General features: G+C 40.6%; 1 protein-coding gene across 1 annotated transcript; it reads left to right on the plus strand.

Moving 5' to 3' along the window:
* Positions 1 to 64,707: 64,707 nt before the first annotated feature.
* LOC148020937 (uncharacterized) lies at positions 64,708 to 68,467 on the plus strand. Its single transcript, XM_087698761.1, has one exon. The coding sequence runs from the start codon at positions 64,782 to 64,784 to the stop codon at positions 67,989 to 67,991; it is 3,210 nt and encodes a 1,069-aa protein (XP_087554887.1). The 5' UTR covers positions 64,708 to 64,781; the 3' UTR covers positions 67,992 to 68,467.
* The last annotated feature ends 75,712 nt before the right edge of the window (positions 68,468 to 144,179 follow it).

Here is a 144,179-nt window from a genome sequence, read left to right on the forward strand (position 1 = left end):
GTGGAATTAGTGCAAATTTTTTTATTATTTTCCCCAGCCGATGTGTGGCTTGGGGAAAGGGGATGGGCTAGCATGTGAAGGGAGAGGGAGAGAGACATGCAATTGACCACGTGGGTAGTCCCCTCTCCCCTCCTTGGGCTATAAGAACCCCCTCTTGGGGGGGAAGGGAGGACATGGCTGTGAGAGGGAGGACAGACGACCGTGCTGTGTACGGGAGCTGGCCGTGCTGCAGGAAGGGGCAGAAGATCGTATGGAAGGGCCGTGGAGAGGAGGGTGCCGGACGTGTGAGGGAGATGGCCGTGAGGGAGGTGGCCGTATGGAGGAGAGAGGAGCTGTGAGAGAGGCTGGAGGAAGGGCCGTGCAGAGACGAGGCAACGTGGGAGGTGGAGATCGTCGCCATGTCGCCGTGCAGGAGGAACCGCTGCCGCCAGCCGCCGTCTACCATAACTGCCGCCCAGACCGCCTCGGCCGCCTTGCTGACGCTGTCCGCCGCCGCCTGGGTCACGACCATTTTCCCCCCCACGTGTTGAGAGAAGCTTCTTAGAAGCTTCTTTAGTTCTCTAAAGAAGCTTCTAAGGGGGCTTCTTAAGCCCCCCTTCCCACTACCTTTCCCCCACAAGTCTATCCACACCCCCCGGGGACTTTGAAGAGAAGGAGGCGACACGGGAAGCCTTCATAAGCCCATCTTATCCCGGAATGAAATTCCCCTTTTCTTTTTGATCTCACACAAGCCATGCTCTAGGCGGGTTTTAAAGGCCCTCCCACTACATTGCCCATCGGTCTATCCACACACACCCCCGGAACTTGAAGAAAAAAGAAAGAGGCGACGAACCTTCTTCACGATTTTCCATAAGCCTCTTGGCCAAGATCTTGTAGAGAAGAAGAGGGGTCCTTAAAAGCCTTTCCCCAATATCTTTAATCCTCGGGATTTTGAAGAATAAAGAGAGGAAGCCCATAAAGGCCTTCCCACTAATCACTTACAAGGCGGGTCCTTGGATTTTTGGAAGAAGAAGAAGAACTCTAAAGTCCTATTCTTGCAAGGCCCATTCGCAAGAGCCCTTTTCCGTGGACATCATCGTAAGGCCCACATAATCCTTCCTAAAACCGGATTTTCAAGGTGGATTACAGCTCTCAAATCTCCATTGTCAAGGGGATCTCATAAGAACCCTAAGGCCTTCCCAAGTCAAATTCCGCAAGTCGGAACTTCGGTCAAGGAAGCCATATCTCAAAGGAAATTGCGCATACAAGGGAGACGGACCAAGGTCATAAAAACTGCAAGCCAAGGCAAAAAGTTGAAATCCACGAAGGCTAACTGGAGATCGAATTCGCGATGGCCTCTAGAAAGATCACAAGGTGCGATGCGGGAGGTTCACCCCTAGCATACGTGGATATTTCCCGGAGTCCGCAAGTCCAGGTTTTATCTATTTGGATTCCACACAAAAGTATTGAATTATTCACGATAACTTCACGGATTAGAGGCACTCATGCATGTCAAATGCAACTAGTCAAGTTAAATGCAATTAGGACATGAATTGGCTATTTGAACATTATTAGAAATAGCTTAAGATATGGAAATTGATCATTGGTACGTTCAAAGGAATGAATGAAAAGAGCATAAGGTGTCTATGCATTTGTAGGACCTTATTAGCAAGTTTCCTTTTGTGCATTCTAAAGTGACGAGCCGAGGACAACTGTTGCCTCATTACAAGGTTGAAGTTATTGAGGTACACCTTTTTACTAGGTATGGAAAGATTAATGGCATGTCACCTTTTTAGATAAATCTTCCTTGTAATGATTCATAAGGAAAAGTTATCACCCATAAGATGTTATTCGAAAAGGAATAGAAGGGCACAAACATGAACTATGGACTTGCAAGTGGCATGTTTATTTGATGTAAGTCCTAGTAGGACCTAGGGAAGTTAGTGTCCGGATTATCAGGTATTTTTGCTTTGCCAAGGAAAGATGGGGTTATTGTGAACCATGTGATGCGTTGAAGCAGTGAATCGCATGTTTACATGTATTGGTGTAGTTGTAACTATTGTTCTCCATTAGATCTAGTTTATTACCTTTGGGAAAGGTTCATCCTTGTCGCAAGACAGGTATATTGTTGTCTAAATCACATAAACCACAAGGGATTCATTTGGGCATGGTTCAGTCGATATGATAAGTATCCCAAGTGCTAACTAGGGTTTGGTGCGGCAAGAATTCGACCTAGTTTTACATTTGTTGCCAAGTTAGAACCGCAAACCCTAAGATCTTACACACATTCGGAATATCGAGTCGATTGGGTGCTTATGCATGAAATGATCTAGGGTTTTATCCTAAGGATCATTCGTTCTAATGATGAAACTCCGACGGAGTTGCAAATTTCTAGGACCATGGGACAACATAATTAGGAATGGGTTGGAGGATACCCTAAACCCTGCTACTCGGCTAGAGGAATTTCCGTGGCCGGAGGACGCCCTTCAATGGGTGGAATGATCCCGTGGAATGATGCAACACATGTGTTGATAATTTTCCATTGCTTAGTCATATACACGCTAAATGTGCATTAAGAAAAGGTAGCAAATACTATTTAATATGGGTGAATGAAATTGAAGCTAAGGAAAATTAGATGCATCCTAGGCACGAACAATTTCTTTCACAATTTAAAGATTGTTTTGTTGCTGACCTACCACCTGGCTTACCACCTACACGTCCTAAAGATCATAAAATAGAATTAATTCCAAGTCCTCAACTACCATGCAAAGCACCTTATTAAAATAACCAAATTGAACAAAAAGGAATTCAAACCCAAGTTGAAGAATTGTTAACCCGAGGACTCATTAGGCCCAGTAGTTCTCTTTTTGGTGCACATGTCCTATTAGTTAAAAACAAGAATAACACCTATAAGATGTGCATTGATTATCGTACCCTAAATAAGATCACTGCCAAGAATAGATATTCGATCCCTAGGGTAGACGACCTCATGGATAAGCTACAAGGAGCTATAATATTTAGCAAGATAGATCTTACCATCAAGTATGACTAGATACATCTGATATTTTCAAAACTACATTTAGGACTCAATTTGGACATTATGAATTCCTTATTATGCCATTTGGCTTAACTAATGCACTAGTCACATTCAGTCGTATGATAAATCGTATATTTTTGAAGCATCAGCATTGTATCATTGTTTTCTTTGATGACATATTGGTTTTCAGTAAGAATGAGAACGAGCATTATGAACATTTATCCTTGGTTTTCAAATTGTTAAAAGAGAATCAATTATATGCTAATCCTGAAAAGAGTGGATTTTTGCAAACCCACATTGAATACATAGGACATATTGTTTCATGTGACGGTATTAAAGTTGATTCTAAAATGATAGAAGAAATTTTGAATTGGTCGATACCTAAAAATGTGCATGAATTACATTCTTTCTTACAAATCTTTGACCATCATATTAAATGGACTACTTTTATTCAAAGTTTTCATCCACTTATCCAATACCAACCTAGAAAAGAGAATGTTGTTTTGCTGATGCCTTGAGTAGAATTAGACCAACTATACATAATATCTCTGTGATATATTTTGAATCCCTCATCCCTATGAAAGATACCTATGATCAAGACCCCAATTTTCAAGTTGATTGGAAGAAAATAGTTGCAAATAACTGGATTCCAATTGATTCATTGTCTTATTATGATGAATTTATATTTTATGAGAAAAGGTTGTGTGTAACTTTTCAATTTCGATCATTTGTGTTGCATGAAATTCATTTTCCCCCATATCAAGGCCATAGAGGTATTATTTCTACTTTACATACATTGATTGAAGATTTTTATTGGCCACATATGGAATTTGATGTTTCTAACTTTGTATCTGAGTGTTTAGCTTGTCAAAGAGTTAAGCGACACCATGGTAAGCAATATGATTTGTTAATGCCTTTACGAATTCTAGAACGACCATGGGAACATATTTCAATGGATTCTATTACTGGTTTTCCTAACACCCAAGCAAATCATGATATGATTTGGAGTATTGTAGATTGATTTAGAAAAAAATCATATTTTATTCCATGCAAGAAAACATTAACTGCATTCAAGGTGCTCAATTGTTTTTGAAGGTTGTTTTCACTAACCATGGTTTTCCAAAAGTTATTATTTCTTATCATGATTCTAGATTCTGTAATAATTTTTGGACTACTTTGTTTGCTAATTTAGGTACAAAGATTGATTTTTCATCTACATTTCATCTTGAAACAAATGGGCAAACCTAAGCTACTAACAGTACAATTTTAGATATTTTGTGTGCATACACAATTTCAAAACCACAAACATGGGATACACACTTGCATTTACTTCAATTTGCATACAATAACACACCGCATACAGCTACATAGAAAGCACATTTTGAAATCATTTATGGATATAGATTGCCTACACCTGTTACCTCATTGTCAAACAAAGTTAAAGTCGTTGATGATATTGCCAATATACATGCTACTATTTTTACTAAAGTCAAAGACATGATTGCGAAAGCCCAGCAATCATACACAAAACAAGCTAACAAGAAAAGAACATGTATGAGCATCAAAGTTGATGATTTTGCACATTAAAAAGAGAAGATTACAAAGTGTTGAGAAACATCCTGTTATTAAGTTAACCCCTAGATTTTATGGACCTTTCAAGATCATTTACAGACAATGACAATGCATTTAAATTAGAACTATCCCAACACTGGAAAATCCACAATACTTTTCGTATCAGTTTGTTACGACCTTTTAGAGGCCAGTTACCTATTCATCCTGTCTATCAAAATCCTCCTTTGTTAGAAGAAGAAACTGAAATCCTTCAACCTGAAACTATTCTAGACACTGACTTTAAGACAACTCAAACTAGCCGTAGATACTCTAGATATTTGGTTAAGTTTAAAAATCATCTTATTGAAGAGACCCAATGGATGCACGCCTGTGACCTAAGTGCTTACCCCTCACTGCTCGCTCCACATTGAGCTAATAGCAATTGAGGAAAATTGCTATCCCACCCCGAGGGTATGATGCTAGGAGGCATATTGCACGGTGGATTCCGTGAGTTCTTATTCCATGGTGGATTCCATGAGGTTTTGCGGTGGATTCCATAAACTATATTTATTTATTGGGGCTCGTATACAAGGTGGAATCCTTGTGCGAGAAGTTGACGGGGATGCCTATCCTTTTCGGGCATGATGTCAATTTAATGTGCACGTGGGTGACTCCACAATGGGTAATTCTGCAAAATATATATTTAAATTAATGGAGGTTTATGAGTTTAGAGTGCACTCATATTAAATTAAGGCTAGGATGGAGTTCCAACCTATTTATTTATTTTGTAACTGAAGAGTACTAGGTATTCACTTTGTCGGTTTAATTTTATTATTTTTTAACAATTCAGAATGCTTCAGTTGATGTGTAGAGCAGGTGGCAGTGGCATTGGGAAGCACTGGGCAATAGCGTGTATTCAAATTACCTAGAAGAAATTATCATTTTTAATGGGCGTGCGTCTTATCATTAGAGGCGTGACACTAATATTTATTTAGGTGCGCTTATTTATTGAAGCGCTAGATAAATATTTATTATTTTGTATGTACATGGATGCATAGTTTAAATAATTCATTATTGACTTTGTATTTGGGCACAACTGGACTCTTGGGCCGCCCAACCGCTTTATTCTTTATTTGGGAAAAAGCAAACACAAAAGCCAAATCATGCTAATTGTAAAATTGGGCTATTTTTTAGCTTTGAGATGAATAAATTTATAAATACATGCCTTGTGAAACGCTCACACAAGGCATGGGGAGAGATTGTACCCAATTGGTATTTTTTGCCTCATGTCGTGTAAGTCTATTCTCTTGATTTTTGAGCTTAAAGTAGAGTGATTTGCTCTTGGGGAGCTTCCGGCGCTCGCTATGTACACATCCATCATCGGATTTGCACACCAAGGTGTGCGGCCGTAGGTTTGTGACTCATCCTTAGGAACCTACTAGGCCCTTGGTAAGGCAATGAACATCAGCTCTTCAAAATTTCTTTCTTTTGATTTTCTTAATTCAAGGGTTAGAAACCTTTTTTAAACACCAATATATTCTATATATTTTATACATATTTATTATTTTTCTCTTTTATTTATTAACCTTCCGTAATAACTACCTCATAACTAATAGGGATTCCTACAACCAATTTCCTATAGTAGTCTAAAAGGACAAGGCCACTAGGACTACCCCTGCAACAACTCTTTACATTCTTGACAATGTCTTCACAGGAGATAGACAACTGCTCAAACCTCTCGATAACATACCTAACCTAATTTTGGGTCTCCATGTGCCTTCATTATTTCGGTTCTTGAGAAAAGAAAGAAAAATCTCCAAAATACACATAACACACTCTGCTTTAAGGAAAAAAACTTGGAAAGGAAAGTTATTACCTAGATTGTGGTTGCAAAAAGGTTACCATGCAGCAATCTGACTCCCTTCGAATGCTCCTTCAAACCTATCTTGTGTAGCACTAAAGCAAATAACCATTCAATGCACCCGCACCAAATAAACACATGGCCATCTTTGCCTAATGAGAATAAATTATTTTCCTATAGCAAAGAAGTGGCCCTGTAGCCTAATGGAATATAAAATTTCTATCCAAAACAATAGACTCTCTTTGCCTAAAGAGAATAGGTCAATTTGCTATCAAATACACAATCTTATTGGCATGTACATTGCATCTTATCAAACTAACCAAGATAAACCAAAAATGACATAAGATGAGAGGGCTAGCCTCATGCTACATATGCAAGTTAGCTTACTATAATCTAATCATCGAAGTTTAATCTTGAGCTTTTGTATATCCACAATTCTAAGCCTTCCCACTGATAAAACATTGATATGGGCTATCTCTTCTTGGTTGCTATTAGCTAAATGAATGACCTCATTGGGCTCATGTGTCCCATCTTGATTGTAATTCAATTGTCTAAGCTTCCCAGAGATCCATCTCCTATAGAGAGAATCAAAGGTTTATGATCATTTAAACCTTCCATGTTTGGATTATTGCATATGTCAGTGTTACAATTCAAACTAGGTAGAGTTTCAATCTTAGGCCCATCATATAGATGCATCCTAGAGTGATAAATATTGTTAGAAGTATCATTATGGACTTTGGTCTCATCCACTTTGTAATTTACCATGGTATTCTTATCCAACACACCATCCATACTTTTAGAGTTTTTGGGCCTCCAAATCCATTTTACATTCCTCTTTATATTCTTGCACTATGTCAAATTGCAACATGGACTCAATGCAGACTTATTGCTATGATCAAATTGCCTTACATAGTTATGACTTCCATCTAGTACAAGTGGACCTTTTTGTTGAGAAATATGCAATCACACTCCTATGATAGCCTCTTTGTATGGAGCAATAAGGCTAGGAACATGCAACAATCTACAAGAGATGCCTTGCATTTGAATGCAATGATGCTATTGTACTTTGTACTTTCAATCTATGTCTTTGTCTACTCAAGATTGTGTTTATGAACCCAAGTTAATTCATCTTGGAACCTAATTCACTTGAGTAGGATTCATGTCTAGTCTTACTTATCATTCTTCTTGTCTATAATTTCCAACCTCCATAGCTAACCTTGCTCAAGTTCTATGTATCTTAACATGGTATTAGAGCCATGTTGATCTTGGTTTAGCTCTCCATATTTCTCCTCTAGCTCTCCTCAACCTTCACTCATCTCAGCTCCAAAAAAAGTCTTCATCTCTTCACTATCCTTCTTGACCTCCATCACTAGTAGCACCGAGCTCACTTGGAGCAACTAGATCTCTTCATACAAAGCATATCACCATTTCTAATGGGGAGTTTTTTCCTACATTAGGGTGCCTTAGACTAGAACAACAACCATCAACATTATTGCTCCACAAGCCCAACATTATAGAAATCGATGCTTGTTGTCTAGACCTATGCCTTTTTTATTTGCACATCTCCAACTCCTAACACATAGTGTGATGTAGCCCAAGAGCTTAAGGATTTTTAAGCTTATGCCCTAGGCTATCTTTTGATAATATCTTAGCTCAAATGGTCACTTATTCAAGCTCCAATTAGAGAAAAACAAGTCGTCTATCTGCTAAATCCTAAATCCACCATAGCCATTTTCACCTAAACCTCATATATCTCTTATTTCTCTCACTTTACTTTTCTCAACCTTACTACTGCCCCTTTGATCTAGTGCTACAATAAGGTTCTAGCAAGATTTCCACATTAAATTAGCAAGGGGAGGATTCAATATCAATCATCAAAGCATAGTGTCTTTTGACACTACTTCCACTTGTGTCTCTTGACACAGTTGATTTCAACTCTTGTGCTAATTTTTTTTTAAGAGATTTACTGTTGCTCAAACCTCTAGAATGGACAAGGATTCACCCTCTTGTTGCTTCAAAGGCACAAGCTTCCACATGTGGCAACTAAGGATCAAATTGATCTTTATGAACAAAGGTATGTGGTCAATAATGTTGGCATGGAGAAGAAGCCCAAAGATGTTGCTCTTGCAATAGTATGAAAAAAGAGTGATGACAAAGCCTAAGCAATCATCAATCTTGAGCTTGATGATAGTTATGTCCACATGTAGATGTGTGTGTTACATCTCATGCTACTTAGAAATGGTTGAACACACTAATTGGTTCCCAATCTAAATCTTCAAAATATGAATTGTTAATTGAGTTTTTCAAGTTGTATATAAAGGCTAATACATCCCTTGCAACTCACTTAATTATATGGAAAATCTCCTAGCTCAACTTGTAGAGATTAACTTAAAATTTGACGAACACGTATGCATTGGAGTCTTGCTCAAGAGTCTTTCTCTAGACTTTGGTAGTAATGCCTCCACCACACTAATTAATATGCCAAACCCAAAGCTAGTAGACACCAAAGCATCACTCCTTGAACAAGAGAAGAACGTAAAAGGTAAAGAGGAAGCAAGCACTTCAAAAGAAGAACATGTGCTCTATATTAACAACAAGTACAAAGGGAAGAAAGAAATTGTTTGTGACCTTTGTAAAAAACTGGGCACATTGAAAAAAAAAATCATTTAAGAAAGAGATCGTGGAAGGACTACCTTGCAACTGTCAAAGGAGAAGGAGACCATGAAGAAGAAGAAAAAGAAGACAATCAAGAGTAAACTACAAGCCTCATCAGTCCTTCCTTTCCCACTATTCAGACTAGCTTTTTTTAGCCTTCTATGTACTTTCATTAATGCTGGAATCATAAGCCTTATGCTCCTCATGTAACCTTTTACACTATAGTCTCAACACACTTAGTGAGGCCTTGTGACAACCTCTAGATTTTTATAGTTGGTTTTCCGTGTCTACACTTAGCAAGGTTCTACTCATGACAACCTTTGTATACTCATTGCTTTCATAGTTGTGATTGAGGAGGGGTGTTGAGAAATATGCCATCATACTCCTATGATAGTCTCTTTTATGGAGCACAAAGGCATGAAACATGCAATAGTCTAGAAGAGCTACCTTGTATCCCATAAGCATAGTGGGAAAAAAGTGGTGCCATCCTGCAACTATAAAAGAGTGTACTTGATAGTCATTTGAATACAATTCTATTGTACTTTGTACTTTCAGTTTATGTCTTTGTCAGGACCTAAAACAAGCTCGACACTAGCTCTATGCACTAGCCACGTCTCTACTACACACCTCAAACGACCCCTCTCTCACGGCCTCACAACGATGAGCATCTAAGAACTTTATGTTTGTATGGTTTGTAGTCCAACGAATAATTCTCTCCCCACACTCCTCAGAGGGAGTCCCTACACATATTGGTAGCACACACAAAGGGAGCACCCCTTGGGTTGATTATTACTGCAGCTCTAGTATGGCTCTCCTACACCTTGGGGATTGACTCCAATATGTGCTTTTAACATACACATTTGAAACAAGCTCTACTCTTCTAATTGATCAATCCAGGACATAATAGATAATCCTTACTTAATATCCCCCAAGTAAACGAATATCTAGCCCTATAGCTTGGGGTACCTCACACTCTCCACGTAGGTCATCGCTTATGAAAAACAATTGCTATGCATCCACGATGATACCATATGGTGCATACAATGAAATTTTGTATGACCATAGTGCTCAAACAAGTTTATTCATTAACAACCAGCATTGTGAAAGTCCAAAGGTAGTTCTTTTTGTGTGTTTCTTCTAAACCAAGAGTGTTGCATTGTTGAGGGCTAGTACCAAGCATTCTTGTGCTACTAAACCCTTTTAATTTTAGACCACACATATCCTATATGATATGCATCATAACAACATCAAAATTCAGTGTGCTTTAAATACTCAACAACACGCTTATCCCTACCACTTAAGATTGTGCATTCATTGGTAGGTTTAGGACATACTTTTTACATATTTTTCTTTCACGAAAGTAATAAAAATCCACTTTAACATAGAGATATGACTGCCCTGAGGCTAAATATCATGATTTAGCTCTTTCATATATTCACAAACATAAATCTTATTTTTCTTTATTTTTTATATCTAGATTTTATAGTCATGAAGGGAGTGGACTATGATATCCTTCTAGGCCGACCCCCTGGATGCGCAATGCAAGAGTCATAGAAGACTGGGGCAATACGTTAATCTTTCTAGGCAATTAAAAGAAGTCATAAGAGTAGAGATGATGGACACATGGAAGAACACAACACTTGACCTATACACCATTTGCTCTATGCTATAAAGGGTGACAGATGGGCTAGGATATCTTACGGGCCACTGACTAGGTATATCCCTTGCCTTGAGGAAGAGCAAGATTGGATGCATGTCCTTGCTATAATCAACCTATCAAATGATGAGGAATACGAGCAAGCCATTAAAGCACTTTGTGAGACCCAATAAGAGCCTAGAATGGCAATCTCCATGATGGCTAGGAGCATGCAAAGAGGAATCAACCCTATCTCATCCCAAGTACTGAACAACAGACGAGAGCTCCATGTGATCATAGAGCACCTGACCGTCATGTTAGCCTCGTAACTCATCAGAAAATCTTAAACCACTCACAAATCTCTTGAACAATCCTGAGTGGTGATGCACCAAAGTGCGTGACTTAAACTTGATGTACAATGGGCCTTAGTCATCACGGATGATAAGAAGCCTGAGTATCGAGACTTAGGAGATTATGGGTAGTTAGATGAGGGTGATTCTAACAACGAGTACGAGGACTGCTGCTCTTTTAGTGACAGAGTGAAGGGGAGATTGATACAATAGAATACGACATGGAGGGACTCATAATCAAGAAAATATGGACAAACTCCAAATTGCGCAAGCGAAATGCCTTTAGAGTCAAAAAAGGAGTTATGCGCATGGATTGTGATTGCACTTGGTTAGAGCATGTAGGCACAATGGACTATGAGCAAGCACGACTAGTCCAACCAAGTGTTGCACCCATATATAGAATGGATTTACCTTTGGAGCCATGACCACCAGGAGAGAGGGAGAGTTTGATTCCGAGCTGGAAGTGAGTTAAGACAGTGATCCCAAGATTCCTCAACCTGCTAAGACTAGATGTACCAAAGGGGACCTACTTGTTCACATGAGGTGCCTAGGGTTAAAGGAGGAAATAGCCTAGGGACATGCAAGTAGAAGAGCAAAGAAAACCGCAACATGGCTCGCCCATACAATGAGGAGTACAAAAGGGAAAAAGAGATGGTTTGTCAAAAATTTGGTGCCTTCAAAGTCTCCCATTTGAACTCAATCTCTATTGCCCATCTTTCTATTCTTCTTCTCCTCCTCCTTCATAGTCCAGGCCCTGACGATTCTAAGTGTGATTCTCTCTATCTCTCCTCCTCCGGCCTCACCTACATCCCTTCCCTCGCTCCCCCGCCCAAAACCCAAGGGCTTGTTTGCACATGAGAATCATACTAGCATTGGATTTGTTAGCATGCAAACATTCAAGAGTTGGAGGTTGAAGTTGAAGTTCTAGTATCACTAGGGTAAAGGGGTCAGTAGAGTCAAAATTTTCAGCAAATGCAAGATGCTTTCATCAACTGGTGCAAATTTTATTGACCTTTTTCTCTTGATTGGTTCAGCAAATCAAGGTAAAACATTAAAATAAATTGTTGTCTACATGATGGATATCCGCAATGTCTGTGAGATTGAAAACAAAATCACATTCCACATAACACAACAAGGATTTGAACCCAAAATCACACACAATGGATGTAGCCACATTCACAAATACTGTTTTTATTACTAGGCCTTGCTAGTGTCTAGAATGTGTTTCATGAATGGTGCTTGTTTTACAATTGGCCCCTTTACCCTACTGTCAACTTCAAATTCAACTTAGCTAGTATTGCTTTTTGGAGGACATCATGCACGTTTTTAGGTGTATGGCAAGTATTTTACTTTCACGATTCTAATACACTCATCACGTATGAAGTGCATATATTTCAAGAGAGCATAATTTTTAAGGGTGGAGTTAAAAACTATAAGTCAAAACTAATATAATATGGGTCAATTGGTAACTTTGTAGTATGGACCTACCAAGTGCCCACTCTCGAGTCCACAACTCCCAAGTCCCAAGTGCATGCAAGCTACCCACCTCTTTTCAAAATTTGTTTTGAGATTTCTTTTGGAACATATCGTTGCAAAAGGGTTCAATAGACAATATGGACTCAAAAGATTGAAGTCTGAGAGTGTCTCAACAATAATATTGCAAGTTTTCTCATGATTCATAACCATTTCTCTTGGACAACTTGTCATGTTTGTAAATTAGTAGATACATTAGCTTACATGTGTGGCCAATAGACTTATATGAGAACCTTAGAGAAAATAATATGTATGCTACTTTAATATGGTGGATTGTGGTCTCTACTTGATGTTAGCGTCTCTACCCTAAGGTGGCAGCTCACGGGGCTTGTGGCTAGCATTATCAATGGGCGTTGGGGCTACATAATGTCCACATGATCTCAAGTCTCACTGCACACCAAGGCTAGTTTCTACACAACATGCTATCTTAGCTTTACCATAGTCTCAATGGGCTATATTAGCTTCACGATAGTCTTAATGGGGCTGAGTATGTGAAATATCTTCATTTTTGCTTGATTGTTGGTCAATGATGATTGATCAATATAGTATGCATTAACCTAAAACCAAGGACTCCTTTTTGGAGGTGACTAAGTATTGTATTATTATTAATGGTGTCAAAAAAGAATCTTTGGGTTACAAAATTGGAAGTCATTTGGCTAGCTAACTTAGCTCATTATTGCTAAAGTGATTCTCTTTATAAAGTCCCCTAAGATACCACAAAACTTTTGGCCATATTGCAGCCTAGACAACTTTCCCATCTCCTTCTCCCGGGTTGTGAACAATTAATCCCCATTCACTCAATTTGGGAAGAACCTACCTCCAAATATGGGGGCATGGAAACCATCCCAAGACAAGTGTGACTCATGTTAAACTATTATGTGCCCAAGTGATGCTACTAAACATAAACAAGCACATCATCCATAACTTACTAGGAGCCAGGTCGAGAAACTCTCACAGAGAATCTCACAATACTACTCTCCAAAAATGATGATTAAAAGAACAAGTTACATGATTTTAAAGGTCTCTCACTACCTGTCCCTTAAGAAACTCTCACAGAGCATCTCACAGCATTACTCTCTATACATGATGATTGAAGAATAGGTGACATGATTTCAAAGGCCTCTTGTTACTTGTCCCAAGATCCACCCTTATAAGACAATTCCCTGAACATATTAACAACATTAGAAGTAAAGATTTTAAATATCTACCCTTGGGTGACCCTAAATACTTTGGAATAAGTATTCAAACACATGAGCCTGCTGAATTAGGATCAGTCCTTAGTTGTACTATTCTGCAAAAAGATTAGACCATACTATTTAACTTTGTGGAACCATAGCTTTGTCTAAGGAACACCTTAGCAACCTGAAAGCAAGAGATTACCATATTCACATGCTTGCTACGATGCTACTTCTTGGCAAACTTCTATGGCTCCACTTTTTGTTTCATCTTAACCACCCCAAAGTAGTTGCATCCCCCTCCCTCTATTCTATCCACTACATGATCCCTGAGATCCTGCACTTGCCAGGATCACAAAATCAGCACTCCAATAATAACATAAGCAACACAATTTATTGTTTCACCAATGTAAGAACCATGAAACACATCAATTCAACTTGTGATGATCCCATGAACACTTGAGACCTTTGATAAACCATGTGTAGGATATGCTGAGGACATCCAAATGTAGCAAATGGGAGCATATATCATCATTCCGACTTCCTTTTTTTCTTGATACTATGATTCATCATAATTTGCTAGACATGTATTGTCCTGTATTCGGCCCTCAATCCACTTCCATTTAGCCATTCGACCCTCTTCACTCGCACCCCCACTGGTCGAATCGTCCGAATTAGTCACTTGGACCAACTAGTACTCAGTCTGCCATCCAAATGAGTTATTTGGCCCTTTGCAATTCGAACCTATTGGGCCGAGTTTGATTTTCCAAAATTGTTTGAAAATTGGACCAGACCACCTAGACATCAGCTATCTGAACATTCAAAAATCAGACAGATGCTCAAGAAGCCTTTATAACACAAGGAACAAAGGGATCAACGAGACTCGGCCATGGAGGCGACACTAGTTGGCCATCTAGCAATTTCGCTCGATGGTAGCAGAGAGCCCTATAAACCAGCGTGGACACCAAAACCGATCATGCAAGCCTATCAGGCTAAACCCATGACGAGAGTGATAGAGTTGTCTAGGCACTTGTCTCCTTAGTCACTCTAAATTCTGGCCCCTAAAGCACAATTCAGAAAAGCTAAAATCTTGATTTTACACAGTGCACAGTAAAGAGCACACACACACACACACATAGTGGATGGATAAGTTGAGGAGTGATTGTAATTAACAAGGAACACAGCCAAGTTTAAGAACTTGGAGGAACCCACCAGTAAAAAGAGAAGACCCAAAGACATAGAAGGGAGATCAAATCCCCAAAATTAGGACCATGCAGAGAACATGGCCAAAAATCTAAATGCAGCAAGGACAGACAATACCGCGAAAGTGGATTTACCCAGCCTTATTGACTTGATCGACAACTTGGCAGAACAGGAAGTCCTAGACATGGAAGAGGGCAACTCAAGCCATAAAACCAACAAGGAGCTTAACCTGAGACTTTCCTAAGACTATCCACAAGTTAGTGAAAAAATATGATGCTCAAACCCAAATGGAGTATTGCGGTAGACTTGTAGAGAACATCATAGCAGATCTTGAGGAGGAGAGAAAGCTCACACGTAGGGCCCTGCAAGGCCTAGCCGCATACAACTAGGATCAGCAAATGAGGATCTTATGCCAAAGCTTAGAAATGCGAGAGATCTAGAGAGTGCTAGCCTTAATAGGAAAAAATCAGTCTCACAAAGAGTGAGAGAGTGCTAAAAGGAGATCTCACTTTGAGCGAGCTTCTAACAAAGCGACTGCTAGATAACACTACTGTAGAGAAAAGCGTTGCAGCATTAGCAACATCACTACTCACAGGGTTGGGAGTCAACCAAGGCTCTAAGAGCCAATCAAAAATCCCTATGGTAGTAAAGAAACTAGAAAAATACCAAGCAATTGATGACCCATACAACTTTGTGGAGCAATTTGAGCAGGTCTACGAGGCCGATGGCCTCATTGATCCTACTCAACGCTTCCAAGCCTTTGGACTATGCTTAGGCAAAAAGGATCGGACCTAGTATACAAGTCTAGATGTTATGGAGTGTGCCGACTTCAATGGCTTGAAAAATCTCTTCATTAAGAGATTTTCCAAACTTGGATACTCTGAAAACCTACTAGTGTGACTCATGAATGTCAAGCAGATAGAGAAGGATGAATGCGACCCATGTGAGGAGTCTCTTCAAAAGAATCCCAATGGGCAAGAGACCAACGGAAAGAGCAGTAACCACGATGTTCATTCGCAGAATACGAAGTGAAGATCTCTACATAGCATTGGATGGCAACTTGAGCCTAGAACGAGACGCAGTGGCAAGGATCTTTGAAGAAGCTATTAGAGTAGACGATGAGCTCAAGGAAAGAGGCTCCAGAGGCCCAGATCAAGAGGATTCTATCACCAAAAGTTCCAAAAGGGTCTCAATGCCAAGTGAGAGAGCCGACCCAAGCAGGTAGGACAAAGGGAAGGGCATTGATTTGGGACAAGAGCTACCGGAGATTAGGATAGACATAGCCAAACTACAGGAGATGATGAGATGGCCAATGTGCCCACAGGCCCAATGTTTGCATTGTGGTGAAAGTCACTTTCCATCCAAGTGTTAGAACCCTAGGTCAAAACTGTGTGCTAATTGTGGTAGGTTCAGCCATGACACCTTGCATTGTCGATTACCTCAGAGGCTTCCATACATGCAGCCTTATAGTCAACCCTACCTTGTGAACATGCCACCAAACTTCCTTAGAAGGGAAGCCCCATTGGTTCTCCCGGCACCTAACGATGCTAAACCGACCATCCCTAGGATGGAAATAAATCTTAGAGGTATCCCGAGACTGCTTAGACCCTATGTGACCCATCCACATTGTGAAACTCCAGTTCACTATGTGGACGCGAATCTTATGTAAACCCATACGTGTCATATGATGAGGAAGGCAACGCTATCCCCATGGACTATCAACCAATACTAGTGATGGTGTTAGATAGAGGGAGAGGCAGAGGCCTAGGAGGAAAAACCCAAGAACCTAGACTTGCAGACACACATGACATATTTCTTTGCATTGCCTCGAGAGGGAGCAAGGAAATAGAGATAAGGCAGACCTGAGATGCATTGAGTGTGGAATCACTCATCTCTTTGTCGATTTCTCTAGGTGGAGGCCATCCTCCAATTCAAAAACTGAGCCATGAGTTCCATTGGGGTTGTTTGATGTTGAGACACTCGATGGGGAGACCACACCTATCCCATTGCATATCATGACCTACGTGCAAATGAAGCAGAGGCTGGCATATCATTGCAAGGGCCTAGCAACCTTCATGCAGTATCAGTTTTGGGAAAGAAGAGTCAAAGATGAAGGATGAAGAGACCAAATGCTAAAATCACCCTCAAAACCAAAAGTGCTGCAACAGTGCCAATTGGAGGAAAAGCCATTAATGTAGAAGAAGAAACGTCGGCTCCTCGGATGGCTGAAAAGGGAAGTGCTAAGGTCGGGGAGTATCCCAACCTGAAATGCCAACTCAAAGCCATCAGGAAGGTGAAAGAATGGGTGAAGAGGCCCAGGAGCACCCGAAGGACGCTAAGCCCATATTGGAAGACGAGATTGATGATCTCTCAACCATAAGCATGCCAATCTCTCTCCCATGACCAAGATTAAGGGAGGCAATGGCACCACAAGCTAGGTCGCCTAGACAAAGCCTAGATGCTCCTAGCCCCAGCAAGATAATCAAGGCCATTGGCCAAGAACTGCAGACCTAGGAGAGAGGCAAGTGACTAGCAACCTTCTCAATACACTGGTGACCACCCTAGTAACTCTGAGCTTAGGCGACCTACTTAGGTAGCGCCCAACGTTATGGCTGGAGCAAAAGCTGTGGGTTGAAGAACCAAATAATCCAATTACCACACTCACCTAAGCACGATGCAAAAACCCAAATACCGAGTCTATGTGGTAATTACCAAATGAGCCAATTACCACAGACTCCATGCCTAAATCCATGCATGTCAATGCCTTTTGGAAAGGCATAAAAATGCATGCAGTTCTACCAGTCTTAGCACTGGGGGACGTCAACAGAAAGGGGATCATGGACACAGGGGCATGAGTGACTGTACTAAGCCATGCAATACTCCGAACTTGGGATAATCCACCGGTCGAGACTGCTATATTTAACATCACACTAGCAAAAGGAATGAAGGTGAAACTGTTCGAAGTGTTGAAAAATTGGTCAGTGAAGATTGTTGGAATCCAATTTTTGGTTGACTTCATAGTCATGAAGAGAGTGGACTATGACATCCTGCTAGGCTGACCCTCGATGCACAATGCGAGAGTCATTGAAGACTAGGGAAACGGTCTCATCTTCTTAGGCAATCAAATAGAGTCTATAAGAGTAGAGATGGATACTTGGAAGACTACGCCAGTCAACCTAGATGTTATCTCCACCATGCTAAAGGGCAACAGACAACAGACTAGGGAATCCTATGGGGCCCTTACTAAGTATATCCTATGCCTTGAGAATGAGTGAGACTAGATGCATGTTCTTGCTACCATCGATCTACTGTTCTTAGATACTAAGGAGTACAAACACGCCATCAAGGAAACTAGTAAGCTCAAGGACACACCTTTAGTGCCAATCTATAAAATGACTGGGAGCCTATGTGAGAGACCCAATCACATTGCATTACAAGTCCCAACCAATAGACGAGAGCTCCTGGATATTTTAGGGTACTTGACTGACAAGTTGGCTTGAAATCCAATAATGAATCTTAAGATGATCGAAGACCTCTTGGATGAGCCTCAATGACGATGGTCCAAGATACATGAGTTAAACTTGAGATACAATTGGGATGTAATCCTCAACCAAAAAGAGAATAATTGTTAGAGCCAAGAGAATGATGAGAAACTAGACAAGGAAGTATCTGACAACAAATATAAGGATTGATATTCCTTCATTGATGAGAGTGAAAGGGAAATAGATACCCTGAGTATGACACTAGGGGCATGTAATTGAACAAATATGAGTAGACCCTAGAACACACAGAAGAGTGCACTTAGAGTAGAGAAAGGATTCAGACACAAGGACTGAGATCGAACTTGGTTGGAACACAGGGGTGCAATCAATCACAAGCAAACGGGCTACGACCACCAGGAGAGAGCCCCTCTTCAAGAAAAGATGGAGAGTTCAATTCTGAATCAGAAGTCAGCTTAGATAGTGACCCAGAAATGCCTCAGCCTCCTAGGACTAGATGCACTAAGGGAGACCTACCCGTCCATCTACAACGCTGATGGTTAAAGGAGGAACGACAGGTGCGGAGCAAAGAAATATGGACAGACGAACAAAAAAAACTACAAGACCTGCCAAAATGATTCACAAAGTTTGAAAAGGGAGATAGGGTGGTGATTTTGTTGGGAGCCAAACAACAAGGGCAAGGAAGAGAACTAATCAAGGGACATGCCAAGGTCAAAGAGGTCAATTTAGCTAAGGAAGGGGAGATCCCACGACCTATCTTTATAGCGGATGACTTGGCTGAGCAAGATGAAGCAAGTCTCCTTACTCTCCCATAGGAGTATATAGAGGTTTTTGCTTGGTCCCTAGAGGAACTCAAAGGGGTAGACCCGAGTGGGTGACTCACAACATACACATGACACCTGGCACAACTCTTGCCTAAAGCAACGACCATATCCCATGAATCCAAAGCATGCTCATGCTATTAAGGAAGATATTGACGAACTGATGAGAGTAGGATTCATTTATGAAATTAAACACACAAACTAGGTATCACACATAGTCATCATCCTAAAGAAGAATGGGAAGATTAAAGTGTGTGTCAATTACAAGTAGGTAAACCCAGCTATGAAGAGAGATAACTACCACACTACTGTACACCAAGCACGCGCTTGAGAGAGTAGCTGGCAAAGAGGCCTATAGTTTTTTGGACAGTTTCTCTAGATAAAATCAGGTGCAAGTGCATCCTAATGATAGGCATAAGACTGCATTTGCCACTCAATAGAGAGTCTTTGTCTACATAATCATGCCTTTTGGATTGACTACCACGCCAACCACTTTCCAACATCAGTTGATGTGTAAAATATTCAAGGACATGCTGAGAAGGAGGTAGAGGTCTTCGTGGACAACTTGTGTGTTCACTCTACTTGGCAAGAACACTTGGACTGGGTCTTTGAACGATGTCAGCTATTCCGCCTCTCATTGAACCCCTTGAAATGCTAGTTATGGGTGAAGCATGGATGCATCCTTGGACACATGGTGTCAAAGAATGGTATTGCCAGAGATTCCTCGAAGATCAAGGTCATTGTGGATCTTCCCCCCCAACTAATTACAAGGGTATTCAATGATTTTTAGGACATACAGGGTATTATTGACGGTTTGTGTTAAACTATGCATTAATTGCTAGACCTCTATAGAAGTTGTTGATTATATTCAAATGGACTAAGGAATGCCAATGTGTGTATGAGGAACTAAAAAAGGCTCTAACCAGAGCACCAATACTACGAGCCCTAGATTGGACACTCACCTTTCACTACACATCGGCGCTTTGAAATTCGCTGTAGGAGCTGTGCTATTCCAACCTGGTGAATGCAAGCTACTCGATGAGCTTTGCTAGCAGACAACTCACTGAGATCAAAATGAATTAATCGACAACGGAGTGAGAGTTCTTGGTCATGGTGTTTGTCGTAAATAAATTTTGAAATTATCTTCTAGATATGCCTTTTACTTTCTTTGTTGACCATCAAGACTTGTTCTACCTAGTTAACAAACCATGCACTACAAGACGCATTTCTAGATGGCTTCTTCAGCTTTTGGAGTTTGTTTTCTCTGTGATGGTGCATAAGGGGACATAGCATTATATGGTTGACCATCTATCTCGCATCCCTACGGGACAAGTGACTAGATAATGCATTATGGAGAACTATTAGATACCCATGTATTCCACTTATCTAGCAAGAACGATTTGTTTAGAGCTGACATGATGCCATATTGGGTAGATGACATAGTTTAAGTGCTCGAACAAGAACTACCAGAACGACTGATAGAAAAGGCTTGACTTAGGTGTCTTATCTTGAAAATCCAACCCTATCAATGATAGTAGCTGGTCAACTTTACAGGAGGACGGGTTACTGTGTAGATGCATGTGTGAGCATGAGATGCATGACATACTGACAAAGGCACATGGCGAAATCGCATGAGGACATTTGAGTGGAGATGCGACAACTCGCAAAGTGCGGCAGTCCCAACTGTGGTGGCCTACCCTCTTCGGAGATGCGATACGCTTTGTGAAGCATTGTGATGAGTGCCAATGACATAAAGTCCCTATCCGTAATGATTGCATGGAGCTAACCCCAATTATCACATGACAACCTTTCGATAAATGGGGGATTGACTTCATTGGACCCATTAGTCCCACAACACAATATTTACAAGCTAAATATATCATTGTGGCCATCGACTATCTAACCAAATGGGCAAAAGCAGGAGCTATGAGAAAGAATGACGCTAGGACCACTACTAAGTTCCTATGGGAACAAGTGATCTCACAATTTGGTTGCCCCATCAAACTAGTCAGCGTCAAAGGCACACACTTCATCAATGAAGTAATAGCTCACCTCTTGTCCTCCTTCCTAATCATCCATAAGAAATTCTCAACTTATTACCCAAAAGCAAACGGTCAAGCTGAATCAACAAATAAAATCCTAGTAAATGTCCTAACCAAGGTCAACTCTACTTCACACAATGATTGGGATAACAAATTGATGGCAGCCTTGTGGGTCTACTGCGTGGCTTACAAAACGACCGTAGGACCCCCTTTAGATTGACATATGGCATAGAGGAAATTCTTCCCTTGGAATTTTTCATACCAAGCCTTAGGATCATCCTTCAAGAAAGATGAGATGGGAAGGGGGCATGGATGGAATGCTTGATTAAACTCAAGCATTTAATGGAAACCTGACTTCTAGTCACCCATGCGCTCATATGCGAGAAGGCAAGACGCAAAAACTAGTTTGACAAGCATGTCAAGCACTGCAACTTCAAACAGGGTGACTTAATACTGCTATACTTAGTCAAAGAACATAAACAAAAGCTGAAGTTCGAGGGCTAGGACCTTTTAAGGTTCAAATCAGCCCAAATTGGCAAATTCAAACTTGAAACCCTAAAGGGTGAGGGCATAGGCTTCCTTAATGCAATCGCATAAAGTATTTCCCTCCCATGCACCCATTGCATGAGCCCGCAATGCTAGCACCCCCGATCCAGGTACGAGTAGCCACTATCAATAAGGGAGAAGGTGAGCATGAGGAAGTAGTACCACCAGCTTACCTACTTATGATGGTCAGTACTAAACACACATGCACCATGAACGCATTGATCGATGAGGGAGCTGATTTTAATATCTTGACTCATGATCATTGGACCCAAATTGGCAAACCACAATTGTAGCCCACTGATGCTAATCTCACCCTTTATGGGGGCCAACCCTACACGCTGTTAGGAAAGTGCAAGGTTGCAATTTCTATCGAGTCTGAAAGTGTGCCATTAATCTTCTATGTGTTGCCCAATAATAAGAATGCATGCACAAAATCACTACTAGGATGAAATTTTAAGAAGCAAACTCGTTGCAATGTCGACTATCAATCACCGCATATCCACCTAGTCATGGGAAATGTTCTCATTATTACAGCTTTCAGCAATGGTGGCACGACTCTTTCCAAGACCGCAAAGCCATTGATAGAGGAACCCATTGTCAAGACTAAGGAAGGAGGTCGTGAGTTGTCACAACCTACCAAGCCTTGATGCGAGCAACCCACTGGAACCAACGTTGATACCCATGAATCCCAATTCAAATGGGTACCTAAAGAGAGAGAACAACCTAGGAATAGAAACCCATGGCCTCTCTAGGCTAATGATCCACACTCAAAACCTAGGAAGCCATGACAAAACTATAAACATCAACATATGGTCAAGCCATGATGGGTCCCCAAGGCCTTATTGCACGCGCAAGGCTACTATGTGAGTAACCCTTAGATTTGGCTACTTAAAGCCAAAACAACCAAAGGCCCTACTCAAATGCCACCCTCAAGCTTGACACATAAAACATCATGCCAGAGAAACTCACAACATAAGAGAATTAGGCTGCTAAGTCCATGGAACCTCCAAAGTCTAACTCAAGCAGACCCTGAACCAATCTATTGTCCAAAATTGTAGCTTGATACCAACTCTAGCACTGATGATACCCCTCAGATGTCAAATTCATCTACGAGCATGACAACTGCAACTACCACCAAACCCGTCAAATGTGAGGCCAAGTTCCAACCTAAAGAGCAACCCAAGCTGCGACTATTAGCTGCTGTTGAACTCTCTAGTCCTATTAAGTCTCAACCCCCCAATGGCCTTTGACCCTCTTATGAGCAACGATCAATTCTAACCCTAGTCGTGGACTCAACTAAAAATACAGGGGACGACTTGGTTTCTTGCCTCTGACACTTGGACGCTACTTTCATCAACTTGGCCAAAAGCTACTAACGACTAGACTTAGGCCTTTGGAATAACCTATAGCAATAGAAGTATGAATACTCCCTTGCTCTTGGGAGGAGTTGGAATTTGTATTCATTAAGGCTTTCAAATCAGCTCAAGAGTTAATTGCAGTTGAGATATCCTAGGAGCACTCAATCAAGCAGCGTCTCATTTCGTCATATAGCAAGAATACAATCATGGCCACAAACCAAGAAATCAAAAAGTTGAAACAGCTTACCAAACATGACTCCTCCTTCTTGTGGAAATGATATGCTTTACGCCTGCTATGGGAGCTAGAGGGATGCTAAATAATGACTAACGCTAAACATTGATGCGCAATCAAGGCATCTAAATATGACCCAACTTATGTCGCTCCAACTTCCTATAGGGTGTTGACTTCCATTCCTAATCGACCCTTGGAAGAACACATTGAGGGACATCCTTATTTAGATCACATCCTCACTAAGGAGGAGTTGCATGTCGCTAGTGGAGTGGAATCCGATGACTTCTTGCTAGACGTCCTCACTTACATTATACATGTAGACATCCACCCTTTTGGCATGGACAACTATGCTAATTTTGAGTATAATCCAAATTTCTATGCTTGGCTCATGCGAAGGTAAACCACTACGATTATCTAATGAATGCCCTTCATCCTCTAACCCTTTAATCCTAAGAAGGATTCTTCTCAATTCAAAGAAGGGGAGGTAAGGTGAAACAAACCAAACACATAAGAAAAACCATAAAAGAAAATCACACATGAGGGACCTCAATAGTAGGATGAAGCAACTTGTGACTGAGGATTTGAGAATAAAATTTGAAAGAAATAGGCTTAGACTACTTGGAGGAAAAAGTCTAGTTCTATACTAAAAATAAGTTTATTTGCCAAAGCATGAAGTCTTTTTCTTTCAATGAGTAACTATTTGGAAAAGTACTAATGGAAAACCATGGTTTATGACAGGAGCTAAAGATGTCGCAACAAGACCAAACCCATCACCTACCCTTCATGGAAGAGGAAAGAGCAAAGTACGGTCTATCCCTTGAAAATTGGGCATACAACCAACTTAGGTTTAGGAGCATCCACAACATTGAAGGCGTGGTGACAAGTGAGGAAGCTGTCACGAGGATCGTGGATCAGTGCAACCTCGCGAGTTATATCAAAAAGTCTGACTACACTATGTGTGTGGAATTCGTGAGGACATATGACTCTGATAAGGAGAGTGGGACAGTGTCCTTGACAAGCAAGTGCAACTCTCGATCAGCAAGGCCTTAGTGGAGAAGGTGTTGGGGTTGGAACTGAAGGTGGAGAATAGGCATAAAAGAGATGTATATGCCATGTTGGGGATGAAGAAGAAAAGTTTCCTAACAGATGATGGCATAAGTATCCAGGACATTCCCGACACAGAGGTCAAATTGCAAGCAAAGGTGATCCATGCCCTCTTCTCCAGCCTAAGATACAATTCACTTATGCATAGGATTAGCGTGTCCGTGCTGGAGAGCGTGGTGCCTCATTCCTTGCATGAAGTGGATTGGAATGAACCCAGGAATGAACCCAATATTAGTGAGTTTGGAAAACTCCCAATTTCCATTTTTTGAATACTAAAAAGGTGGCAACCAGATAACATATCCATAAGTTTCTCAAAACCATATGATGTGACCTATCATTAGAAAGAACTTGAAAAATGGAATCTATAGAGCTATAGAATGCTCGATTTGGAGTTATAGTGTTTAAGTTATGACAAATCCAAAGATTTGACCACGTGTCCCAAATTTATGGGAAATTCCCATATTCCCCATTATGGTGTTAATGGCTATGTTAGGAAAACCATAGACCAATTAGCCAAGAGAGTCAACCACCTTGGAAGTAGACCAAAGGGTGGAGAATCCCTAGCGTCAAGGAGAACTGACAAGAAGAAACCCTCAGCCAAGGCCTCATTCATAGGGTATAGAGGAGTCTTGATTGCCCTTATCTGAGAGGTGATAAAAGAGGCGCAAGACGAAGAAGAGGGACCAAATGAAACGCTTGAGAGGTCACCTCCTCGTCACGACAAAGACCCATCAAGTGAGATGATGGCTAGCAAAGAAGAGGGCAAGCAAGAAGCTCAATCCAACAAGAGAAAGGCGAAGACACCTAAAAAGAAGACCACAAAGAAGAAGCAAGAGGAAGAGAGGAAGAAAAAAGAGGAAGTGGACCTACTTAAAACCAAGGCTAAGTCAAAAAGAGTCGAGGAAGAGAGGAGGAGAAAAGTTGTTGGAAGAAGAGGCGAAGTTGAGAAGGAAAGAAGAGGAGGACTTGGCACAAGCTACGCACATGTCCATAGAACAACAATGTAGGTAGGAGGAACTAGCAGCAATGAGCCCACCTTAGTAAGACATGCAAGGAACTAGTGCTCAAGTGTGAGAAGACTTACCTCCACCCATCTCTAAAGGAAAGGGAAAAGCCACACTCAACCCGACCCCGTCTACCCTCTTGCCCAATATCCTGACCTCATCACAGCAATGCCAAGCACCCCAACCACAGTGGACGCCAACAACCTCATGGTATAGGTGTAGTTCTTGGTGGATAAGGCAATACCCCAATACCCACCTCCAATGGGGGAACCCCAATGACTGGAGTGAAAAGATCGGCTATTGTGCAGATGTCGAATCTCAATAGGGGCCCAAGCGACCAATAATAGATGCTACCACCACGGAGCCACAACCTACTCACCAGGACAAGCATGTCAGGGAGCTCTACACTCAGTTAGAAAGGGTGAACGAGGAGAAGAGAGTGGCTGTGGAAAAGCTCCAAACTGAAAAGGAAATGTCAAATTCCTTCCAGCTTGAGAAGACCTGCCAACTGGCCTTGCAAAAAAAAGAAATCCACTCACTAATAGTATAACTGAGGCGGCCAAGGAAAAGAACAAAGAAAGATGGCAAAAAAGACTCGAGAAAGAGAACCAAGAGCTGGTGTCCATGCAAAGGGAATACAAACTCCTGGTTCTACAACATGCAGAGCTTGCAACACAAATGAGAAAAATCCAGGAGAGCATGGAAGAGCTCACCACACTGGAAGTAGAGAGAGTATAAGCGCAAGAACAACGAAAAAAAGAGAAAGAAAAAGTAGAGTGTGGAATGCAAAGACAAAGGGAGGAACAAGCAACACTAGAAAAGGAGATTGAGCGCCTAACAGAACAAAAAGAAGAACTTGTACAAAAATGAAAAAGGCAGGAACCACTAATAGTGGCCCTGTCACAAAGGCAAGGTGAGGCCTTGGAAGAAATGAATAAGAGGGCAAAAGAATGGGCTAGCCAAAACAAGAAAAGAGTCAAACCCTTGGCACACCATCTCACTCAAGCTGGAAAAGAAAGGATATTTGCTGAAAGCAAAGCGACAGCCACCCAAGTGAGCTTCCAAACCTAGCAATGCACCTTCTTGGATACCTTACTAGACGTCACTAAAGTGGCAGAGGAAGGAGAGTCCATAGAAACAATTAAGAAAAAACTAGGATTGGCTTGTAGAGCAATGAAAGTAGGACTACAGATGCTTCCACAACCTAGTGGAGTTAGCCCAAGCTTGGAAGAGCAATTCCATTAGCTCCTATTGGCAGGCCTAACCTCAGAGGAAGTGGACGCGCTTAGGTTCATCGAAGAAGAACACCAGGGGCCAAGCTACCAACGAATAAAACAATCAAGATAGGAATAAATTGGGAAGGGAGAAGTGATGTTTTTTACTAGGGAAATATTTTTTCTGTTACTCATTTGTGGATTGTTGCCGCTTCTAGACTTACGAGGCATGGAGCAGGTTCCTTGTATTTCACATCATGTTCAAGATGGCTATGAACTCTTCAAGTTATCACCAATGATTCGACATGATGGGGATCTTGGATCGAATCTACAACCCCTCACCATTGTATGTGGAAAGGCGTTGGACTTGGAGTGTGGGATATTGCTATATAGATGCAAACCGACTCGCCTATCTTCAAAACAATCTAAAGAGGCAAAGTGAAAATTGGTGATGAGAGAGAAATATATGAGAACTTTGGAATGTGATCACATGAAGAGGAGCTAGTCCCACCGCCTCCTTCCCTGTGACTTGAAGAGTAGCAACATGCAGACACCTCCATAGAAAGAAAGAGGGCACTAAGGGAAAGAAGGAAACAAATGGTGGAGGAGACAAGGAGAAAATGGAATGCCAAGGGAGTGAGGGCACCCTGGGAATCTATACCACCATGTGCGGATGACACCCTAACAAGTTTCCACACCCACCTTGTAATTTGGGAGAGGCAAGAAATGGACAGGAGCCCCTTCGACCTTAACTTCCAATTTCCCAACGCTCTGTGCAGGGTTTTATCCATCAAAGTGGTGGAGGAGGTGATTAGCATCAGACGCAGGCTTGGGCAGAAGTGGCTGGAGGAGAGAGCACATAACCCCACATTATGGGCCAGTGAAGATGCCGAATTTTGGCAAAATGAAGATTTAAAAGTACCAAGGTCCGTGCTCGGCTACTACGAATGCGAACCTACCTGGAGAAGGAGGGTTTGTGACACCAACCTGGACACTTGGATGGCGTTTTGCAACACTCAACCCTTCGAGCGGAATGCCCCAACCTTCATGCCCTGCCCTTGAAGGGTTAGAGTGGATTTTAACTCCAATGTCCATGGCCGCTATAACTTCCCTATGATCGATAACCCTCCTTTTACTACATATGGAGATATCCTCATCGTCACACGAAAAAAATTGTATGATATCCTAATGACTTCTCTTCATGCCCTGACCCCACCTTTATTACTACTTATAATTACCTTAGATTTCTTAGGATACTCCTTAAGCAGGATCCCTTCCCGTAGGAGCGTGGCCTCCCAGCAATCCATTTTGATCCTAACGCTATAGATAGTTGTGCAATGGCCCTACTAATAATGCGAGCTACTCTATTGCCTTCATTTTGTTTAGCTCTACTAGAGGACATGAATGATAGCTGCTTTACCTGCTACAATCAACCATTTCTCCCCACCACTACCATTCAAGTCCACCTAAACCTCAAGGGGTATCTCCAAAGCTGTTGATTCCTTAATAAATCTATTAAGCCCCCTTCTCCACCTCACTCCAATGACGAAGATTAAACTTCTGTCACACAAGTATGTAACTTTATTATTATTTATTTTAAAAAAATGAGAAGAGAAAGAAAAATGAAATGAAAAAGGAAAAGATATCACATGTTGCCACCGCAAGTTCCATATCAACCATAGTCACTGCACCTAGTAGGGGTCCTCAAGTTAGGAGTGTCTGGTGGCTTCCGTTAGCTAGCTTCGTTTCTAACCCCCTAGCCTCGTTTTGATCCCCCACTTCATGCTTTAGGGCACATCAAGGGCAGGACACACCTAGGGAGGTAACACTCGCCGATGGTTAGTAGACATCACCCTAAGCTACATGCACTGCACCTCCCTTATGCACAAACTAAGTCCTCACGTGAGTGGCAATGCCCAAGCTTGCTCCAGTCCCACTAGCATGCACACAATGCACCACAGGAAAATGGAACACACCCCTTGGTAGTGCACCTTCTTTTCTTTTCAGGTATAAACAAAGGACCTAACCACCAGCCCCGGAGACCCCATTATCCATGCAATGCACTCCCCATCTTATGCGACATTGTCACCATGCCGGCGAAACAAAGCAGGGGAACACTGAAGCCAACCCAATCAAAAAGTTAATGAAGAATCTCATTTGGAACATTGCAAGAGAAGGCCACTGCGGAGGGCTAGGAGACAGATCCATCTAACACCATATTCAATCTTAAAGATGGACCCGCCCATCCGCCTCTCTCCCCATCGGGATCCATCCAACACCATTTTCAATTTCAAAGGCATAAATCCCTCCAGCAGACCTTCCACCAGGGTTCGTACCATGGCTTTTCAAGTTTAGAAATCCCTCTAGCACCAGGGATCATATCCAACGCAAGGGCCTTCCAACTCTAGAAATCCCTCCAATAGGTCCATCAATCCCTCTAGCACTAGGGATCATATCCAATGCAAGGGCCTTCTAGTTCTAGAAACTCGTCTACATGTCCATAAATCCCTCTAGCACCAGGGATCATATCCAACGCAAGGGCCTTCAACCTCTAGAAATCCCTCTAATAGGTCCATAAATCCCTCCAGCACACCAGGGATCATATCCAACACAAGGGCCTTTAAGTTTCATAAATTCCTCCAACCCCAGGGTCCATTTTCAAATCAAGAAACTTTTAGTTCCATAAATCCCTCTAGCCCACCCCCCAACACAACTTATATACAACCTCAAAAAGCCACTTGGCTACCCGAGTACCACATTTCGACTCACCACCCAACAAGTGCCATGGGACTAGCACTCAACTAGGAGGGGGGTAATGCTAACCCTCATATGAACAAGAAAATATAAAATAGAAGGCATGGCCAAGGCAAAAGCAGAATGGAGAACGAAGGCATGCCAAGAAAAATTAGGAAACACAAGAAGTGTGAAAATTTTCTAAATCAAGGAGAGGCGCACAAGAAAAAGTGCAATTCAATACTTTTGTAAAAGAGCGCAAGGTGCACCATGATTTATTTTAAGAGCATCGGGCTCTGACCTGTGCAAATCGTAAATGTAGATGGGTGGTAGGAAGAAAGCTAGGAAGATAGGAGGACAATGGAAAAATGGGACTAGGCTATGGCCTAGGCTATGACCGGCCATGTAAAAAAGGGGATGACTATCCAAAGGGGATTTAGGGATTTGTATGTAAATTTCAAAAGATGAATGAGAGATTATTCTTTTGGTGTGTGGCAACAAGATACTCACCTTATTCTCTTCTTCTCTCCTCTTTGCTTGCTTATGTGTGCTTGAGGGAGGGAGTGTGAGAGTGTGAGGGAATAAGTGTGTGAGGGTGAGGGATCAAGGAGGTGAAGCTCTCCATCATCTCCTCTCTTCTGCTTCTCTCCTCTTCTTCTCTCTTCTCTTGTCTCGTATGCGTCTATGGAGGATGGAGCTTGGAGGTGGAGGCTTGAGCTTGCATCAAGAATCATGGAGCTATTGGAGTGCTTGAGAGAGGAAGCAACTCGATTGGGTGTCAAGGTAAGCTCACTACACTCGTAGAGAAGGATAGCATATCGGCTATGTGAGAGGTAGCCATTAATGCTCACTTGACACACTTGAACAATATTAAGCAATCCGTGGATCTTGGTGGTTGAGTCTCTACACACACTTCTAGAGATTTCGGGCGTCCAAGCCCATCTCCTTTTAATCTTTGCATGGCTAGATTGGCTGCCACCACTCCTATTTTTATATTCGTTCCTGATGACCAATCTATCTCAATTTACTTGTTGTCTATTACTTTCTCTACCTTGGATTATTTTACTAGATCCAACCCTAAATGGATCTTTACCATTATAAACCCTAGGTTCCTATCACCCTGGGTCTCAATAGTTGAGACAACTTCTATATATTAGCTATGTTTTGGGGTGTCATCTCATTATCATGATTTTGTTTCAAAATTAGACCTTTGAGGGGTTGCTTAACCACTTTTCTTTCCCCATTAGGTCTACACCGATTTCCATCTAGCTCATGGATTTGGAACATGAGACTGGTTGCACTAGGAGGCCAAGGTTCTCGGGCCTTAGAATCCTCATAACTAGTGCTAAGATTTTCCCTAGTATACCTTTCGTTTGCACCTCTAGTATGACTAACATTCGATAAATGTTGCCAATCCTTATGGATTTCAAGGATGCAAGGAAAACTCCAATAGCTCTCCCAACACCTCTGAATATAACTCTCATAGTCTTCTACTTGAACCTTTGCCTCCTACAGTGACTTAGGGTTTCTCATCCTAACTTGGAACTGCATTTTTTTTTCCAAGCCATTGACAAAGAGTTCACCAAGCACATCTTCCTATAATTGACTGAGTTTCCTTGGCCAAAGCTTTAGAATGTCATCAAAGGCTCTCATGTGCTCTTTAATAGAGGTATATAGCTCTTCCCGAATCTATATAGGCTCCCAAGGCCTGAGTCATGGGAATCTTCTCTTCATATTCATAAAAAAATCTATCACATAATTCCTCAAATGATTTCATTGACCCTTTTGGGAGGCTCCAATACCATTTCCTACCCTCTCCCTTTAAGGGTACTCAAGACAAAAGCATCTAATTTGATCATTGAACCCACTTGTAAGGCAAGTTAGGCCATACTCTTTCAAATGCAACATTGGATCCTCATACAACAGCCCACAAAAATTTAGGGGATCCCTATAAGAAGAAGGGCATTTAGTTCTCTTCTTTGGGATCAAGACTAGGTCCTCTAGATCTTCATATTGATATTGACCTAGCTCCAACGTTTGAGGGATCCTAATCTCTTCTGTTTCCACCTTTTTTGGTGTAGGAAGGTTACTTGCTCCATGGATTTCCTTGTCTCCCAACTCATAGAGTCGTCTAGGGAATCTTATGACTTTAGCATATCATTCCAATCCTTTCTCAAAGGATCTTCCATACCTTGCCCTTTCAAAGGCCATTTCATAATGGATTTATGTAGCAGCCTTTTCCCTTTATCTAAAGCATACATGTCAACATTATTTAGATCTTGAGGGTCAAGTCTTTTGAGCAATTGCTTTCCCTTAATAATTAAGGGTTCCAACATCCTTATGAGATCTAATATTTCTGCATGGTGACCTAACACATCGGATGTCCAGCCGAAAATAAATTCCATTGTATATTGGTACTTTTCCCTAGCGTTACCACTTTAGCATAATTATTGATCGATGCCATGATTTCGATGGGTTCCAAGATTAACCCCATTCCACCGATCCTAGTGACTACCACCCCAGTCTCTGCACCCACCCAAGGCACTTCTATGATAGTAGATGCGAGTAACCTTATGACTTGGGTTCAATTTTTGGTCAATAAAGAGATAACTCAAGGTGCAAGTGGAGGAACCCCAATGACAAGAACAAATAGACTGGTAGCTCTACAGATGCAGAATCACAACAAGATCATAAGAGATAGAGGGTAGAAGCATCCACAACAAATATCCTTATAGCACTGCCATCATCTGCAAACTATGATGATTATGTTAAGGAATTCCTTTCCCAACTGGAGAGCACATGAGCAAAAGAATATGGCTATGGTTGAGCTAGAAGTAGAGAAAGATGCATTAATGGATTTTTAGCTCGAGAAAACCCGCTAAGTAGACAGATATCAATGCGAAATAAGTGAGTTAAAGGCAGAGCTTAGGGCTAAGGAAGAGCAAGAGGACAACTAGAAAAGGTAACTTAAAGACAATAATCAAGAGCTAATGGGACTTCAAAGGGAGTAAAAACTCCTAATCTTACAACAAGAAGAGCTACAAGGACAGATGAAGAGGGTCTGGGACATCATGGAGGAGCTCACAACTGGAAAAGAAGAGAGGGCCCAAAGGTACCACGAAAACACGGACAAGTTAGAAGAGGGTATATCTAGAACTAGAAGAGTAGAAAAGACTAGAAGAGGGTAGATGTGGAACTAGAAGAGGGTAGATGTGGAACTAGAAGAGTAGAAAAGACTAGAAAGAGAAATTCAGAAAAAAGAGAGAGCAGAGAATAAGGACCTTAGCCCAAAGTCATAATGGAAGCTTGGAGAGATGAAAAGAAGAGCAGGTAGCAGTGAAGGAACAGTGAGAGACTTAACAAGCCGTCTAGCCCTTGTAGAAGGTGACAAGGTGTGTAGCAGAAAGCATGGGGTAGAGGCCACACAAATAAGTTTGGAAGCCCAACAATGCACCTTCCTTAACACTCTCTTAGATGCCACACAATTTGAAGAGGAGGAGGCCATTGAATCATTCACAAGAAAGTTGGAGATCGCTCCCAGGCTCTGAGATGTGGGTTGCACATCCAAGCACAAGTAATAGGGCCCAAGGAAGCAAAGCCATAAGAGCACAAGAGAGAGGAGACACAAAGACCAATTGAAGAAGTAGGACCAAGCCTTGAAATAGGGCAGCGTGATGAGGAACTAGTCCCAGAGCCTCCCTCTCCATGGCCTAAAGTATAACAAGGGGTAGATACTAGTGCTGAAAGAAAAGCACAAATCAAATGGAAGAGAAGGAACATGCTGGACTAGGCGATTGAGGAGGCTAAAGGCTGGAGTAGTAGTGGCCCAAAAAGCACCCATCCCTCCAAGAAAATACTATTTTCTAGTAGATTGGAATGTAGAACTCATAGTATAGGAATAGAAAGAGAATGGCATTGACCCCTTTGACTTTAATTTTTGATTCCGCACTACATTGAGTAGAGTGTTATCAACTAAGGTGGTGGAAGATGTGGTTAATGTAGAAAAACGGCTAGGAGATAGGTAGATGGCTGAAAGAGACAAGAATCCCACCTTATGGGGAATGAAGGCTCTTGAAAACTGGGAGAATAAGGTCATGGAAGTGGCTAGAGTGGTGAAGGGCTATGAGTACCAGCCAAGATGGAGAAGGCACATCTTGGATGGCAACATGGATGCCTGGATATTGTTCTACAACACCCTACCCTTCAAGAGGAATAACCCCACCTATATGCCATATACTAGAAAGGTAGGAGTGGACTATAATCCCGATGTCCATGGCCAATATGGCTTCCCAAAAATTTACAACGTCAATGCCACTAAGCCCAAGGAAGCACTCACCTTCTGTGAGTAGGACTTCTATGCCTCCATTGATCACTTCCTCTCAATGAGTATTCCACCTTCTTGACAACTTGTAATTACCTTGGGCTCCTTAGAATATTATGAAGGCAAGACCCTACTCCACAAGAATATTGCCTCCTGCCACTATTCTTTTATCTTAATGCCCACATAGATAGCTATGTAATGGCAAGGCTAATGATGTGTGTTGCCCTCTTGCCATCTTTTTGCGTAGCCCTCTTAGAGGACATGAGCATTAGTTGTTTGACTAGCTACAACCATCTCTTTTTGTTCACCACTCCTCTCAATGTTTGAATGAGCCTAAAATGATACATGTAGGGAAAAAGCTTTCTTAATAGATCCCTTAAACCCCCTACTTCTTCCTCTCATGGCCATGATGATAAAGACTAGCTTCTTGTCACAACTTGTTTCATAAAAAAAAAAGAGAAAAAGAAGAAGAAATATGGCAAAAGAAAGAGAAGAGAGAGGAGGAAAGGACAAGAACAAGACAACATAGAAGAAAAATCACAAGAAAAAACAAGAAACTCATGAGTATTATAGTCGCTGCACCTAGGGGTCCTCCTCAAGTTAGGTGCTTTGGTCAGCCAACTCTATCCCTAGCTTCCTAGCCAATTTTGATCTCCCACTTTACGCTTGGGTTACATCAAGGATAGGGCATACCTAGGGAGGTCAATCTCACCTATGGTTAGACCTCTCTCCCTAAGCTGCACCCACCTCACCTCCCTATTGCAGGAATTGGGTCCTCAAGTGTGGGACAACATCCAACTTCAGACCCAACTATGAGTTCAACGAGCATGAGCACAATGCACCGCATGGTAAGGTAGACTTGCCCCTTAGGCCATGTACTTTTCTTCTCCTTGTAACTCCATTCGAAATATCCTAACCAATGACATCAAAGGCCATGCCATCATACACTCGACATCCCCTCAACCTCCACCATCGCCATCAATTGACAGGCTTCTCTCCCATGACCAACCTCCACATGGCTCCATCATCAACTCACACGACCACCCTTCAAATTGTCAAGCCCCAACAACAAAGACATGTAATAAGTGCCATGGGACTAGCACTCCACTAGGAGGGGATAATGTTAACCCTAATATGAGACAGAAAAAAAAGAAAATACAAAATAAGGAATAATGCAAAAAAAGGTAGCTTGGAAAACGAATAAGAGAGGAAAGGCAAAAAACACAAAAGGTCAAGTCAAAGGTGAAGGCACATTTTAAAATGCAAAGGCATCACCAAAATTTTGTAAAAGAGCATCAGGCTCCCTCCTGTACAAATTGTAAAATCTAGATGAGAATAGGTGAAGGGATAAGGCAACTAGAAGGGAATAGGGAAAGAGGACCTTGGCAAGATGCCTAGTCATGTAAAAAACTCGATAGGTGCCCAAGGGATTTAGGGCTTGTATATAAACTCAAAAAGTGAATGAGAAGCTCACTCATTTTTGTATGGAAAAAGTAGCTTCTTGTTCCTCTCTTATTCTCTTCTTCTTTCTTGTGTGTGCTTGTGCTTGAGAGATAGAGTGTGAAAGTGTGAGGAAGTGAGTGTGTGAGGGTGAGGGATTGTGGTGGAGAAGCTCTCCATATTCTCCTCTCTTCTTCTCTTATCTTCTCTTTTGTTGAACCAGGCATGGCTATGGAGGATGGAGCTTGAAGGAGGAGGCATGAGGTTGCTTGAGCTTGTAACTAGGATCGTGGAACTACGAAGTGCTTGTGGGAGGAGGCCACTCACTCAGGCATCAAGGTAAGCTCACTACACTCATGGGATCAGAGGTGCATCGGCAAGGTGAGAAATAGCCATTAGAGCTCGTTTGAAATGCTTGAATAATAAGCGGTCCGTGGGTCTTGGCGGTTGAGTGTGTACTCCCACTACAACCATAATGCATAGTATCAGCTATTCTTTAGCTAAATTTGAAAAGAGAAATGGTATCATCCAATTGCCTATGGTAGCAAGAAGTTGGGGAAATCTGAAGTCAATTATACTTACATGCAAAAATTGTGCCTTGGAATGATTGTTGCGAATGAAGAAATTTAGGCATTATATTCTCTATGAGAAGGTAGTATTCTTTATTATGAAGGTGGAAGGCCTTAGATTATTGATGAATAAGTTGCAACCACCTACAAAGTGATTAATCACTCTTTTGCAAGATTTTGATTATGAGATTAGGAGAGCAAGCCACTAAAGTTGCAGGGTATTGTGGAATGTCTTGTGGATTTTGGGGAGCCAAAGGAAATTCTAGCTAAAAGAAGTGACATTGAAGGTCTATTTAAAATTGATATAGATTCCATCCCTTCCTGGTATGTAGCTATAAAGCATTATTTACCTACAGGAGGATTTGGGGTTGCTTTATAGAATTTTGAAAAGAGTAAGATTAAGCAACAAGCTTTATGCTTTTCGATTATAGCAGGTGTCTTGTATCAGAGAGGAGTAGATGATATTTATCAGCGTAGTATAGTACCTGATGAGGTACCATTCATTCTAGAGGAATGCCATGATTCAGCATGTGGGGGACATTTTATTGGCCTCCTTTTACTGCCCAAAAAGCTCCCCGTGCTGGCTATTGGTGGCCATTAATTTTCCAATATGCTTTTAGCTATGTTAAGCATTGTAATGTGTCTGTCAAAGACACAATGTGAGGAAAATTTGTAAGCGGCCTCTAAACCCTATTTGGGTTACGTTACCCTTTGAAAAATGGGGTATTGATTTTGTGGGACCAATATACCCTTCATCAACTATGCGTAAGCGGTATATTATTGTAGCGATAGACTACTTTACAAAGTGGTCTGAAGCTCAAGCAATGACGAAGGATAATGCTAAGAAAATGTCAAATTTCATCATGGAGCAAATTGTTTGCCATTTTGGTCCACCCAAGGAGATAGTGTCTGATCGAGGGACACATTTCTTGAAAAATTTTATAATTGCTTTGACTAAAGCTTTGAAGATTAAGCACAACAAGACTACCGCATATAATTCTCAAGCTAATGGTCTGGTTGAGAGTATAAATAAAAAGTTGGTGGGAATATTATCCAAGATAGTATCAGAAAGTAAGGGCAATTGGAATAAGAAATTGTATGTGGTAGTGTGGGCTTACAATATGACATTAAAGAGAGCCACATGCCACACCCCATTCAAGCTAGTGTATGGGGAAGAGTGCATTCTACCATTGGAAATAGAGCTACCCATTGAGCATTTCGCCCTCAATCATTCATTGGGATAGGCAGAATCATTAAAAGAAATATATACTTCTTTGGTACATCATGATGAGATTCGATTGTAATCTTTACTACAATAAAGCCTAGGTTTGGTCCTCCTAAACATGCAAGCATTGGTGTGGTCATTAAAGACCCCTAATATAGGGTTGTCTCATGAAGACATGAGTCTATTTAGGACCCTCTTTTACTAATAATATTGTAGAATACAAGGCCTTGATCATGAAGTTGAATGTAGCCCAATGTGGTGGTATCCTCCTATTATTAGTGAAAGGGGACTCGCAAGTTAGTGGATAAATCAACTAAATGGGACTTATAGTGTGTGGTACTTATACTATCATGCAACCTTGGATATGTTGCATATTTTTCAGATGGTGACTTGTTATTTAGTTCCTTGACATTGGAATCGCTTCACGGATTCCCTAGCTAACTATGCTTTTCTTGAAGATGTATGTTTCAATTGTGGTCCAGGGGAACTCTTATAACTACCTCCTAACATTAGCCCCCTAGACTATTTTAGGGTCTTCTTACTAACACATCATATTCGTCAATGGTTAGTTTGGATTATGAGTCAGGTAGCAAGTGAGAAACTTCCTACTTTGTCATGGATGCATAGGATTGTGTATTGTCATATTCGTTGCGACAAACGCTCCTTGCTATCTATGTAGGGGGGTTTTAGCTAATAACCCAATGCACTTAGTGTAGGGCTTGAGGAGCCCTCATCCTTGGTTGGTTTTGTGCCGTCATAGAGTTATGGTAGGACCAAGGATTGTTTCAGTAGTATGCTGTTGAATGGTAATGAAGTGTTTTATTTCATAAGGCCAAGAGGGCCACTTTGTTGGTTGTGCATTATTATATTTCTTTAGGCCAAGAGGGTCATGTGTCTATTTGGTGCGTGTATATTTAAATTTTTTTCTATTTCAATGATTGCATCAGACAGGTTTGATGAAGTTCTTGGAGGGAGCCTCACGAGAGTTTCTTGTGGCCATTCTAGGGTGGTGCCGTCACATTTCCAAGTTTTTCCTTAAGCTAATAGTATTCTATGTATATGTGGGGGTTTATTTTCTTTTCATTTGTGGGGATTGGCAATCAAGGCATGAAGTCCTAGGGTTAGATTAGGTATATATGGGGGAGATTTGATTAGTTCTCTACCTCCTATTAAGACATCGTTAATTATTGAAAGACCTATCATAGAAGGTAATCCTAGTGACCCTGTCCTTCCTAGCCTACTAAGCAGCTATTCTAGGAGTCCTTGCTAGTGTGAGACCATTACAAAAGCCTACCATAATAGATAAGAAGAGATAAGTTCTAAATATATCTAAATTTAAAATTACAGAGGTGTGTAAAAAGGGGTTCTAACCCCTTAACCTAGAGAAGAAAAGAAAAGGAAGAACAATCCTAACAACAGTTGCTTATCGCCTTGTGAAGGCCTAGTAGGTTCTTGGAGACAAGTCAAACCACCTGGGGCTGATACCTTGTCTTCCTAGGGGTAGCAAGTAGCTAGAATAAAGTATAAGATTGGAGAGAAAGTGAGTGTCCAAAAAGGATTAAGTGTCACCTGTTGAGCTTGGCAAGTTTATGGGTGCCGAGTCAGGACCCTAATGCTAATGCCCTATTCTCCTTGGGTTACTCTACACTCAGCTCCCTCCTTTTTACATGCTCGAGTATGAAAACTTTGCCCAAAGAAGCACAATAATAGTGCACAAAAATGTCCGTGCATATATCATAATTTCATCTTTTATAAAGGAAATAATATTCATTTTGTTGCAACAACGCTAAAATACACCTTACATGGGGGGCAACATCCACATCCATCATTAATAAATGTTATATACAAAAGTGTATGTGCATGCAATTGCAAAAGGTTTGAAAGAATTGAAATGTAAAGGCTAAAGTCTTACGAATGAAAATGTATTTAAAAAAATTCAAATAAATAATAAAAATATAAAGGGTTGTGTATCTTTAGGGGAAAAGGTGGGGTGGAGTGTATGGTTTGATTATGTGCCTCTGTCTTCCCTTTCTTCCAAGATTCCCACATTCTCCCTTTATGGTGCCAATCTTTCTCTCTCCTCTCTCCTCTGTCTTTTGTGCAGAAATTCCTCTTTTCCCTTTGCTACTTCTTTTGTGCATAATGGTTGAAGCTAGGGATGAAGATGATGAAGAAGACGAATAATTTGTTCATATTAAGAGAGAGATTTTTGGTTCCTTTTCAGTTTTGAGATCAATGGCAAAGCCATTAACATAGATTTTTTTTCTTTGTCCTCAGTTTTGTGGTTGTTTCTATTTGTGGGAGGGTTGCTTCCAGTGCCATACAAAATCTTGGAACCAGCTTGCAGCAAGAGAAATGACAATGTTTTCATCACCAAAGGACTTCAAGGTCTATCATCATCTCGACAATAGTCAATGGAGAGATCTTCATCATCATCTTGGGGAGGCACGAATGTCACACGAATCCACCAAAGGGGGGAGGGGGGAGGGGGAGAGGAGGTTGCTATTGTAGCGATCTTAAAAAAGGAGGAGGTCTTAGCCTATCAAAATGAGGTCAACTACACGAAGGAATCGAGGAAGGAGGGGGTCATTTCCTTTAGAGGGAATCTATGCAACAATGAACAAGCTAAATTTGGGGAGGCAAGAGATTTCAAGATGGCAACTCTTTTGTGGCCTCCTACTTTATTCTTGCCAACCGATATTCTAATAGCCATTGTCAATGACAATGTGGGCTCATATTTGTCCATAAAGAGAAAGTGTGAAGCTCATGAATCACACTGGCTACTAGCACATGAAATAGAAGTCTATCACTAGTTGAATAATGGTGTGTTATTTAGCAAGTAGAGAGTGCATAGATTTGTGGAGCTGAGTATATGAGTTCTTGGCTACAATTGTAGCATGATTGGGAGATGGACATGGCAATCAAGGAAAAGTGAGAGGACTATCATATGGGGATCTCATTGTAGAGTTTCTTATTCGATTTGAAGCTAGTCAAGAGAGAGATGAAAGCACGACATACATCATGGAGATTCTTCTTTCCTTGTTCTCTATGATATAGATTCAATGCAAGGCTCACGTGCCTTCACAAGATATTGGGTTAAGTGGATTTGAAGATAGCAAAGAGAGAGATGAAAGGAGGGCACTTCTATCTATGCAAATGATCAAGGTTTTTGAGCGCACACTTAATATATTAAGGGTTTTATCATCTTGGATACACCAAGGATTGGGTCCACAAATATAAGGGTTTAAATAGTGTTTCTATGAGAGCTGGATTTTAGAAGCGTATTTTGAGTCGTGCTTGAAGCATTTGAGGCCGTTTTTGGAGCAACAAGTACTCGGGAAGTGCCAAATACCAAATTTTTGCGAAAAATCAAATGGTGGCGGATGGCCAAGTTGGAGTTTTCCTAGACGCATTTTGACGTTAGGAATCCAATGCAAGTCTCAAGATTCATCAATCGGAGGTCGTCTGACCTTCCATTTAATCCTCGCAAAGTTTAGCATTATAAAGTAGCTACTAGATTGTGGAGTCACAATGTGCATGAAAAAGGCTAAATTGATAGATTTTGATGTTGCGGAGCCACATGTCCAAATGGATCTTGAATCCGAGTCTGTTTGCCCGCTCAAAACCAAAATATCCACTTAGGGATAGTGTAAACACAAAAAAACCAAATCGGTTATTTTGAAGCTAATAACCGTAGGCTTAGTAAAAGCCTTAAAAAACACTAAAAAACTTACAAAAGGGGGGGGGGCACAATTTTTTTTGCACCCCTTTCAAATCTCATTGATGACTCTTCAATATCGTGATCATTCTAGAGATATATATATATATATTCCTAATCAGAGCATGGAGAGGAAGAAGATGTGTGTAATTTTTGATTTCATGGACTATTAAGAATTGTAAAATTTTAGTCTTTCTCTCTCCTCTCTCCCCTCTCCTCTTTGCGGTTGTTCATATGCATCAATTCAAGAGAGAAGGGGAGGGTTGTGATGATGAATTTGGACAAAATGATGATGATGGAGAAATGGAGGACAGAGATCGAGCTGAGAGAGTGCATCAACATCAAAGAGGAAGTGTCAACCGCCTCACATCTATGAGATAGGAGCCTCAGAATCATGGTTTCTATGTGTAAGTGGGCGGTTATTTTGTTTTATGGAAAATGATTGAAGAAAATGTTTGAATCAGTTTATCCACAGGTAAAAAGAGAATAATGGGGAATTGTGATAGCCCTTAAATGTGATGAGTATTTTATGGGTGCTCATGTAGTCATTGAGACCAATTGTTTGCTGGTATTGGGTATGATTACTAGTTGTGCTACCCCATACATTGCTATGCTCCAATGGATTGCATACATCAAATCTTTGAACCGTGAATTTTAGCTTATTGCAGGAAGAGAAAACCCAATGGTAGACATGTTATCTTGGGCACGCTACGAGAATGAAGATGGGATGATGGATGAGGAGGAAGAAGATGACTTTCTTGGGGCTGAAAATGATGTTGCAAGAGTGAATTTAGCAATGCAAGGTGTTGCTACAACATGAATTGAAGCTTGGACAACAAAGAGAAGACACTTTAGATGTTTTGCATCTTGTGTAGAAATGTTTCTGGAAGACAAACATGCAGGAGAGTGGCTAAGAATTGGTCAATACCTCAGTACATTAACAAAGTGAGATGAATGGTCAGATAAGGAGTTTAAGAAAATCAAGAGGAAAGCATATGGGTTTTTCTTAAAAGATGGATACTTATGGAAACATGCTAAAAAGAAACAGGGTATGCCATTGCGAGTTTTGGATGACAGAGCTTCAGAAGTAAATGTTATGCAAGAATTTCATGAAAGCTTGTGGGCTGGTCATAGAGGTGTTTCGGCTACTTTTGCAAAGATCAAAGAAAGATATTGGTGGCAGGATATGTATAAGGATGTTGCTCACTTTGTGGAAACATGTACGACATGTCAAATATATTCACATGTGAGACATCGGGATGGATTGTAGCCCACATATATATTGTCTTTTCATTTTAAGTGGGTGGTGGATTTGGTTACAATGCCTACAGGTATTTGGTAAATGAGGTATCTTGTGCTTACCCGTGAATACTTGACTAATCAAGTGGAAGGGAAAGCTTTACGTACTAAGATAACAAATGATGTGTGTACTTTTCTCTTAGAAGATATCTTTTGTCGGTATGGCTGTGTGGGCAAAATTACAGCAGATAGGGGTGAGTTGGATGCAGATGAAGCTCATGAATTCTTTGCATGGTTGGGGCTAAATCTTGCTTTAACTTCAGCCTATAACCCTGAAGGAAATGGCAAAAGTGAAAGAGGTCATCCACCTTATGTGAAGGCATTGGAAAAAGCATGTGGAGAGAAGATAAAAGAGTGGCCACGATTGCTCTCTTACGCTTTGTGGGCTGATAGAACAACTCATAGTGCTATTACAAGATATATGCATGTAGAATGGATGTATGGTCGAAAAACTATCATGCCAATAGAAGAGATGATAGTCACATGGAGTGTGCTACCTTGGGAGGAGGAGTTGAATCAAGAGGAGTTGTTAGCCTTGCACATTAGAAAGTTGGAAAGGAAGTCAGAAGACATAAAGGCAGCAGTTGCAAAATTAAGGGTAGCAAGGATACAGAACTGAAAGGTGAGAAGGATCGAAGCTTGCACGCGAGCTATGGCGGGAGAGCAAGAGCAAGAAAGAGAGAGACAAGAAATGGGAACTCCAACAGTCACAATGTGTAACCGGGCCTTCCTTTATTCAAACTGTCACTAAAAGAATAAAGAATAAAGTGACGTGACGGGCGCCCACCACCTGCAGTGTGCAGTGGCGGGTACTGTCAGTATGGTAATACACGGGGCGGCACGGCGGAGGCGCCTTTACCCCCAACAACCTCCCACTTAAAGGCGAATCTGCCCTAGTGAGAGAGAAACGAAAAAAGAAAAGACAGTACAAATGTACATAGATACAAGGGATGAGGAAAGGGGACATCTCATCCAACACCCATCAACCTCCTGAGGAAGGCAAAGCGCTCAGTAGTGAGGCTCTTCGTGAGTAGATCTGCAAGATTCTCGTCAGTGGAGATCTTGACAAGGTCAACAGACTTGTCCTCCACGACACCACGTATGAAGTGATACCTCACCTCAATGTGTTTCGTCTTCGCATGGAAGACCGGATTCTTAGCCAACTGAATGGCACTCATAGAATCTGAATGCAGTGTAGGTGTAGCATCAATCCCAAGGTCAGCAACTAGACGGCCTAACCATATGGCCTCCTTGCAAGCCTCAGTGGCTGCAACATACTCGGCCTCAGTGGTAGACAAAGCCGTACACTTCTGAACCCTGGACATCCAAGAGACTGCCCCTCCAGCATAGGTGAATACATAGCCAGAAGTGGACTTCCTACTATCTGCATGTCCTGCATAATCGGAGTTAGTGTACCCCACGACCCCTGTATCCTGGCTGCCATAGCAAATACATATATCTGCTGTGCCCTTCAGGTACCTCATGATACCCTTCACGGCATCCCAATGTCTGCTGCCAGGTGTAGTCATATAGCGTGCCACAACACCAACTGCATGCGCAATATCTGGACGAGTGGCTATCATGGCATACATCAAACTGCCCACGACTAAAGCATAAGGGATCTTGGCCATCTCGGCCCTCTGCTCATCTGTCTGTGGACAATCGGCCTGTGATACCTTCACATAAGAAGGTAATGGACAGCCAATAGGCTTTACGTCCTGCATGCGGAAGCGCTCAAGGACTTTATGAATGTACTCCTGCTGTGAGAGATACAAAAGCCCCTGATGCCTATCGCGCTTAATGCGCATCCCAAGTATATGTGAGGCCTGTCCCAAATCCTTCATCTCAAAGCTCTTCTTCAGCTGAGATTTAAGAGCATCTAGCTCATCATGAGCTTTCCCTGCTATCAGCATATCATCAACATAGAGTACCAAGATAAGCAAACTGCCATCACGGGCTTTCTTCGTGTAAAGACACGGATCCATAGCACTCCTGCTGTAGCCCTGTGACTGCATAAAGGCATCAAACTTATGATACCATTCCCTAGGTGCCTGCTTCAAGCCATACAAGCTCTTCTTCAACTTGCATACTAGGTGCTCCCTGCCAGGTTCTGCAAAGCCCTTAGGCTGATCCATATAGATCTCATCATGCAAGTCCCCATGTAGAAAAGCCGTCTTGACATCCATCTGATATAGATCTAAGTCAAGCTGTGCAACCAAAGCCAAGACTAAGCGTAGGGTGGTCATCTTAACCACAGGAGAGAAGACCTCATCAAAGTCCACACCATGTTCCTGCTTAAAACCCTTTGCTACCAATCTAGCCTTGTATGCCAGCTTGGGGTGTCCAGGGGTACTTTTCAGCTTGTACACCCACTTGCATGGCAAAGCCTTCTTGCCCTTAGGCAAGGCAACCAAATCCCAAGTCTCATTCTTATGCAGGGAGTCTATCTCAGACTGCATAGCCCTCTCCCAGGAGTGACTATCACCCCTACGCATAGCCTCATCATAAGTGAAAGGCTCTCCTGCATCTATAACCAAAACATAATGCATAGAGGGCTGAAATCTATCAAGTGGACGTCTGTCTCTAGCAGACCGTCTCACCGCAGGCTCTGCTGCCTGTCTAACTGCCTGTCCAACACCCTCGCCCTGTGGAGAAACTGCTGCAGGCTGTACTACTGGCTGTGCTGGAGCTCTAGGCTCCTCCTGAAAGATCACTCTGCGGATCTCAACCACCTTCTCAGGCTGCCTGTGCATCTTGTCTTCATGGAAGACGACATCATGGCTGCGTACTATTTTCCGCGCCTGCGGATCCCATAGGCGATAGCCCATCTCTCCTGACTCACCATAGCCAAGGAATATGCATTTAATGCTCTTTGGATCCAATTTACTCCTCTTGTCCTTGGGCACATGGCAGAATGCCTCACATCCAAAGACACGGAGATGCGCATAAGAGGGTGGCTTACCAGCCCAAACTTCCTCTGCAATCTGGAAATCCAATCCATTGGAAGGCGATTGGTTTATGACATGCACTGCCGTACTAACTGCCTCAGTCCAAAAACTCTGGGATAGGCCTGTATGGCTAAGCATAGAGCACACACGCTCCTGAATAGTCCTATTCATGCGCTCAGCCAAACCATTCTGGGGTGGGGTGTAAGGGGCGGTCAACTGACGCTTAATACCCCTGTCATCACAAAACTGCTCAAAAGCATGCGAGACATATTCTCCCCCATTATCTGTCCTAAGGCATTTCAGCCTATACCCAGTCTGGTTCTCAACAAGAGCAAGCCATCTCTGAAAAATTGCCAAGACATCGGACTTCTGCTTTATGGGATAAGCCCACACTTTCCTAGAAAAATCATCAATGAAGGTAACGAAGTACTTCGCGCCACCCATAGACATGCAAGGCATAGGCCCACAAACATCGGAATGCACCAATGCCAAGGGCTCACTCATGCGTGGGCTACCCGATTTCTTATGCGTAGACCTATTCTGCTTACCATAAAGACAATGATCACACGAGTCAAAACATGCATAATCCAAAGGCGGAAGATACTGCAAACCAGATAACATTTTCATTCCCTTTAAAGACATATGCCCCAAACGGGCATGCCAAAGTGATACATGTGGGATAGAGCCCACTGCCAAAACATGGTCTACAGAAGACCCAGATACAACAAGAGGATAGAGGCTGCCAGCCTTGGCGCCTCTAGCAAGCACAAGTCTGCCTTTGGTGATCTTCCAGGCAGAATCCCCAAAACAGACATGAAACCCTGCATCATCCAACTGTCCTGTAGACATAAGACTGCGCGTAAGCGCAGGTACATGACCTACATCCCTGAGCAAAAAGGAACTGCCAGTGGAAAACTGCAACTGAATATCTCCACAGCCCACAATATCAAGAGACTTGTCATCTCCAAGTCTGACTGATCCAGATACAGTACGGTAAGAGTGAAACCACTCACGGTAAGGCGTCACATGGAACGACGCACCTGAATCCAATAACCAGCACTGTGCATACATACTAGGTGTCTCAGTCAAGTGTGAAGCATCAGAAGAACTAGCTGCAAGTATGAACTCATCACTACCATCGGAATCCTTGGTCTGCATGACGTTAATTTCTTCAATCTTGATGCTGGACTTCGCAGGTACTATGCTGCGATTAGAGGACTTCTCCTGCACTTTCTCTTTGCCCTTATCCTTGGGCTTCTCATTGCGCAACTCATGACACTGTGGTCTGATATGGCCCTTTTTCCTACAATGATGACAAGTGACATTTGCATTGCGCCCACGCGACTTATTATGCGACTTGCCACGAGATTTGATCGACCCTTCTGCGAGTCACGGTCTCGGCCATTACCACGGTCATACCTGTCATTCCTTCCTCTAACTGTCAAAGCATGACTACCACGAGAGGCATCCAAGTTTTTGCAATTCACCTCTTCCTGAAGAAGAGCATTCTCAACATCTGCCAATTTTAGAGTAGCATTAGAGGCACAAAGAGCAGTGCGGAATACATCCCATGACTCATTCAGAGTTCCAAGCAAGAAAAGAGGAGTTACTTCCTCTCCAAAGGTGATATCCTGCGAAGTCAGGTTCTTCAGTATAGCATGGAACTGGCTCAAGTGAGCAGACATAGTCGCATTATCCTTCATGCGCAGATCCATAAGCTGCTTCAACCAGTACATCTGACTCGCCGGACTTTTCTTATCATAAAGATTCTTGATCTTATTCCATAGATCCCATGCACTCTGTGCTTCCTCAAATACATTATAATGTACCTGTTCAGTGAGAGACAATACAATCGTGGACTTGCATAGCTCATCAAGTTCAAGCCAGTCATCATTGTCCATAGTTTCAGGCTGCTCCCCACTCAACCGAAGTGGCTTAATCTGAGATTTCTGCACCAAAACCTGCCATATTTGACTCTTCCAATAAGAGTAGTTGGTACCATCCAACTTTGTAATGTTAAAGATGGCACTATCATGCGAAGATGACGCCATTATGTAGGCTAGAAATGCCAAAACAGTCCAAAACTGCTTGCTGTTTTACTGCAGAAACTGTCCAAAAATGACCAAAACGGGGTCCAAAGGGCGAGCAGAGTGTGCCAAAAGTTGCTGCCCACTTAGTACTAGGTGCGGTACACCAAATCAGGATATTTCAGCATGAAAAGTACACCTCAATCCACCAATAACTGCTTGCTGTAATAAATTGCAGGTATGCAGTCTAGAGAGCAAACTGTTCCAAAATAGGATCCAATGTCAAGCAAACAATGCTAGGTCCAAAGCCGGCATGAAATGGACATAAGCAAGGCCAATGACAGTGAAAAGAACATGATCTCAACACCGAAGCATGTCAAAATAACATCTGCCAGTAAAAGGCACACCCCCAGACACTCTAGGCAAAGTGTTCCTGTAACTGCCAAAACCTGACACAAATAGGTGTCTGCTCAAAGAGAAAGATCCAAAATATGAGAGTCAGCTCATAAGCATCCTGTGAACCAAGAGTACATCAATGCATATCCATAAAGATCAGAGTATGATCCCAAAGTCTCAATGCGTATGTAGCTGCTCAAGACATAAACTGCTCCAAATACATGTAAGTGCTCCAATAGCATGCAACTGTCAAAGGTCAAGCAAGCATGTAAAATGCTCCCACTGGCACAAAAGGCGTACAAAGTGAGCTCAGAAGCTCAAACAACCCAAGAGAAAGCACCAGTGATAAGTGACCCTGCCAATGCATCAAGCGCATCCAAGAGAGCATGACATACATGAAGCACCGGTCATATTACCCATGAAGCAATACATAAGCCCAAATAAGCTCTCGGTCAACTCAATGACATCCAAATAGCAACCAAGATCAGTGATCAAGTAAGCCGGGAATGCTCAAATACATCCAAATCCAAGCTCCAAATGTCGGTATGGCATACACAAACCAAATAGCATATGTCACGAACCAAAGCATGTAATGCAAAAGCCTAACTGTCAAGCAGAGACATGAGGCATAGGCGGTCCACAAGCATGCCAAGTCGGTCCAAATGCCAGTGAAGACGGAGCTAATGCGAAGCTCAAAAGCATCCCATAATCTCATACATATGCTCCAAGCCGTCCCCAAATGTCAGAGACATCATGCCAAAGCTCAAAGCATACATCCGGTATCGGTAGGTAAGTGCCAAAGCCTGTAAAGTACCTTCAGCCCATTGTTATTCCAGCATGTATTTACTGTTCTAAACAATAGATTTCAGCCCCGAATTCAAGCCAAAATCATGGTCAAACCAAATGCATACATCCCCAATACATCCGGGTAGGAAGTAGACCGCATACGGGCATCAAATAAGGTAACCGGAGTAGAGTATAAGCATCAAATGCCAATGCCAAGTGTGGCTGCCCTGTTTCTAGCATTGTATAACAGTAAATAACAGTCCCAAATCAGCCAATATTTCAGGCCAAAATCATGGCATAATCATGTGCATACATTCCCAAGGCACTAGGCATCATGTAGACCGCATACGGGCATCAAATAGCACAACCGGAATGGAGTATAAGCAACAAATGCTAATGCCAATGGTGCTGCCCTGTTTTCAGCCTGTTATGACAGTTTATGACAGTCCCAAATCTGAAGAGATCAGCCCCGAATGATCAAGACCAATGCCCAAAGCTTGAATGACATCAAACATCAAGTCTATAGCCCTCTTGATCAAGGTAGAGAGCAAGAAGCAATGGCCAAGTGTGGAGCTGAAGTAGATGAGTGCTCACAGCTTGGAAAAAAATGATGCAATCTGCCCTGTTGGTGCTGAACTTGCTGCTGCTCCACATGGGCTGAAAAGGGGGTAATGGGGGGCTCAAGAAGGGCCTATCAAAGGCCTATGACAAGCCTCTTTGAGCCTTGATAGGTGTAAGGCACAATATGAGGGGAATAAGCTTCAAGGGTTTGAAGCCATGGCAGCCCTTGCTATTTGCAACCTGTAGACTGAAATAAAACCCTGAAAGAATGATCAAATACCTCAGTATCAATGCCTTGAAGGTGCCTCAATAGGCTAGGAAGGTGCTCGGGAAGTCGGGGAGTGACGGGAGCTCGGGGAGATCGGATATGGCTGCCGGGATGGAGACCCAATGCATAAAGTGAGTCGATGCGAAGGTCGGGAAGCACCGAGTCGAGCTCGAGCAAGAGAATGCCAAGCTCTGATACCAGTTGAAAGGTGAGAAGGATCAAAGCTTGCACGCGAGCTATGGCGGGAGAGCAAGAGCAAGAAAGAGAGAGACAAGAAATGGGAACTCCAACAGTCACAATGTGTGACCGGGCCTTCCTTTATTCAAACTGTCACTAAAAGAATAAAGAATAAAGTGACGTAACGGGCGCCCACCACCTACAGTGTGCAGTGGCGGGTACTGTCAGTATAGTAATACACGGGGCGGCACGGCGGAGGCGCCTTTACCCCCAACAAGAACAAGAAACAGTTTGACAAAAGACATAGAATGAGATCAAGAACCATACAAGATGGGGATTGGGTATTGGTTTATTATAGCGATTTAGACAACCAACATAGTGCCATACATAAAGTTTCCAAAAGATGGTTTGGACCCTATGTGCTAAGACATGTATTTGATAATGCTACTTATGCATTAAATGAACTGGATGGGACAACCATAAAACTTCTAGTAGAAAGGAAAATAATCAAATTATTCAAGAGGCGGGAAGCTACTACCTATGGGTTGCCAAAATTGGAAGAAAATGGTGGCCATGATACAGGGGATAGCCAGAAGATAAAGAAGCAAATGATATGGCTACAGAGGATGAGGAGGACTTAGAATCCGGTGACAACTAGGATCTTGGCAAATTAATATTGGAGGATGTGCAGGTTCAGAGGGGATGGATGTCGTGATGCTATGCAGACACAATGTGAAAAAACATGGAATGCATCATCATCTGACTTTCTTATTGATCAAGAGAGTCAATGTGATCTGAGTCATTAATACTAGTGTGAGTTACATGGATTATCTAAAAATACTAGATTTTTAGATAATTTTAGCCTACTTTTTATATTATTTATTGTAAAAAAATCAGAAAAAGTTAAAAAATCTTCTAGATTAAGATGATATGCAAAAAGCTAGTTGCATTTTCAGCCAATTATGGGTTTTTCATAAAAAAGACAGATTGACGAAATAGCGCACGTCGCGATTGTTGTTGACAAGCTGAAAACTACAATTTAAACTGGAAGAAGGAGAAGGAGTGATCTCGGAGATCTATGACCAAGTGTCTAGGTGTCCTTGAGTTTTACCCCCCTTTCGGAGCCAACGGAGCCATCAAATTTGGGTTCCAAGCAGCACAGAAGGAGATGTAATTTTGATGCACATTTTGTTCTACGAAGAAGCTCCAGGAGATCTAATGCCTGGAGATTTCTTTTGAGTAGTGCAAAGACTCCAGGTTCTTTTAATACATATTGATTCAGTTCATTGTACTTTGTCTTTGTCGTGTTCACCTCTTGTCTATTCTCTTTCTTCTCTTCCATCTCCTATCTCTACTTCCTTCTAGCTCTGATCCTCGGTGGATTTGACCTTTCAATATAAACCCCTCCGACAACGGCTCCTGTCCTATCATTTACAAGGTATCCATACCCCTATGGGGTATGTGTAAGATGTGTCATCTCCCACCTACGATCGCACTCGTGGGCATAACCAAGAGACCCGTGTACATCTGGCATACCCACGGGAGTGGTATCTCTCGAAGTACCACCCTACAACAGATGATTGAGCAAAAGATGGAGTCACTGGAGTAGACATCCCCACATGTGTGAAAAATCCTACAGATGATGCAACTCCACCAGAACGACAAGACGGAGACACTGCATTGATGCCTCCACAAAAACCACCTAAGCCACCCTCTCTCAAAACCTACATGAGAACGAGGAGTAGCACTTGTATCTCAAGTTGAATGCAAACTCACTGCATCCACATCTTTGTAGTATCCCTGGAACCACTCTGTCCATATAGGCCTAGTCTAGAGCGTTGATCTCATCTACTAGAAATTGAAGCATCAAAGCGTGCTGAAGTAAATCTAACAATGAAAAGGCGTGATGGTGTTTGAGGAGACAACTCTTGGTCCTCCATATCTCTGAATTGAGCCATCTGATCTAGAGGCATACGTGTGAATATCTCCTGCAACTCCTCGTTGCTCATCCCTCGACTCATCGTGCTCTCCAAATATCGTCTCAGGTCACCTACATAGATAGAAAGTGATGTTAGCATAATCAATATAAAGATTCAAGCAAAGCATGATAAAATAACCCTGAAAAAAATGATGTTACTTAAAATGGATATTCTAGAGTACCCTTATAAGTGATTCATCAAGGAATTGAGTAGGTGGATGTTGCAAGTATGATGTAGTCTATGGTCCTGTGTCAATATCTTGGCAGAACTCCGCATATGTTGGAAGGTTGATAGACATGTTACCACAAAAAGATGAGTCCACCTCGTTCTCAAAGAATTTCTGGCCTCTGGTTTTTTTTGTCATCATTACCCGATTTTACCTCCTCTACATGCTCCAAGCCATCTTTTACCTCCATCCCTTGTAATATCGACCCCTCCATCTACATACTATCCTCATCTACGCTAGGAACATTGCTTTTATCATACACTCTCACACTTCGGGGAGCAAAAGGCACAACATACCACCAACGAGGTTGTTGAGGGTTTGGAGAGAAAATTACATATTCAAAATCACATACAAGAGAGATTCAACATTTGTGACATATCTATGTCATAATAAAATTTAAAAAGCACTTCATGTACCTGTTCACAATGGGCCAGCAAGATAAACGTTCATCCATCTTTTTTCAGAATCTATTTCGAGAAATCCAAATGAATCTCATCGAACGGTTGCCCCGACTCCTTCCAGTACCACTTTAAACCATTGCACATCGAATATGATCATGGAGAAGCTATAATAATCCACTGAGATAACACTTTACAAGTTTCCAAAATACTCCATCTCATTTATAATGATGTTTGGATTTGTGGCTTGCCATTGACTCTCTTGCTCAAACTTTGCCATGACTCAATGCAGAAATGTCACCTATGCGACCATGCCAGAGTGTATATTTTGTATTGTATATTGAAATGGTTAGATTAGTTTTCATATATAAAATCTACATACGACAGCTTATAAAACATGTGGTCACCTTCCCACTCCTCAATAGAGACCTACATCCCTTCATGAGAGACTGCAATCAAAGCTCCATGTAACTATACCATAGAAATAAACCACGACATCTCCTCCATCCCTCAGGATATCGAATTGGTCAATGGTGCGTACTACATCAAAATTCTGATTGCGCTTCTTCCTAATCTTTCTTGGTTTGCTCATACCTAGCGAGCCACATCTCCATGGATGCATGGTGCAACATATAAAAACGATTTACTTTCTCTTCCATTGCAGCATCCATCCTTTTTTCTACCCCATTTCCAACCACCACACCTCCAGCCAGTCTATTATCATTATTCAGCGTGACCATAACATACTGTTGTCTGAATCCACCGTTGGTAAACACTGTGAAATATGCACTAATGCCTCCAACACCAACTAACCTTCAGCCATGCTACCTTCAGATTGAGCTCATTATCGCACAAAGCCTTTCACGGTTTTCATGAAGCACTCCAAGAAGAACATCAATTGCATATGGACATCACTCATTCTCCTCTCTCCCTCCCTCCCTCTCTCTATTTCTCTCTTTCTTTGTTATCTTTCATATTTATTCTCTCTCTCTCTCTCTCTCTCTCTCTCTCTCTCTCTCGTTCTCTCTTCCTTTTCATTTCTTCTTTTTCCTCTCTCATTTCCTCTCTTTCTCCCTCAATGCACCTCATTCTCAAGAAAAACAAACAAAAGAAAAGAAGAAAGAACAAGAACAAACCAAAAGGAGGCAATGTGCTCACTGCAAAGGCCTGAGGATGGATTGTTTGTCTCCTCTTCACGACGGTCCCTCTTCTTCCTTCATGCACTTCCTCCTTTTCTTCATGAATGGTGGTGGCAGTGAGAATCTCACCTTCTCTCTCTCTGTCTCTCTCTCTGTCTCTCTCTCTCTCTCTCTCTCTCTCTCTCTCTCTCTCTCTCTCTCTCTCTCTCTCTCTCTCTCTCTCCCAAAGCCACGATCTCTTTTGCTCTCTCTCAAAATCTTTGCGGCAAGATGCCATGCTCAGTTTTCGTTCACTTTTTTTCTCTCAGAGTACCGTCATTATTTGTGTAATAGCGACGCTGCTAATTTGCATCGCAAATGCCCATCACTATGCCCCTATATCCTTATAGTATTTAAGATAAAAGAAAATGCATCACACATTATCAATGTGTACATGATTTAAGAGATCAATAAAAAATGTATATGATGGATAATGTAGATAATTCTATAGCCCCTTACTTTGTAAGAATACATTCGTGCACTAAAATTTGATAAAAACCACACTGAAGTACAAAGAAAAGTAAAGCAAAGCATCTATATTATCATCCATGGATTAATTATTTCAATAAAAAATAATGGTAATTTAATACATGTTTGATGTAGATAGTTATATATCCCATTAGTATAGGAATACTTTTCTCCACTAATATATGATGCAAGCCACAGTTTCTTGATTCAATTGGTGCCTTTGTATCATGAGAATACTCTTCATAATGCTAGGATGTATTAGCTGAAAACATAACTAAAAAATTATATAGCCAATACTATTTTCAAAACCTATGGAGTTATTACAAGGAGTTTAACTTATTATGGACACATATACTTACATGGTTAGTTTGTAGATCCATATTGATATGATAGTCTTTTGAAAAATTTCTTTGGGACCTCCACATTCATCCCAATTTCTATTTTGCAATCCAAAATTTTTGCTAGCCCAACCAATTGTGCTAGTTTCATTCTATGAATTTTATGAACTCTTTTTTGAATAATCTATAGAATATGTTGATCAATTACTCCTAGACTTACAACTCTACTTTTTAGAATTTTTATGGAGACAACCACTTTTTGTGATAACTTTCTTGTATACCATCTATTTTTCACTCTCACAACTTCTCTACCTTAGTTGTACCATGTTTACTCTTGAGATAGAGGTATTTGCTCATATTGAGTGTTTTTCGTAGCACTTCACACATTAAAAATGTCATTCAGCAGATTCAACAAGTAAGGATACATTGTTTGAATAATAAACCATTCAAACCCAGTGCCACTACTAGCATCAATTTCTCTATTGTGCTTGGTGTCGTAGGAACATTAAGATTGCTACTAAATGATTCCTCTAGATCACAATGAATTGTACAGGTGAGGCTGATATCAAAACTTATATTATGCATAGAATCAAACTTTAATATTCCAAAAATTCTTTGATATCTCCCTATTTTAAAATAAAAATTTCATGTTTCAACATATAATCTTAGTCACATAAAGTATGGCACATATAAGTCTCAAGTCTTTCTTTGCGATTCCTTTGAGGTCAAGGATGGCCCTACGAGAGTAAGATACTTTCAACTCTCTCTTTAGCATCTCTTTTGAGGGCATAGCTTGGCCACCTTCTCAATCCTAGCCTTGAGGATATGATAATTTCAACTCTCTCTTTAAGATCCCGTTGAGGTTGAGCATGGCTTGAGGGTGAGGTAGTATGAACTCTCTCTCCAATATCTTTCACCATGCACTCAAGCCTGGACCTAGTGGTAAGATAGTTTCAACTATCTCTTTGAAATGCCCTTGAGGTTGAGCTTGACCTGATGGGCAACTTAGTTTCAACTCTATCTTAAATATATCTTAGGGGTTAGATCTTGGTCATGCATTCAAGCTTGGCTAGTTTAAACTCTCTATTGGAAATCTCATTGTCCTAGATATTTGGCCATGCACTTAAGCCTAGGCCTAGGGGCAATATAGTTTCAATTATCTCTTCAAGATCCCCTTGAGATAGAGCTTGGCCTAGCCATGAGCTGAAGACTAGGGTAAGGTAGTTTTAACTGTCTCTTTGAGGTCCCCTAAGGTAGACCTTGGTCATATGCTCAAGACTAGCCTTGAGTACAGGATAGTTGCAACTATTTTATAAATATATGTTGGAGGTGGAGTTTCACTCCATGAGCAAGGTAGTTCCACCTCTCTTTTGGAGATCTCCTTCAGGCAAAGCTTGGCCATGCGCTCAATTTGGCCCTAAGGATAAGATAGTTTCAACTCTCTTGTGGATATCTCTTGCATGTGTTCAAGTGTGGCCCTGAGGGCCATGTAGTATAACTCTCTCTTTGACATTCCCTTGTGGTAGAGCTTGGTCATGCGCTCAAGCCTAGCCCTAAGGGCAAGATGATTTAAACTCTCTTTTTGGAATCTTCTTGATCATCCTAGCCCTATGATCAAGATAGTTTATACTCCCTCTTCAATATCTCTTTAAGGGAAAAGCTAGAAAAAATACTAATAATTTAATAAATAATAATTTCTAATGTACAAGAATAATCTACATGGTTTTTAACAAGAAAAAAAGTTACTTTATTTGAGGTTGAAAATGGAAAACACGTCAAAAAGAAAAATAAAACCACTTTATTTAGTTTGGATAAATGAGCTCTACACAAAACTTTGCATTATCATAATAGAAATATAGATATACTCTTTGTCTATATCATCCTCAGCTATAAGTTCTACTTCACCTTCTGGATCTTTTGCAAGTTTTGATTCTTAAATCTATTTAACTCTCTTGCTTATATCTTCTTTACCACTTATAGTGTGTTCTCTCTTTGAACCTCCTTTGGTATGCTTGCCCAAGCTCTAATATTAGATTGAGATTTTTCCCACATCATTAAAGTTTCATCTAACTCTTGATGAAGTTTTGATGTTTCAACCAAACATATCACACATCTATGAGTTTCTCGAACTATTTTTATAATTTCTACATCAAAGAAAGCATCAACAATGTAGTCCCCAATCCTACAAATTTTTTAATATATGTATGAATTAATCATGTCTCCTTTTGTTGTAGACCACCATTCATAATATTATAAATGTTAAGATCTGGCTTGTCATCACTCGGAACACTCAATATACATCAAATCCCTCGTATTCATGTTCATTTCCAATAAAGACAAAAACTAACATAATCTTAGGAACATGCTTGAAGGGTGTATCATATCTTGTGCTTCGCTCATTGCATCACAATAAAGCTTTCCATTTTCAAACACCCAAAAATAAGGGCTAGCTTTGAAACATGCATAAGTGCTTGAAAGATCTTGAAATATGATTGGAAATCCCATGACATTCTTGATAAACACTCTCAACAATTATACACATGCCCAAGGTAGACTCTCTATTTTGAAACATCTATAAAAAAAGAAGTAACTCTCCATTTCAATGATTTCCATGCATATTGGCCTATTGAGATCTTGTTCTAGTTGCTTGATTGCCTCAACTTGATCTACCAAGCAATTTATTTATGCTTTCACATTGGAAGGAAACTTAATATTTGATCTTCCTTGATCCACTCAATGCACATTTGTTGCAATCAATTATATAGACTTAATTTCTACCATCATAAATTCTCTACATAACTCTTCCCAAGTATTGCATCTTTCATTGGCAAACATAATGAATATAGGAAAAAGTTCCACCTACACAACCTAATCTTGCTTAATACTTTTCACCATGTGAGCTATATCAATATTTTTTGTATCTTTGGCACCCTATGAGCTATATCAATCTTGTTTGTATCTTTGACACCCTTTGCTAGTAATATCTTCTTTTGTAAAATCTCTATCTATAGCATTCTTATGTCATTATCTACTAATCCAACTAGATAATGAAAAGCATTAGTAGTGGGTTTCTTCCCATCCAAATTCCTTCCATTGTAGTATCCAAAATGTTGATCCATGTATTATAAATGCCTTCTTCAAGCATGACCATGTGGGAAAGCTTCTATTGAAAGCTTGGGCCAATGTTAATTTCAATAATATTAACAATTTTCTTCATTACATAAGAAAGAATAATCAATTTATTTTCTTTAAAATTTTGCACAAATAGAAAATTGTAACTGTGATACAATAATTGAGAGAGTAATTGATTTGGAGTACCTACATCCCATTGTTGGAGACTTTTAATGGTCTTGGTCACACTAGGTGCATGTTTTGAAGGTCATCCATAGGTTATCCATTAGGATGTCAAGTGCTTCATGTTAGATATGATCAATGCCCCATCCTCATTAGGTGCTACCAATGATCCATGGTGCTCAAAGTTGTAAGGCCCCCATTATGAGGAGAAGCCAAATGTGAGCCCGGACATTGGTTGAGTCCTGACTTGTATATCAGATGAGGTCTATGTGACCGAATGGCAAAAAGGTGATTGTTGTGGGTCTAATCTTTGGGTTAGACGGAGTGGTTAAGCTGGTAGCAACTCGAGGCGCATTGCATCGAGTTGCGGTGTAAGGGAGTTAAAAGGGGCCCCTATTGTGGGGCTCGGGGGCTCAAATGGTAGGTCGGTCAGCAGGCCGACCTAACGACCTTCGCAGGCTATAAAAGCTAAACCCCTTCGTAGCCATCACACACTCATTTTTCACCTAGTTAGAGTTGTTGTTCCAGCTAGCCTTAAGCTCTTCACCTATCTTCTGTCTAGATTGCCATCTAAGCTTCACACAGTGGAAGCGCATGAGTGGACAGAGCCATCTTTGTATCAGTTGTTTGGAGTTAAAGAATTTACTGATTCTCCTCTTATCTGTTGTGTACTCTCTATCTCTTTCTCAGATTCTATTCGCTACGCCGTGTAATATTTTACATGGTATCAGAGCCCAAGGGGCTCTAGAGATCGGAGAGCGTGCAAGAGGCAAAGGCTTCAACAGCAAAGAGAAACTATGTCGACTTCCGGAAGCGGTGCAGGAGGTGGTGTTGCTTTACCGGCTATTCAAACACTGAGGATTCGTCCACCAACCTTCAGCGAAGGCAAGTTAGATGGTACAAACTACACCTTGTGGAAGTTCAAAATTACAACTATCCTTGATTTTTATGAGCTTCTCGAGACTGTGCTGGGGACTGACGCAGAACCACAGCCTACCCCCGACCCATCAAATCCTAATGTGATGATTTCTCCGAATGCAGATCTTCTACGAGCTTGGAAACAAAGGAATGCAGATGCATTGTGTGCCTTAGTTACAAGCTGTTCTGACAGTGTTTTGACTCTGATTCAGCATACAACCAAAGCGTCAGAGGCTTGGAATGTAGTAAGGAGTCAGTATGAAACATGAAACCAAACAAGGATTCAAAACTTGGAGAATCAACTAGCAGCGGAGAAGTTTGCTGAAGGAGAGACGGTTGAAGCATTCATCACTCGGATTAAGAATCTACGTGACCAGATGGCTGGCACTGGGATACAAAAGACTAGCGAAGAGCTAGCTCGGAGGTGTCTTCGGATTTGTCCACAAAAGTTTGATGGACTAGTAACTGCCCTTAATACTCAGGTGAGACCTCAAGCTTTGACTTTTGAGGAGTTTTGTGCATTATTAATGGAGGAGGATTTGAGGCTGAAAGCTCGAGAAGGAAGCAACAATGGAGATGCTGCATTCTCTGCCAATGCAAAAGGCAAAGGTGTCTCCTCCACCAAAAATGATGGTGACAAAAAGAAGAAGGGCGGCAAGAAGAAGTTTCAAGGAGAGTGCTTCTACTGCAAGAAGAAAGGACATGCAATTGTAGATTGTCGTGTGAAGAAGGCAGATGAAAAGAATAGTACCCTTAAAAGTAAAGGGAAAGAGACAGTCAATATGACTGAAGCAGAGTTGGAATTATTCATGGCAACCATTGAGGAAGTGTGCTCCTCGGCGCAAGAAGAATCTACCACTGACTCATGGGTGTTGGATAGTGGGGCCTCCCATCACATGACCAACAAGAAAGGTCTATACAGTTCTATGCAACCTCTACAAGAATCCATCACTGTGACGGTTGGAAATGATGCTAAATGCCCTGCTGCGGGCACAAGTACTATTTCTTTTGTTGCTGCAAATGGTGAAGTCAAAAAGCTTTCAAATGTGTTGTATGTTCCCGAAATCAGGAGAAATCTCTTATCAGTTGTTGCCATAACTGATCTTGGTCATGAAGTGAGGTTCAAGAAGACAGGTGCAGAAATTATTGATAGTGCTGGCACAATTATTGGCAAAGGAGAAAGAAGGAACAACCTGTATGAGCTAAGTGCTCTTACAGCCACCGCTGGAGTGGGCACAAGTAAGCTTTGGCATGAAAGGTTTGGACACATCGGATTTGCAGTATTGAAGGAGATGCAAAAGCAAGGTATGGTTGCTCATCTACCTACAATAACTGAATTGAAGGAACCATGTGAAGCTTGTATGATGGGCAAGCAACACAGAAAGGCATTTCCACAAGAAAGCAAGAATAGAGCACAAGCTCCTCTAAAGTTGGTGCATGCTGACTTGTGTGGTAAGATGCCTACATAGGCCTTGGGGGGATCTTCTTATTTTATGTTGATTGTCGACGACTACAGTAGGAAGATGTGGGTGTACTTCCTTCGTGATAAGGCTCAAGCTTTTGGTAAGTTTAAAGAATGGCTAATACTTGTTGAGAATGAAACAGGGAAAAGTGTGAAGAAATCTAGAACAGATGGTGGTGGTGAGTTCAAATCAAAGGAGTTTGAAGGCTTTTGCAAGAGCAAAGGGATCAAGCGTCAATTGACGACGCCTCACACACCTCAGCAGAACGGTGTTGTGGAACGCAGGAATGGCACCATAGTCAAGCTTCAGAATATCTTGGATCAAGCCACAATAACCTCCATCTCTCTCTCTCTCTCTCTCTCTCTCTCTCTCTCTCTCTCTCTGTCTCTCTCTCTGTGTTTCTCTCTTCCTCTCTCTGCTCTGTCTGTGTATTTAGGATTTGTGATTCCATTATGTATTGCATTTTGTAAATCATCAATGGCGTTCATCGGTCTAAAATTAGCCGACCGAGCGCGTCTGATAGCACGTCTACATTTCAGTATAGACGCAGATATAGACGTGAAAAATGTTTCCTTTCATAGCATCTGTGGGTGTGTCTTAGAGCGCGTGTGCTCTGCAATGTACATGCGAATATACACGCACTGGACAGAAGGTTGAACTGCAGTCTACACGCGATTATACACGCGCATTGACTTGAAATGTGCGTCTGACAGCGCGTCTGTGCTGCATCTTAGATGCGAAGATAGAGGCGCTGGACAGAAGGTTGACTTTGGAACGCGTCTGAGGGTGCGTCTAACCTGCAATTTAGACGCGAGGATACATGCAACAGGTCTCCCAGTTCTGATAGTAGACAATATATTTTTGCAATGATGAATGTGACCAATCCCATGTTTGTGTTTATCAGTTTTCTTGTTTATGAGAAGCATTAGCACTTAAGTTTTATGCTCAATGTATAAAGAAAGCTCTTTGAAAATGTAGGTAATATATGTTTTTTGTATGCAAATAAATTTGTCTTTTCTTTGTGTTTTTTTTGCAGATGTCATATCCTGGTTCATCTAGCAATGACCCGGATTTGGATCGCATGAATGATACATTGGCCTCCTTTGGCAGGGGGGTCAATGCATTTTTTGGAGGTTTTCCTAGTAGGGAAGACTTCATGGGAGAGATGACCAGACACCTTGGTCGCTCTCCCATAGCGAATGAGGTGTTCAGTGTCATGTCTGGGACGCCTCTAACGTCTTTGCCTGGTACTACTTCCCAAACTCCACATGCAGGTACTCCACGTGCTCCACGTGCATCAGCTGAAGCACAAGCATCTGCAGAAGCACGTGCATTTGGAGAAGCTTGTGCGTCCAGCGAGGCAGAGGGTAGTCGACAGAGAGGGAGGAGGGAGAGTCAAGGGGGAGGACAAGGCTTGTGTGGGGGTTGTCTAGGAGGTGGCGAGCGATCACCCTCACGAGTAGATCACGTAGAGGAGGTTGTACGCCAATACTATAGACTTACACATGCTGGTGGCATCTTTCATGATGATGAAGGAAGGGATGTAATGGCGTACATGAGGAACGTCGTTCATGCGACGTATAAAGATTGTTTCATTGCCTTCAAAAATCAGAAAAGCGGCTTGTGGCAGGAGGTGTTGAGGGCAGTCCATAGGAGGTACCCAAATCTTGAGGGTCAGCGATTCTCAGATGATTGGGAACGCACAAAAGTGAGGGATATGCTTCACAACAAAAGATCCCACCTCATGACACGGGCCAGGGACTCACTGCGGAGGCAGGAGGAGGGGCATGGAGCCTATAGCCAACCACCTATGTGCCACTGCATAGAGTGGAAGAAAGCCAAGAAGAAAGCAACAGAGAAAGTGAAGAGTCGCCAGCATGCAGAGGCGCAATGGATCCAAATGGAAACCATGGGATCGTCGCATTACGGATCGGGCGGCAGAGAGTCGTGGAAGGCAGAGTTTGTAAGTATATTTTGATTTCTAGTTTTTTAAAATTTATATTTCTTTCAATTCTTTATATATTTTATTCTAATATATTGTGACTCATAATTGTTTGTATATATCTAAATGTTTTGCAGACTACCATCGTTAGTAGGATACCTACTCCTAGAGAGGTAGGTTACCATCGAGGCCATAACCGCGCAGCTACATGGTTTCACTTCTATGAGGAGGGTCTCATCAATGAGGACCAAGACAACGGGGCCATGAGGATTCAACAGCCAGAGGAGGTATGTTTTTCTTACTTTCCTATTAAAAGTATAGCTAATTATAACTTTTTCTCCACCTTGTCTATGTAAGTAACCCTGATCTTTTGTGTGTGTAGGAGAACCCGGATGTGGAGCATAGCGAGGAGGGGGATAGCGATGCTAGTAGCCATGGTGGTACTAGCAAAGATGTTTCCTCTTCAGATTCGTAGAGAAGCACCATACCTCCTCATGAGGCCTTATTTTCTTGTATATGTATGATCCATCTTTGAGCCTACTGCTTGCGGCCACGCTTTAGGTCACAAGCACTTAAACTTCCAGCAACCACATGCTCTCTGGTTTTTTTTTTCCAGTTCTGTTTTGCACGTCTATCCGCGCGTCTAAATTGCAGATAATTCGCATTTATACGCGCGTCTATAGTGCAGACTACACGCGCTTATACACGCGCTCTATAATTCAAATTTAAAAAATAAATTAAATATTTTTTAAAAAAATGATATTTTTTGTTTTCCGTTCGCGTCTACCAGTGCTTGTAAAAACGCGACTATCAGCGTGTCTATATGCGCATGTATATGTGCATTTATTGCGCGTCTATTTTTGCGTGTAAATTCGTTGATACATGCGATTATAGACGCGAAATGGTAGATGCGCAAATAGACGGGCGGATAGACGCGCCCGTAAGATTTTCTTTGTATTCAAAAATCGTGTCTAAATGTGCATCTATGAAGCCTTTTTGTTGTAGTGTATGGCCCATGTTTTTAGTGTTCCCATGCATGTGCATGCCACCATACTCGTTTCCAATTTTGTGATGCTCTTGTCCTATTCCTCAATAGTCTGTTCAAACTGTGTATTCTTGCTTTCCAATGCTTGACACTTGAGAGCCAAGCGTGTGATTTCTTGATTTTTTGCATTGATTGATGCTTGAATTGTTGCCAAAAAATTCCATATCCCACCATGTGAGCTTTCTCCAACACATGGCTGCTCCAACATGCCAATAAAGAGAGGTGAACATGTGGTTGTCAAGTTTGCTTTGCTGCGTGTGACAAATCCTCCCCTCCGAGAAAGGTGCTCGTTAGTATATTCAACCGTAATCATGTTTCCTGGTTCTCAACTTCTACAACAATAAGCAGGGGACATGGGAATAAACAGAGAGAGAGAGAGAGAGAGAGAGAGAGAGCGAGAGAGAGAGAGAGAGAGGAGAGGAGAGGAGAGGAGAAGAGAAGAGATAAATGATAAAAAGTAAATATAACTTCCACTCATCCTTGAAGAGAAGGCCCTCTTTATTTCTTGAATACCAAGCTTCTTCTTATGCCATATAGGCTTGGAATCCTTTTAGCTGGTTAAGGATTCTGATGCCAGGAGGCATATCTCACGGTGGATTCCGTGCCACGGTGGATTCTGTACCATGGTGGATTTCATGAGGTTTTGCGATGGATTCCGTAAACTTTGTTGACCGGGGCTCATACACAAAGTGGATTCTTTGTGTGAGAAGTTGATGGGGACGCCTATCCTTTTCGGGCGTTTCATTAATTTAGTGTGTACATGGGTGATTTCGTAAAATACATATTAAATTAATAAACGTTTATGAGTTTAGAGTGTGCACTCGTAATAAATTAAGGTTAGGATTGACTTCTAACCAGTTGATTTATTTATGTAGCTGACGACTGCTAGGTATTCACTTTTGTCGGTTTAATTGTATTATTTTACTAACGATTGTGAATGCTTCAGTTGATGTGTAGAGATAGCAGCAGTGGTGGAGGAAAGCATTAGAGGATAGCGTGTATTCGAGTTATCATTTATATTTTGATGGGCGCATACCTTAGGTATGGCGCCTATATTTTGTTGCGCCTATTTATTGAGGTGCTGGAGATTTATTTATTATTTTGTATGCGCATGGGCGCACGATTATGATATTTGTATTTGGACATTGTATTGGGTACGCCTGACTCTTTGGGTGTCGCCCATTAGCTTTATTTCTATTTCGTCCTAAAGCAAACTCAAAAGCAAAAAACGTGCTATTTTGTAATTTGGGCTATTATTTGAGCTTGAAGATGATTAATACATAAAATATATGCTTTGTGGAGCGCTCACACGAGGCATGGGAGGAGATTGCACCCAATTGGTCTCTTGTTCATGTCGTGCATGCTTTTTACCTTGAGTTTTGTGCAAAAAGTAGAGTTCTTTTGTTCTTGGGGACCTTCCTGCATTCACTACGCGAGCATACGGCATCCGGTTTGTGCACCAGATTCCCAAAATAAAGCTCTAACTAATATATAGAATAGACAACCCACACTCACCCTTCGAGAAAAAGCTCTCTTTTTTTCTTGAATGACAAACATTTTCTCCTTGTGCCACATAAGCTTCCTAGCCTTCTAATTGGTTCAGGATTCCCAAGGGAAAGCTCTAAATCATATATATTTGAAGCAACAATTGACCTATGTGCCTATGTATCCCCAATGAGTTTATGTAGTCAAGTGTGAAGCAAGAGTTCATTTTTAATATAAAAGGGCAGTCGAGCATCCAAAGAAGTGTGCAATGAGCCTAAGATGTCATTATCTTGTTTCTTATCTTATCATAATACAATCTCCATACTTACATTACTTTAGAACTTCTATACATCCTCCTCTATGTGTTCCAAAATTTTGTTTGTTGCAAATAATGGCCACAAGGAAAACTCATTCTATCATTGTTTATATATGAAAAACTGTGTTTCTAGATGAAAAACATGCGAGTCTAGGAGATTGAGATGTAAGCTACACTTATAACTCTCCTAGACTTGGCAATATACGTTAGGGACCAAGAGACTAGCATAACATAAGTGCTAATTTAACTTGTTTTCATAAACATGATTATTTTCTACCATTTATAAGATCCTACTTGGCTTTGCGACAAACCTATATTACTAGTGACGACTTCGTATATATTTAACTAGTCAAATTAGAAGCCTAGTTTAGATCCGAATCTGCCTACAGGATAACTAGAATTGCGTGCGCAGGAGAGACTCTTCCTTATACGTCCGCGTCGAGCAGCACACACTGCACAGGCATGATTTGCGAGCATATAGGAGACGGGAATTGGGCCTATCCGATTATCATCATGTATCCCGACGTCCAGCACACAGACACGATTTGCGATCAGCCGAGGAATATCAGTGCTACTACGCGGCAGCTCTTGCTCGGTCTCTCTAATGTGTGCGAGCGGCTAAGAGCCACGACGTGCGACCCACTCCTCGACCAGATCGTCTTACACAGAAGCCAATGTCGCAAGCTGGCCTCTTCCTACCGTCTGGCGCTTCAACTCGTGGAAGCCCGCATCCTGCAGCGTAATCATGATCAGATCTATGGCCGCTTCCCGGATCAGAGCGTAGTACAGCTAGATGCCAAAGAAGTGCTCGATCTCTCTCTCAGAGCTATGCTGCAAGCTATGCAACGGGGTGAGCGGTTCATCCAAGACTGCAGCAGCGCGGGCGGCCACACATGGTTGCTGAAGGCGGTTGGTGGGCTTGCCCTAAGCACCGAGGCTGTCCACACTCACCTCCATGACTTGATGTGGTGCATCTATATTGTCACCATGGCAGTGGAGCACATCATGGCCGACCAGGCCAGCCTAGATGGCAGTATGTCTATGATTAGATCTCACGAGAGCTTGCAGGATCTGCCCGGTTGGCAGTGCGGCAGTACTATTGAGGAAGCCATAGTTGAGATATGGGAGAACAAGGACATTGATGATGATTTGAAATCTGTCCTGCAGGTCCTCAGCCAGCTGAGAGCTGATCGGAACATCGATGGAAACCATGCTCGCATTGCAAACTTCTTGTGGAAAAGACTCTCTGACCACAGGATGCATTACAACAATTTTTCTCATTTGGATCATAATGGATTGCCTCAATCCCTGTGGATTGATGTTGCAGCATCTGGACTGCGACAGCACATCCATGATGTAGTCGGGGAAGGTGCATTTGCCAAGGTGTCAAAGGTGGAATGGCTTGGAGGGGAGTTCGCAATGAAAGATTTCTTTTACGTGGATGAAGTGCAATTTGGCAAAGAGGCAGCAATTCAAGCACAGCTACAACACCCAAATGTGCTACACTTGATATGCTGCGCATCAGGCCCCAATAGGTGCAGCTTGCTGATGGAACTCATGCAGGAAGACCTCCTGTCTTTTCTGAACAAGAGGACAGCTGCTGGCAAGGATCCACCCTTCTCTTTGCTAGAGGCAGTGGACATCATGCTGCAGATATCCAAGGGAATGGAGTACCTACACAGCCTGAATGTGCTGCATCGCGACCTCAAGTCCAACAACATCTTAGTAGGTACTGGTCCTTCCTTAAACCTCGATGAGGACACACGCCATGTTCATGTGCAAGTGAAGGTAGCTGATTTTGGGATGGCCAAGAGCAAGCAAAGCAGCTCCATGACCAGCTCTAGTGTCCAACGAGGTGCCACTCGTTGGAGAGCGCCTGAAGTATTCTTGAATGAACCAGAAGATGACGACGATGACAATGATGGTGTAGTACCAAAGCTGCCCAAAAGAGGTAACTATACAAAGAAGGCAGATGTTTACAGCTTTGGTATGGTCTGTTCTGAAATCCTAACAGGGAAATTGCCCTTTGAGAAATCGAGATTGATGGGCCTTCACAGGAGACTCATGGCTGGTGAGAGGCCCACTCTCCCTGATACGTGCCCTTCAGCTCTGGCTTCTTTGATCAAGAGGTGTTGGCATGGGAATCCCCTGCAGCGGCCCTTGTTTCCAGAAATCTCCAGGATACTCTTGTATTTCAAGGCTAATCTCGTCCTCACAAATCAGAAGGATGTCACCATATCTCGTTCGCCGGCTTTCCTCCCTACAATTCAAGCTGTTGTTGATATGCCTAGCTTGGGTAAAACACGTGCTGCTGCAGCATATTATAAAAACAGTTCCCTGCACATAGTCAAGGAAATGTACCAATGCAGGCTGGAAGATCTTCTGCAGTTTCAACGCTCCTCCCAAACAGGAGTTGCTGCGCATGAAGAGGCCCAATCTCGTCCGATGGCGACTAATATGCAGACTGTCATGGAGGAGTCTAATGAAGATCTTCTGCAGTTTCAACGCTCCGCCCAAACAGAAGTTCCTGCGCATGAAGAGGCCCAATCTCGTCCGATGGCGACTAATATGCAGACTGTCATGGAGGAGTCTAATTTAACTGCACATGTTAATTACTCAGCGGATGAATCCTCAGAGTCGCCAGTGGCGCCATCCGTGCAAAAGAAATCAGCTTTTGGGTTTCTTGGAAGATTCTTCTGCTGGTCGTGTGGAGCTGCCCATAGGCCGGGAACTGACGTCGAATCATTTTTGCAGCAAGCAAGAGAATTCAGCTACACTGAGCTACAAAATGCTACCGACAGCTTTTCAAGACCTATTGGTGAAGGGGCATCTGCAAAAGTCTATTGGGGCAAGCTTCCCAATGGTCAAGAAGTTGCTGTAAAGAGATTAATTCAGGTTTCTCAAGGACAAAGTGGGTTCATGCGTGAGCTGAAGATCCTCGGTTCTTTGCGACATCGGAATCTTGTGCCTCTGCTGGGCTGGTGCACCGAGGAAGGATCGTTCCTTGTGTATGAGTTCATGCCTAATGGTGATCTCAGCACTCAATTGAGAGTAAAATACAGCTATAATGAACTTTCTGATGATCATGATCAGCCCATTATGGCATGGGAAAAACGGTACCAGATCGTCTGTCAATTGGCATCAGCCCTGCACTATTTGCACCACGACTCTGGATACAGCACTATTGTGCATCGGGACGTGAAACCCTCCAATGTGTTGCTGGATTCCAACTGGAATGCCCGCCTGGGCGATTGCGGCCTATCATTCATATTACCCCGTCTTGCAGTTAGCCGAGGAGGCAGTGTCGCAGGAACTCTCGGTTTCCTTGATCCATATGCCATTACAACAGGTAGATTCGGAGCCTGGTCAGACATTTATGCATTCGGAGTTACAGCACTAGTGGTTGCAAGTGGAGAACCGGTTTTCAAGAAGCTGGACCGCACAGAGGGCTGGTTAATTTTACGAGATTGGGTCTATGAGCTGTATCACAAGGGTGAGTTGCTAGCTGCTGGCGACACTCGGCTCCGCCACTGCTTTGACGAGGTGCAGATGAGGCGCTTGTTGGTAGTAGGGCTGGCCTGCACTGTATCTGACCCTGCTCAACGCCCCATCATGCAGCTGGTTCTCGATGTTCTCAAAGGGACATCTTCCTATGACCTCCTCAGGGTATGAATAACCGATGGCTCTTGTCGTATTGAAACATGTAACTTATCGAATAACTGAAACGAAACGACGTCAATCTAAATATATACATGTATGATGTACCTTCGGTTCCGCTGCTGCTGCAGCCTGCATCTCTCTCTCTGTCTCTCTCCATCACATCTGCTATCTTCTCTGTGTATTATAGCGGGGAAGAAAATTGAGATCGGGGTGCGTTCCGGATCGTATGCTCGCACAGACAAATTACAATGGAAGGGTTGCAGCACAGACCGATTTGATTGACTTGCCAATCAATCACATTAGAGGGTGGGGCCGATTGTGTGGCGGGTACCGAAAAGAAACAAGGGTGCATAAGCATGCACAATTGCATTGCCCTCTTGCTCTTTAATTTGACAGTCAAAATAAGAAATGCACACGGTTTTGCGTGATTGCTTGATTTTGCTTGTTTGCTAATTGCTACTATAGGTATTTGTCAGATAGTGTCCAATAAATATGGCATTGTGATGTGTCCAATGTAGTGAAGTATCATCATTATTGGTGTTTGTGCATTCGTTGGATTTATCTTCACATACATATGAACGAGCATTGACTTATGTTGTGTTGTGCAATGTGCATTTGTGTTTCTTTCGTATTGTATTCTGAAAGTCTAATTAATTTGTTAGATTCAGTGTTGTAATATTTTTGTCAATTCGCTATTTGGTTTTAGCACAAATCGATTTTTTATATGCAAGGCTGTAAATTATATTGTTGTAAATTATATTGCAACAATCGATTGTATTCATATATTCCATACACTCAAGCTTACCATCTTGCCTAAAGATCGATGAGAGGAAAATAAAAAATTGGAGAAAAATAGAGCACGGTAGCTTCGTCTTGGTGAGTTGCGGTGTTGTGTTAATCACAAGATTTGTGCTGAGTATATTGTCCCACATCACACTATGTCCAATGAAAGGATGGTGCATTGTTGCTTGTGGCTTTCAAGGTGCCTAACATGAACTATAGCCAGGCAAATTGACAATTAGAACCTATTGATTCCTTTTGCTTCTCTTCAAGAAATGTCTCCAAAAGTGTAAGTACCGCACTATCTCTGTGAGATTCGAGCATAAAAAACTAATAATACAAGAAAATATAATTTTAACAAAGGATTTTGAGTGAGAATAAGAGAACTTGCAATATATATTTGTTGCCATACAAATTATTGAAGTGAGGCATATGACTATCACATCATGGGTATTCCAATTTCTAAGGCATCATCTAACAACTTCTTTAAGGTTCGAAGAGACATACATTTTTCCTTTTACATATCAAAAGTTACATATATCTATATGGATGTCTCTTTTCTCCTTTCTAGTAGCATGTTCTTCAAGCACGTGGGTTTCATTTTCTCCAACACTACTCTAACCTTTCTAATTGGACTGCATAAGGAAAGGACAAGTCACTCTAGATGTCCATGGTGCCTTTTTTAAATACATGTAGTACCTTGATGGCGGTAAGGGTGCAAAAATCACCCTACTTGATCTTTTAGTGCCATTGTTTCATATTGCTTTTGGGGGAAAGAGCAAGATGCCCAATGAGACCCATTTCACATAGGGGTGGTAAAACTTAGAGAATAGGATATATGGGACACAGGTGGACAAGCCTGTAAGTGGTAGGCAAAGGAAGTTGATAAAATGTACACACCACCCTCTCTCCCATTGGTCCACCTCAACTCTCTTATAATTAGAAAAGTCATTAACTCCTAAGCTAAAGGGCCCTTTTTGAGTCCATATTTCCACTAATGGACATGAACTATATTAAAGTCATTGGTTGTTAACTTTACAACCTAACTTCCCATCCAATCAAACATACAAGACAATTAGCATATCAATGTTGAGATATCGAGCTCCACTCGTGATATGCCAGGGTGACCGTTGTGCATTTATGTCACCGACTTGTCAGTTACAGATGCGGTTGGTACACCGCCCATGAATAATAGCTAGATGACAGCTATCCTTATCTACTCTAGTTCGTGGCTCAGTTAGTATGCCACCTTAGTTAGTTGAGTTTGGTTTGAGACCCATATATAGGGTTCTTCTATTTCTATGTACGAGAGTTCTTTTTGGCTTACACAACTAAGAAGAGAAAAACTGTTTTCAGCCTCCACCTTTGTGTGTATTCCCCCATTGTGCAAGCAAGAAAGCTACAAGTGAGACTCCTTTCTTCTCTCCCACAATCTTGACATGGTATTAGAGCCTTGTTCGTGGTAAGGAGCTTAAGAAAGCAAGCCAAGCTCGCGGTGTTTTGGTAAGAGGAGCAGTGTTGCTTTCATTTTTTGTTTTGGGAGCAGATCTCTGCAGGTAGCACAGCTGGAAATTGCAAGAGTGCATTGTCTCAGGTTGAGACGCCCTTCGCGGTGAAGCAAGAGGATAATATATGCTGCGGGTGAGGGATTTAGCCCTTGGTGACCTTGTTTTTTTTATTTGATGCCATTTCGGGGCCTGTTTTGGAGGCGGAAGTTTTCTGCATGCACTCAGGAAAAGGCCCAGTTTTATGCTGTGCAGTCACTCTTCTACAGGTCGGTGAAAAGTTACTATAGAAATTGCCTCATATGCCTATGCGCAGAGACATTGGGAGTTATAGAATCATCCTTGTTGCCTGTTGATGCAAAATCGTCACTAGAAAGTGACTGTGTGGTCAAATACCACTTTCGTCAGTTTTGCAGATTTGCCCTTGTGAGGTTGAAGCTGTGTTCTTTGCAGTGACAGAATTTTTTGCAGTGTTCTGTAATGGCGTCTGATTCTCTTTCACAGATTGTCCCTGAAAAGCTTGATAATAACAACTTCCAAGCATGGAAGTTTAGAATGACGAATTTCCTTATGGGAAAAGGATATTGGGAATTTGTTGCAGGAAATGAAGAAGAACCAGTTCTCCCTGATGTTCCCAATCAACAGCAAATGCAGGCATTTAAAGCATGGCATGAGAGAGCCAAGAAAGTTATGTACTGGCTGTCTATCAGCATTTCAGACTCTATGATTGTGCATATTCAGGATGCAAGTACGCCAAATGAGGCATGGGATACTCTGTCAAAAATGTATAGCACAAATACACAAGCCAGGAAAATGCAGCTCAAGCAAGAGTTGCACAATGTGCAAAGAGAAAATATGAGCATCAATGAGTACCACATGAAGGTGAAGAAGATTGCAGATGCACTTGCTTCCATTGGGTCGCCAGTGGAAGATGATGATTTAGTTTCTGTGACCTTGAATGGTCTAGGAAAGGATTATGCACAGTTCCGAACATCCATTTCCGTCCGTGAAAGATTTCCTGATTTTGAGGAGTTGATTGCTCTTCTAATTTCTAAGGAGCAGAGAAATGGTGGTGCATCTTCTTCAGGAGGAACTTCAAAAGAAGCTGTCTTCTACTCAAATGCTGGAAGAGATAGAGACAGAGGTAGAGAAGGCCGATCTGGAGGCCATGGTAGAAATCAAAATATGCAGCAAACTCAAGAAAACCAGTTCTATGGAGGAGGACGTGGTAACTCTAGAGGCAGGGGGAGCCAAAGAGGTCGTGGTGGATGGCAAAGAGGCTAAAATGCAAACAGTAATGTTGAATGCTACTACTGTGGTAAAATGGGTCATATGGCTAAAGACTGCTATAAAAAGTAGAATGACATAATGAATGGAAAACTGCAACAAGGGAATTATGCATCTTCTAGTAGACAGGATGATGACAGAAATGAGCATTTGTTTATGGTGCAGCACATGAACAATTCTGTGACAAGTGCAGAAGAAAGCAACGATGTATGGTATGTTGACTCAGGTGCATCAAACCACATGACAGGTCATGCAGAATGGATGGAGGATGCAAGGAAAATGGAAAAACCAGGATTTGTGGAGACTGGTGATGATACTGCACATCCTATTGTGCATATTGGAAAAATTCCTTTGTCTATGCAGGATGGAAAAAAAAATACATGTCCGATGTATTTCATTTCCCGAATATCACCAAGAATCTGGTTTCTGTTGGTCAAATGGTTGAACAGGGCTTGCAGGTCAGATTTAATCCTCATGGATGCTTTGTTGAGGATATGAAAAATAAAGATCGCTTGATAGCAAAAGGAAAGAAGAAGGGCAGAATGTTTACGTTGGATGCAGACATGTCTGAATTGAGTGCAGCAATGTTTGCACATGGGACCGGTGTAGTTGCAGATATTGATATCTGGCATAAAGGCATTGGTCATGTTAATGTACAACGACTTAAATCAATGCAGGCCCAAAATATTGTTGCAGGATTTGCCTAAATTCAAGGTTGCAGAAATGCATAAGGTATGTGAAGCCTGCAAATTTGGAAAACAGGCAAGGAAACCATTTCCTAGACATGTTCAAGAGAGTGAGAAGCCATTGGAATTAATCCACTCTAATGTGTGGACTACTAAAGCTGCATCTCTTGGAGGCTGTTATTATTTTGTCACTTTTATTGATGACTATAGCAGAAAAGTTTGGGTGTATTTTATGAAAAAGAAAAGTGAAGTTTTTGGGCATTTCAAAACTCTTAAAGCTATGGTTGAAAAAGAAACAGGCCTGCAAATAAAATGCCTAAGGTCAGATGGAGGGGGAGAGTACCTCTCAAATGAGTTTGCAAGGTTCTTGTAGGAGCATGGCATAAAGCAGCAATATTCATGTAGTCATACCCCACAACAAAATGAAATTGCAGAAAGGAAAAACAAGCATATTGGAGAGGTATCTCGTGCCATGCTCAACGAAAAAGACTTGCCAGATTTTTATTGGGCTGAGGCAGTTGCTACAGCAGTCTACATAATGAACAGGACTCCCATTGCAGCAATACATGGGATGACTCCAGAGGAGAGGTATACTGGTAGGAAACCAGATATTTCTCATTTGAAAATTTTTGGTGTCATTGCCTACGTTCATGTGCCAGATGAGTTGAGATCCAAGTTGGATCCAAAAGCTAAGAAGTGCATCTTTATTGGTTACTCTCTACAGAGCAGAAAGGGTATAGATGCTATAATCCTTCTACTCGTAAGTTTACAGTGAGTAGAGATGTTGTTTTTGATGAGATGAGTAGCTGGTATAAACCAGTAAATGTGATTGATGATGTGGATGCACAAAATGGTAATGCTGCAGAGAATTCACAGTAGCAGTCACAAGATATTAGTGGACTTGAAGCGTCCTCTAGCAGTGGTTCACATTCTTCGCCATGGACAGGAAGATTGAGATCAGGAGAATCTTGTCAAAGCAATGCAGATAGTGGTATGCAGGTATCACGAAAAGGAAAAGAGAAGGTAGATCAGTCCATGTTTGATGTGAATGCAGGTCACTCTTATGTGGATGGTGAATCCAGTGGCTTAGAACAAAGCATTGATGATGAGTTGGGTATTCCTTCTATTGTTACACATGGAGTAAGGAAGACCAGAGATGTTTTGAGAGCACCTGGGAGTGAACCTACTTTGGGTAGGTCTACCAGAGCTAGGTATCCTGTGGATAGGCTGAAATATGATGGATTTACAGCCATTCACTATGCATATATAGTCAAAGTGATACAGGAACCAGAACCCACTTCTTTTGAGCAAGCCATGGGAAAAGAAAAATGGGAGAAAGCCATGGATGAAGAAATGGATGCCTTGGAAGCAAATGCTACATGCGAGTTGGTACCTTTGCCTAAAGGTAAGAATGCAATTGGCTGTAAGTGGGTTTATAAGGTGAAGCACAATGCAGATGGTTCTGTGAACAGATACAAGGCAAGATTAGTAGTCAAGGGGTATGCACAAACATATGGCATTAACTATGAAGAAACATTCAGTCCGGTTGCAAGGATGGCAACCGTAAGAGCAGTCATTGCTATGGCCGCATCAAAGGGATGGTCTTTACATCAGATGGATGTAAAGAATGCCTTCTTGCATGGTGATTTGCAAGAAGAGGTCTATATGGAGCAGCCACCAGGTTATGTGCATGATGTTCATCCTGAGTTTGTTTGCAGGTTGAAGAAAGCCTTGTATGGCTTGAAGCAAGCACCTAGAGCATGGTCTAATAAGATAGGACCGTATCTTGTCACTATTGGCTTTCAGATTTCCAAGGCAGATTTCTCACTTTATGTGAGAAAAACAGAGAAAGGTATTATGCTACTTGTCATTTATGTTGATGATTTGATTATGACAGGTGACAGTGATGAAGATATCCTTCATGTGAAAATGCTATTGAAGCAGAAGTTTGAGATGAAGGATTTGGGAGAGCTGCGTTATTTCTTGGGCATTGAGGTGATTAGATCACCAAGTGGGATACAGCTCTTGCAGAGGCAGTATGGATTGGACATGCTGTCCAAATATGGGATGACAGGCTGTAAGCCTATTTCAGTTCCTTTGGAGCAGAATGTGAAGCTGAGCGCAAATGCAGGTGAGCTTCTGGAAGACCCTACTATGTACAGACGCATAGTAGGAAGCTTGATTTATATGACTATTACCAGGCCAGATTTGAGCTATGCTGTTGGATTGGTAAGTCAGTTTATGCAGGCTCCAAGGAAATCGCATTTGGATGCGGCTAGACGCATACTCAGGTATGTGAAGTCCACATTGCAGTATGGACTATTTTATGAGACTGGGGTTTAGATACAGTTGCATGGATACACTGATGCTGATTGGGATGGTAGCATTTCTGATAGATGATCTACCAGTGGATATGTGTTCTCTTTTGGGAGTGTTGTAGTCACTTGGAGCAGCAAGAAACAACCTACAGTTGCCTTATCCAGCACAGAGGCTAAGTACAGGGGCGCAGCAATGGCTGCATGTGAGGTAGCTTGGTTGCATAAGCTACTTTATGATATGCATCAGCCTACAGATGGGCCAGTTGTCATTTATTGTGACACCATGAGTAGTATACACTTGGCAAATAACCCAGTCTATCATGCTAGAAAAAGCACATTGAGGTGCATTATCACTATGTGTGGGAGAGGGTTTTACTAGGTCTTATTGATCTAGTTTATGTCAGCACAGAGGATTAGGTAGCTGACATATTTACGAAGGCATTGGGCGCAGAGAAGCTGCGCAAGTTCAGAGACCTGCTTGGTGTGCAGGAATTGGGATTGAGCTCGAGGGGGAGTGTTGAGATATCGAGCTCCACTCGTGATATGCCAGGGTGACCGTTGTGCATTTATGTCACCGACTTGTCAATTGCAGATGCGGTTGGTACACCGCCCATGAATAATAGCTAGATGACAGGTATCCTTATCTACTCTAGTTTGTGGCTCAGTTAGTATGCCACCTTAGTTAGTTGAGTTTGGTTTGAGACCCTTATATAGGGTTCTTCTATTTCTATGTACGAGAGTCCTTTTTGGCTTACACAACTAAGAAGAGGAAAACTGTTTTCAACCTCCACCTTTGTGTGTATTCCCCCATTGTGCAAGCAAGAAAGCTACAAGTGAGACTCCTTCCTTCTCTCCCACAATCTTGACAATCAAGACATTGTTTGGATGAATATACAAGCAAATGTCCATCACTCAATTATTATAATGTAGCTTGTCACGACACTATCTAGGCTAAATTCATGAATAAGTGCTCATCCATACCTAGGGAGAAAGGGAGGATATCAAAATAAAAATCACACCTCTATGTTGAGTTCACGATAGAGTACCAAGTCAATTCTGGCATACTTACCAAAAGACACTCGTTGAATTTACAACTAAATATCTATTTGACAAGCACCTTATGGCCCAATGCACACACCCATCACAAGATAGAGGTATCCTGATATGTATATGTCGAATACACAATACATGATAATCCACATGTCCCACAATATAAACACGCACATAAAAGACTCCAACATAGCACATGCCAATTAGCAAGATCCCCTCTACCATGCACATTTGTATGGAGTGTCTATGCGTACACATAATAAGTGATAGGCCAAAGAGGATTTCTGCAAGAGTCCTCATGACATGCATATATTGAGTTCACAACGCATGCCAATAGGTTGGTCCCCCTATCACACATACATGTATACATACATAGACACATCCATATACACATGCATGCATAAAGTGTCAAGAGAGGATTGTCTCATGACATGCAATATATGTCGATTTCACGGTGCATGCCAATCAATAAGTCTCCCCTACCACACCTGCCACACAAGCACACAGGCATGAATGAGAGAGAGAGAGAGAGAGAGAGAACCTAGAGGACAAGTATGAGTGTCTCCCTTGTGTACTTTTTTATAGATTTGTAGTCCACCACAATTTTGATCAAGCTTGGCTAGTCCACCAAGCCTCTTTAATTTTCTTACTAGCCCACCAAGAAAACGAAAACACCTAATGGGCTTTTGGTCAGTTATTATGAGGTCACCTATGACCTACTCAATAGTAAGTATTAATCAATGTAAACATGTCAATAAGGTAATCATGCACCCTATGTAACACTATATTAGGGAATTTGTGAATTCCCAGTATAGTTAAATATTTGGCCACATGATCAAATCTCATACCCTTACTTGAAAGTGGAGTCTACCCTAATTGCTATATAGGTTGTCTTTCTAAGTTCCACTTTTGAAGCATAGGTTAAGATTTAGTCACATGGCCAAATATTTACCCCTTATTTGGAAGTGGGACTTGCGAGATTCCCAAATTCTTCAATATGATGTTATGTACAAGAAAATTTAACTAATTTAATAAATATCCAATCCATATTTCGTAGTCATACACGAGTGAAGTATACAATAAGGAAGGGATCTAGAACATCTTTCATTTTAATAAATGAGATTCAAGCTAAGGAATGATATAGCATATTGACTATTACCTAGTTTAAATGATGTAGATCTAAAGATTCCAAGATAGATTTAACTCCACAGAGTCTTCAACCTTATAAAACTTCTTTTCAGCATGATCTCTTGGAACAAAAAGAAATCCAAAATCATGTTGAAAAAATTATGAATCGATAACTCAATTGACTTAATATTGCACCATTAGGAGCTCTTGTCTTATTTTTTAAGAGAAAAATCAAACTTATACACAATGGGCTCGGTATGTGCCATACCCTCTAAATCTAAAAGCATTCTTAGAGGTCCTTGATATGGATTGACTATATGAGGGGATGGGGAGACTAGAAAGAGGAGGGGATGGGCATCACAATAAGCAAGTGGGAGGATGCTCGAGAATACTTCACAAAGGGAAGTACATGTAATGTCGTAGTTTTATATTAGCTATTAATCAAATAAATTTAGGATACTTCGCTAGTTCATAACTTTTTTCTTAATAAAGTGCACAATGTTCAATGCTATGTAGTGTGAGGACAAGCATTTTTTGTCGTAGAGGATTGATGAAAATAGAAACACCCAAGAGTGTGGAGTTATTGGTACCCTTGGTAGAGTTAATGGAAACATGAATGATTGGTGTGGCACATTCAAGGTATTTATAAGTCCATCTACTTAACCTTATATGTGTATATATTTTGGGTGTTAAGGGGTGTAAGGATGGGGTGGAAATAGGCACTAATGTAACAAACTGATGCCATACAAATGGCTTTATAACCATGGACTCTACAAATATGGGAAGGGAAGCACGGGACATTGCTACTGCCACATCAATGTGAGTGGGTAAATAAATATATATATATGGTATCCACATGAAATGCAATACTATTTTTGTCTGGGTTCACTTTCTAGAATGATGTTTCTATTTATGCTTTAATAGGTTATGTTTCAAGTAATGATGGAGACTAACAAATAGTACCCGCTAATCCATATCTCTCCATACTTTAGAGGGATATACTTATGGGGAAAGAGAGCTAAAGGATGAAGATGGTGGAGGAGACAAATCATGATAATGCTCTCACATATAAGGATTATCGTGCGACCAATGTTGATGATAATCATGATGAGAAGAGAGCAACAAAACTAGTAGTGGGATTAATTTATTTGCAAGCTTAAATATTGATATGGCATTGAAGTAGATAGTTTGTAGGCTAAGGTATTGATATAGACATTGAAGTGGATAGTTTGTAGGTTAAGATATTCATTTAAACATTACAATATATAGTTTGTGGCAAGGGTTGATCACATTGATGATTAGATTGAAGATCCAACTAAATAATCATGATGTTATTCTAATTCTTCTAGAATTCCATGACCCTTACATATATCGTGTCTTTTATATCAACATTTTTCGTGAGTATCTATATGCTTAAGTATAAACCTAATGATTATGATATCCATTTATAACTTTATGTATCAATCTACTTGCAAGTTATACACAAGGAGCAATGGAAGAGGATAATCAAGAGGATTAATATAAGGTTTAAAAGACATATCAAGAAAAAATCCTATGAATCCATTTATGTATAAAATCATTCCTATTAAGGTGTTTCTTCCATTCTATTGTACCGAAATGGGGAGGGGGGATTCTACTTGTTTTTTGATGAAACAACTTATCCAATATAACATCCCTTGCAAGTATTGAAAAGCATGGACATGTTTCCTATTTGTTGAAAATGAATAGATATTAAATGTATGTATCACTATTCTCAAGCATGGTTTTCATGTTCAATTCTTGTATACAACCATTGATTATAGTAGTTGAGACCTATTCTCATTAGGATCATGAAGAATGATCAAAGAGATAGTAAGTCAAGGGACAAATCCCCAATTTATGTGGAAAAACCCACAAATGTGAGATGGTGTTTGGAGTCAACTAAGAATTTTCCTATTTTAGATAAACTAGATTATAGAAGTTTAATGTTGCATTATTTGTTATCAGCTTCTAATTCATCATTATGACCTTTTGAAATCTTGAACCTAGTTAGGTTTCCAATTTTTCTTCAAAGAGATGGTCGGTCTCATGGAAAGCTTTGAAGTTGTTGACTCACTTTGAGAACATAGATTTCTTGTAAGGAAACTAAGACACCCTTTGCTCCAAGACACTTGATGAGACCAAGTCTACTTGACAAAGCATACAGAGAGAGAAATTAATGATATTGAAGAGGTAATCACAATTTTTATTTATGTTTCTTTATCTAATTCTTTGAATATTAAATAATATATATTTTCTTGATGCACAACATCTTAGAAAGTGAAAAGTTTGCTAGTTGGAAAGGGGATTGAGGGACTTCTTTCAAGGATGATATTTGGGCTTAGTACATTACAAGGATTTCTCATTGGAATCAATTCATACTGAGTTTACTTCCAATGATCGTGCATATTTGATTATATTGAAACCACTCTCTAAGGTGATTTGTGTCTCTACCATTACCTCAAATGCCAACCCACAAGGTCATCCTTATAAACTAAGAATTGTTGAGGCATGTATTTAGCACATGCTTGCATACTAGAATTATAAGCTTTTACCCTAGGCAAGTCCTTTGAAAAAAAAAGACAACGTAATGGATATTGTGATGGTAGGCCAATGGTTAACAACTAAGATGCATTGTCAAAAGCAAGCTACTACCTCAATCAAGAAGCTACAATCAATGATCTCATAAGCATTCGTTCGTTTTCTTTAATGACATATGGTATTTGTAAACCTATAATGGTGCCTAGCACCTATGTTAAAAACCTTGTAATCAACTTATGATCTTGGAATAGAAAGTATTGTTTTGTGCACATTGTCCTTGTAGTCACCACAATAGGACTTTTGGGTATTTAAGTTGAAGGTAGTGAGCATTGAAGTGGAAGCACAAGGCGGAAGCAAGAGCTATGGTGGAAGGGTAAGTACAATAGGATAAGGAAAGGCATCACCTCATCCAAATTATGCCCCCCATCATCTTCCTAACGAAGGCAAAATGCTCTGCTGAGAGATTTTAGTGAGCAGATTTGCAAGATTTTGGTGTGTTGAGATCTTGACAAGCTCAATGGACTTGTCCTCAACGACCTCTTGAACAAACTGGTAACTCATCTCAATGTGCTTCCTCTTGGTATGGAAGGCGAGATTCTTGGTCAAATGAATAGCACTCATAGAATCTAAATGCAGTCTAGGGACCACATTAGTAATGCTAAGGTCTATCATGAGATGGCTTAACCAAAGAGCCTCCTTGCAAATACTATATCGGGGTGAGTGGCTATCATAACATACATCAAACTGCCCATTGCATATGCATAAGGGATCTTGACCGTCTGCTCATCAAGATTGCAGACAATTGGCCTAACTAACCTTCACATGAGAAGGTAAAGGACAACTAATAGGATTAACATCTTGCAAATGAAACTGCTCAAGGACCTTTTGGATGCATGTGAGGAATATGTGAGGCACGTCCCATGTCCTTCATCTCAAAGCTCTTCTTGATCTGACCTTTTAAGAAATCCAGCTCAAGGACCTTTTGGATGCGCATTTGAAGAATATGTGAGGCACGTCCCATGTCCTTCATCTCAAAGCTCTTCTTGATCTGACCTTTTAAGAAATCCAGCTCATCACAAATACTCCCAGCAATGAGCATATCATCCACATAGAGGATCAAGATCATAAGTCTATCATCACGAGCCTTTTTCATGTATAAACACGGATCCATATCACTGCAGTGTCGTGCCACTACGCAAACACAGTGTGAAAAACTCTGGAGTACATCATCATTGGACTCTCTTATTGATCTAGAGAGTCAATGTCATCTCAGTCATTAGTGCTAGTGTTTGTGGTATGGATGGCTCAAAAATACTAGATTTTTGGACAATTTTAACCTGTTATTGATATTTTGGATATTATTTATTATAAATATGCTAAAAAGCTAGGTAAACTTCAAGAATAGGGTGGCATGCAAAAAGCAAGTGGTTTTTTCAGCCTGTTTTTGGAATTTTCATAAAAAAGAAAGATTAGCAAAATCGCGCGTGTTGCGATCGCAGTGGACAGATAGCAAACTACACTTTGAACTAGGAGAAGAAGAAGGAGTAATCTGGAAGATTTTTGACCAAGTGTCTTGGTCAGGTGTCATGTGTATTGGGTTTTTACCCCCCTTTCGGAGCCAACGGAACTATCAGATTTGGGTTCCGAGCAACAAAGAAGAAACTACTGCTTTGATGCACGTTTTTGTTCTATGAGGGAACTCCAAGAGATCTAATGCTTGGAGTGTGCTTCTGAGTAGTGCCGGTCAAGGGATTTCAGGTTCTATCAATACAAAGTGATTTGACTCATTTTGCTTTTTCTTTATCGTGTTTACCTCTTATCTATTCTTTTTCTTCTCTTCCATCTCCTATCCTTTACTTCCTTCTATCTTTGATTCCTAGTGGATATGACCTTTCAACAAAAACCCCTCCGACATTGGTGAACCCGATGTGAAAGGTTGTTAGAAGGAAATACAAGATGGGAGAACCTTCTAGCACAATTTCCAATGATGTTTTGTAGCAGTTAGTGCAGAATATAAATATGCTTGTGTAGGTACAACAACAATAACAGGTGATGCAAGCTTCTACTCAAATAGAAACTATTGTGATGAATGCTCTGCAAGCAATTAAGCGTGGGATAAAGTTATTCAATGGTAGGAATGTATTTGCATATGTACATACCTATGCTCAAAAGATGGAATTCTTTAGAGTGGCTCAACTTGCATGCATGGAGCCAGTATTTTGTTTGGATCATTGTACATGAAGTGAAAGCGTGAATTATTGAATTGTACATGCAGGACGCTGACTGGGTAGCTTTCAAAAAGACACTCAAGGAAGAATTTTACATTGAAGACACCACTTTAATTACACACAAGACTTTTCAAGAGTAGGTTTTACAACCCAATAAGGGTCTTGTGGCTATATAATTAATAAGATAATTTGAAAGTCGATTTGAGCAGTTAGATCTTGCAGAATAGCAAGCTCTTGCAAGTCAGAAAATTGAATTGTTTCTACAAGCAGCAGATCCTGAGCTTCAAGAGAAGCTTGATGATTTGCTAGAGGATCAAACTATAGAGACATGTCTTAAAACAGAGTGGAGGCATGTCAAGGAAGCTGTTACTGCACTTGTGAAAAAGCATAGAATAAGAGAGAGATTGCACGTCTCTTGCCCACTGTTATGGGCAAAATAGTTGATGTATCCAATAAGCCACTCACTTCTATGGCTAAACCAATGGATGTACCTACTATTCCCACTATTAGGGAAGATGTATAAGATGAATTGGTTAAAGGCATGTTGATCATCAATTGAAGTTCACAAAATTAGATGAAAAAGGACAAGAGAAAAGTGGACGCGGCAACAGTCCCTAAACTAGGAGAAAGATGTATGTGGTGTGATAGTTTGCAATATGAGAGAAAATATTGTGCTGCTCATCAGGAGGCCTTAGCACGCCAGCTCATCTTCTGCAAAGATGGCAATATCCATGCACAAGAAATGAGATTTCCTCTTGCTCTGAAATTTGGAAAGGGAGGTATGAAAAAGTTGTTGGAAGACTTGGCTATTCGAAATGCTTATGTGGCTGTACAAGCTTCTACTTTTGGTCTACAATTGGATAGAATGCATAGCCAAGTGATGGTTGGTCCAAAGGCTGCAATATAGACACATGCTTTTCATGCAACTGAAAAGACAAAAATTACTGATAGTGAAATGTCTCGTGTAGGGCAAGACATTCATGACATAACTGATTGGGAATCATAGGTAGATGCATATTCAGTGTATGCATATTTAGCAAAGATACAACATACGGATGTACTTGTGGAAGAGAAACGAAAGAGAGATGAAGATAATGCATAGACATCTAAAAGAGTAACAAGGAGAAGTTTGGATCAGCCTAAAGCTACAAATGAGCCACCTCTTGAGCATGTTATGGAAGAGGTGAGTCGGGAGCAAAAACAAGATAGCAAACAACAGGGCAAAAAGAAGGGCAAGCAACCAGCATATAAGTTGCAGGTTTGATATTGAGACAACCACAGATCTTAACAAGATTCTTGAAGAACGGATCTTAAACAGTTGGTGGGCGGAATTCACTTTGGGAGAGGTTCTTAGCATCACCAAGTGGGAATTTCATGATGAGATCATTGACATAATCAAGAGGAAAAGTCAGTTTCTTGGTGATACCACTAGTGCATTGCTGGAATTTGAAGAGGAAACTGGTTTGTTGGGTATTCACGCTGAATATGAGCATGAAATAAGTACTGGATTATCTATGTAGGATGCTACGAATCAGTTGGACAGCATGTAGAAAAGAGAAAAAAGCGGCTGAAAATGCATTGTCTTGTATCAATATGCATGGTAGAGTAAAGCAGATGCAATAATATGGGGAAGAAACTCTAGGATTTATTCCTCGAAGTCATTACACAAGAAATCACTAGGTCAAGGCTACCACTAAAATGGTAGTGAAAATAGGGGAGCGTGAAACTCCTTGTGTTGCTTTGCTTGACCATGGGTTTGAGATTAATGTCATTGAGTGTGGATTGTATCAAAATGGTGCATGGCCTGTGGACAGTGATCATGGTTGGCATATGAGGGATGCAAATAATTCTTCATGGGAACTCTATGCTACATGTCCTAATGCAAAAGTGACAATTGGCGATATATAAGAAGAGCAACACATCTTTGTGCAAGATAATTCCTCATATGCAATGATTTTGGACAACCCTATATTACAAGAGTGCATATGGAAACAAAGGTGCTTCATGATGGTTTTACTTATGCAAGAGTTAGAAGCAAGGATGGAAGGAAAGTAGTCCAATTTCTTACTGTTTGTGTTAATCATCCTAGGAATTGAGATACGCTTCGAGAGTCTCATTTGCCTCCAAATGCAAGGGAATTCAAAGACCTGGATTGTCATTAAGCATTGCTATAATGCAGGGCTACATAGTGTTGTTCAGAGAATGTGCTCGCCTCTTGATGGAATGAAGCATGTATTTACTATTGGTTATTCTCAGTTTACACCAAATGGTTCATGTTTTCTTAAGACTATGGAAGCTATGTGCAAGGCTAGACACATATATATGAAATGGACTACCAAGGAACTGAGAGCATTGGGACTCTTAGCTGAAAATGAAGGCAATTTAGGCATCTTTTGTGGGCTGAATATTAATGACACTATGGCTGAAAGTTCAGCAACTATACATGCAAAAAATGAGGCTAAAAATAGAGTGTTGTCAGTATGTTCTTTGGACATATATGATGTTATAGCATTGTTTGCTCAGTAGGAAGGATTACAATGGATTGAAGCACTTGTGGAGACAAAGTATAAGATATGTGACAAAAAGGTAAAACCAATTGCTTTGCCACTTCCACCAAAAAGTGAGGTCTATATGAAAAAGGGTCAAGGTAGCCAAGCTTACAGGATCCTAAAGATATAGGCCATTAGTCTACATCTGAAACATGTTATGAAGATGTTGGCTAGGCATGGAAATGAAATTTCATTTCAACCAACTGAAATAGGTTGTGTGGATCCAAATGTTGTCTCTCCTGTGATAATATTTATTGTGCCACATGTACCATGGAACTTGAGACCTATTCCAATGCCTAAAGCTTACTTGCCAAAGGTAATGGATTTGCTAAATGAAAAGATTCACATGAAGATCTTGGAGCGCTCTTCAGCCTCGTACTCAAATCATTAGTCTACTGTATCCAAAAAGAAGGGGGCTTTCAGATTTATTCAAGACATGAAACCGATCAATAAATTGACCATAAGAAATGTGGGTGTAGGTCCTGTGTGGTTGATTAATTTGCAGAGGATTTTGCAGGCAGAGCGATCTATTCTTTGGGTAATCTTTACTTAGCATATGATTAGTTTCAGTTTGCAATTGAGAGCAAGGATATCACAACCATGAAGGCCCCTTTGGGGTTAGTACGGATGTGTACTCTCCCGCAGGGTGCAACAAACTTAGTGGCACACATGACAAGTGCTATGAATAGATTACTCAGGGGTTTTATACCACAATTGACAATGCCCTTCTTGGATGATATTCCAATCAAAGTGTGTGTAATGGATGAGAAGAATGAAGAGATGGATGCTTATGGGTGGAGGCAGTTTGTTGCAGACCATATTGTGGATTGTGAAAGGATTTTGACGCGTCTAGAAAAGGTGCATTTAAGTCTTTCTGGACAATTGTCCTTGGAGTTGAAGAGGTTTTGATTGTTGGGCATATGTGTGGGCCCTATGGGCAAAGACCATCACGAACAAAAATAGATGGGATTGACAGAATGCAAGATGAATGCACAAATATATCAGAGATGCATAGATTTTTTGGTACATGTGTTTTTTATTTGATATGGATTCCTCACTTTGCACATGTAGCTGATGCTCTATATCAGCTTTTGAGGAAAGGTCAAAGATTTCATTCGGAAAGAAAGCATTAGAAAGTAATGAAGAAATTGAAGCATCTCTTAAAAACTTCTCCTACATTGAGAAAGGCTGATTATTCACATGGAAAGCCTATCATTATTACTATTGATACAAGCCCAATCGGGATTGGATGGGCAATTGGGCAAGATGATGAGAAAGAGCAAACATATGCAGTTCTCTTTGGTGCTAAGTATATACTAAAAGATAGAGAAGGTATCCACAAGTAAAAAGAGAATTATGGGAAATTGTGACAGCCCTTAAATGTGATAAAGAGTATTTTATGGGTGTTCATATAGTCATTGAGACCGATTACTTTTCGATATTGGGTATAATTACTAGTTGTGCTACCTCGGACATTGCTATGCTCCGGTGGATTGCATACATCAAATATTTGAACCCTGAATTTCAGCATTTTGCAAGAAGAGATAACCTAGTTTGGCAGACATGTTATCTTGAGCATGCTATGAGAATGAAGATGAGATGATGGATGAGGAGGAAGAAGATGAATTTCTTGCAACTAAAAATGATATTGTAAGAGTGAATTTAGCAATGCAAGGTGTTGCTACAACATTAATAGAAGCTTGGACAACAAAGACAAGATACTTTAAACACAATATTAGTGAGTTTGGGAATCTCTCAATTTCCATTTTTTGAATACTAAAAAGGTGGCACCGGATAACATGCCCATAAGTTTCTCAAAACCATATGATATGAGCTATCATTGAAAAGTGCTTGAAAAATGGAATCTATTGAGCTATGGAGCGCTCGATTTGGAGTTATAGTGTTCAAGCTATGACAAATCCAAAGATTTGACCACATGTCCCAAACTTAATGGGAAATTCCCATATTCCCCAATATGGTGTTTTTAGATATTATGTATCTTGTGTAGAAGTGTTTTTGGAAGACAAATATGCAGGAGAGTGGCTGAAAATTGGTCAATACCTCAGTACATTAATAAAGAGAGATGAATGGTTAGATGAGGAGTTTAAGAAGATCAAGACGAAAGTCTATGGGTTTTTCTTAAAAGATGGATACTTATGGGAACATGCTAAAAAAAAACAAGGTATGCCATCGCGATTTTTGGGTGACAAAGCTTCACAAGTAAATGTTATGCAATAATTTCATGAAAGCTTATGCTCTAGCCATAGAGGTGTTTGGGGTACTTTTGCAAATATCAAAGAAAGATATTGGTGGCATGGTATGTATAAGGATATTGCTCACTTTGTGGAAACATGTATGACATGTCAAATATATTCATCTGTGAGACATCAGGATGGATTACATCCCACATATCCCTTGTCTCCTCATTTTAAGTGGGTGGTGGATTTAGTCATGATGCCTACACGTCTTTGGTAAATGAGATATCTTGTACTTGTCCATGAAGACTTAACTAATCAACTGGAAGGGAGAGCTCTACGTACTAAGACAAAAAATGCACTGTGCACTTTTCTCTTAGAAGAGATCTTTTGTCTGTATGGCTGTGTGGGAAAAATTACAACAGATAGGGGTGAGCTGGCAAATGAAGAACATGATTTCTTTGCACGGTTGGGGATAAAGCTTACTTTAACTTCAGCTTATAACCCTAAAGGAAATGGAAAAAGTGAAAGAGGTCATCCACCTATTGTGAAGGCATTGGCAAAATCATGTGGAGAGAATATAAAAGAGTAGCCATGATTGCTCCCTTATGCCTTGTGGACTGACAGAATAACTCATAGTGATGTTATAGGATATATGCCTATTGAATTGATGTATGGTCAAAAACCTATCATGCTAATACAAGAGATGATAGTCACATGAAGTGTGCTACCTTGGGAAGAGGATTTGAATCGAGAGAAGTTATTGGCCTTACGTATTAGATAGTTGGAAAGAAAGTCAAAAGGCATAAAGGTAGCAGTTGCAAAGTTAAGGGCCGAAAGGATACAAAACAAGAAACGGTTTGACAAAAGACATAGATTGAGGCCAAGAACCATAAAAATGGATATTGGGTATTGGTTTATGATAGCAGTTTAGACAATCAGCATAGTGCCATGCGTAAAGTTTCCAAAAGATGGTTTGGATCCTATGTGGTAAGACGGGTGCTTGATAATGTGGTAAGACATGTCTTAGTAGCCCATCGGAAAGAGAGCCTAGAAAGCACTTCCTGGCACTCGCAACGAATTTCACAGGGTTTGTGATCCAGGTCTTCTTGAGTATGCCCTAAGAAGAAGTGTCCGGTCGTTCCCACTTAGGATCGGACTTGAAGTCAGGGTTCCTTTCCTATTAGCAAAGTCTCTAGGAAGAAGCTAGCGTCGAGCTCCAGATGAATCACTTTGCGTAGGAACAACAGAGTCGATTCGGATTCATGTTGCACTTGGTTCATGGAGAATGGGAAACGAGAGGGATGCGAAGCTCAACCTCTCTGCCATAAGGCATAGTCCCATTTCTTTCCCCTAAAACAACATAAATCGGGATTTTAACCCTACTGATGCTAAGTCTTTATAGTCTCGTTGTCTTGTCTTTTGAGAAAATTTCCCAGCTAACCGGGACCACCCTTCCATAGGATAGACCCAAGTCACGTCCACCGCAGTTTCCTCAATTTACTTTAGTTATCTAATTATCTACCACATTACGTTTGACATGCAAAAGTAGCTTCCTTAGTTAATCAATTTAATCACTGGTTTCTTCACGTAACTTAGGCACTGACACAAAAAAAATGTCAAGCAAATTCCTTTTTCTCCAATATCTATTCTTTATTTATCATAATCCTAGAGTACATCCAATATCATGCCTGAAGGCTATCCTAGCAATCTATAGGATTGCTGCTCCAAGTTCCGCCCGTAGACTAGTACACGGGCCTCAAGATCCCATCTCATCACATCAGCCTCTTGTGTGGGATTCGAAGGCAAGGAATTTATGGCCAGAGCCTCCTTGGCACCCAAGTGTCCTTCTACTCCAAGCAGCACCCACGGAGAGACCTCTCGTAGCGGGTTAGGTCCATATACCTGGCACAACTAACAACCCCCTTGGATAGGGCCAGGCAGGCAGTCAGAGGTAACTGTTCCTGCCTCTCCCTCCAGGCTTTGAACCTAAAGAATTAAGTTTTTTTTCCTTGAATTAGTTCCTTGAGAAAAGAGATCAAATAATGTACCTAAGTGTACAAGCACGAATATTTCGGAGGTCATTTGTACAACCAACTGCTAAGGTGTAATTCCTTTTTCCCGGATGCTCCCAGCATCCGATCATGGATCATTCGTGACTTGGCGAGATCCCGATAATATCAAACAAGATCATGCAAGAAAATGTTCTTGGTAAGTTAACCTAGTTTGACTTGCTCTTTCCCTTGGGTTTTACCTTATGGTATCTTAACCCTAACCCAAAGCATTAACTGGTCAACCAAGGCAATGGACATGCCTTATTCACAACCCAACCAAGGGTCTTTTGTTCTTCCAGTTCTAACCAAGTTCAGTTAACACACTTGGCAATGCAAGATTCATTATCTAGGCCTTTAGGATACAGTCTAGATGCATGCAATCCGTTCCATTTCTCTTAGTGTGGTTCTATGCAGAGTTTTCTAATCATCCTTACCCATCATGCTCATGGTGCATTTAGTATATTTGTACATCCTAAACAACCTTTAACTCTAGCAACAAATATTTATTCCTAATGCACCAGATCACATGTGACTTGCATATATGAAAGTCTAGGTTTTTACCCATCGGTGCAATCGCATCCTACAAATGGAAACTATCATTTCATGCGTTTCTTTTAATCATGATTGCAAAGCATGATTTCTAAATGACTATTCATGCACTGAACTGGTTTGAAGCTATTATTTTATGTAAAATAATGCAAAAACCTTATTATTCTATGTATGTAAAAGCTATCATTTAATGCATATAAAATTATGTGAACTCCATACTCTACCATTTCATGCATATAAGCTTATGCGAACTCCAGACCCTACCATTTCACGTATGCAACCTAGCACTTAGAGTAAACAAAAATCCTAAGACTCGTTCTTGTTTGTAATATCCCGAAGGCGGAGGCACGCATGAACTGCCTCAATAGAAGATAATGGAATTGGATAATTCTTTAGATAAAAGTAAACTTTTTGTCCCCCTTACCCCCCAGCCGACTGTCGAGCTGGAGGGGGAGGGGAATAGTAGGATTAAGTAAGCTCCTCATTGGAGCTTGCGTGAGTGAAGTGGCCATGCGCGCTGACATGCAAGGGAGGGAGGATCCCCCTCCCCTCCCCTATTTAAATCAAGGGTGGTGGTCGCTGCCAGGGGACGGCCGTCTAACTGTCATGAGAGAGGGACAGAGGCACTGCCGTGAGAGCTTGATGAGGACCCTATCCTGTTGCTGTGGTCAAGAGAAAAGGGGGGAGTGAAGGTCCTTCAGACTGCTGGCTACCGTTACAAGTGGACACATTACAGTTGGTATCAGAGCCAGTATTAGAGCCAACCAACAACAGATTTGTTTTTATAAAATCTTAATAAGATGAAGTAAAGAAAATGTTTCTATCCAAATATTTCCTTACTTCCAATGCTGTCTTGCAGAACTATGAAGCATGGAACAGGTTCTTGGTGTTCCACGTTATGTTTATGACCACAATGCATTCTCCGTATTATCGACAAAGGGTTGAGATGATGAACATTTTAGATCAAATCTATAATCCGTCGCCTTTGTACATGGAACGAAGGACGGGTGCCTCAAGAATCTACTATATAGCTGCCCACCGGTTCGCATACCTCCAGACCAACCTAAAAAGGATCAGGTGGTTGGAAGACCTAAAAGTCGTGAAGCTGTTCATTTTTGTGGAAGCTCACATAAACTCAACTTTACATATTTGAGGTCGAAGGGTTGAAATGAACTCATATGTATATGAGGAAGTAACCTGTGTAATCCCCACCGACAGGATTAAAGTGTTGGGGCACCATGAGAAGAATGGGTTCCAAAGGAAAGGATACCCTGAACTTCCAATGAATTACCAATTCCTGAAGATCCATGACCCGAAACCATACTATTATACAGTTCCTGTTGATAAATGTAATACAACATTATTCTCCCCAAACTAAATGTAACAGTTGGCTTATCATCGCAAGAAATGTTGTATTCGGAAAGGGCTATGCCCATATAAATACAAATAAAACTTCTTTTTATCAATGTCTGATTGTGCATTAGAATTGATAAAAAGTTAAGTGGTTAGATTGCTTGGTTGATAGCAGAATTGGAGATGTAATATAAATCAATAACGATTATCGTGTAATAACGTTAAGAAACCTTTATCCAGGCATAACCCCAGGTACAGGTTCCTAGCTCGCCTCCTACATCAAGTACTGCTGTAATCTAGCAGAAGAATTTTCTTCTCAAGCAGATTAAGCTACCCGAGTTTGATGGGAAAGGCAGGTCTGTCCAAGCAGATGCTGAAATTTGGATTGAATCCATGGAGGATTACTTCGAAGCAGCCGGTACTGCACCTGCCAATCAGGCTATGCTCGCCAAGTTGAAGCTCACTGACAAAGCCAAGCTTTGGTGGAAGCAATGATGCAGGGATCAAGGGATCACGGAAGGATCCGTTACCTGAGAGAAGCTGAAGAAAGCCGTGCAGGGAAAATATTTACCACCTGCATATCGCACGCAGAAAATGAATGAGTTCTACGAGCTAAAACAACTAGGGCTCACTCTTGATGCATACTACTCTAAATTCGTCTCACTTTTAAAGTATGCGCCGCAGATGGACATGGCATAGCAGGTGTCCAAATTTTGTGCTGGTTTAAACCTACCAGTAAATACCTGTCTTGAATCTATGTGTCCATCAGATCTTCAGGACTCTCTCATTCGAGCTGTACCTATAATTCAGGAGGTGCCAGCTAGACCAAGGGGTAACAAAGCTTGGTCGTATAATGACCCGAAAAGAGGAGCATTCAGGCCTCAGATTAAGAGAGTTCAAGGTCATAATCAGGGACAAAGAAAGAAAGCAAGGACTAATAATGTCAACAACTTTGTTCCTACTCAAAGCAATGGCCGAAACCTCCATTGTTTCCATTGCAACGAGCCCGGTCATTTCATATTTGGAGGAGGACATCGCCAAGCATCTTTCCAAGGAACAGGCCGTGGTCAAGGAGTCACTACCTGAGGCAGAGGAAGAACTGCCTGCGTTGCCAATAGGCAAATGTGCGAGGAAGAAGAAGATTCGACTATGGAAGCAGAGTTTGAAAGGGCGACAATCAATGCCGCTCTTCACAAGAAAGGCCCGAATCGCCAGTTCTCGGTGATTTAGACACTGTTGGATTATCAAGGTAAAAGTTTCAAGACCTTGATTGATTGTGGCAGTACACATTCCTTTATCTCACCAGCTTGTGCAAAAATATTAGGAATAGCCATAGTAGAAGCACCTATCTTGCTTGTGGAATTGGCAAATGGTCATGAGGTTACTTGTACCAGGCAAACAGCTAAGGTGAAATTCTTTCTGGGAGGAAAGACGACTTCGATTAAATTAAGAGTCATGAGCCTAGGTATCCATGAGTGTCTACTCGGAATGGATTGGCTTAAACCTAATGACGCCCACATTCATTGTGGGAAGGGCCAAGTTTCCTTTCAAAACTCCGAAAGGGAATTGGTTACAACTCAAGGTGAGGCTGGAGTGCCAAAAATTCAATTGGCCAAAGCATCTTGGATCATAAAAGGAGTCAGAAATGGATTACCTGTCTACTTGATTAAGCTTAACAAGTTAGATCATAAGCAAGAGTCTAGTGAAGGACCTTCATGGCTAAAGGAATACGCGGATGTATTTCTTGAAGAGTTGATAGAACTCCCGCCTCAAAGAGAAGTGGATCATGAGATTAATCTAGTACCAGGAGCTGCGCCAATTACAAAGAGACCTTATAGAATGTCTATACCGGAAGCAATTGAGCTGAAGGAATAACTCAAGCAACTGCTACAAGGGGGCTACATCTGTCCTAGCAGTTCACCATGGTGAGCTCCAGTACTATTCCAGAAAAAGAAAGATGGGACACCTCGACTATGTATTGATTACCGAGGATTGAATCAATCAACAGTCAAGAACAAGTACCCTATTCCTAGAATAGATGAGCTTCTTGATCGTCTTCAGGGTGCAAAGATCTTCTCCAAGATTCATCTCAGGTCGGGTTACTATCAGATAAGGATTAAGGAAGAAGATATCCCCAATACGGCCTTCAATACAAGATATGGGCACTTTGAGTTCCTAGTTATGTCATTCGGACTTACGAATGCACCGGCCACCTTCAACAAGTTAATGCAATATATTTTTAGGCCATATCTTGATGACTTCGTGCTCGTCTTTTTCGACGACACTTTAGTCTATTCCAAACAGGAAGAGGATCATGAACCCCAACTTCGGATTGTCCTTGAGACAATGAGGGCACATAAGCTCTATACTAAGATGAAGAAGTGAGCATTTTTCAAGCGTCAGATTGAATATTTGGGTTTCATCTTATCAGCAGAAGGAATCTCAGTAGACCCAGCCAAGGTCAGAGATGTGCTAGAATGGCCAATACCAACATCTATCAAAGAAATACGCAGATTTCTGGGATTGATAGGTTGGTATAGGATCTTCATCGAAAATTATGCTTTGATTGCAACACCTCTGATGGACTTACTAAACAAGCAAACAACCATTGCATGGTCAACTCCCGAACTAAATAGCTTCAACAGATTGAAGCAAAGTTTGGTATCAACACCTATCCTAAAACTTCCAGACCTCAATAAGGAGTTCGAGGTAGTAATTGATGCTAGCACACTTGCCTTGGGATGTATGCTCATGCAGGAAGGTCATCCTGCAGCATACTCTTCAAGGAAACTGAAGAGTCATGAGAAGAATTATGCTACGCATGATCTGGAATTGTTAGCTGTCATCCATGCTCTAAAGCTTTGGAGACACTACCTGTTGGGTAACAAGTTTACGCTAGTAACTGACCATAAGAGTCTCAAATGGATGTTTACCCAAAATGAGCTCAACATGAGGCAACGTCAATGGATTGAAGTGCTGGAGGAGTACGACTTTGAAATCAAGTATCGACCAGGAAAAGAAAATGTAGTTTCCGATGCACTTAGTCGCAAGGCATTCCTTAATTCCCTAATCTTGCAGAATCCATCAACACTTAGATCTCTAGCTACAAAAGTATCTATGCCAAACAATCCAATACTTGAGTTAGCTAGAGAGGATGCATGCCATGATCCGGCCTACCAAACAATGCTAAGGGAGATCTCTATCAAGGATCAAAACCAAAAGCTGCAAGCTAAGTATCATGAGTTCTCTATCAATAATGGACTTGTCTACTATAGAACAAGGCTGTATATACCGGCAAGCCAGTCACTTAAGCAGAAGATATTGTGGGAAGCTCATGATTCCCCTTTCTCAGGACATCTTGGCTATGCCAAGACTCTCAATGCAGTTAGGAAGAGCTACCATTGGGAGAGGCTTAAAGGTGACGTTCTCAAATATGTCACCGAGTGTTTTTCTTGTCAACATATCAAAGCCGAACATGTCAAGATGCCAGGGAAGCTGCAACCGCTTGACATTCCCCAAATGAAATTGGAATTCATCTGTATGGATTTTGTTGTTGGCCTACCCCAAGTCCAGGGAGGATACAAGTCCATCATGGTTGTGGTTGACATGCTGACTAAGGTTGCACACCTTATTCCAGTAAAGACAAACTATAAAGCCTCGCACATTATAAGATTATTTATCAAGGAGATATTCAAACTACATGGGCTACCAAGAAGAATCGTTTAGTGATCGTGATTCTCTCTTCACATCACACTTCTGGAGAGCCATCTTTGAAGCCATTGGAACTCAACTCTGTTTTAGCATAGCTTACCATCCCTAAACGGATGGCCAAACAGAGTGAGTCAATCAAGTCATCGAGGATATGCTTAGGGTATACTGTTGTCATGAGCCAAAAAGGTGGATTCAATACTTACTTTTGGTTGAATTTTCCTACAATGCTTCTTACCAACACAGCATTCAGATGACCCCTTTCCAAGCATTGTATGGTCATGATTGTCGAAGTCCCCTAAACTTCTCAGATCCAACCTTGAGGGTTGAAGCTTCAAGGCAGATGTTGGAAGAGATGGATGACCAAATAAAGTCAATAAGATAGGACATCCAAGCCGTCAAGGATAGACAAAAGGCCTACACGGATTTGAAGCATCAAGATAGAGTCTTCAAAGAAGGAGACATGGTCTTCATTCGCGTACACCCAAAGAAGAGTTCCCTATCCTTAGGAGATTGCAAGAAGCTAAGTCCAAGGAATTGTGGACCGTACAAGATCCTCAAGTGCCTAGGACCTAATGCTTATAAACTGCAACTCCATGAAAAACTAAAGGTTCATAATATATTCCATATCAGTCTATTCAAAAAGTATGTACCTAATCCTAACCATGTACTTGATGACCAACAAATTGTAATGCCTAGTCAAGGAGTCCTTGAACTAAGGCCTGACAGGCTCTTAGATGTTAGGGAGAGACAATTGAGATCCAGAACCTTGAGAGAATGCCTTGTCCAGTGGAAAGATTATCCCGAAGAGGATGCCACTTGAATAGATGAAGGCACTCTCAACCATCAATATCCCTAGGTTATCTCGAGATGAGGACATCTCGATTCCTCCAAGGGGGAGAGAATGTAATATCGCGAAGGTGCAGGCACGCATGAACTGCCTCAATAGAAGATAATGGAATTGGATAATTCTTTAGATAAAAGCAAATTATTTTTCCCCCTTACCCCCCAGCCGACTCTCGAGCTGGAGGGGGAGGGAAATAGTAGGAGTGAGTAAGCTCCTCGTTGGAGATTGCGTGAGTGAAGTGGCCATGCCCGCTGACACGCAGGGGAGGGAGGATCCCCCTCCCCTCCCCTATTTAAATCAAGGGTGGTGGTCCGCTGCTAGGGGACGGCTGTCTAACTGCGGTGAGAGAGGGATGGAGGTGCTGCCGTGAGAGCTTGATGAGGACCCTATCCTACCCGCTGTGGTCAAGAGAAAAGAGGGGAGTGAAGGTCCGTCAGACTGCTCGCTGCTGTGGGCCAGGAATTGCCGCCCTCAGTCATTGGATGCCGCCGCACCAGTCCTTTCGCCTCGTGCTCTGCCGTGATGCCACCTAGGACTTATTCCCCCCCCCCTTCCCCCCACACATGCAGAAGCTCTAGAGAGCTTCTAGAAGCTTCTAAAGGGGCTTGATAAGCTCCCCCTTCCCCCCCCAATAAAAGTTTGACCTTAAAAGGTCCTTTTTATCCCCCATATCTTAAATCCCACTAAGGGCTCCCTTAGCCCTTTTTCTCCCCCACTCAAATTTCCCCCTTGGACCCATTAGGCCCTTTCTCACCCCTTTAAAGCTCTTATCTTAGAAGCCCTTATTCTTCCCCCTGTATCTTAAATCCCCCTAAGGGCTCTTTAGCCCCTTTTTTTGTCTTCTCCATGCAAAAATACACCTTTTAGGCCCTTTCTATACCCTTTTGTTTACCCCCTTACAAAAATAATTTGGGGTGTTAAGGGTCTTTTGACACTTTTCCTTCCCCATACAAAAGGCCTCGTAAGGGTTTTTACACCTTTTATTTCCTATTCATGTGAGTCTTTATAAGGCCATTAAGCCTTTCCCATGGCTTTAATGGGCCTTTTTCGCGAAAGACTTTGAAACACCCCCTTCCCGGTTTGAACCCCTTTTCGTGGTCTCTTCCCTCCTCCACAAGTATCCCTTCGAAGAGTTGTTACGAAAGGAAAGAACAAAAGACTCATAAAGGACGACGGTATTTTAAAAAAAGGAAATTCGCAAAGTTGCATCCACGACAGAAAGGCTGTATTGCGATGCCTCCTAAGAAAGCCCAAGGCGCAACCGCAGGAGGATCATCTCCTAGCATCCACGTGGACATCTCGCCCCAAGTCCAGGTTTTCACTACTAATTTTTATTTGGTATTGTTATAATTGTGCGAGGATAATTCTTGGAAATAAGGATGCATTTTTTGTCTTAAATGCTATAGAAAATTGATATGCATTTAGTCCATATTTACAAAAACTGAATTAAATTAGTATACTTCGTTTAAACATGGAAGTATAAACTGCATATCACATTATTAAGGCATATCCTCTTTGCAATGAATCATCATGGGAAGTGCTAGGAATCCTTAGGAAAGTTTCAAAAACCCTTACGAGGCCTTTTGTATGGGGAAGGAAAATTGTCAAAAGACTCTTAACACCCTAACTTCTTTTTGTAAGGGGGTAAACAAAAGGGTATAAAAAGGGCCTAAAAGGGGTATTTTCACATGGAGAAGAAAAGAAAAGGGGCTAAGGAGCCCTTAGGGGGATTTAAGATACGGGGGGAAGAACAAGGGCTTCTAAGATAAGAGCTTTTAAAGGGGTGAGAAAGGGCCTAAGGGGTACAAGGGGGAAATTTGAGGGGGGAAGAAAAAGGGCTAAGGGGACCCTTAGGGGGATTTAAGATACGGGGGATAAAAAGGACCTTTTAAGGTCAAACTTTTAGTGGGGGAGGGGGGGGAAAGGGGGGGCTTATCAAGCCCCCTCAGAAGCTTCTAGAATCTCTCTAGAGAATTGACAAACCCTTGGGGATCTTGCCAAGTCGCAATTGATCTCGGATCAAATGCTGGATGCATTCGAAGAGAAGGATTCACTCCTTAGCAGTTGGCCAAATCACGACCATTGGAAATGATTGTGCTTGTAACAGTTTAGAGAGCATTGTTTGCTTTTCTTGCTCAAGGAAATAAAGGATGAAAAGATATTTAATGCTTCAGGTTGAAGGCCTGAAGGGAGAGGGAGCCTTAGTTACCCCCGACTGTCTGCCTGACCCTAACCAAGGGAGTTGTTAGCCACACCGGGAACCTGGACCGAATCAGCCGCGTGAGGCCTCTCCGTTGAGCGCTACTTGGAGCAGGAGGATGCTTGGGTGCCAGGGCGGGCTCTGGCCGTAAATCCCTTGCCTTCCGGACCCTGCATAAGAGGCCAATGTGACTCGGGATTGGATCTCAAGGCCCACATACTAGTCTATGGACGGAATCTTGGATAAGTAATCCCTGTGGATTACTAGATAGCCTTCGGGTAGATTATGAATAAGCATGCGGGCTGGATTTTATGAATGTATTCCAAAGATAAATATGATAACCTATTGAAAAGGAACTTGTTTGATACTGTTTTTCTATATCAAGTGCTAAGATTATGTGAAGGAACCGGTGTCTAACGGGCTAATTAAGGAAGTTGCTTGATGCATGTCCAACTAAATCTGGTAGGTAATTAGACAACTAAAGCAACCATGAGGAAAGTGCGATGGGTGTGGCCATGGGTCCATCCTATGGATGGGTGGTCCCGGGTGGTCGCGGGAACTTTTCTCAATCGTAATGGACAGCTAGGAGATCTTCACAAAGAAAATGAATAAGCAAGGGCGCTGACCTAGAGTCTAGGTTACAAAAATCCCGGTTTATGCTGTTTTAGGGGAACGGAAGGGGACTATGCCTTATGGCAGAGAGGTCGAGCCTTGCATCCCTCTCATTTCCCATTCTCCTTGAACCAAGTGCAGCGTGAATCCACTTTGGCCCTGGCGTTTCTGCGTAAAGTAGTTCACTTGGGGTTCAATGATAGTTGTCGTTTAGGAAATGACCATTAGGAGAAGCCCTGATTCAAGTTGGTCCTAAGTGGGAACGGCTAGAATACTTCCGCTACGTGGCACACACGGAAAGTCCTAGATCGCAAACCCCATAACATTCCATGGAGTGTCAGGAAGATCTTTCTAGACCTCCTTTCCGATGGATTGCTAAGATGTGTCCTGAAGGGAACGGGTGGATACGTTACAGTTGGTGTAACTAATTAATATAGGAGCGATTAGGCACAGGCACCTTTACCTCCAACATAAATTAAATGTGCCTCACAATTTAAGTATTAATGTGAGATTAAGGTACTTCATGTGCTTAGATGGACCTAGAGTCATGTTAATATGGATAAATTCTAGTTTCAATGAAGAATCAAAAGAATGCATAGCACAGTTGTATTTGAAGCAGCCCAGAACCCCAAATGGAGGCCAAGAAACATCTAAAATAGATGTTTGGAGCTCAAGCTCTGGCCCTAGAAGGATTTGTAAGTTTTTTTCTTGCCATGACACATGAGAGGGTACGACCACACTATTGTCCATTCCTCTCACATGTCATGGTGAGGCACAAATCTGCAAACCCCATTGGGGCCATAACTTAAGCTCTAGACCTCTGTTTTTTATGTTTCTCGACCTCTAGTGGGGGTTTGGGGGCTACTCCTGATACAACCATGCCATTCATTTTGCCTAGATATTCATTAAAACTATAGATTTAATTACTTCTTCAAATCAAATTATAAAACATACCTCTTAACTTTCTTAAATTGGTCATCAGTGTAATGCTATGATCAATGAAAGTGTAATGAAGGAAAATGGTCTAATAAAATGATTTTAAGGGTCCACTATTAAATGGGGTAGAAGATAACTGTTAGAGGAGAGAGCAGCAATTTCTTAGGGGGTGTCACCTCAAAAAATGTAACTATACTATGTGCGATCAATAGAAGGGTTATTTTATTTAGAAAAAATTTACAAAATTACATTTACATAAGGGGTTTTTTAATTACAATTGGAAGGAAATTTGTAAGTTTCTTAAAGGAAAGGGGGTCATTTTATTACCTTATCACATGTAAGGAAAGGGTATTTTCTAATACCCTTTGAACACACATGATATAGAGGATATACATATAGTGACCCTCCTGAGAGCAATTTAGTGTGTTCCAGGAGGACTATAAAAGGGCACTCATTCTAAAGTACTTTTGCTAATTTGATGAATTTCCAAGATCTCCTTAGTTTAGCATTAGTTGTTTCTTTCTTATGCCTTGCAGTAGCCATGGATTCATGGAGCTCTAGATTAATGGAAGATCATCGTTTCTTGTTCTATTTTTATATTTTCTAGAATTAGATGCTAGTTTAATTCAGTTAGAACAATGTTTCTTTATATTGGTATCAAAGTTGTAGGTTAGGTCATGTCTATTATCATTTTCAATCCATGGATTTAGTTGCAGAGAATAGGACATAGGATTAAAGTTAAATTCTTAGTCATAGGACTTGTTTGCACCTTGACCATGACTAAATAGGACCTCTGCAACAAAACACTACTATCCTAGAAGAAGAGGGACAAGATCTTGGAAAAAATGGTAATCTTTGTGCCATTTTAGTAGGTCATGAGATCAACTTTTCAAGTAAGTTTGGGACAAAATGGGGCTCTCAAACCTGACTCAAGTTCTCACTGCTTTTCATAAAAGAGGGTTTTCCCCTTCTTGTTGAAGCCTCATCTCAATTTCCATGGATATTTTTGTTCTTTGATCTCTCTCTCACTGCTATTTCCTTCTTCTAAACCCTTGGATCTTGATGCCTTGTATCATAAGGAGTCAAATGAGCTCCCAAAAAGCTATGATCGAAACCATGATTCATGCCAGACAAGAGAGTGCCTCAACATAGTTTTTGCAACAAATTTAGGGAGGAGAAGCTGTCCATTTTAGCGGGTTCAGCCATGTGTTGTGGCTCTTAAGGGAGCTTAAGCACTCTTTTAGAAGTCATACGGATCCTCTTCCATGCTCCATTACACAAACTTGAAGATTAATCTCCTTAAAAGGCATTAATAGTCCATGGATAACATCAAATATCTTCATCTCCTCCAAGTTTTGAAGCAATAGATGGCATCTATCCCTTACTCATGGCCTTTCTATCACATTGCAAAAAGCTATGGAAGCCATAGTTCATCTTGAAGGAATTATTATTCCTTTCTTGAAGCTAGGAAAATCCTAGGTATGGAATACTTTGGACAACATAGTTATTTGGCTCAAATGTCATTGATTCAAGGCTTCCCTTCATTCTAAATGTTACTAGAAATCATCTAGAACCTCCTTCTATCCATTCAAGGTAAGGATTGGCCAATTTCTCATCTTCTTGAGCTTCATCTCTCTATCATGGAGCATGGATAGTTGTGAATACTAAATTTTATTTAATAATGCTTTAACATTGAGGGTTTTTAGTTCTCTAAGGTGAGGAATCTCATCTACTACATGATTACTTGAGAATCTTATTAAGATTGGTCACATTGGGGGATTATTTGGTACAAAGAACCTCCTATGAGCTTAGATTTGGGGATTCTTTAACAACCATTCAAATCTCCACTCATTGAAGGTCAAAGAGACTTGTATACACTTCTAATTGAAGGTTTCATCTACCGTTGAGTCTAATATAGTGAATCAATTGTTTCTAAATCACCAAGGGACAAAGCATTGAAGCTATGGAGTATGCAAGAAAATGGGAGCTATTTAGGAGACATTATGAATGGAAATTGATTCATCAAGCTTCATCAAGTACAAAAATGTACTTAATTCTTGGTCTCTCTTTCTATCATCCTATTGTTGAGCTATCAACCACTTGTTGGAGAGACTTAAGAATTAATGGTGCATTTGATTGAGGCCTCATTGCTTGTATGAATCATACATCTCTTCTCATTTCAATAATCATTCGGTATACTATGGTATTGAATTAAACCCTTTTTCTCATGAGTCATTTGTTGATGGATTTCTTGACCTAATCCAATAACTTGTTGATGGTTGGTTGTGCATAGAAAAACTATATGAAAAATATATTGTAAAGGGTAATTCAAGTAGTGAGTTAGTGCATGGTAAATCCTTCTTCTGATCCATTTTATCGATTCATTATCCATTCTATTGCATTACATGGAATGAGTTAAAATTTTCCTGTAAGTCATTGCACATCATGTTGGTTTCTTACAAGAGCATTGAAATGCAATGTCCATGATTCCCATAAGAAAAAGAAAATGCTAGGTGAGATGTGAGACAAAAGAGAGGTGACACTCCCTCACATTGATGATGCCAAAGCGGTGCACAACCCAGCTTGAGGAGAAATTTTGCACACCCCTCAAGTCTTTGAGGCCATGTAGGGAGCCCATTAGAGACCCATGGACCCTTTCTCTCACATAGATAGAGAAATGTGGAAGCTCCTTGAATCTCAAACCAACCTTGGTAAGCTTCTTGAATCCCAATCCCAATTCCAATCCAGCACCATGGGCCTTAATTAATACCAAATTCAAAAATATTATGACCTTACTTAGTGAAAGACCGATTCCTACAGCAAATTACATTGACTGTGTTTCACCAAATGTGCTTAGTAAGAGAGCATTGTCCATTGTGCAGTTGGTGTTGTAAGAACTATGAATGTTCTAATGGTGCCAAAGGCTAACTAGAATACTTGCTAAACTAATCACTCCAAACAAATTTTATTTAAATTTTCCAATAGCAGACATGCCTTGGTAAGAGAACATTGTCCATCGTCCTTGTGCCTTTCTGAAGTTGCTGATCAAGACAATCTTCCTTGTGCCTTTCTCAAGTGCTGCAAATTAAGTAGGAAATAGATGGATTGGACGAGAGAAAAACTAATATGCCTTTTCCTCCTTGTGTTCTCCTTCTTCTTCTTTTGTTGATGATGATGATAATGAAGGATGATCCTTCTTGTTCTTCGTCTGATGGAGAATGTTAGTTCAGAAAAGTATGTTCTACCTCTAGTAGCCAAGAGTGTGGCTTTTTCCTTAACTGCAACAATAAGTGAAGGAGTAGACCTTTTGATCCTGAGAGCATATTTTCTTCAGTAGCAAAGCTTGGAGGGAATGGGCTTGTATTTGATGGAGTTGAACTTAGGAACCTATAATGAGGCTGTTAGAACAACATAGGAGGCTGCACCTCTTGCAAGCTGAAAATAGCTACCATCACTCCATGAATAATCATCAAGATGGTTGTTTATTAGAATCTTATGATGTCAAGAATTCATTTCTTGTAGTTATCTCCCAGAATGAGCAAGTGATCAATATAATAGAAGGGATTTCCTCCATGAAATCTTGGAAGAAAGCTCCAAGAAGAAGAAGAAAATGTATATTCTCAAAAGATAGAAGGGAAAATAGTCTCCTCTAAGTCTATATGGACCACCATTTTTGAACAATAGCAAGCCATCATTATTGACCACACTAGGGCCACCATTGTTGGACATGCTAGCACCACCATTATTAGCTACACTAGGCCCACCATTGTCCGCCACCAAGGGACCTTTGTCACTCACAGTACACTCACTAGATTTAGAAGAGTCACTACAAGATATAGGCCTTATACCGATGTTAAAAGCGACGAAAATGCAAATAAAAATAATTTCCCCCATCATCGCAAAAAGCGTCGTTATTGGCGACACCATAGAATAGTCGGTATCACCATCGCTATCAGCATCGGTATTGGCATCGGTATCAGCATCACAAATGCAATGTTAATAGCGATGCCAATACCGATGTTGATAGCGACGGCTTGCGATACAAATAACGATGCCAATAACGATGCGAGCAGTAAAATTTGCGATGCTAATAGCGACGGTAACAAGGGAAAAAAAATTTGTAGCACTGTGTGCTTTATTAGAGCCATACAAAATAGTTTTTGCACTGTGTACAATGCGCTTGCAAACAAAAACAATGTATATTGAAATCATAACACTAATACATGAAATAAATACATGATCGCATAATAAGAGATTGATACAATCATGACAAGATATCACTAATACATAGAAAATGTCTACATAGATCAGGCAACTCAAAAATCAAGGTGCGTGAGCTCCAGGGATCCCAGGGAAAGCTACATATCCTCGCCCTCCGAAAGCTTGTCCCGCCGCAAAGGAGCATTGAACGGACTCTACAAAAAAAGAAATAACACATCAGTTCACCATATAATAATGCATTCTAATTAAACATGGTAACTATGGACAAGAAAGATGAGTGACTTACAGGGCTGCCGCATCTATACAATTGGTTGATCAATGAAGTGAGACCGTGCCTCTCTGCATATCGAGTCTCAAGGCTAGTGGGATCACGATTTGTAATGGAGTGCTGCAAATAAAATAAAATGCTAACTGTTAGAAACATGATTGTCAGTACAAATGATATTGCAAAAAAATAAACAAGCAAAACAAATGAAAACCTTACAAAGTCCTCCAAATATGTCCTGTGGCCGCCACTCCCAGGATGATGGACCACTCCCCTCGAGTCGTGCCTTCGCCGCCTCGCGCTGCTGACTCAACGTCCTGGAGAATCTGTAGCCTCCTCCCTCAGTCGATGCCAGTCGTCTGCATCTAACTACTCGGGCTTTGCAGCCCCACTCTTGATTGCCTTGCGTGCGGATTGTCTGTGTGACATATATGCACGCATGCAATCCATCATCCAGCCCGTAGAGAATCTATCTACTGAGGCTGGAACCAGAAACTCCTCATGCAAGGATGCTACTATGTAGTCCTTGCTCCCCTCCCGTATGTTCTTCCAATGATCTAAGACGTTGTGCCGAAAAACTTGTTGGCACAACTCTCTCATGTGAGCCATCACCCTCCTCCCCTCATCTTTCATGATGATGGCTCCTAACCTACCATCGACTAGATATCCATATCCCCCTAGAGTTTTCCTAAGATGGGTCCTCTCCCATCTATATCCACGCTCCTGGGCATATCTAGGAGACCCCTGTGCATCCCGTGTACCGAGCAAGGTAATATCTCTCGGAGTGGCACCCATAGGGGTGCCACCCTCCAGCTGAACGATGAGACGGAGATACCGCGTCCATGCCTCCACAACATCCACCTGAGCCTGAGCCACACTCCCTGGAAGGGCTACGAGAGCAAGGAGTCGCACCTGTATCCCGTGTTGACCGTGGGCTCACTGCATCCGTATCTCTGCAGCATCCCCTTGACCTCGAAGCACTCCCTCCCTCTGGCCCAAGTCTGGAGCGTTGAGCTCGTCTGCTCGAAGCTGAAGTATCCAATCGCGCTGAAGCAGATCTAGCAGAGCGTCCTGACGAAGACCGAGACAGCTCCTGGTCTGACATATCTCTGAATCTCGTTATCTAGTCTGGAGACATGTGTGTGAAGATATCTTGTAACTCCTCATTGCTCATCCCTCGACTCATCCTGAAAATGTCACCTGCACAAACAAAAAATGATGTTAGAATAATCAATTTAAATCATACAAAGCACAGTAATATAAATCCTTTTAAAAAAAATCACACTTAAAATGCATATCTTATGTACCCTTATAAGCGATTGGTCAACAAATTGAGTAAGTGGATGCTCCAAGTATGAAGTATCCTATGGTCCCATGTCAATCTCTTGACACAACTCCGCATACACTGGAAGGTCGATAGACATGTCACCACAAAAGGTTGAGTCTACCTCGTTCTCAAAGAATTCTTGGACTCCTATATTTCCATCATTGTTAGCCGATGCTGGCTCCAAGCTTTTGACGGCTTCCACCCCTTGCAATATCGACCCCTCTATTTGCATATTCTCTTCATCTATACTCGGAACATTGCTTTGATCATATACTCTCGCACTTCGGGGAGTTGAAGGTATAACATACCACCATCAAGGTTGTTAGGGGTTTGGATAGAAGATTACATGTTCACAAACACATACAAGAGAGTTCAAACCATTGTGACATAAACCATGTCGTAATACAATTAGCAAACAAATGAGTCCATGCACCTGTTCATAATGGACCGAAAACACAAAGGTGTCGCGCAAATCCATCCATTTTTTTTGAGAATCTATTTCGAGAAATCCAGATGGACCTCGTCGAACTATTCCTCCACCTTCTCCAAGTACCACTTTGAACCACTACACATCGAATAGTATCATGGAGAAGCTACGGTAATCCACCGTAACAATACTTTGCAAGTTCCCAAAATACTCCATCTCATCCACAACCGTGTTTGGATCCACAATGGATTTTGTCAATACGCTCCACGCAAAAATGCCGTCCGCGTGACCAAGCTGCACTATATATTTTGTACTGTACATTGAAACACTCAAATTAGATGTCCCATATAAAATTTAGATACGAAAAATTCTAAACCCCTCATCACCTTTGGACTACATCCCCTCGAGAATTCCAACTCCTCCATTGAGACCTCTGTTATGTCACGAGGCACTGCAGTCAAAGCTCCATGCAACCATTGTATTGACATGAACCGTGGCATCTCCTCCATGCCTTCGAGATATCGAATCGGTTGATGATGCGTACTATGTCGAAATTCAGCTCGCGCTTCCTCTCTATCTTGCCTAGCGATCTAGTACTTGGCGAGCGACGTCTCCATAGAGGCATGGTGCAACATACAAAAGCGATTCACCTTCTCCTCCATTGAGGCATCCATTCTTTTTTCTACCCCATTTCCAACCACTACATCTCCAGTCGATCTATCATCATCCTTCAGCGACCATAGCATTTTGTTGTCTGGATCCACCATTGGTAGCCATTGTGAAATATGCACTAGTGCCTCAGACACCAACCAACCTTCAGCCATACTATCTTCTGGCCGAGCTCGTTGTCTCATAAAGCCTTTCAGGGTTTTCATGAAGTGCTCCAAGAAGAACATCCATCGCGTATGGACAGGTCCAGCAATCTCCACTTCATCTACAAGATGCACAAAAAGGTGGATTTGTATCGTGAGCATGCTGGTGGGCAGGTATTTCTCAAAGAGACAGAGCGTCTCCAGTACTCCCCGCATCACGGATTCAATAGAGAATGTCTTAATCTCCTTCTATGAGATCCATTGCACCAAAGTCGACAACCTGTAAATGGCCCTGCGTAAATCTGAAGTAAGACATCCTGCGATTGCGATCGGTAGTGCAAACTGCCACAAATGAGAAAGTATTATGAATAATGGCTACACTCCAAATAGCAAAATGCGCATGCCAATTACAATCCATTCATAGTACAAACCTAACATATCTTATGCCAGTCATGGGATTTTAGCCTTGATAATTGGTCGTCTTTAGAAAATGCAGACCTGAGAGAATGCATCATACTCGGAGTGCGGATATACTTGATTACTTGCTTCACAATGCGCTTTTCTTTAGTGGACAAAACCCAAGGAGCGCGAGGAAGCTGCATGCGACCATTAGCACTCGACTGCGGCCAAAGCGCCTCTATCTTACCTACCTCCTTCAAATCCATTCATGCCCCTATAGTGTCTCTCTTTCCTATGATGTGGTCCCATAGCAAGCTGCCCATATTCTTGAAAATATGCATGGGATTCAACAAGTGGTTGACTTGTAAGTGGGTCCAACATGGCAACTCGTAGAAAACTGAGAACCGTCGCATGGTTCGTGACCTTCGGGAGTCTAACTATGACCCAAACAATGGACATGCATGATAACCTGAGATAACCAGACCTATTCCAACACCACGACCTAGTGAATACTTGCTTGAATGAGATAAAATATAGATATTACCAACGAGAATGGAGGCCTGTTCACCTGAGCACTCTCCGAATCCTAGAAAGTCATGCATCGTCCACATGAGAATGGCTCGAATATTGGCTGACCCCGCCGAACATCGCGCCTGCTCATATCTTGCACGGTGACCCCCTCCTCCCACAAAATCTTAAGCTCATCGACTAATGGACGAAGATACACGTCCATATTTTTGACTTTGTAGTGGCCGGGGACAAGTAAGCTAAGGATGAGATGTCCTTTCTTCGTAGAAAGCCATGAAGGGATATTGTAGTTGACAATGACTATAGGCCACACACTATAAGAAGTTGAGCGCAGACTGAATGGGTTCACGCCATCCATTGCAAGACCGAGCCGAAGATTCCTTGGCTCTCAGGCAAAGCTTGGGAAGGTAGAGTCAATGTGGCTCCATGCGTGTGAATTCGCTAATATTCGTTCAACTCCATCCATGGACCTATTCTGCGCATGCCACATTGTGAAGCTCACCATGCCGGACGTACGAAACATGTCGTTTATGTGCGGGATAAGCGAAAAGTGTCTGAGAACTTTTTGAGGGATGGTTTGCCCTTGCAAGTCCTGTCGATACCTGTGAGCACCACACTTTGGATATGTCTCCATAGTCTCGTATTCTCCTCAAAACATTATGCAATCGTTGATACATTCATGGATGTTATTGTAGTCCATGCCAAGCTTTTGTAAAACATGTCGTGCATCATCACGAGACTCAGGCATGGTATTTGCAAGTGGTAATATATGATATTTCAATAACCTCAAAAAAATCATAAACACCTTGAAAAAGCACAAATGTTTGTAATAATAGTGCCAAAAAAAAAATCAACAAAGCGTATGTACAAGGTATCTGAATAACTGAGTCACACTCGTATCGCTCCACCCGTATTTTGCTTGCACACTTAAGAGTGCAAGTAGTGTCGTCAGGCGAGATACTCAGTACCCATCATATAATGGTACGGATGCTTCCTCTCTAAGCGGATCAGAAGTCTCAACATCCATGGGAATCAATGCATCGATCATTGCCTCCATCTCAAGCTCCAAGATTGTAGGTAGGTCTGGAAGGTTGCATGTCTTCTCAGGCATTGACGATATAGATTGGCCTTGCAAGTGGTGGATTGGCTCCTGCACTCCATCCATCACACGCCATATACTCTTCTAATTGGCCGCAAAGGGTGCACTCCTCCTTGGAATGAGACATCACCTCCCTGGATAGAAAATTTGCCAGCGAGACCCAATCATATTATATATGGTATTCAATTAGTTTGCGAGTACAATGCACGATTGATATTAACTTTCCTTACCGTTTGCTAAAAATATGCAATCGCCTGATCAATGATCTCAAATTAAAACTCGCCAAATCATCATACATGTTCTATAGACAATCGGCGTTTTTGTCTAATTGCCAGCTTGCATTAAGAGCAAGGACATGGGACACACTAATTAAGATACGCCTTGTGATCTTGAACAACAGGATCTTCTTCCTTTTCCATTTTGTCTACGTTACAATAAACAATTTGTTTTTGTTATCATTCTAGGGTAATAGGTACAAGGTAGTACATACTAGGGTACTATGATACTATCTATCTATCTATCTATCTATCTATCTACCTATCTATTTTTCTATCTATCTATCTACCTTCGTAATATGTATTTGTACCCTTTGTACCTAGATGGACTCATTCTTAGTGAGGTGAATCGCCAATCCTATTCTTAGTGAGGTGGACTCATTCTTATTACACGCTATCATAGTACCCTAAGCTTATTGTAAGGTCCTATTTACTTTTCTCTCTTTCTCTCCCTCTCTCATTTCCTCCCCCTCCCTCACCTTGACCCTCTGTTTCTCTCTTTCCCTATTAGGTTTAATGATTTTTATCTCTTTTTCTCTCTCCTCTCTCTCTCTCTCATATTTCTTTTTCTCTCTCCTCTCCATCTCTCATTTCCCTTTCTCTCTTTCTCCCTCTCTCATTTCCTCTCCCTCTCTCACCCTCACCCTCTCTTTCTCTCTTTCTCTATTAGGTTTAATGATTTTTTCTCTTTTTCTCTCTCCTCTCCCTATCTCATTTTTTTCTCTCTCCTCTCCCTCTCTCATTTCCCTTTCTCTCTTTCTCCCCCTCTCTCATTTCCTCTCTCTCCCTCTCTCTTCCTCCCTCTCCCTCTCCCTCTTCCTTTCTCTCTTTCTCTCTCCCTCCCTCCCTCTTCATCCCCTCTCTTTCTCCCCCTCTCTCATTTTCTATCTCTCCCTCCCTCTTCCTTTCCCATTTCCTCCCCCTCCCCCTCTCCCTCTCTTTCTCTCTCTCTTCCTCCCCCTCCCTCTCTCATTTCCTCCCCCTCCCTCTCCCATTTCCTCCCTCTCCCTCTCTTTAATTTCCCTCTCTTTCTATCTCTCCCTCTCCCTCATTTCTTCTCCCTCTCTCATTATAAATAAATTATACAAAAAATAAATAAAAAAGAGAGAGAATACACTCTTCCTCCCTCTCGTTCTCTCATTTCATCCCCCTCCCTCTTCCATTTCCTCCCTCTCCCTCTCCCTCTCTTTCTCTCTCATTTCCTCTTCCTCTCTCAATATATATACACAAATAATATAAGAAAAAGTAAAAGAGAGAGAGAATGCACTCTCCCTCCCTCTCCCTCTCTCATTTCCTCCCTCTTTCTCTTTCTCTCCCTCCCTCTCCCTCTGCCTCTCTTTCTCTCTCATTTCCTCTCGCTCTCTCAATATAAAATTAAACCCTAAACAAGTAAAAGAGAGAGAGAATGGACTCACCGTAATTTGGCGGCCCCTCTTCGTGACGGCGGCTCCTCCTCTCCTTCGCGAATGGCGGCGGCGGCGGCGACAAGCCTTCTTCCTCTCCCTCTCTCACCCTCTATGCAAAATGATCGCTCTCTCTCTTGCTCTCTCTCTCTCTCTCAATGTCTCACGAATGGGCGAAATGAAACGCGCTCGGGTTTCGGGCCTCTTTTTTTTCCCTGTGGGGCGTCGCTATTTGCGTCCCAAATGCGACGCAAATAGCAACACCGCTATTCCTGCGTCGCTACCCACCATCGCTATGCTTGTGTTTCCTTGTAGTGAGTATTGAGGTCTTGCTCTTCCAAGTGTTCTCTTGATAGAAAGCTTGGAATATGCCATGGTTGTGATTATGAAGGATAGAAAGGTGGAGGGTAGAGTGAATGGGGAAAAATGAAAGGAGAAACTTGACTTAAGTCAAGTATGAAACTTTTAAACTTACTGTGGTGTAAATGAACTTTAAAATTATCATTTCATTTCATTTCTCCACACCATCCCTTCCTCTCTCTCTCTCTCCAGCCACCCCCCTCATGTCCCTCTCTGTCTAGGATAGTGAATGTTCCAAGGTTTGAAATTTTCATATCTTTGTCTTGGGATTTTGAAATTGAATTTTCATAATTTAAAAAAAATAGTTCGAAATCGACTTTGAAAAATATAGTGAAAAACCTTCGAATTTTTAAACAAAATTTGCAAAACATGTCATGTTGAAGGTAGGAGTATTGATGTGTCATATCCTTAGAACCCATGCTCTCTCATGGACTCTAAATGCATCAAAAGTATTATCTTTATCTAGGTCTCCATTTCTTGCCATCTCTCTCTTGGGTTGCCAACCATTCTGTGTGGCATTGTCTAGCTATGATGTTTTCATAACTTGCTTTTCTCACTTTATATATTGCCCTACTTACAAATTCTGCTTGAGAGATTTTGGACTTCTTTTCTTTTTCCCTGTAACGTATCTCTAATCTCCTATACCACCATTGTAGTAATTGCCTCATAGAATTGGAATCATTGATGCCACATCCATGATTAGTTGTGTTTTGAAAAGCATAGCGAGCTTGCCAATGAGATCGTTCGATGCCTTGAGTTGATCAAACTGCCAAACTTCCTTGATCTACAAGGTATGGACCATGTGCTTCAAGTATATGTTGCACAAGAAGAGATATTAGAAACACAAACTAATTCAACATGATGATATTTTTTGTAATGGTGACAATATTGACCATGTAGTGTTTTATTCTCTTTGTAGTCCATGCATCCACCATGGACTTATGAATTTTAGCAATTGTCTCTTTAAATGTATTGGCATCACCATCCCTAAACCTCAACTTTTGTAAGAGAGCTCCTAGTCTATCTAGGTGTATCCACACTTCTACCTTTGCAATCCTCATTTGTCCCCCATTGCTCCAATCCAAAACAACAGTTCTCCTCTACATTAATAGTGACTTCTAGGATGTTTAAATAGCCTTTGGATGGCTAGGGTTAGGGTTTTTCTGTGCCCTCGATTTCATTCACACCCAGTTACCCTTATCCACCCTTGCATACCCAGGGTTCACATATCTATTTCTCAACACCCCCCTTCAATGCCAAAGTAACATTGGACTACAAGACATGTTAATTCCCCCCCACACAAAATGGGATGCCTTTATAAATTAGGCTACAAGAGTGCTTATAAATAGAGGATTTATAGATTTAGAAAAGTCAATCCTCAAGTGTTTTGGAGACCAAGTTGATCTCCAATTATTTTGGTACTTCAGGAATGGTAGGGCATTTACTAGTAATATGTCATGTCTTCTTACATTTGTTGCACTTCATTTTGTCAGGATGTTTTTTTCAAGAGTTCCTAATAAGATGTTCTTTTTTATTGCAAAAGGAGCATTTGGTGGAGACAGTATGAACCACGAGTTGCTCATGGGCTGTTGAAGTAGATGCTTGAATGCTAATGCCTTCTTTTTAATTTCTTTTCTCCTCATCTAAAAAAATTTGGATGGTGCTTTTCAAGGTCGGATTAGGGATATTATAAGAGTAGTCACAAGGGTTGGGAATACCTTCTTTATAGCTTTCATCAAGAGAGTTGCAAATTATGGCATCTTCATCATGAATTAGAGCTTGCATTGAGGATAGTTGTGCAATGAGACCCTTCATATGAGAGATAAACTTACCTAGGTATTCTCCTTGCTTATACTCTAGGCTAAAAACTTTGATCTTAAGGAAAATTTTAGAGTTCTTTGCTTTAGTGCCATAAAGCTTTTCAAGTTCATCCCATTTCTCCTTGGCTGTGGAGAGTTGGTGAATGTGATTAATCAAGGATTCATCTAGATGAAGCATGATTATGGCTTGGGATCTTTCATTATCTTCTACATCAAGTGGGTTTGATGGGTTAATAACCTTGGTCCCTTTGATGAAGGGCCAGTAGCCCTGTTTTATAATTTTACACTTCACTAATACTACCATGGATGAAATTATTTTCCATCAAACTTACGGATTTGAGGTCTAACATCGACATAGGCCATGGCCATGATAGGAAGGTCTTACCAATTGCTCTAGGCAATGGTATGTCTAGTTTCTTTACACAATGGCCAATAAGTGTGGAAGAAAAAGAGATTATTAATACATAGTAGGCTCTAATGTGATGTGTTATTAGATGAGATGAGGGAGGAGGATAATGGTCTATGTATTTATAACCTACACATAGCCTTATAGCGATAGTTAAGAACTTAATGAATATGCTTAAGATAGAGACTAATCTCCTCAAGATTGAGATCTAGGTTAAAACATCTTCCACATACTCATTGGAAATAGGATCATGACTATGAGATGTAGCATTAGTGCTTACAAGCACTCATCTTATAGTATATGTTTACAAGTTAGTTTTCTTATGAGCTTAATGATATTCACTAAGTGTCTTTGAACATGAAAAGAAGGTTCTAGATTTTCAAGAGACTCCACAGGACTTAAATTAGTGATTAAAATCACTATTAGTGTCAACTAGGGTGATTAATATTGAAAGACGAAAGCTTGAAGCTTTCATGCTATGGCTGCCAACAAGGTACATAATTAGGGTTTTGCTCTGTGTGAGTAGAAGAAAAGAAATTTCAACAAACCCTCTTAGGTAGAGATAGTCAACTTGGGGGGCTAACAAAGCCCTATGGTGGCTTGGATGATTGTGCCCTTAGTAGGTTGTGCCATCAAGCCAAATTGATTTGCGAAATTTGCGTTAGATTTACAAATTCTAACAATGTCATTGTCGTGCAGCTACATGAACACAGTGTGAAAAACCCTAGAGTGCATCAACATCCAAATGTCTTATTGATCTAGAGAGTCAATGCCACATTAGTCATGAGTGTTAGTGTCCATAGTATGGATAGTTCCAAAATATGGGATTTTTGGATAAGTTTAGCCTATTTTTTATCTTTTGGATATTATTTCTTGTAAATATCCTAAAAAGGCGTAGAAAAATTCTAGAATAGGGTGACATGCAAAAAGAAAGTGGCTTTTTAGCTAGTTTTGGGAGATCTCATGCAAGAAGGAGAGGCGTCCAAATTCGCGCAGCACACAATTGCAGTTTTCAGGTAGCAAACAACACTTTGAAGTGGGAGGAAGAACAAGGAGTGATGTTGGAAAATTCTAATCAGGCATCCTCTGGTTCTACCCCAACCTTACGACTAAAACCCCACTGACATTGGTGAACTCAAGATGAAAGTTCATCGAAAGAAAAGATAGGATGGGAGAATCTTCAAACACAATTTCTAGTGAGGTTTTGCAAGAATTAGTGCAGAATAATACGAACATGCTTATGCAAGAGTAAGAAGTAAGGATAGGAGGAAAGTAGTCCAATTTCTTACCATTTGTGTTAATCATCCTAGGAATCAGGATACAATTCGAGAGTCTCCTTTATGCAAGGGAATTCAATGACCTAGATTTTCATTGAGCACTATTGTAATGTGGAGCTACACTAGTACTATTTAGAGGATATACTCGCCTCTTGATGGAATGAAGTATACATTTATTGGTGGCTATTCGCACTTTATAGAAAATAGTTCATATTGGTTTAAGCCTATGGAAGCTATGTGCAAGGTTGAACACATGTCTATGAAATGGGCTATTAAGGAACTGAGAGCATTGGGACTAATAGCTGAAAAAGGAGCTTAAGGTCTCTTTTATGTGTTGAATATTACTGACACTATGGTTGAAATTTCAACAACTATACATACAGAAAATGAGGCTAAAAATAGAGTGTTGTCAATATGTTCTTTGGACATGTATGATGTTAAAGCATTGTTTGCTTAGTAGGAAGGATTACAATGGGCTAAAGTAGTTGTGGAGAAAAAGTATAAGATGGATGACAAAAAGGTGGAACTAGTTGCTTTGCTACTTCCACCTGATAGTGAGGGTTTATATGAGAAAGTGTCAAGGCAATCAAGTTTACGGGATCCTAAAGATATAGGCCATCATTTTATAGCTAAAACATTACAAGAATTGAAAGTTGGTGGAGAAGGGTTTCTTTTGCTTGCTGAAAGCAATTGTTTTATGCAAATGTTGGCTAGGCATGGGAAAGCATTTGCATTTTACCTAACTGAAATAGGTTTTGTAATGTTGTCTCTTCTATGGTAATATTTACTATGACACATGTACCATGTAACTTGAGGCCTATTCTAGTGCTTAAATCTTGCTTGCCAAAGCTAATGGATTTGCTAAATGAAAAGATTCACATGAAGATCTTGGAGCCCTCTTCAGCTTCATACTCAAATCATTGGTTTAATGTTCCCCCAAGGAATGGGACTTTGAGATTTATTCAAGACATGCAACCAGTTAATAAAGTGACCATAAGAAATATGGGTGTAGGTCCTATGATTGATGAATTTGTAGGCAGAGCGATCTATTCTTTTGGGTGATCTTTACTCAAGGTATAATCACTTCCAGCTTGCAATTGAGAGCATGGATATCACAACCATGAAGCCTCCCTTGGCATTAGTACGCATGTGTACTCTCCCACAGGGTGCAATGAACTCAGTGGCACACGACAAATGCTATGAATTGGGTACTCATGGATTTTATACCATAATTGACAATGCACTTCTTGGATGATATTCCAATCAAAGGGTGTGTAGTGGATGAAAAGAATGAAGAGATGGATGCTCATGGGTGCAAACAATTCGTTGTGCAGACCATATTGTTGATTTTGAAAGGATTTTGATGTATCTAGAAGAGGTGCATTTAACTCATTCTGGACAAATGTCAGTCTTTGGAGTTGAAGAGGTTTTGATTTTTGGGCATATGTGTAGGCCATATGGGTGAAGACCATCACCAGTGAAAATAGATGGGATTGATAGAATGCAAGATGTATATACAAATGTATTTGAGGCACGTAGATTATTGGGTGCATGTGTGTTCTATTTGATATGGATCCCTCACTTTGCACATGTAGCTGATGCGTTATATCAGCTCTTGAGGAAAGGCCAAAGATTTCACTAGGAAAGAAAGCATCAAAAAGTAATGAAGAAATTAAGTTAGCTCTTGAAATCTACTCCTACATTGAGAAAGGCTAATTATTCACATGTGAAGCCTATCATTGTTAATGTTGATACAAGCCTAGTCGAGATTGGATGGGCAATTAGGAAAGATGATGAGGAAGGGCATAGATATGCAATTTGGTTTGGTACTAAAGTATTGATCGAATGATAGAGAAGGTATCCATAGGTAAAAAGAGAACTATGGGGAATTGTGACAGCCCTTAAATGTGATAAGGAGCATGTTATGGGTGCTCGTGTAGTCATTAAGATTGATTGTTTGTAAGTATTGGGTATGATTACTAATTGTGCTACCCTGGACATTGCTATGCTCCGCTGGATTGCATACATCAAATATTTGAAACCTGAATTTTAGCATATTGCAGGAAGAGATAACCCAATGATAGACATGTTAAGTGTTTTTGGAATACAAATATGCAGGAGAGTGGTTGAGAATCGGTCAATACCTCAACACATTAACAAAGAGAGATAAGTGGTTGGATGAGGAATCTAAGAAGATCAAAAGGAAAGCCTATGGGTTTCTCTTAAAAGATGGGTACTTGTGAAAACATGCTAAGAAGAAACAGGGTATGCCATTGCGAGTTCTAGGTGATGGAGCTTCACAAGTAAACGTTATGCAAGAATTTCATGAAAGATTATGGGCTGGCCATAGAGGTGTTTGGGATACTTTTGCAAAGATCAAAGAAAGATATTGGTAGCAAGGCATGTATAAGGATGTTTCTCCCTTTGTGGAAACATGTACGACATGTCAAATGTATTCATCTGTGAGACATCAGGATGGATTGCATGCCCACACATCCCTTGTCTCTTCATTTTAAGTGGGTGGTGGATATAGTCACGAGGCCTATATGTCTTTGGCAAATGAGATATCTTGTACTTGCCTGTGAAGACTTAACTAATCAAGTGGAAAGGAGAGCTCTTCATACCAAGATAAAAAATGCATTGCGTACTTTTCTCTTAGAAGATATATTTTGTCAGTATGGCTATGAGAGAAAAATTACAGCTGATAGGGGTGAACTAGATGCAAATGAAGCCCATAATTTCTTTGCACAGTTGAGGATAAAGCTTGCTTTAACTTCAGCTTATAACCCTAAATGAATTGGCAAAAGTGAAAGAGGTCACCCACCTATTGTGATGAAGGCATTGGCAAAAGCATATGGAAAGAAGGTAAAAGAGTGGCCACAATTGCTCCCTTATGCTTTGTGGGTTGATAGAGCAACTCATAGTGCTGTTATAGGATATATGCCCTATTGAATTGATGTGAAAACCTAGTATGCCAATAGAAGAGATGACAATCACATGGAGTGTGCTACCTTGGGAAGAGGAGTTGAATCAAGAGGAGTTGTTGGCCTTACATATTAGACAGTTGGAAAGAAAGTTAGAAGACATAGAGGTAGCTGTTGCAAAGTTAAGGGCAACAAGGATAAAAAATAAGAAACGGTTTGACAAAAGACATAGATTGAGTGTTAGAACCATACAAGATGGGGATTGGGTGTTGGTTTATGATAGTAGTTTGGACAACCAATATAGTGCCATGCATGAAGTCTCTAAACAATGGTTCAAACCCTATGTGGTAAGATACATGTTTGATAGTGCTACATATGCATTAAATGAGTTGGATGGGACAATCATAAAACTTCCAGTAGTACGAAAAATAATCAAATTATTCAAGAGGTAGGAATTTATTACCTATGAGTTGCCAAAATTGGAAGAAAATAGTGGCCATGATATAAGGGCTAGCTAGGAAGATATGGAAGATGAAGAAGTAAATGATATGGTTGTAGAGGATAAGGAGGACTCAAAATCTGGTGACAACTAGGATTTTGGCACATACCAGAGGATGTGTAGACTAAAAGGTTGTGGATGTCGTGCCACTACACAGACAAAGTGTAAAAAACTCTGGAGTGCATCATCATCTAGCTTTCTTATTGATCTAGATAGTCAATGTCATCTGAGTCATTAATGCTAGTGTCTGTGGCATGGATGATTCAAAAATACTAGATTTTTGGACAATTTTAGTCTATTTTTTATATCTTGGATACTTTTTCTTGTAAATATCCTAAAAAAGTGTAGAAAACTTCCAGAATAGGGTGACAAGAAAAAACCAAGTGGCTTTTCATCCAGTTTTGGGAGATCTCATACAAAAAGGAGGGGCTTTCAAATTCGCGCCAGTGCGTGATCAGAATATTTAGGTAGCAAAACAACACTTCGGAATATTGGGAGAAAGAAGAAGTGATTTGGAATAATTTTGAGCAGCTATCCCCTGGAGTTTTACCTCTCTTTCGGAGCTAGTAGTGGTGCACAGATCGGATGATGTATGCATGTGTAGTGAGTGTCGAAAGGTCCCCAAGAACAAAAGAACTCTACTTTTGCACAAAAAAAAAAGAGAGAAGACTTGCACGACATGAAACAAAAGACCAGTTGGGTATAATCTCCCCCCATGCCTTGTGTCAGCGCTCCATAAAGCATGTATTTGATATATTATTCATCTTCAAGCTCAAAAAATAGCCCAATTTACAATTAGTACACTTTAGCTTTTGTGTTTTCTTTTGTCCCACTAAAGAATTAAAGCTATTGGGTGACCAAAGAGTCAAATTGTGCCCAAATACAATGTCCAATAACAAATATTTAAATCATGCATCCATGCACATACAAAATAATAAATAAATATCATGTGCTTCAATAAATAAGTGCATCAAACTAAATATTGGCACCAAGCCTAAGATGCGCGCCCATTAAAAATGATAATTTCTTCTAAATAATTTGAATACATGCTATCACCCATGCTTCCCAACGCCACTACTGCTTGCTCTACACATCAACTGAGGTATTCACAATTGTTAGAAAATAATAAAATTAAACAGACAAAAGTGAATACCTAGCAGTCTTCAACTACAAAATAAATAAATTGGTTAGAACTCAATCCTAACCTTAATTTATTACAAATGCACACTCTAAACTCATAAACATCTATTAATTTAAATATGTATTTTGTGGAATCACCCGCTATGGAATCACCCACTTGCACATTAAATTAACAAGACATCCAAAAAGGACAGGCATCCCCATCGACTTTTTGCACAAGGAATCCACCTTGTGTATGAGCCCCGGCAATAAATATAATTTTATGAATCCATTACAAAACCTCACGGAATCCACCGTGGAATATGCCTCCCGGTATCATACCCCCGGGGTGGGATAGTAATTGTCCTTAATTGCTATTAGCTCAATGTGGAGCCAGCAGTGAGGGGTAAGCACTTAGGTCTCGAGCGTGCATCCATTGAGCCTCTTCAACAAGATGATTTTTAAACTTAACCAAATATCTAGAATATCTATGGCCAGTTCTAAATGGTCATAAAGTCAGTATCTAGAATAGTTTCAGGTTCAAGGATTTTTGTTTCTTCTTCTAGCAAAGGAGGGTTTTCATAAACAAGATGTACAGGTAATTGGACTCTAAAAGGTCATAATAAACTGATATGAAAAGTGTTGTGGATTTTCCAATGTTGTGGTAATTCTAGTTTAAATGCATTGTCATTGATTTTGTGAATGATCTTGAAAGGTCCATAAAATCTAGGAGCTACCTTTATAATAGGGTGTTTGTCAACACTTTGTAATCTTCGCTTTTCAATGCGTAACCAAATATAATCATCAACTTTGAAACTCATAGCTTTTCTTTTCTTGTTGGATTTTTTTGTATATGATTGCTGGGCTTTCGCAAAAATAGTAGCATGCATATTAATAATATCATAAAAAATAGTAGCATGCATGTTAATAATATCATCAGCAGCTTGAACTTTGTTGGCAATGATGTAACAGGTGTAGGTAATCTATATCCATAAATAATTTCAAATGGTGCTTTCTATGTAGCTGTATGTGGTGTGTTATTGTATGCAAACTGAAGTAAATGTAAATGTGTATCCCATGTTTGTAGTTTTGAAATTTTGTATGCACGCAAAAGATCTAAAATGGTACTGTTAATAGCTTCTGTTTGCCCATTTGGATGAAATGCAGATGAAAAATCAATCTTTGTTCCTAAATTAGCAAACAAAGTAATCCAAAAATTATTGCAGAATCTAGAATCATGATCAGAAATAATAACTTTTGGCAAACCATGATTAGTAAAAACAATTTTCAAGAACAATTGAGCAGCTTGAGATGTAGTTAACGTTTTCTTGCATGGAATGAAATATGATTGTTTGCTAAACCTATCGACAATAGTCCAAATCATATCATGATTAGCTTTAGTACTAGGCAAACCAGTGATAAAATCCATTGATATCTACTTCCATGGTCGTTTTGGAATTGGTAAGGGCATTAATAAACCATATTGTTTACCATGGCATCTTTTAACTCTTTGGCAAATTAAGCATTCGATACAAAGTTAGATACATCAGATTCCATGTGTGGCCAATAAAAATCTTCAATCAGTGTACGCAAAGTAGAAATAATTCCTCTATGGCCTTGATATGGGAGACAATGAATTTCATGCAAAACAAATGATCGAAATGGAACAGTTACACATAATCTTTTTTCATAAAACATAAATCCATCAATGTAAGACAATGAGTCAATGGGAATCCAGTTATTTGCAACTAATTTATTCCAATCAGCTTGAAAACTAGGGTCTTGGTCATAAGTAAAAAGAAATCACAGAGATATTATGAATAGTCAGTCTTCTACTTTTAAAGCGTCGGCAACAACAATTTCTTTTTTGCGTTGATATTGTATGAGTGGATGAACACTTTGAATAAAAGCAGCCCATTTAATGTGTCGGTCAGATATTTGTGGTTGACTAAGGAGATGTTTAATGCTTTGTTGGTCAGTTTTGATAATGAATTTGGATCCCATTAAATAGTGTTTCCATTGACGTAAAGCTTGTACTACAGCTAGCAATTCCTTATCATAAGTAGAATACTTAAGTTCTGAGGGTTTAAGTTTGCAACTAGAGTAAGCTATGGATGAGAATCTTGCATAAGGACTACTTCTATTCCAGATCCACTAGCATCAATGATTGCTAGGAAAAATGGTCTATTGAAGTCAGGTAATTGCAATACACGAGCATGAGTTAAAGCATGTTTCAGTAAATCAAAGGACTTTTGTTGATTATCGGACCAATGATACACAATGCATTTCTTTAATAAATTTGTCAAAGGTAATAGAAGTAATGAAAAATTTCTCACAAATTTTTTGTAAAGGCTAGCAAGACCTAAGAAAGAACGTAATTCGTGCACATTTTTAGGTATCGGCAATTTCAAAATTGCTTCTATCTTTTTAGGGTCAACTCTAATACATTTAGATGAAGCAATATGTCCTACGTATTCAATTTGTGTTTGGAAAAATTCACTCTTTTTAGGATTAGCATATAATTGATTCTCTTTCAATAATTTGAAAACTAAGGATAAATGTTCATAATGCTCATTCTCATTCTTACTGAAAACCAATATGTCATCAAAGAAAACAATGACACAACGCTGATGCTTCAAAAATATGTGATTCATCATACGACTGAATGTGGCTGGTGCATTAGTTAAACCAAAAGGCATAACAAGGAATTCAAAGTGTCCAAATTGTGTTCTAAATGTAATTTTGAATATATCAGATGTATCCAATCTTACTTGATGGTATCCAAATTTAAGATCTATCTTGCTAACTATTGCAGATCCTTGTAGCTTGTCCATAAGATCATCTACCCTAAGAATCGGATATCTATTCTTAACAGTAATCTTATTTAGGGCACGATAATCAATGCACATCGTATAGGTATTGTTTTTCTTCTTCACTAATAGGACAGATGCACCAAATGGAGAACTACTAGGTCCAATGAGTCCTCGGATTAACAATTCTTCAACTTGGGCTTGAATCTCTTTGTGTTCAATTTGATTATGTCTATATGGTGCTTTACATGGTGGTTGTGATCCAGGAATTAGGTCTATTTTGTGATATCCGGGACATATAGGTGGTAAGTCAGAAGCAAAACAATCTTGAAATTGTGAGCGATGCATCTGATTTTCTTTAGCTTCGATTTCATTCATCCATATTAAATAATATTTTCTACCTTTTCTTAATGCACGTTTAGCTTGTGTATGACTAAGCAATGGAAAATTATCGAAAGTGTGCATACAATGCAATGTGATTTTTTTCCCGTTTGAATGAATCTTTATTGAATGTGTGGAATAATCTATATCGGGATTGTATTGATGACGCCAAGGCATTCCTAAGATAATGTCACTAGATTTCAAAGGCACAACTAAGAAATTTCTACATTCAACATAATCACCAATTTTAATTTCTAAGCTATGCACTTCTTGTGTTCCATTGTATCTAGTGCCTAAGAATGCTGCTTTGATGTGATAATGTGTAGAAATAGTATGTAAATTCAATTCTTTGACCAATTTTAAAGAAATAAAATCGTGTGTGCTCCCATCATAATGTAAAACGGTCTTTTCTTTACCATGCACAAGACATTTCATCGTTAATAAAGAATGGGGATTTGGCATACCTGGTAAAGTATCTGAAGTAGTACCGATATCATCATCGTCTTCCGTGAAATCTGGCATTTCTTCATATTCTTCATCTTCTGTCGCTCCCAAATAATTGATGTGTATAGTTGGCTTTTTGGATTGACAATTCGCCGCTAGATATCCAGGTTGATGACATTTGTAACAGACTATGGGTTTGGCTTTAGATACATTATTGGTAATAGCAGGAAGTTTAGGAATGTTGGGATTCAGCTAGAAAGATGGCTTAGGGTTTGGATTTGTGTTTGATGGTAAAGCAGGTGGTCGTGTCCAAGATTTACGGAATGAAGATGGAAGGAAACGGCTTTGATTGAATCTTTGAAATTTCGAATTGAATAGTTTTGAACCAAAGTTACCATTAGTTTGAAATTGTTGTGTTCGCTTCTCTCATCTCCTCGAATTTTGTATTCAATGTCATAGGCCAAGAAAATTGCATCTTCGAGAGTCATTGGCTTGAACATATTCACCTCCGCATAAAAATGTCCAAGTAAGCCAGACATAAACTTGCGTTTATGGGTTGCCTCAGGTACATCTTCGAGCATTTGAAGTTGCAATAAAGCATTCCAACAATTCTCGGTATATTGTGAAATAGGATCACGATCCCTCTGATGCAGAAGATCCCATTGTTTGATTACTTTTTCGTGGAATCGGGGTTGAAGGAAATTCTGCAAAAATTTCTTTTGGAAAGTCTCCCAAGTAGTAGGATAATCAATGCTCTTGCATACAACAGTCCACCATAGAGATGCTCCATCCACTAGATGATTAGTGACACACTTAGTTTTGTCTTTCTCAACATACTATTCTTCATGGAAATAATAATCAATTTGACTTATAAAAGCAAGTATAGTCTTTCCATCACGTGACCCATTGAAAGTACGAAATTTGAAATTTCTTTTACTTATATTTGTTTCTTTCCGAATAGATTGTGCTTCAACTATTGCATTGATCATACGTCGTATAAGGTCTTCAGATTGCGGTCCATCTTGGTCGGCGGTAGATCGTTGTAGATTGGCCAACTGAGTTTGCAAAGTTTGATGTGCTCTTTGTTCCTCTTGAAGCTGCATCATAATCAAATCCAGTTTTTACTCAATTGTTTGTTCGGGTAGATCACCTTCAGCCATAAAATCTTCCATGGTTTGATCGGACATCCTTCAAAATTCCAGAAGACCTCACACACTCAAAATCTTGTTAGCGGGATGAGCATAGCTCAAAGTCGGATTTACAAGGCTTATTTCTTTTTTTTAAAATGGATTTTTGTAGTATTTCTTCTTTGCGAATGCGGAATTTGATATCACGGTCATATTCCAAGAAGATAATTCGTGCGTGCAGACTGTGTATAGCAATCTGTGTGCTGGAATTTGGCTCTGTCTGTCCAGAGATGTGAGCAGGGGTTTATGAGGAAGTTGAAAATCCGTGCATGACTAATTGTATACGAAGAATCGCTATGGGAGAGGTTGAATCTTGAGAATTTAACCTTTGTAACTTAGTAGACTTGAAGCTTTAGTAAGCTTAAAGCTTAAAGCTTTAACTTTTTTTAAAAAAAAAGCTTAATCGAATAATCTGATCTGTGACTGAACGAGAGTATGTTGACGTTGACATCGCCAGGGAGTACACACTTCTACCACAACGATTGAAATCCCACGATTTAAAGCTTTTTTGAAAGCTTATTAAGTTTTTTAATTAACTTGGTAAAAGTTACTTATCTACTTCTCTTTGAGAAAAACGTTTTTCCAAGGGAGCTTCCCAAGTGGTTCTCTACCTGTAGAGGTCGGTCCTTAGCGATCCAACAACGTAGCAAGGGATTCTTCACTACCAAGAACACGCTGGTATTGACAAATTGCCACGAGACTGACTGTAGAGCTTCATCATTCCAAGAGCTTCGCCTTCGTGCGAGATGGTAAGCGATTAGAAGCCCTCAATCTCACTTCGCTCTGATACCATTGGTGCACAAATCAGATGCTGTATGCATGTATAGCAAGCATTGGAAGGTCCCCAAGAACAAAACAACTCTATTTTTGCATAAAAAACAAGAGAGAAGACTTGCACGACATGAAGCAAAAGACCAATTGGGTACAATCTCCCCCCATGCCTTGTGTGTGCGCTCCACAAAGCATGTATTTGATATATTATTCATCCCCAAGCTCAAAAAATAGCCCAATTTACAATTAGCACACTTTAGCTTTTGTGTTTGCTTTTGTCCCACTAAAGAATTAAAGTTATTGGGCGCCCAAAGAGTCAGGTTGTGCCCAAATACAATGTCCAATAACAAATATTTAAATCGTTCACCCATGCGCATACAAAATAATAAATAAATATTAGGCACTTCAATAAATAAGTGCATCAAAATAAATATTGGTGCCACACCTAAGATGTGCACCCATCAAAAATGATAATTTCTTCTAAATAACTTGAATACACGCTATCGTTCTCAATGCCACTGCTGCCAGCTCTACACATCAACTGAAGCATTCACAATTGTTAGAAAATAATAAAATTAAACTAATAAAAGTGAATACCTAGCAGTCTTCAGCTACAAAATAAATAAATTGGTTAGAACTCAATCCTAACCTTAATTTATTACGAGTGTGCACTCTAAACTCATAAACGTCTATTAATTTAAATATGCATTTTGTGGAATCAGCTGCTATGGAATCACCCACTTGCACATTAAATTAACAAGACACCCAAAAAGGATAGGCGTCCCCCCATCGACTTTTCGCACAAGGAATCCACCTTGTGTATGAGCCCCAGCAATAAATATAATTTTACGGAATCCATCGCGCAGATTTTCACAGAATGCATCGTGGAATATGCCTCCTGACATCAAGTTGTCTGAGTAGTAGAGAAGAAGCTAGTGTTTGGTGCATGTTTTTGGTCTACTAAGGAGTTCCAAGAGATCTAATGCTTGGAGATTGCTTCTGAGCAGTCCCATACAAGGATTTTCTTTATCTTCTCAAGTTCTACCAATACGTAGTGTTTTGAATCATTGAGCTTTGTCTATGTCTCATATACCTATTGTCTATTCTTTTTCTTCTCTTTTGTCTCCTATTCTCTACTTTATTCTCTCTTTGATCCCCAGTGGATATGACCTTTCGACTAAAACCCCTATGACAACGTCCTCCTGGTTGCCCAATGTCAAACTTTGATGCTTTAGGATGTTGTGCCTCTAAAGCTAGAGAAGAGATCTTCAGAACAGGTCTTGAGTTATAATGCTCTCTTTTACTCTTCCCAAATTCTCCAACAAAGGTGCGTATGACAGGCAACTATGGAGGTAAAGAGATATGGTGAGAATATGACAAGCTCATGTGCACTCTGTGGTAGATGAAGTTGAAGGAAGCTTTTTGGATCGAAGATGGCTTTGATATCATGTTTCAATATTAGAGTGAGAGCAAGAGAAAGTGTGCACAAGAGGGAGAGAGAGAGAGCTCAAGTACAAGAATAAGATCTTACTTACTAACTTGTTCACAAGTACAACTCGTACACTCTCCTTTACATTGAGAGTGACCTCTAGGCTATTTAAATAGCCTCTTAGTGGCTAGGGATAGGGTTTCCCCTTGCCCTCCACTTCTTTCACACCCAGCTACCCTTATCCACCCTTGTATACATAGGATTCACATGCCTATTTCTCAACATCATAAACCAGTTGGGATTCAACGAGGGCTTCTGTCATATGATTAGAGCCTTATTTATTAATGCTTCAGTCAGAGTGGTAGTCAATGGTGTTCTCTAAAAGCCATTCTATCTCTATAGGTCAATCTGGCAAGGTTTTCCAATTGCACCCCTACTATTTGCAATGGTTAGAGATCCGCTCCTCAAGAACATCAACAAGCTTGTTTGTGTGAGGTCACTTAAAGCAATCTAGCTTCCCAATGGTAACCACTTTACTTTTTAGTTTTTTGATCAAATGACAACTCTAACTTAATGGAGGTTGATCAAGGCTCAATGGGGATATTGTCAAAGCTCTATGATGAGTTTTCTATAGTATTTGGGTATGTTGTTAGTATGGGTAAATCTGAGCTTCTCTATATTGGTTGGGGGGATCCACCACAGTGGTTTCTCAACTACAAATTTAAGATGATTGGTCGTGGCTAGATCTTTAAATACTTAGGATTTCCAATGGGCTTTGCTATCATGCTCAAATAATGTTTTGAATGCTTACTTCAGAAAGTGAAGCTTAAGGTGGAAAATTTGTCGCATTTGGCACTTAGCCTTGCTACAAGAACTACCATAGCTAAGGTGGTTCTATCCTCTTATGTTATTTATGTCGCTACAATGTTCCCTTTTTGTTGGCCCAATTGGGGTGTGATTAATGCCCTGATCTATAATTTCATATGGTCCTCGGGGAAGAGACAACAATCGCCTGCTATAAACTTGTAGCAGGTCACTTCCAGAAAGGAGAAGGGGGTCTAAGACTTGAGGCCACTCATGAGAAGTCACTTAGATTAAAATTCAACTTGTTGAAGAAGATACACACCAACCAACCTTGGTCAATTATTCTTTGTGATTGACAGCTCAATGCCAATACTTCAAATTGTCCTCTTAAGCCCCTCTTCATAGAGGATAAGCTATTCTATGTGTTTGGCAAAGCGAAGATTCCCTATTTATCAATAGCTGAGGGTTTAGTTCAGAATTGGCGAGTCATTACAATGTAGCTGAGTTGGTGTGGCAGACCTGGATTGAGAGGCGACACATATTTACACACAGTGATATGCAGGGATGCCTGATGACTCCTTTCTTCCTTTTAATGTTAATATTCCCATGTCTATTTCATGCTAGAGAAAAGGTCAGTGCAGGTGGGAGGATGCTTGGGACCCTACCACGCTAAACTTAAAAAGCTCTCAAAGACTCCAACATGAGTACAACCTTACACAAGCTGAAAAAAATGGTTGGAAATGGTGTTTTCTAGAGTCAAGGAGCAATGGCCTACTTCATACCACATTTCTTTTGAGGCCTCGACTCAGTTTTGGGTGAACCATAAGGGTAAGCCCTTGGTCAAACTCTAGTCCAAAGAGGACTTTAGAGACGCATCTAAAAATTGGCTGACAAAGTTGAGAGACTATTGGAAGGGAATTTTTCCTATGGATAGCATTTATGCCTAGAAGAAGAGTAAGAAAAGTTTGGAAGGCTATCCCATTGGCAAGCTTAATTTTTTGCTATGGAGAATTATGATGAATAATCTAGCCGTTGAATAGAGACTAAAGTTTAAAGCAGTCTCTCCCCTATGCTTGTTTTGTAAGAAGGAAGAGGAAGATATAATGCATATCTTGTGGAAGTGCTCTGAGGTTCAACTTGTGTGGAGAAACCTTCAGAAAATTTTTAATGTGGCTGATTTATCTATAGCCTTTCGTGCTAAATAGGTACTTTTTGGAGATCAAGGGCAGTTCAAACCTTCATTCTAAGACATGTCCAGAGCAGTAGAAACACCTTATTATTTGGTCGCCTGAGCTCCCCCTATGGTGCCTTGGCTAAGGATCTTCATAAGTCCTTATAGGATGTTGGTCTGATGAAGCACATTAAGGGCCACATTCATGGTATTGCTACTAGCATGTTGCAAAAGTCTTGTAAATGGCTAGTTGGGTAGTTATTCAGAGGGTTTTGTTTCAATTGATGCTTGCTTCTTATTGTTTCCCTTATGGGAAGGTGTAATTCCATCTTCTTGAGTAGTACAAATTCATATTCCGCATTTAACACCATATTGGGGAATATGGAAATTTCCCATAAGTTTGGGACACGTGGTCAAATCTTTAGATTTGTCATAACTTGAATACTATAACTCCAAATCAAGCGCTCTATAGCTCAATAGATTATGTTTTTCAAGCGCTTTCCAATGATAGGTCACATCATATGGTTTTGAGAAACTTATGGGCATGTTATTCGAGTGCCACATTTTTAGTATTCAAAAAATGGGAATTGGGAGATTCCCAAACTCACTTATATTGTGTTATTTTTTTTAAAAAAGTGAGTGTCTCGACTTTCAAGTGAGAGATTTTGTAAAAAATGATGGAGTGTAGAGAGAGTGTGTGTGCGTGTCTTTTTGTTATCGTATAAATGAGTGTCGCTCTCTCTCAACCTCTCTTAAAACAAGATCTGGTACACTGCCCCTATTTGACAGAGTGTGTGTGTGAGAGAGAATTTTCCCTAGCATCATTTCTCTAACAAATATCACAATGCTTAACATACCCAAAAGCATTCTAGAAAATCGTTGACTACCAATAGTAGCCAATATGTAAAGCTTTCTAAGCAGTAAGTCATTTAGCAAAACGACCCCCACATGCTAAATCATGACATTTCTTTAAAATAATTGGTATCTCATTAGGCACCACAAAAGAACGATACACATCATCCACTCCCCTTCTATATACAAGTTATTAGCTATAATGGAAAACCAAAGTGCTTATTGCTTAATCTTCCTCTTCTCATATTTAGAAAGGGTTTTCATTGACTTGCATGTGGATAGATAATGCATAATCAATGTATATCACGATAGGATTGATATTGCATTAATCTTGCACATATCATCATAGTCACTAATATCAGCCCACTCTTCCTTAGACTCACCAAAATCTATTAAACAAATCAACAATACCTTGCAATTTTGGTGGCTTACTTATGATTTCATAATCAAACTCCTAAAAAGAGATTAATCATTTGGCTAGGTGATCATAGGGTTGAAGCTTATTCAACAATAATCATAGACCCTTATCCTTAGTGAAAAACACCACCTTCTCATAAAGAATGTAATGTCTAAACTTATTGGTAGTGAAGACCATAGCCAAATATACTTTTTTTAAATAACTATAATGGAGCTTCAAAACACCTAATTTTTGGCTTACAAAATCAATCAAAGGATAAAATGTGAACCTTCCAAATTTAGAATAGGTAAAAATTAATACTATGCCTCATTACAACTATAAATATATATAAAACCTCACCTGTCTTTGGAGCTCTTAACACTAATATTTTGGATAATTTCATCTTAATATCCTCAAACAACATTGTAGATGGTTCAATCCATTCAAAAACATGGTTGTGCACCAAGAGAATCGTCAAATGTAATGAACACTCGGTCAATGCATTGATGAACCAACCATAATTTTTGGAACCATACACTAGATCTAGGGCTCTAGTCGGATCCTCCTATGCTTATGAAATCACCCTCATGGCCTCGCATCTAGGAGTGTTTGGAGGCTATACAATGATCTAGCTACATCATGCGTTTGTATCAATTTGTAGTCCAATGATTTTGCCCCTTTCCAACTCCAATAGAGAGGAGTATACTACATATATAGGTGATTAGCACCTCCTTGCACACACATATAGAGCACACCCTAGCTGACTGTTGTGGATCTTATAGCTCTCCTACACCTTGATGATTGGCCATTGGATGCGCCATCTAAATATAAACTATAAGGATAATATTGTCCACTCTTTTGATAAAGCATTCCAGAAGATAATATTATTTCCTCACTTAATCAGTCTCAAAAGAAATTTGTATTATCCTTCAGTTCAGGGATCCTCATGCTCTTATTGTTGGTTAGGAGTTTAGACAACCAATTGCAATGCATCCACATGAGACTTTCTCTTTCTTGATACTACGCATAAGAATACAAATACAAGGTGTAATGCCATATGGTGCTCAAACAAATTAATCACACAAATCAGCTAACACATCATGTGCAAAATATTATTCCAATGATTTCATTTCTAACATATTGTTGCATTTCTTAGAAATAATACCAAAATAATCTATGCTATTATCCCTTTAAAAATATTTTAAAAATCAAATATGCTTCATTTCAATGCATAAGCTCTTATATTTCTATGTAAAATTATTAACATTTTAGCTTCTCTATGTGTTTATTTATCATATAGGATGTTTTCTATGTTTAATGATATTTTTTCATAAAAATAATATCTAAATGATCACTTTAATACAAAAATGGGTTTAGATTGAGGCGAACCTTATGCTCTATACTCCTTATATACTCATAGACCTTTCCCTAATTTTTAATAATTTTCTCACCCTTAAATTTTTTATCAAAAAATATATTTTTATAAAATTTTATCATTTATTATAATAATAAATATTATTTTTTAACATTTTAAAATTTATGAAGCTTATGTGGATTGTGATTCAACATTATATTCACACCATTTGAACCATGAACTATTGTAAATACCATTTTTCTATTAAATCTCACATTATGGAATTTATGATTTTAATTCTTATTGTGTCAATTATTGAGAATTACTAAATATTTTTCGATTTTAGACATATTCAAGCATATTCAACCATTTTGAATCATTTTTTCCATAATAAAAATGAGAGAATCATAAAATTTAATAAAAGACACTTATGCTATAGCCCGTATACATACGCATGGTATTTCAAAAATGAGAAGCAGTTGATGCTCTTTTTTAGCCATTGATACCTCCTTTATGCTTTATTGATCCATTACTCGTATCTCATTACGAGAACCAACAACCTTTTCCCCTCATCCTCTCAGCCCATATGAACCATGTTTATGGCAAGAGAGAAAGATTGATTTTTTATCTTTCAAATCACACGTGGTCTAGAAACAGACTTCAATCAATGAAGAGACACTTGCATTGGGTTCTTGCTGGAAAGATATTGGCAAATATCTTGTTAGCCATTCTTTGCTAAGACCGAGGAGTATTGCATAGATTAAAAGCCATGGCATGGTACGTGAAGGTACTAAAGACTATAATGAACATCCTTTTCAACTTATCCTCCTCAGCTATGGCCATCTCATTATAGCTTGCAAAGAAATCCATAAAGGAGTACATTTTTCTCCATGTGAACTGATCTAGAATCTATCCAATAAAGGGTGGAGGATAGTAGTCATTTACTTTCTGCTTGTTCAGCTCCTTAAAAATCTATGTATAAGTAGATTTGATTGTTCTTCTTCTTCCTTATCACAACTGGTGAGCACCATTCAGTGTGTTTAGTAGGAAAGATTAGACTTGCCTTTCTTAACTGCATCAATTCCTCTAAAAGAGACTCTTTTAGCTCAAAAGTGTTAAACATGTGGGATCTAGAGCATGGTAGATGTGAAAGCTATGGAGGTTGGAAGAGAAAGAGTGAGTTCATGAAGACACTGACATGGCAAACTATTACACAGGTGAATTAGGTTCCAAGATGGAAGCTTGGACTCATAAACACAATCTTGTGTATAGACTGACAATGACACAGAGACTTTACTGAAGGACAAAAGTACTATGACATTGCATTAGAAAAGAGAGAAAGTACAATGCTTTATAGGAAACTGAATGGTAACACTTCTCCTACTTTGCATATGGGATTCTAGTCCTGAGCCCTCACTGCTCCTTACAAAGAGACTGAATTATGTGTGATTGCAAACATCTCAACAAAAAGGCAATTGGCTGACCTTTTGTATTACTGGCTTACTACCTTCTTCCAATGGGATCATATGCACAACAATAATAAGGGGAATCACCTTCAATTTATCATGGCTCCATGTAAATATGTCCCTAAAATCCAGTAGGAGCGATACATAATTTGCATTCTCATCATCAGATAATATAATACAAAGTTTGATTGGACGAGGATCATCATGATTACATTGGCATCACGTATCCGATCTTTTACTCGTATTGGCTCATTTAAACACACTTAATAGACCTCCTCTATTATGGAACCTTCATCAAACTCACTCAAGCTTGAAGTTCCAGTGACACAAGTTCACTCAAGTGCCTTCCATTCCATAGTGGAAGATGATGCCCTTTCATTCAATGGGCTTTCACATCAGGATAAACATCCAAAATCATTCTCCTCAACTCACACCCAAAGATCAACCGACTAGTTAGGATGCCTACCAAACAATCAAAGTATAATATCCATGGTGGTCCTAGCAACAATTGATAGCTTGGTCTCCTAGATCAGATATCATAAAAATCAAGAACACACTCAATATGCACTATTGTTATATGTACTTGAGAGACCATTCCTTATGGCTATCTTAAACTCTCATTGGCTATTTTTAGGATAGTTACAACATCATTTTGAATGGGTAAACCAAGCCTCTCTAGTAAGTCCATACTCATACTGTTTATGTACGCTTTTATGTATGCTACCATAACATTTTCTTTTAAGATGCCATCAACATACGCATGCATCCTGGGGTGGTGTTTCTCAACGTGTTTCCACCATTCATTGCCCACTTGATTGACACCAAAAGATCCTATTATGTAACCAGTTCGTAGAATTTTTTGAACTCGTTTTGAAAATTTGGTGACAACTGTATTAATTCTAGGAAGTTCACATCTAGTTTAACTTCACATAGTATTTTCTAGATCAAACTCATGTAAGTTTGCGATAGTCTTTTTCGCTTGCCAACCATCCCCTCCTTCGGGTTTTTGATAGCCTTAACAACCTTCTTTTCTTTTGATTTATGCTTGCTCTTAATCACCAGCTCCTCCAAAATACCTTTAGATTTAAGAGGACTTTCTTGGGTATTGGCATTTGCAACCTTCTTATCAACCAAGATAGACTTAGGGTTAGTTTTTCTTATAATAGGGTCATCATTCTAAACCTCTTTGAGTTTTTGGCCCCTAGTGACCACTCTTACATTGTTAGAGATTGAGTTTCCATCAGTTGGAAGTACCTCTATCGAACTAACTCAACTAGACACTTTCTCTAGGGTGGCTTTTCTCCTTTGCAAGACTTTCTTAGGGTCCTCCCCTCCAAGATTTACATCATTTTATTGATTATTCATTGGCCTAGGTTTTTGACTGCCTTGTTGGAGTGAACTAACACTCCAATTTGTATTGGCCATATGTCATAACTTTCCACATACACATGAGGGAAATTCCTTGGGAGGTGCTAACCACCATATCACTTACAACTAAATCTTGATGGACCACCCTCTTTAGGGGATCGACTTTCTATTTAGTTTTGCTACTTCTTCAAGAAGTTTACAACTATGTCTTATTGTCTATATTTTTTAGCTAACATGTCAATATAATACTTTATCATGTCCTTGACTTTCCCAAGAACATTTGATGCACTACACTCATAACCATAATCATCCGCTTGGCATCCCAATGCCTTACCCACCTGGTTAGGTAGACTTGAAAAGAGATTTATCATAGATGCGTAGACCGCTTGTAATCATGACTCTATCTTCTCTTCTCATGTAATGGCAATATCTATATTAGCAAGAAGAGCACTACTCAACTACACTTGGATGTTGAAATCCAATCCATGTAGCAAGTACTGTAGTTGGGTAGCAAGTGGAATAGAAACACGGGGGATTCACTAGTAGTGATAAGGAGATGTCACTTGCGTGTAAGAAATATATGAAAATACCCCTTATCTACCCCCTATTAATGGGACCTTACCTTATAAAATGTACCTTCCTTTCCTTAAATAATCCCTCTCCCTTACACTCACGTGGTACCATACGGTAAACCCTAGTGGACCCCCTAGGAATGGAAATAGAAGCCTGCAATTTTAGAAACACCCTCGAAACACCTTCAATTTCTTGGCATAAATAAGCTTGACTATTCTTATGACGCTCTTGACGTGTCACATTCAAATCATGCAACCAATATTGACCACCTTTGTCAAGAGAAAACTCTCTTCAAAAGGCCGCATAAAATAGATCTTTCATAGTTCTGGTTCTCACTTCTAGCCATGATACTACACTACAACTCTTCCTTTCAAAGTCATAGTAAAGAACATCATAAGATGTTCTTCATCCCAAATTCAACAATTAAACATCAACTTTTGGAACTCACTAATATGGAGTTCTGCATTCTTCTCTACTAAACCATTAAAAATGGGTAGGGAAAATCCTAGCATTGGCAAATCCACCATTTCTGTAGATATCATAATTGGTTGTACTATCATGATGACTAGGTTTGCTCTAGGGGGTTTGTATTGGAGGAGGGGTTATGCTCCCACTCAAAGTAGATTGAATTTTTGAGGAAAGGGAAATGCTAAAGCTTCCTTTTCTCCCTAATGAACTAGTTGGAATATTGATTGCACCAATAATACCTCTCGCTCTTAGCCCTACTAGAGTATAGCACTTAGGAGAATACCTCCTAATGATATCTGCTCTCCATCTAAACCTTTTAGGTCTTTCTTGTCATTGAGTCTCAACTTGATAGTTTCTATCGAGATATATTGGATCTATCCCCACACTTTTTCGCATAAAATAACTAATTGGGTCCCTATTAGCCGAGCTTTGAGGACACTCACTTATTAGCAGCCCCTAGAAAATGCACCACATCCTCTCAGCCCATATGAACAACAATGATGGCGACAGAGAAAGAGAATAGAGAAAGATTGAAATCTAAACTTTTCATAGAGTCCACCTAAAATCTTGCTATTTGGAGCAATTCAGAGCAAAGAAATGCAGCATCTTAGCCGTAACAAAAGGAGGCATGATTCCAAGAGCCACAAAATCTCATTTTTACATACAAAAGTGGGGTGCTGATAAGCTGATGCCCCACTCTCCTCCCCCCCATTCATGAAGTTTCATGTAATTAGGATCCTTTTAAGCCTCATTAAACTTTAACTTGCAAAAATACTCGTTTGGCCCTCTCAAATTTACACTGTTCGAAAGTGGTTTTTGAGAAAACGGAGTGGCAAATGACCTCGGATTCACGATCTAACTAGAGGAGCGGCTTCCCAACATATAAAACTATTAACTCTAGCCTCCATCACTTGCTTCTTAGCTTCCGATTAGGTAGCTGGTTCATAATACCAAACCTTATGACATTTAAATGGGGTTCAAGTAGACTTTGATTCACAAACAGATGCTTGCATTAGATTCATGGAATTGAAATGCACTCATAAATACGCCGGCTCCTTGACCCATGTGATCGACACAATTTTTGCCAAAAATGCCACTTTTACAATACCTGGGCTACTTTTACGCTGTAAATTTTTCCTTAAAATCAACTCCAAAAAATGATCAAAATTTCATCATGACCTGCCAAACTAACCCTAAAATTTCCATTCTTTCTCTTGGTCATGCCAAGATCCTCCATAATAGTGATGGCTTGATACAAATACCCATAGCTAGTCATAGTTTTAAATGTTTCAAGTTATGCCAAGATCCTCCAGAATAGTGATGGCTTGATACAAATACCCATAGCTAGTCATAGTTTTAAATGTGTCAAGTCATGTGACTAAGTCTTATACTCCAATTACACTATGTCAATGTCTATAATGAAACTTATCAAAGAAGTTGACCTCCCTAGCAAGATCAAGCCATGAAAATCACTTTTCCCTTAGATCAAAGTCTTGCTTTGATACCAATGTAAAGAAGCTATTTCTCACAATAGACTAAAAATTTTAAAAATAAAAGAAATACACATAATGCCAAGAAAATCATAGCCAAGGTAGCTAAGCCACCATGAATCATATAACCAATTGACACAATGCTTGAGAATCATTGATGAGAGGCTACAACATGATATCATCCTCATGCTGTCAAGATTGTGGGAGAGAAGGAAGGAGTCTCACTTGTAGCTTTCTTGCTTGCACAATGGGGGAAAACACACAAAGGTGGAGGCTGAAAACAATTTTTCCTCTTCTTAGTTGTGTAAGCCAAAAAGAACACTCGTACATAGAAATAGAAGAAACCTATATATGGGTCTCAAACCAAACTCAACTAACTAAGGTGGTATACTAACTAAGCCGCGAACTAGAGTAGATAAGGATAGCTGTCATCTAGCTATTATTCATGGGCGGTGTACTAACCGTATCTGCAATGACAAGTCGGTGACATAAATGCACAACGATCACACTGGCATATCATGAGTGGAGCTCGATATCTCAACACTCCCCCTTGAGCTCAATCCCAATTCCTACACACCAAGCAGGTCTCTGAACTTGCACAGCTTCTCTACGCCCAATGCCTTCGTAAATATGTCAGCTACCTGATCCTCTATGCTGACATAAACTAGATCAATAAGACCTAGTAAAACCCTCTCCCACACATAGTGATAATGCACCTCAATGTGCTTTGTTCTAGCATGATAGACTGGGTTTTTTGCCAAGTGTATACTACTCATGTTGTCACAATAAATGACAACTGGCCCATTTGTAGACTAATGCATATCATAAAGTGGCTTATGCAACCAAGCTACCTCACATGCACCCATTGCTGCACCCCTGTACTCAGCCTCTGTGCTCGACAAGGCAACTATAGGCTGTTTCTTGCTGCTCCAAGTGACTGCAGCACTCCCAAAAGAGAACACATATCCACTGGTAGATCGTCTATCAGAAATACTACCAGCCCAATCAGCATCAGTGTATCCATGCAACTGTATCTGAACCCCAGTCTCATAAAATAGTCCATACTGCAGTGTGGACTTCACATACCTGAGTATGCGTCTAGCCACATCCAAATGTGGTTTTCTTGGAGCCTACATAAACTAACTTACCAATCCAATAGCATAGCTCAAATCTGGCCTGGTAATAGTCATATAAATCAAACTTCCTACTATGCATCTGTACATAGTAGGGTCTTCGAGAAGCTCACCTGCATCTGCGCTCAACTTTACATTCTGCTTCAAAGAAACTGAGATAGGCGTACAGCCTGTCATCCCATATTTGGATAGCATGTCCAATTCATACTGCCTCTGCAAGAGCCATATCTCACTTGGTGATCTAATCACCTCAATGCCCAAGAAATAACGCAGTTCTCCCAAATCCTTCATCTCAAATTTCTGCTTCAATAGCATTTTCACATGAAGGATATCCTCATCACTATCACCTGTGATAATCAAATCATCAACATAAATGACAAGCAGCATAATACCTTTCTCTGTCTTTCTCACATAAAGTGAGAAATCTACCTTGGAAATCTAAAAGCCAATAGTGACAAGATACTGTCCTATCTTGTCAGACCATGCTCTAGGTGCTTGCTTCAAGCCATACAAGGCTTTCTTCAACCTGCAAACAAACTTAGGATGAACAGCATGCACATAACCTGGTGGCTACTCCATATAGACCTCTTCTTGCAAATCACCATACAAGAAGGCATTCTTTACATCTATCTGATATAAAGACCATCCCTTTGATGTAGCCATAGCAATGATTGCTCTTATGGTTGCCATCCTTGCAACTGGACTGAATGTTTCTTCATAATCAATGCCATATGTTTGTGCATACCCCTTGACTACTAATCTTGCCTTGTATTCACAGAACCATCTACATTGTGCTTTACCTTATAAACCCACTTACAACCAATTACATTCTTATCTTTAGGCAAAGGTACCAATTCCCATGTAGCATTTGCTTCCAAGGCATCCACTTCTTCATCCATGGCTTTCTCCCATTTTTCTTTTCCCATGGCTTGCTCAAAAGGAGTGGGTTCTGGTTCCTGTATCACTTTGACTATATAGGCATAGTGAATGGCTGTAAATCCATCATATTTCAGCCTATCCACAAGATACCTAGCTCTGGTAGACCTGGGCAAAGTAGGCTCACTTCTAGATGCTCTCAAAACATTCCTGGTCTTCCTTACTCCAGGTGTAACAACAGAAGGAATATCCAACTCATAATCAATGCTCTGTTCTGAGCCACTGGATTCACCATCCACATAAGAGTGACCTGCATTCACATCAAACATGGGCTGATCTACCTTCTCTTTTCCTTTTCGTGATACCTGCATACCACTATCTGCATTTCTTTGAGAAGATTCTCCTGATCTCAATCTGCCTGTCCATGGCGAAGAATGTGAACCATTGCAAGAGGACGCTCTAGGTCCACTAATATCTTGTGATTGCTGCTGTGAATTCTGTGCAGCATTACCATTTTGTGCATCTACATTATCAATCACATTTACTGGTTTATACCAGCTACTCATCTCATCAAAAATAGCATCTCTGCTCACTCTAAACTTATGAGTAGAAGGGTTATAGCATCTATACCCTTTTTGCTGTGCAGAGAGTAACCAATAAAGATGCACTTCTCAGCTTTTGGATCCAACTTGGATCTCAACTCATCTGGCACATGAACATAGGCAATGCAACCAAAAAATTTCAAATGAGAAATATCTGGTTTCCTACCAGTATACCTCTCCTCTGGAGTCATGCCATGTATTGCTGCAGTGGGAGTCCTATTCATTATGTAGACTGTTGTAGCAACTGCCTCAGCCCAGTAAAAATCTGGCAGGTCTTTTTCATTGAGCATGCCACGAGATACCTCTCCAATATGCCTGTTTTTTCTTTCTGCAATTCCATTTTGTTGTGGGGTATGACTACATGAATATTGCTGCTTTATGCCATGCTCCTACAAGAACCTTGCAAACTCATTTGAGAGGTACTCTCCCCCTCCATCTGACCTTAGGCATTTTATTTGCAGGCCTGTTTCTTTTTCAACCATAGCTTTAAGAGTTTTGAAATGCCCAAAAATTTCACTTTTCTTTTTCATAAAGTACACCCAAACTTTTCTGCTATAGTCATCAATAAAAGTGACAAAATAATGACAGCCTCCAAGAGATGCAGCTTTAGTAGTCCACACATCAGAGTGGATTAATTCCGATGGCTTCTTACTCTCTTGAACATGTCTAGGAAATGGTTTCCTTGCCTGTTTTTTAAATTGACAGGCTTCACATACCTTATGCATTTCTGCAACCTTGAATTTAGGCAATCCTGCAACAATATTTTGGGCTTGCATTGATTTAAGTCGCTGTACATTAACATGACCAATGCGTTTATGCCAGATATCAATATCTGCAACTACATCGATCCCATGTGCAAACATTGCTGCACTCAATTTAGACATGTCTGCATCCAACATAAACATTCTGCCCTTCTTCTTTCCTTTTGCTATCAAGCGACCTTTATTTTTCATATCCTCAACAATGCATCCATGAGGATTAAATCTAACCTGCAAGCCTTGCTCAACCATTTGACCAACAGAAACCAGGTTCTTGGTGATATTCGGGACATGAAATACATCTGATAGGTATTTCTTTTTCCCATCCTGTATAGACAAAGGAATTTTTCCAATCTGCACAATAGGATGTGCAGTATCATCACCTGACTCCACAAATCCTAGTTTTTCCACTTTCCTTGCATCCTGCATCCATTCTGCATGACCTGACATGTGGTTTGATGCACCTAAGTCAACATACCACACTTCGTTGCTTTCTTCTGCACTTGTCACAGAATTGTTCATGTGCTGCACCATAAACAAATGCTCATTTCTTTCATCACCCTGTCTACTAGAAGATGCATAATTCCCTTGTTGCAATTTTCCATTCATGATGTCATTCTGATTTTTTTAGCAGTCTTTAGCCATATGACCCATTTTACCACAGTAGTAGCATTCAACATTGCTGTTTGTATTTTGGCCTCTTTGCCATCCACCACGACCTCTTTGGCTCCCCCTGCCTCTAGAGTTACCACGTCCTCCTCTATAGGACTGGTTTTCTTGAGTTTGCTGCATATTCTGATTTCTACCACGGCCTCCAGATCGGCCTCCTCTACCTCTACCTCTACCTCTTCCAGCATTTGAGTAGAAGACAACTTCTTTTGAAGTTCCTCCTGAAGAAGATGCACCACCATTTCTGTGCTCCTCAGAAATTAGAAGAGCAATCAACTCCTCAAAATCAGGAAATCTTTCACGGACGGAAATGGATGTTTGAAACTGTGCATAATCCTTTCCTAGACCATTCAAGGTCACAAAAACTAAATCATCATCTTCCACTGGTGACCCAATGGAAGCAAGTGCATCTGTAATCTTCTTCACCTTCATGTGTTTTGACAAAGCATCCCATACCTCCTTTGGCATACTTGCATCTTGAATATGCACAATCATAGAGTCTAAAATGCTGATAGACAGCCAGTACATAACTTTCCTGGCTCTCTCATGCCATGCTTTAAATGCCTACATTTGCTGTTGATTGGGAGCATCAGGAAGAACTGGTTCTTCTTCATTTCCTGCAACAAATTCCCAATATCCTTTTCCCATAAGGAAATTCGTCATTCTGAACTTCCATGCTTGGAAGTTGTACTTGTTAAGCTTCTCAGTGACAATGTGTGAAAGAGAATCAGATGCCATTACAAAACACTGCAAAAAATTATGTCACTACAAAGAACACAGCTTCAGCCTCACAAGGGCAAATCTGCAAAACTGACGAAAGTGGTATTTGACCACACAGTCACTTCCTAGTGACGATTTTGCATCAACATGCAACAAGGATGATTCTGTAACTCCCAATGTCTCTGCGCATAGGCATACGATGCAATTTCTATAGTAACTTTTCACCGACCTGTAGAACAGTGGTCGCTCAACATAAAACATGGCCTTTTCCTGAGTACGTGCAGAAAATTTTCACCTCCAAAACAGGCCCCGAAATGGCCTCAAACCAAAACAGGCCCCGAAATGCCTCTTGCTATACCGTGAAGGGCGTCTCAATCTCAGACAATGCACTCTTGCACTTTCGGCTGTGCTACCTACAAAGATTTGCTCCCAAAACAGAAAAATGAAAGCAATACTGGTCCTCTTACCAGAACACTGCGAACTTGGTTTTCTTTCTTGAGCTCCTTACCACGAGCAAGGCTCTGATACCATGTCAAGATTATGGGAGAGAAGGAAGGAGTCTCACTTGTAGCTTTCGTGCTTGCACAATGGGGGAATATACACAAAGGTGGAGGCTGAAAACAATTTTTCCTCTTCTTAGTTGTGTAAGCCAAAAAGAACTCTCATATATAGAAATAGAAGAACCCTATATATGGGTCTCAAACCAAACTCAACTAACTAAGGTGGCATACTAACTGAGCCACGAACTAGAGTAGATAAGGGTAGCTGTCATCTAACTATTATTCATGGGCAGTGTACCAATTGCATCTGCAGACAAGTCGGTGACATAAATGCACAACGGTCACCCTTGAATATCATGAGTGGAGCTCGATATCTCAACACATGCCATGGAGGGGCATGGTATCCATCCCAATGCCATGGTGACCAAAGAGTATGCACCCTCAATAGATGGTGAGAGGTGGAACCCCAAACAAGAAATATTTAGAATTGGCAAAAGATGCTTACCAAGTTAGAATTTGGCCTTTTATATCTAGCCCTAAACCTAAGGCTAAATATTGGCTAAGGTATTATTTTACTTTATTACAATCGGCATCTAATTATTTTCACCTCAATGCTTTCTTCGATTTGTTGGTTGTTTACTCAGTGCAAAGTATAGTTTGGTCTCACTTTCACAATCAACCTCCAAAAGACCATATGGATCTTGACTGAACTATAGCTTTGAATTATCGAGAGAACCCTCATGCCTTCCCCACAAGATTGCTCTGTATGCCCCCTAGATCTCTGACTCCAACACGTGCACTGATCTTTTCTCTAGTATGCAATAAACATGGGAAGATTAACATTAAAAGTAAGAAAGGTTGTAATATTTCTGTTAAAAAATATTACTAGCCCGCGTGAGTCTCATGAAAATGACAATTCCGGCATTGAAGTTACTGACGGTGCAATCTTTAAGCTGTAAATGAAGTATCATGACTTTCCACTGGCAAAACGGAACCAAAGCTTAAAAGAACCCGCATAACCACAGCTGAACATCCTCTTGGGAGGAGGTCAAGAGGATAATAATAGGTTTATTGCAATTTTTTTAAATTACCTTCCCCCAGCAAGCGTGGCTAAGGGAAGGGGATGGGGCTATAATAGGAAATTGAGGAGGTGGAAGGGAGGATAGCATGCAGGGGGCCACGTAGGGGAGGGAACCCTCTCCCCCCCTTGTCCTATATAAACCCCCTCTAAGGGGTGGAGGAAGGGAGAGTGGAGGATTCTGAGTCGTGAGGAAGGATAGGCCGCCATTATCGTGAGAAGAGGGAGCTGAAGGAGGCATCGTAGCTGGCGTGGGTGGAGGATCTGCGTAAGACGCCACCGCCCGGGATCATGAAGCCACCGTTGGAGGCTAAGTTGCGCTGCCACATTCCCCCTCCAAGTAACCATCATCCCTACCTCATCCACGTAGACGTGCTCACATCCCCAAAAGCTTCCTAGAAGCTTCTTGGAAGCTTCTAAGGGGGCTCTCCAAGAACCCCTTCTCGTGGATTCCCCACATAAGTCCTATAAAGCCATTTTACCCCTTCCTGTGGATTCCCCACACAAGTCCTTTAAATCCATTTTACCCCTTTCCATGGATTCCCCACATAAGTCCTTTAAAGCCATTTTACCCCTTCCCGTGGATTCCCCACACAAGTCCTTTAAAGCCATTTTACCCCTTCTCGTGAAGGCCATTTTATATCCGTAATTTTCAAGTCCCCTTTCCCTTGCATCCCCCAAAAGCCATTTTTCCCCGGCTGTAAAGTCCTACTTGTGGAGTCCCTATTAAGTCCATTGTAACCCCGAATTTAAAGGCCTTTTCTTCGAGGAGGAAGCCTATAAGGCTCCCCCATTTAGATCCTCAAATAAGCCCATCACGGTGATCCGGGTTTTTTACAACCCGGATTATTACCACAAAATTTGGCCAAGGCCCCTATCAAGAGCTTACCATATCACTTTAGGTTTACTCTTCAAGCACTAGGTATGCTACATTGCTTCTCGATTATGATAACTCTAGCAAATGGGGGGAACAAGTTCTTAGAAGGCATGTCAATGTAAAGGGTAAATGGGATGGTTATCTTAGTGAAGATGAAAATGGATTACACCTAGGAGTTGAGTGAATGCATAGATTTTTCAAAGGACTAGCCTCCAACTACATATGGGCTCCGTTTGCATCACTAAGATTTGGAATCTATCACCATCATTAGAGGACACCTCACCCTTGCACACAAGTCAATATCCACATCATGGTGTCATTTGGATCTTGCACAAAAGCTTACAAGCATGGACCCCTTTTGTCACATGCTTATATGTATTTATATACATATGGGATACTAAAGTCAAAGCAACTTTTGGAAGCCCTTTTTTATAATCTCAATAACTCCCAAGAAAAAGCGAATTTCAAGAAAATTCCCGCGAAGGCCGATCGGTTTCAATCTGGTCTACAAAGTTGCAGAAGAAACTTTTTCCAAATTCCTCACGGATTTGAAGTTACGAAGGCGCAGACTGCTGGCTATATGCAATTTTCTTCTCTCTTTCACCACACTAACTTTCCACTCTATCCTTCTTGTAAATATATTATAATAATGTGCTTTGGGCATCCACCTCTTGTAATCTAGCTCCATTTCTCTATTTTGTCTACCACCACCCTTGGCTTCTTGCATGATGACCAAGGTGGGGACTTGTCCCATCCACTACTCTCCATATTTTCAAAGATGCCATACATCATCTAGGATTATGTTAATCAAGAAGATTAGCTTAATCTAATCCCTCATGAAGGCTATATAAAGAGCCCATGGAGAATGAAGAAGGGGGGAGGAGGGAGAATGACAAGTCCATGAGAGCATTCTAGAATACCCTCATCTCTTTGAGGGAAGCTATGAGTGAGTTCTTTTATTGTGTAGCATAATGGCAAGCTTCCTCTACCTCTTCTCCTATTATCTCCATCTCTTCTCATCTTCTCATTCCATGTAGCATAATGGCAAGCTTCTTCTACCTCTTCTCCTCTTGTCTCCCTCTCCTCTCATCTCTCTCTCTTATATTCCAATATGGTGTCAAGCACATATATTCTCTCTTGTAAATTTGTGTCTTGGCTTTCTTGATTCTCTTTGAGAATAGGGATATCCTAGCCCATCCTCTCTTTGGCTAGGTGTGTTGAGATATCGAGCTCCACTCGTGATACGCCAGGGTGACCGTTGTGTATTTATGTCACCGACTTGTCAGTTGTTGCAGACGTGGTTGGTACACCGCCCATGAATAATAGCTACATGATAGCTATCCTTATCTACTCTAGTTCGTGGCTCAGTTAGTATGCCACCTTAGTTAGTTGAGTTTGGTTTGAGACCCATACATAGGGTTCTTCTATTTCTTTGTACTAGAGTTCTTTTGGCTTCCACAACTAAGAAGAGGAAAACTGTTTTCAGCCTCCACCCTTGTGTGTATTCCCCCATTGTGCAAGCAAGAAAGCTACAAGTGAGACTCCTTCCTTCTCTCCCACAATCTTGACATGGTATCAGAGCCTTGTTCGTGGTAAGGAGCTCAAGAAAGCAAGCCAAGATCGCGGTGTTCTGGTAAGAGGAGCAGTGTTGCTTTCATTTTCTGTTTTGGGAGCAGATCTCTACAGGTAGCACAGCCGGAAAGTGCAGGAGTGCATTGTCTCAGGTTGAGACGCCCTTCGCGGTGAAGCAAGAGGGCAGTATATGCTGCAGGAAAGGGCTTTACTCCTTGGCGACCTTGTTTTTTTTATTTGAGGCCATTTCGGGGCCTGTTTTGGAGGCGGAAGTTTTCTGCACGCACTCAGGAAAATGCCCAGTTTTATGCTGTGCAGCCACTGTTCTACAGGTCGGTAAAAAGTTACTATAGAAATTGCATCGTATGCTTGTGCGCAGAGACATTGGGAGTTACAGAATCATCCCTGTTGCCTGTTGATGCAAAATCGTCACTAGGAAGTGACTGTGTGGTCAAATACCACTTTCGCCAGTTTTGCAGATTTGCCTTTGTGAGGCTGAAGCTGTGTTCTTTGCAGTGACAAAATTTTTTGCAGTGTTCTGTAATGGCGTCTGATTCTCTCTCACAGATTGTCATTGAAAAGCTTGACAAGAACAACTTCCAAGCATGGAAGTTTAGAATGACGAATTTCCTTATGGGAAAAGGATATTGGGAATTTGTTGCAGGAAATGAAGAAGAACCAGTTCTTCCTGATGTTCCCAATCAACAGCAAATACAGGCATTCAAAGCATGGCATGAGAGAGCTA

Source organism: Lygodium microphyllum, chromosome 18 (genome assembly GCF_053477565.2).
Source record: "Lygodium microphyllum isolate KBCC chromosome 18, Lygodium_microphyllum_v1.1.10, whole genome shotgun sequence".
In the NCBI taxonomy this organism is placed as follows: Eukaryota; Viridiplantae; Streptophyta; class Polypodiopsida; order Schizaeales; family Lygodiaceae; genus Lygodium; species Lygodium microphyllum.

Coding starts and splice junctions, on each gene's coding strand:
- LOC148020937 (XM_087698761.1), top strand. CDS start 64,782: ATGATTTGCGAGCATATAGGAGACGGGAATTGGGCCTATCCGATTATC.